We start from the raw sequence: 144,179 nt of genomic DNA, 5'->3' as shown, positions 1-144,179 counted from the left end.
AGCCTTAGTCGGTAAAGGCTTTACCGGCGGTCAGGACCTTTACTGACGATTGTGCTGGATGCCGCTAAATCGTCACTTTTTGCTACACTACCAGAAAATTGGTAAAAAGCTACGAATAAAATCCGTAGCTAAAGATGAGTAGCCCACAGTGCAACCAAGCCATCGCTATTGTAGCTCTTTAAAAGTTTGCTACGAATGAAATCCGTAGCTATAGGAATCATGGCCACTGACAATCCGTAGCAATAGAGAAAATCTTTCTCATCAAAAAGTACAAAAAATAAAAAATAAAAAGAAAACGAAAAGGTGACCCACATGCATCCTAGTTCTTTTTTCTTTTTTCTTTTTTAAACACCAGTCTAAGCAGCTAACATACCTTGGTTAATGTCAATGATCTCTTTGTTGCCAATGATTGCCATTGTTACTAAGGGACTCGTTTCTTCTATCAATCTTTGGTGAGCTGTCTAGCAGTAAAAGGCATCAGCACCAGTATTTCGGAGTCCTTCAGCAGGTTCAGGCCCTCAATGATCTTGAGGTTCACCACCTGTGAGCGGCGGTTCTCTGTTTTGTCTACCAGAAGCTCAATCTTCTCACCACGGTCCATAACCTGTATAAAGGGAGATTACAATGGGTTTATGTTGTTCTGCACATCACAAGATTTAAATAATTTGGGGGCTTCAAAAGACAGGGTAGCATGGAGGACACTAATCTTGGCATTTGGGTGGCCCAAGGAAAAAGATTTTCCTAACTGCACAAAAAATAAATCCAATATATTCAAGTCAATGCCATCCATGTTTATATTCTTTGTCACAAACTCATTTAATTCTTGATTGTAGTATCAACATATTTAAATCATAATTTTAAAACTAATTGCCTGTCTTTATCTCTACATATAAGACTGTTGATTTAGAGAGACTATGGGACCATTGAAACTCCATTAGTTTAAAGGTTTTTGTCTTCCCTATGTTATTGAAGATCTATTAGGTTCAATATATATTTCATAGGCCACAAAATGAAGATCACAAAATGACAGAGAGAGACAGTGGAAGAATTGTTATTCCTTTACAGTGCCCGCACATAGATTGGAATCCTTGGAACTAGCTGAATGTGAGCCGAGCTTCACGTGGTTTAGGAATAGAATTTACAAGAACCATTTTGGACTTAGACGACTGCCTCCTATAAGGCTTAGATGATGATGATGATGAAGGTTAAAAGAAAAAAAAAAACAATAATAAAAGATGTCAGATATGCATGCTCATGCTGGACAAAAAAAAAAAAAAAAAACACAACAGCATAAGAACTGCACAACCTCGGCTGCAAAATTTTCTACCCAGGTGCCATTGTCACTTTGAATTGTGTTTTTGATTTGTGCTCCTGCTCCTGCCTCCTAGCTGTTCATACTAGCTAACATTTTGAAGCTGAAGCTTCTCAATTCCCATGCTCAAATCAGTTCCTGCTTACCTTCACACTTTGTGAATACTTGCACACCAACAAAGAGACCATTACCATGGGCCCTACCTGTGGAAGTATGGAGCTTCCAATAGAGAAAAGAATGGTTACCATTCAATTCTAACCTACAAAACAAATCTTAGCCATTAGCCACTGTTCCAGGTTATTCCATTAGCATCTTACAAATTGAATATGATAACGGATCCTTAATGTATAAAATCAAGCAAGAGACACCTTAATAACAATGGCTTACTAGCTGATGTCGAAGCACTTGGTCATTTCCATAGCAGGCAAAGTGGCATTCCCCCTAGCCATGGAGAAGTAGACATCAAACCCAGTCTTCTTGGATGAACCCAAATGGTTTTCTTTTCATGAGAGGCAAGTCGTAACATTGTTGCACCATCCTCCTCCCTAAGAGAGAAAAAGGAACATGATTTTAATCATGCAACATCTGCACCTACTCTATAAGTGAATTAAATACCTCCACAGATGAAATACATGAGAAATTCAAACCAATTTTAATCATGCATCACCTTTGTAACTTTGCAAGTCCGATTTACATTGATGAGTTTCATATCAAAACCCTGTCATTATTCCAGAAAAATAAAATTAGCAGTTCTCAAGAAGAATGAAGTACACAAAAGGTTGGTGCAACAAATGAATGACTTGCAGCTTAGATAAAAGGTTTCACAAAGAATTATAGAGAAAAATGGATTCGCTTTTTCCTCCAATTAGATGGCCTGTGTAAAGAGAATGGAAGTATTAGAAGTCACTAATCCATTGAGTGGACAAACATATAGTTTTATGGCTCAGATTTCAATTTCCTTGCAACTTACCCATAACAAACAACCCATTTGGGATATTAAATCAAGATCTAAAACTACCATGAAATATTCATTGAGGAGAATTAAGCCTCTTGTCTACTCTACAAATCAGAATAGGAATAAACTTTCTCACTGAAGTTGACATTCTTCAAGTTCATGCCAGTAAAATCATCAACATATATGTAAGAACTAGAACCTTATGACCAAAGGTCCTCTTCAAGATCCTAGGGGAAGCCTTACAACTGGTTCACTCCATACATCACCATTTCAAATTTAGAAATGCAAGTAAAACATACAAATGGAAGCACGGCCAGGTAAAGTATAATCGATCCATTTCACATGAACTGGTACTGATTTTCCCGGAATCATGATACCCAGATACTTTGAGAAAGATCAATCACCCATGAAAATCATAGTGAGAAAACTGCTTACACTAAAAGTTACTTTTCAATAAAAGATCAATTAATGTTTTCAATGATTTCAATTAGGGAATCGACACTACAAATCCCTAATTAGGGATTCGAAACTCAAAAATTCCCTAGTAGGTGCTAAGATGAGGACAATAGGAACTTCAGCTTGTTCTGGTCCATAATCAGCAAAAAGAAAAAAAACAGATAAATGAAATGTAGACAATTGGATAACTACAAGTGTCAATGGGCAAGGCTTGGGCTTAGCAAAATTGAAATTTTGAATAGGGCCAGCCAGATAGGCACATCCAATCAGTTCAAAATCCACACCAAAGGCAACCCAGGCCCAACTCATTAACAACCATATGGATAACAATATTGAAAATGAAAATTTATATCAAAAACAAGCAACTTCAATCTCCCTATAAATAGTAACAAGTTGGTGTGGCTTTGCATTTATATGAACCAATCTGAGAACTCCAGTGTGAGATCCAGACCATTCATCCAGTGGGCTCAATGGTGAATATTCCCAAGCTCAGTCCAGTCCACTCACTTGGTGGCCCACACATGTATGAAACAATAGATGGTTAGAAAATCAAATGTTCCTCATTCAAGATACATGCGCAGCCACCCTGTGGATGAACTGGCCTGATTTTTGGAATAGGGGGCATTCACCTTGGGGCCTACCTTATGAAGGGCCCGAATCTCACATGCGTTTGACTACTTGTCTTGCATTTGCAGATGGATGTTTGCAAGCAGCATGTCTTAAAAATTAAGATTCTTTATATGTGTGGAGTAGGCATACAGTTAATGCTATCATACTAGCCACTGCACCAATTCTGAAACCCTTCGCAGCAAATTCACCACTGAAATGAATTTGGTCCAAGGATGACAGATTTATACCCCTTTGTATGTCTTTCACCTTTCAAACATTTGCGGCACTATTAGTTGACTAATATTAGATAAAATAGAGATGTTAACTCTACAAAGTTCGGAAACTTCCAATTTTAACACCATGCTTTTCTACAGGTGTAATATACACGAAAAAGGTCAAGAGAATAACAGAGATCAAAGGGGCGATCGCGGGCACCTAGAAAAGGCTCTTCTTCTTCTTCCCCTGTAACAATTTTGAGTCATGTAAGAAGGAAACCTTCCACAAGCATGGAGTCCAAGGAATATGAAGCAAAGAGAAAAAACTTACAATGTATTTGGTAACTAGAAGGAAAACCAAGAAGACTGATCCTATGAGGATTTTCTACCAATTCCACTGCGAATGTAGTAGAAGAAAACAGTCAGTGAGGAAAAATGACAGCAATCTGTACTTCTAAACTCATTAGCTTAGGGAAATTTAGTTTTGGCTTGACTGAGTCATTGGACAACCTAATTGACTTATCATGGTTGCTAGTTTTGAGTTGGTTCGTTTCCATCTCAAATCCAAGCTTTTAAACACTATCAATAACAGTCATTTTCAGTAGATTTTCATACCCCGTGATGTACAAAACTCCATACCAAACACAAAACCGGAATTATATCCGTCTTCTTAGTAAAATTCTTTATGCCAAGGAAACCTTTGAGCTGTTACAGAGCAATTGTGATGGCTGCCCCACCCATGAACCCAACAATGGCCGCATGAGATAGGAAGTCGATCAAGAATCCTAATATGTAAACATTACCAGAATCGTCAATGTTATAACAAAGAATACCGACCTTTTAAGTTAACAAGGGTATGGAAAACTTGTAAAACAGATCGTTCAATTACCTAAAAAATCCAAGTATGTGACTTGAGTGATCCCAGCAAAGAATGTTGCAGTGAATACAAGCTGGAGATACTCATCTGGATTTTTAACAGAATCAACCTCATTTTGTAGCAAAGTCCCCAGAATGAGAGACACAACTGCTACTGGTCCCGATGGCAATGTCGCACGAACTCCCCATGCATGTGTAAATCAGCGGCGGAATGAAACTAGAGTCTGTAACGTTTGATTGGAGAAAGATTCATCAACCAATGCATGCTATCATTAGGAAAAAAAAAAAATAGAACATAAAGTCAATTGCAGCTTCCTTTCCAACATGAGGACATGAGAAGAACATCCATGTGCTTTTGACATCTTCTCTTCCAACGGGAAAGAGGGCTGCTCTGAAATGACAAAATTGGCCCCTTGTATTTTTCAATGACAAGAAAGAGGGCCCAATTTTCCCTTTAACACTTGTAGCACCTCAACTGTTGTGGCCTTTATTTGCATGAATACAAGGGAAATGAAAAAGAAAAAGAAAATGCATTAAAAAGAATTTCCAATGCAACGTTTTTGGCCATTCAATTAAGAAAAGAATCATATTCCAATTTAAGGAAAAAAAAAAAACAGAGAAGAGAAATAGCTGATTTTATTCAACAGATCCTAAAAAGAAAAAAACAAAGCATAAAAAGGAACAGATTTTATTCCAACAGATCCTAAAAAGGAAAAAACAAAGTATAAAAAGGAACAGATTTTATTCCAACAGATCCTAAAAAGAAAAAAACGAAGTATAAAAAGGAACTGATTTTATTCCAACACATCCTAACATCTCGACATCCTAATTCCTGAAACAATCAGCAATCTTTCAAGCAATCTCAAGAGTTTGTACATGGGAAGGAATCGCATCTATGGAAGCATACCTGCCGCAATCGGTTGACTTACCAACTTGGCTTTGTTGAATTTGAGCCATAAGTAGATCTCCGGAGAAATGCCACCTGAAATCGGTCAGCTCAAAGAACTACAAAGGTTGGATTTAGCTCAAAATTGGATCCAGGGTAGAATCCCAACTTCCCTTTGAAATCTAAACAAACTAAATGAACTCGTCTGCGTCGAGGCTTCGCCAGACTGATGTCCGCCTCCTCGACCCCTTGAACGACCCCGAGACCGTCAGCGGCGGCGCATCCGTACGGCCATTGCTCGGCGCTGCCGGGGAGAAGCCCTCGCCGCTGCCGCTGCGTCGCCGGGAAGATCGGCCATGACGGATCCGAACGATCTCACATCCAAAAACCCTAGTCTTCAGTAACTCTGATTTTGAAAGAATTAGGGTTGAGAGAGAGAGAGAGAGAGAGAGAGAGAGAGAGAGAGAGTGTGTGTGTGTGTGTGCGCGCGCGTGTGGGTGGGTGGAGAGAGATTTCTAGGGTTAGGATTACTGTTTTTGACTGTTGTTATTCCTCGATTCTGCAATCGAGAGAGACAACGAGAGAGAGTCGTTTTCTCTTCATTTTAAAATACAGAGAGAGAGTCGATCGGGGAGCCAAATGAATTAGGGCGTCCCTTTTTCTTTTTATCAGCCCCTTTACCTGCGGCCGGTAAAACTGGCGGCCGGCAAAGGGTAACCCCAACTGTCGGCTCTGCATCTTTTTCTTGTAGTGTCAACTCATCAATTGGGTAATCTTTGGCAGAAAGAAAGATAATTGACATCTACTGCATCTAATTAAAGAAAAGTGATAAACAGAATTTTCTATATCTGTGGGATTTCTAGAACATAGGCCTGAAGCCAGGTACTGTAATCACGGTTTTAAGGCACAACTCCAGCTGATTTGCTTGATTTTGAATCAAAGTTGCAACTCAGAGGACTTGGTAGTGAATTGGCTGGTCAGGCCAAGTCACCAATATTTTCTGTGCAGACAACTGCTGAACTTAATCAGACGTGACCCAGCGGATCAAGTCCACCCAGCCAAGTCATCAAGCCAAACTGGACATTTTATGCACCATGCATAAATAATTGTGTTGTCCGATCGTATTCCATTGTTCCCTGCAACCTAGCCACCTGAGTTTTGGATTGGCATAATTGTTTGCCTCGGGTCATAACACAAAGAGGCATGATTGATGAATGTGAATTAAGGTGACAAACATGTCACCGTGGACTTACTGAGCATGATAGTTGCATGCTCTACCTAGCTACAACAGTCGTTGCACAGGATTTTAGTCCCTTGGATGGCAATGCCCCAGTCCTCAATCTCATTTTTGCAGGATCCCTTGCCCAAAGCCTCCCAAGTAAAATGAGAAATGCAGGTTGCACCTGCTCAACTGAGGTTTGAAACCGCCCCCAATTCATGCATAGAAGTGGGTCAAATGTGTAAAATCAGATCCACCTAACACAAGATCATCACTGTGTGAGTTCCATGCATCTAAAATTATGAAAATATATTATCATCATGGGGGAACACATGATTTGAACCATTGGACTTTTTCTAATAACCATTCAATATTTCATTTCAACGGTATAACCCACCTGATGATCGATAGGCTATGTTTTTAAGACATGGAAACCATGTACTGGTAGGAAAACCTCAGGAGTAGCTACAGTCTCACATGAGTATCACTTGTTTCCATGTGAGGTAACTAAAACAGGTACGAGTGATGAAGTCATGAAATGGCAATAAGATGAGCTTTGATGGAAAGAGGCAAAGACAACTTTTGTTTTTCCCTAGTGTTGGGTGCACCTCCGAAGGAGACTTAACTGGACCTCCCAATATCTCAAGACTTCTGGGGCTCGTTTGGATAGCTCACTATGACGTTAATTATAAATTATAAAAATGATGCATTATAGCATAACGCATTATGTTAATAACGGAGCGTTTGGACAATAAGTTGGTTAATATAAACTATTTATTGCACAAGTAACTTATTTTAGTTTCTACTATGTTTGGCAAACGTACAACATACTAGCTTCACCTCTCATTCGTCTGTCTCCATCTCCTCTCTTCAGTCCAAATCAGTGATTGAATCTTAGAATCATCACGCACCTCTCCTGTTTTCTCATCCACTGATCGGATAGTTCTGACAATCAATGCCAGCGACTTTTAGAGTCGAGTGTCTTTTTTGTTGGGTGAGTGGGGCCATGAATTTATGGGTTTGATTCTGATTACAAGCTAATTTGTTTGGACTTTTCAAGCCTAGTCTATTGCAAGGTTTTATTTTGCCTAGCCCACGATAAGGAGGCCATTAAATTAGAGACAGCAATGGTCTTTGACTTTGTCAAGCCGTAGGACGGATAGATGACCAGTACTCAGCCTCAGGTCACGCATATTGTGTTGTTCTTCCTTTCTAGCCTGAAACTATTAAGTAGGCTAGGAAATGCGATGCAAATGATGCAGAGAGAGAGAGAAAGGAAGGAAGATATATAGAAATCGGGACAACAATGGCCTGAATTGCATGGACACATGGAAGGGATGACTTGCGCTAGCTAACTAATAACTATGTGGGACAATCATGCATCATATCCACCCCATCCATCAGTTGGGCCGTCACATACCATAAGTCCTGTAGATTCACGTGTAATCCAAGACTTACATCAGCTGCACCATAGGGAAGGGTTTTTCACCATAAGTAAAGGTGTAAAATCATTCTGAAAACTTCAAATTCACACTGTTTAGACAACAGTGTGAAACCACATATGAGTGGATTGCATGGTCAGATGAGTGGATTGGATGGTCTATATAGACAAAAGTGGACACCACGTAAGTATTATAATAATGAGACTAATTCTCTCAGCTCTTTCCCATGGTATGTACCGACCGTTGAATTAGCCTGAATTAGCTTAATTTCCTTTCATCTTTTCTATTCCAGTTTTCAGCTCCCTTTTAAGTAACCCAACTGTCCATGGCATCCAAAATTGGGCCCACTGCCAATTGCAAATTTGTATGAAGTCCTCATATGAAGAATATATATATATTAAAAATTGCATTTCTACTCACCAGATTTTGTTTCCACTAGCGTACATTTCAATTAAATACATGAAACCAGGAGATCACCTTCACAAGTCGGTGCCAAGCTATCATAATGAACGATGACTTCATATGTCCGAGTAGCTGGGTCTTACTTCATTCAATTTGTTGCGCTTCTCCATTACCATATAACAAGGCAGAAAGAAAAATCAAGTGATGAAATTGCAAGATCTGGAGAAATCAACAGAGTTTGATTCGTTCTACCTTAGATAATGAGACACCAGATTCACGAATCCAGATTTCTCATTTTCACTTCAAAAAAAAAGAAAGAAAAAAAGACATGAAATCTTATCTTGTTGAGCCATTTCATCAAATAGTTAGCATTCCTGAAATCTGAAAGAGCGATAGAAAGAGATAGAGAGAGGAAGAGATCAACCTGTAGAGAGGAGCTTTAGATTGCTTCGATTTAAGAAATGCCACAAAAATCTGAAAAGGGGCTTTTGAATGGTGCGTGGTTCCTTTGGGCGGCTGTTCCAATGGGGATCCGAGTAAAAAGATGACGCGAGGGAGATAGAAGAGATGGTGGAGATGCGTTGGACAGAGAGAGAGGGAGGCGAATGAGAGAGATGGAGCAGGTGAGAGAGAGAGAGAGAGAGAGAGAGGGAAATGGAGATCGGGAGAGAGAAAGAGAGGGAAAGAGGAAAATCGGGAGCGGAGATCGGGAGAGAGAAAGAGAGGGAAAGAGGAGAATCGGGAGAGAGGGAAAGAGGGGAACGGGGGCGGAGAGAGAGAGAGCAAATGAGGGGGACGGTTAGGGTTTTTGATATATTCGGCCCCTTTTGCCGGCAGTGCACGTTGGGCGGCCGAAAAAGTCAGCCGGCAATGCCGCACTTTGTCGTAGTGTCTCTCTCTCTCTCTCTCTCTCTCTCTATATATATATATATATATATATATATATATATATATATTTGCGAAGTGCCTGTGTACCCTCCCATTGGAAGTTCATGTTGTTGGAAGCTACATGAGGCCCGTCGAGATGCCCATGAAAAATCCAATTCCATCCATCTAAACCATAGAGCAGGAGACCTAGAATCAGGAAAATCCAAAACTAAGGTGGATCAAGCCACATGTAATAGCAGGGACTGAATCCCCACCATTGGAAACTTTATTAAGGCCACAAAAGTTTTTATATTGGGACGATATTTTTGTGCCTACAGTTTATCTCAACGGTATTAACCTTATGAATGGTTTGAATGGCATATAAACATCATGGTGGTGGACCTTTCCATTCTCACTATTTTATGTTGTGTGGCACACCTGAATTTAAGTCTCTTTCCCTTTCCAACCTAATCATAATCCAAACCCTCTACTGAGAAATTGGACCTGACAAGATGCAGTGGTGCACCCTACAACTCCCATTCCTTAGTTGGATAGCTCATATATTTGCCCATATTAGTTGAATCCTGATCAGTTGATAGCGCTGATGATGAAATCTGAATGGGTTAACTTATCAACATATTTGCACGTGTGAAAAATAGGGCCTTCAACACATGTAACATTGCCGCATGGGACCCATAATGGATGCGCCATTGCCCAGAAGCCTCCCAAGTTGAATGTATACATCATGCCACTGGAAGCTAGGAGATTTCTAGTGCATCCCCCATTCATAATAGGAGGCTAATATCGAAGAATAAGGGTTACCAAACAGTGGGCCTACATTGGAACATCTACATTTTCAGATGATTGGAACGCTATGTAATTCATCGTTTGTAGTATAGCTAGGTCGGGACAGATTTCAGGCTGAAGTTGTATTGTGACACTAAAAAAGGTGGAGAGGATCCTCTCACACCAAGCATACTTTAGAAGGCTCTAGTTGCAGGCATCTCAAATAAGGGTGTTCCTGACAGAATTAAAACAAAACAACAAGCTTATTTTCAACCAATGCAATTGATAGTGAATGAACCACACATGAAAATTTATTACTTTCTACAGTCTAAGAGATGCACTTCATCTGGACCATCCAATTACTTGGCTGCATTTTGTATGGACCATAACCAAAACCCAATTGGATAAATAATGTTAATAGTTGGATTGATGGACCTGTTATGGACAATGTCAATAATCCAATTGGAAGCAACATCCAAGGGGTTAGCATATCAATTTAATAATCCAAAGTCACACACAAGATTCCTTTCGGTGGTCCATTTGAAGGCACGAATCGGATGGTTAGGATTGTTGGATTAGTCTAATATGAGCAATGACCGATTTAAGATGGTGGTTATAATATTCTACACAAGATATGGTTACAAACATGTGATATGTACAATAATCAAGCTTGATATGTGATCCAGCGTGCCCGCACAACCCAAATACATAATAAGTTTAAGCCTAGTCCTATTTGTTCATGGGAAGATAAGCTTCCACTTAGCAGCTGAGAGGTTAGGCGTGGATTAAAAATACTATCCCATGTTTTGCTTAATACATTTCACTGATTGTGCTTGGTGCAATCTTTTTATTCCCAAAAGGAGGTAATAATCCGAAGAACTAATGGGAATTTATGATAGAAGTTGTGGAATTTTGATTTGGCTGCTAACTCGACACAAGTCTCCTTATCTAGCCTTAGGATTGGTAATGTGAACACAAAACATATGGTACAACAAGAAAAAAGATGAGCCCATAACGTGATAGATGGATGTTAGATACTTTTTTAATGGTCCCTACCTTAATAATTAACTTTCGCATTATTATGACCATTTTTTCCCTCACAAGAGGACAAAATATTGACTTGGAGAGTCGATAGAAAAGCGAGGCCACATAATGTGATGGATGGATGGATGCCAAGTAACTTTCTTAAGTCCTTCCTAAATAGCATTCACACTACCATGACCGACTTAAAGCAAAGTTAGGCTTAATGATAAAAAAGACATCTTAACGACTTGAAGACTCAATAGTGGAGGGGAAGATAATGGGGTTTATGAGGTTGTGGATGGATCAATATGTTAATAATTTTCCATTCTTCCATGACCATCAGACTAAAATGGTGACTTGAAAAGTCAATAGAAAAGTGGGGCCCATAAAGTGGCTAATGAATGTAAGTACCTTTCCATGGTCCCTACTTAAATATATTTTATATTATCATAGCCAACTTTTTGTTACAAAAGGACGAAGAGGTGACTTGAAAAGTCAATAGAAAAGTTGAGCCCACACCGTGACAAATGGATGTAAGTACCTTTTAGTAGTCCCTACATAAATAGAATTTAGACTAGTACGGCCGACTTAAAAGTAATGACTTGAATACCAATAATGTAGGAGACATAATAGTGACTTAAAGTTTAATTGTGGAGAGGAATATAGTGGGGTTTATTAAGTGGCAGATGGATCACTGCCTTAATATCTTTCCATGTTACCGTGATAGTCTATTTCCTTGAAAGAGGGTAAAGTTGCAAGTTGAAAGGACATACATTAAGTATAATCCCTGCCAGAACCTTGTTAGATATGGATGGTCCTATTAGAGTCTTTGTGGGGCCCACTATGATGTATATATGTTATCCATATCGTCTATCTATTTTGATAAATCATTTTAGGCGCATGGAGTGGGGATTAAATTCCTACTAATGAAAACTTCTTAGGACTCGTGGTGATGTTTATTTCCCATCCTGATTATTAATAAGGTCACGTAAACTTGGATGAAGGAAAAGATAAATATCAACTTGATCCACCCTAAAGAAGTTTTTAACAGTAGGCTTTTAATTCCCATTGCTTTCTATGGTGTGGTCCACTTGAGCCTTCAATTTGTCTCTTTTTTGGTTTATTACTCTAAAATGATTTGTCAAAATAGATGGGCGGTGTGGATAAAATATATACATCATGGTGGGTCCCATAGAGCCCCTATCAAGGCCACCTTAACTAGCTAGGTCCTAGTGAAGGTAGTACCCAATCCGTGTCCAATTTGAAATGTCAAAAGAAAAGTGAGTCCCACAAAGTGAGTAATGAATGTTAGGTACTTTTCCATGATTCCTCCCTAAATAGTTTTCATACTATCATGATCAATTTTTTCTTCGCAATGTGATAAATTAGCGACTTGAAGAGTCAATAATGAAGGATAAGATATCATGGTGTATTTGAAGAAGTAAAGTTTCCATTCATAACAATGTGTACCACCACTTCTTTACAAGAGTATTTGAAGCAAGTAGATATCATGGCCTAAAGTCTTCCGGTCATGGGAGAATAGATACACTACTACGGAAATCGAATTGCGTGCTAAGTTACTCAGTGCGCTCCCATCATAATGAGTAAACTCAGTTGGGCCTACCTTGAATGTATGTGATCTATCTATGCCGTCCATCTGGTTTTCAATCTAATTTAAGGGGTTGATCCCAAAATTGAAGCATATCCAAAGATCAAGTGGATCAAACCACAAGAAACAATGGGAATAATGATTTCCACCGTTGAAACCTTAATAGACCCCACAATGATGTTTATTTGTCATCTAACCTATTCATAAGATCATACATACATGGATGAAAGGAAAACACAAATATAAGATTGATCCAAAACTTTTGTGGCTCCTAAGATATTTTCAACGGTAGATGTTTAATTTAATTGTTTCTCGTGGTGTGGTCCACTTGAACATTTTATATTCTTCAATTTTTGTCTCAAGCCCTAAAATTATCTGATAAAATGGATGGACGAAGTAGATTAAATACATAAATTATGGTGGACCTCATAGAGTTTATTCGGCATGCTAAGTGTTGCGAGTTACTCACCACGCAAGCACTACTATGATAGCATCCACTTGGAACATCCATATTAATAATCTTGGTGAGATTGAGCCACCGATCAGGCAATCCTAACCGTGTAAATGCATTGCATTAAAGAATCAGGCCCATCATCTAATAATGAGATGGGCACACCTGCCTGAAAGTGTGGAGACCGGCAATCAATTTTATCGGTCTTTCATTTTCATGTCAACATCTGATTAGATTGAACATGTTGCTTGTGAGGCAAGGCATCTACATGATAGATGGTGACTCAGTTGACTTGACTTGTAATACAAGGCATCTGGAAAAACATGACTACTCGGATGAGTGGCTCCCGTAATTTACACGACTTATAATGCAAAACATCTGGAAAAATGGAAGCTACTTTGATGTAGGGCTGAAAGTTGGGCGGGTTCAACCTGACCGACCTGTGATCGACCCGACATTGGGTTGTGGGTTGGGCTAAGGCAGGATGTATTGAGTCCTATGTCAAGCTTGGGCTATACAAACACCAGCCCGATAAAACTTGGGTTGGGCTCGAGTTGAGGTCTTGGGTTGTCCGACTCAACCCAAACCCGATCAATATATAAGTTACTAATAAATTATATTTGAGTGTGGATCATGTGTTTCGAAGGCATAGGAAATTCCACTGTTGTTGGGTCTCATTGGTCCACATCATTTCCAATGACTCAAGGTAATAAGATATGCCGGATTTTTCTCTCCCAAATAGATTGCGTGCTACACAACATGACTTTTAAAGAAATAGTTGTCCTATATTTTACCTTGTTTGTTTAGGAAAAAAATGAAATTCTTTACTATAAATAACTACATATATAATTAATAAAACTATAAGTACAAAAAATAAGACATGTATTGAAATAGAATAGACTAATGTAATAATGAAAATATTATCATGTATCCAACCTGACCAACCCAACCAAGCCCGCTTGGGTTGGGCTTGGGTTGAGAATTCCCAAACCGAGGTTGGGTTGGGTTGGGTTGGGTTAGGGTTGAGGTACAGGAACCTTGGGTTGAGTTAGGGTTGAGCACCAACCCGCCCGACTTTTAGTCCTACTTTGATATGTGGATCCTGTAATTTACACGTGTGACTCTTAAAGCTATGTGGGGCCATAATGTTATATATGTAACATCCACTTTGTCTATCAGGTTATGTGTTAAAGATGGGTCCCCTGGAGGAAAAACCAACCAAATCCATAACTCAAGTGGACCACACCACAGGAAATAAGGGGAATTGGATGCCAACCATAGGTTTGTGTGTGGAGACACTTTCATGTGTATCTTTCATCAAAGTTGTTATTCAATTGTAAATCACCCAAACCAATTACCTCATTAGAGTCTTCTGCTCATTAAATGAGCTGACGAAAACCGGGGTTAGAAACAACCTAATCCAAAACCTAGGCACAGCACATGGCTTGAATTCAAAATTTTCCAAAAGCATTTTTACATTGTTTACATTGGTGAGGCTCATTGGAGTTTTCCATACAGTTCTGCTGGGAAGTCCAAGCAAGAGAAAATCGGTCGAGCGGAAAGATAGGGTGCTGTTAAGAAAGCCAAAAGGTAGAATGGCAGCTAAGAGAAGAGGAACGGTTGCAAGAATATAGAATGATAGAAGCATTTGGATGACCCACATTGTAACGCTTAGGCTACCATAACTGTTGAATTGAAGAGGAGAAACATCGTATTTTTAGTCAAATAATCTAAAATAATATGATAAAATAGATGGACGGTGTGGATAATATCCATATGTAATGGTGGCCCCTTGATAACTGCTTGGAGCTTTTTCCTGTCCCTTGCTCAGAATTGCTAGGGCAGTACTTAATCCGACTGGCCCCAAAATTTTAACATCCACCCCTGTCCACCAAGTTATGCATTGAATTTGGGGCCTTAGATAAAAAACAACCAAATCTACAGTTCAAATTGGGTCACACAACAGGAAACAATGGGGATGGGATGCAAACCATTGGTTTGTAAGCTGTTACTTAATTGTACATCATCCAGATCAATTGCCCACTCATTTTATAATCCATGCATTGCCACACAAGATTAGGTAATCGTGACACTTTGTCATCCTATTTTGTAGCTCGTACTGTTTGAAAACTATAAATTAAACTCACTAAGAAATGGAAACATGAGGGCATTCAATGGTTTTTTAACCAAAAAAAAAAAGTACAAGGACTCTTTTGCATAAATAAATGGTACAACCAGCTTGACCTGGTGAGATTGGTGTGTTAGGAATTGCAAAGGCATTTATAATTTAAAGCATGTTGGGCCCCACATCTAATGGCCACTATCAAAGTCATGCAAGTATACATCCGTACGTGTTGCGTGTGGAAGTGTTCCATTTGAAGAAAAATGGACTGATGACATTTATAAGATAGATATGGGAAATGGGACACTTGATGCGGCCTTCCTTGAATGATCGCGGCCAATGATACCCGTGTTCACTCCCCAAGTGCAGGGTTGTGATGTAGTAATAAACTCGGTGAGACCGAGGTCGAATCCCAAGGGACTGATACTTGTACGTTACCTGAAACTAGGTAGAAATAGAACTAGCCTAAGATGAAATCTAAATCGAATGGAATTTAGGGAATAATTGTGAAATAATTATGTAAAACTTAAGAGAAATCAGAGATAAAAAACTAGGGATTCAGAGGATCCACTTGTAGAGATCAGGGAGATCTTATGCCTGCTTCAAGAATCATGGAAATTAAACTGAACTTCCTCTGATATAATTTTAAAGAGATGAAAGGTATATGAATTAGAATGGATTCCATCACCAAACCATGACCAGGAGATAAAGCAAACAACAGAATTAAACTAATTACAAACCAATCAACATGTTATGAAGGTTAGGAAGGGTAGCATCATCCTACCATGCCTAGGAGACGATGGTGAACAACAGGGCTTCCTGACATCATAAACATAAAAAGAAAGGGACATGCTCAAAGCTATCGCAGACCCATTGTAATTTCAGTCACAACAAACCATTAAAAACTAAAAACATTCCCGATAATCAAACCATTATCAAATTCAGTTCGTAAATTAAAACTAAATTAAAGACATAAAGTAGAGTCTCTCATCTCACTACAAGCTTCACCTCTTAGCCCTAGCTAAGAGGTTTAGCCTATAAACATAATTAGGCTAATCTCTTAAACAAAATAAAATAAACAAGAAGGAAAAAAAAACAAAAGAGAACAACTCTACTCTCTGTCTCTCTCTCCTCTGTGCTCCACGTCCAATCCCCAAGCTCTCCAGATTGAATCCCCTTCTCTATCTATTCTCGTTCTTTTATAAGCATCAAAAGGCAGTGGAGAGGAGATTTTCGCACAAAGAGGCAGTGAGAGATTCGGATTCGTGCATAAGTCTACGTAGCAGAAGGCGGTTGCTGTGTGTAAAGACTTTTCGCAGCCAAGAAAACAGCGCCACAATTCCCCATTTTCCTTACTTTCTTTCCAAAGATCAACGTCCCCTAGGATGTTTTTTGGAAGACATGCATGATGGACGGTTCAGATCACTGGTCGGACTTACGAATAGTGGGCCAAGTCAGCCGTGAAATCCGAACAGCGTTCTGTTGCGAAAACAGGGCTGATCCTTACTCCGTCGCTTGGCAGGCCCCTGATCACATCAAAAGTGAAATCTAATCCATCCATTAGATTTGTAACGAAATTTCAGTTGAATATTGGCAGTTTTAGGTTGTCATTAACGTGGCCCAAAGAAGTAATCACGTCACAACTATTTTGAACGTTGCAGGGCTGTCCGTTCGAGACCATTAAAACCAGCACGTGTGCTTGCATGGATGAAAAAAAGTCAGCATGTTTTTGACTAGTTTGATCCCCTCTTTATGATGGACAGCTGGATTATTCGCATGGGTCATGATGGAGGCCCACTGCAGATCAAACGGTGCCCCTGTTTCACGCCAGAAGATACGGAAGTTTCCGTTTTTGAATGAGAGTCGGTGCGGCCCATGAACAATGTCAAAAAGTAAATCCACTCCGTTCATTCGACTCATGGCGAAAGACCAATTAGAAATGTATACTTTTTCTTGATTTTAGTGTGGCCCACCATATCAAATATTTCCACCGTCTATCTTGCATTTGATCACTTTCTTTTTGTGTGTACGTGCATGAAACCAAAAGGAAAGCTAGGATGGGGTTGTTCCCACCCTCAGGAGAGTACGGACAGTTCGGATCTTTCAAATGGATGATGGGTGGGCCCCACTACCCAAAAACGGTCGGGCAGCTTACGAAGGAAGAAGGAAATTTCCTTCTTTTTTTTCTCGGTCAGAGACGGTCAAACCGTCACTGCGTTTTCTGTGCACGGCTAGTGCACTTGTACATTATGCACACTTGTCTCATATGGGGTCCACATATGATGTTCGCGAGAAATCTGCACCGTCCATCTGCTGAATCACAAATTTAAGGGGTTGAGACCAAAGTTGAAGCATATCCGAAGATTAGGTGGGCCCAGAATCAACTATTTATGGGCTGATCTGACAGTTGTGCCACTTCCAGAGGTATCCAATGGCTAAAATTTTACGTGTATGGTTAATTTATGGCCCTCAGGCCATGTATGAAGTTTCAAGCCGAACAGATGATGGAAACCCAGTGATCTTGCATTTTGGCTGACTTTCAAGCCGCTTGAGCTTCAGTTTCTCAATTTTTGCGGATCCCTGACGTGTAATTCCATCGATCTTAGTCCCCTGGAGTCCGTCCCTTGCCTTTGGTGTCATCAGAGCGTTAAATCTATGCTTTATCATATTTTTTCAGTCTAAGCTCGTAAGTACACTCTGCATCACAAACATGATTAAATCAGCCATTAAACAGTATTATGCTTGTAGATCCAGGTAATAACTGGGGTCTAATATGTAATATTTGACCCTCAACACAACCCCCAACCAGCAACTTGCTAATCCCGAGCAAAATATGTGAAAAATAAGTTGAGAACTACAAGACAATTTCTATGTACTCGAGTGAATTTTGCAAAATAATCCAGATACGAGAATTCTAAGACTCATGAATGTTGGGCATTACTATCTCCTGGACTCGAACGCACGATAACTTCATAGTCGAGTTCAAAGTATTAATCCATCAATCAGAAAAATTCTAAACATTGAGTTCCATGGGTGTATAGTGTAATCTCGGCTTATTAACATTAAGATTTAATTCATTATTTCATGATATCATTGGTAACCACAAGAGCATTCAGGACACCCAAAACCTAAATTAAAACGTGCCTCATAGATCATTTTTCTTTCTTTCAGCCTTTGATTTTCTATTAAAAGGAATACCAAGGAGGGGAATTAAGTCCTTATCTATAGGGAGCAAACCTATGGTGAAAACTTGTCACCAACTTTTTTTAAATGTCAAACATGGGGAATTAAATTTACACCTATAGGGAGCAAACCTATGGTGAAGATTATTTGCCCAACCCTTTTCAAAGGTATCTGTTTTTTTTTTCTTTTTCTTTAATTGATCATGATGGGCAAATTTCAAGCAGGTTCTTTACATGCTTTATTAATTACGAAGTTAACCCTTCAATATCAAACTGAAACCTTAATGTGAAAGTGAGATGTGACATGTGAATTCATGACTCAATCAATGTTTACAACTTCTAATACTGGATTAACAATTTAAACTTAACTAGGAAATCTAACAGATAACTGAATTCAATAGTCATAAATTACCAGCATCCCGTATCTTGAAATTCTAAGTGCCTTAGATGGCCGTAAAAATCACTTCGAATTCATACAAAATTCCAGAAAAATTTAAAAATTTTCACAATTTTTGCTCAAGACCAAGAAAACACTGATCAGATAACCTAATCTCCCACCCCCAACCTAAAATCTACATTGTCCTCAATGTAAAAGATATGAGCATGCAATGTACATGGAACAACAAAAGTAAATGAGAAGTGATGGGAAGATAGTACCTGGAGGAAGAAATCAAGAGACTTTTCAACAAGGATCTTAGCATGGAAGCGAGTTAGCAAGAGAGAAACCAACAGAAGTAAAACAAAAATAATAAAAATAAAATCCTAGCTACACCACTTTCGCAGGTGCTCTCGATTACATTTAGCTTCTGCAACAAGCCTTTAAACCCCTAGGTTGCCCTAGCGGACGAGTTGTAGTCTCGTGAGGGTTTGCAGTAATGTTACCCACAAACATTTGAACTAACTAACTAAAATAAAATAAAATAAAATAAAGTAAAAGGTTGGGTTGCCTCCCAGGAGCGCTAAGTTTACTGTCTTCAGCCAGACAAATAAAATAAACTACCCTAGTCCTATGAAAGCGATAAACCTACCTATACCTCCATCAGATTAGGAGATCAATTCTGGTAAAAAGGAGCAGTCAAAGGCATAGACATGTCCTCTGAATCAAATTTCTCGACAAATGATTTTAATCGATGTCCATTTACTTTAAACTCTTTGCCATTGTCGGGATCTCTTATCTCAACGGCCCCATGCAGATAAGCAGTAACAACAATGTAAGGGCCAGTCCAACAAGATCGAAGCTTACCCGGAAAAAGATGAAGTCGAGAGTCATACAAAAGGACTTTTTGACCTGGCATGAATGATTTCTGTAGAATATGTTGATCATGAAACGCCTTCATCTTGTCCTTGTAAATTCTCGAGTTCTCGTACGCATCGTTCCGGATTTCTTCAAGTTCATTTAATTGAAGTTTACGTAGCGAGCTAGTATTGTCCAGATTGAAATTCAGATTTTTGATCGCCCAGTACACTTTATGTTCCAACTCCACAGGTAAATGACAAGCTTTCCCATAGACAAGTCTAAAGGGAGACATTTCAATAGGGGTTTTAAAAGCAGTACGGTATACTCATAAGGCATCGGTCAATCGGATTGACTAATCCTTACGATCAGGGTTAACTGTTTTCTCTAGGATATGTTTGATCTCCCTATTGGAAATCTCAGCTTGTCCACTTGTATGTGGATGGTATGGGGTGCACACCTTATGAGAGATACCGTATTTTTTCATTAAGCTCTCGAATGATCTATTACAAAAGTGTGAGCCCCCATCACTAATGATGGCTCGAGGCGTCCCGAACCGCGAAAGGATGTTCTCTTTTACGAATTTAATGACCGTGCGATGGTCATTATTTCGGCACAGAATTGCTTTAACCCATTTAGTGACATAATCTACGGCGAGCAAAATATACAAATTTCTAAATAATTGGGGGAATGGTCCTATAAAATCGATGCCCCAGCAATCAAATACTTCTATGATAAAGATGGAATTCAAAGGCATCATATTTTGGCGGGACAATGCTCCCAATTTTTGACAACGCTCACAAGTCTTGCAAAACTTATGAGTGTCCTTGAACATAGTAGGCCAATAAAAGCCACACTCTAAAATCTTGGTCGTGGTCTTTTTAGCAGAAAAGTGACCACCACAGGCCTGTGAATGACAGAAGGAGATGACACTCTGATACTCGTCATCTAGCACATATCTTCTTAGAATTTGGTCTGGGCAATATTTGAATAAATATGGATCGTCCCAGAAAAAGTTGTGCACCTTGGTAAAGAATTTCTTCTTATCTTGTGCAGTCCAATGCGTCGGTATGGAACCTGTGGCAAGATAATTGGCAATATCAACGAACCAAGGCGAATGAGAGACTCTAAACAGTTGTTCATCAGGGAACATGTCATTGATATGGGTCGCCTTAGGGGAATCAGAGGTATTTAAGGTGAGACAGATGATCGGCCACTACGTTCTCTACTCCATTTTTATCTGTAATTTTCAAATCAAATTCTTGGAGTAGAAGGATTCATCATATCAAAGGGGCTTAGAATCATTCTTAGAAAGAAGATACTTAAGTGCCGCATGATCTGTGTAGATAATGACCTTGGATCCGATTAGGTAGGACCTAAATTTATCCAAAGAGAACACTACGGCTAGGAATTCCTTTTCCGTAGTCGAGTAGTTCACATGAGCAGAATTTAAAGTTCTACTTGCGTAATGAATGACGTAGGGCCTCTTATCTTTTCTCTGGCATAGAACCGCTCTAAGAGCATAATCAGAAACGTCGCACATAAGCTCAAAAGGAAGGCTCCAATCGGGTGGCTGCATGATAGGTGCAGTGGTTAACATGCCCTTAAGCTTGGTGAAAGCTTTCTGGCATTACTCAGTCCACTCGTATGGTGCATCCTTTTACAGAAGATTACATAAGGGACGAGAGAGGAGACTAAAGTCCTTTATGAATCGTTTGTAAAATCCTGCGTGTCCTAAGAAGGATCGCACATTTCTGATGTTCATGGGTGAAGGTAGCTTAGAGATAAGATCGATTTTTGCCTTATCTACCTCGATTCCCTTGGATGAGATGATATGCCCAAGGACAATTTCGTTCTGAACCATGAAATGACACTTCTCCCAATTAAGTACCAAATTCTTTTCTTTACATTTTCTCAGTACACATTTAAGCCTCTCTAAGCATTTGCTGAAAGATGAACCGAAAATAGAGAAATCGTCCATGAAGACCTCTAGATATTTTTCCACCATATCAGAAAAGATACTCATCATACATCGCTAAAAGGTGGCAGAGGCATTACATAACCCGAATGGCATCCTTCTGTAGGCAAAGGTGCCATAGAGACATGTAAATATAGTCTTTTCCTGGTCCTCAAGGGCGATTTCAATCTGATTGTATCCTGAATACCCATTAAGGAAGCAATAGTAGGAATGACCAGCTAGCCTTTTCCAAGATTTGATCGATGAAGGGCAAAGGAAAGTGGTCCTTCCTTGTGATGGTATTCAGCTTCCTATAGTCAATGCACATTCTCCACCCAGTAGTGACTCTGGTCGGCACGAGTTCATTATTGGCATTGGCTACGATGGTGATCCCGGACTTCTTAGGAACCACCTGAGTTGGACTCACCCATTGACTATCGGATTTGGGGTATATGAAACCCACATCCAATAGTTTAAGAACCTCGGCCTTAACCACTTCCTTCATGTTTGGATTTAGTCTACGTTGTGATTGCTGAGCGGTTTTCGCATTATCCTCAAGATATATGCGGTGAGTACAAATCGATGGGTCGATTCCCTTAAGGTCCGCTATCGTCCATCCAAGAGCTCCCTTATGCTCAAGGAGAGTACCTATGAGAATACTCTCCTGCTCTGTCTCTAGGTGGGCAGAGATCACCACCGGGTATGTCTCATCTTGACCTAAATAGAATATTTCAAATCAGAAGGCAAAGGTTTTAGGTCAAGCTTCGGTGGCTTGAGGTTAGACGGTAGAGGCACTACATCGGTTTGGGGCAACTCTTCAAATTGTGGCCTCCACCGGTTAACTTCAAGTACCGGTGCAGTATCAAGCATGGCACACGTCTCCCTAATCATGTCATCATCAAAATCATGAGAGTGGGCCAAGCACGTCTCTAGATGATCAGAGGATAAGGCAAGAGGCGTTCTATCTTCCACGAAAGAATCAATCATGTTAATGTCGTGGAAATCGTCATCATTCTCTGAATTGCTGCCGTTATTGAAAAAGATGTTTGACTCAAATGTCAAATTTTCGAAAGACAAAGTCATGACACCATTCCTGCAATTAATAATCGCATTTGAAGTGGCCAGGAATGGGCGACCAAGAATGACGGGAATCTAAGTGCTCATGTTATTGATGGGTTCGGTATCTAGGATGATAAAATCTACAGGGTAGTAAAATCTATCAACCTGGACCAACACATCCTCGATTATCCCTCTTGGTACACGAACAGTGCGATCAGCAAGTTGTAGTGTGGTTAGGGTGGGTTTTAATTCACTCAATCCTAACTGTTTGTATACCGAGTAAGGAATCAAATTAACGCTTGCTCCTAGGTCAAGAAGTGCATGATCAATTCGATAGTTCCCGATTACACATGATATGGTTGGGCTACCGGGATCTTTGAATTTCTGTGGCACGTCTTGCTTTAGGATGGTACTCACTTTCTCACTCAATAAAATTTTCTTTTGAATACTCTGCCGTCTTTTGGTTGTGCATAGATCTTTCAAGAATTTGGCATATGAAGGTATCTGTTTTACGACATCAAGTAGAGGAATGTTGACTTTTACTTGTTTCAACACTTTTAGAATATCTTGAGAGTTAGGCAAACGTTTTGGTGCAACCAACCGTTGGGGGAACGGAGCAACTGTCTTTTCTAGAAGTTCCAGTTCTAATTTTTGTGGGGCATCACTAGATTCATCATTGTTGTCCACTTCCGGGTCCTCAGGCTTTTCAAGCCTAACTGGGATGGTCTTATCAATGATCTTACCACTCCTAAGAGTGGTGATGGATTTAGCTTGTTCCATCCGATTTGAAGAACTACGGTCACTTATTTCATATTGCGCTTTGGGATTGGGGAGAGGTTGAGCAGGAAGCATCCCCTTTCCTCCACTTGTTAATTGTGACTCTATCCTTTGAATAGACGACGCAAGTGTTCCTAATGCCATGTGGATATCATGAAGCGCTTATGCCGAATTCTGATTAAGTAGCTCTTGTTCTCGAATATGTTTTTGAACCGGATCCTCTTTAGGTCTCTCTTGTTGTTGTTGTGAAGTTTGATTAAAGAAACCTTGAGGGGTAGCAGTTTGTCCATTCCTCCAACTAAAATTTGGATGATTTCTCCAACCAGGATTATACGTATTAAAGGTCGGTCCATTGAAAGGTCTTTGATAGTTATTTACGGCATTAGATTGTTCATTCAACACCTCTCGAAAAGTAGGTATTGTAGGACAATATTCAGTTGTATGAATGTTGCAATCACAGATGCCACAAATACTTTTATTAACCTTATCCTTCTTTCCTTCCATGGCCTCAAATTTTCTTATGAGCGTAGTCACTTTATACTTGAGATCATCTTCTTCTTTCAAAAGATACAATCCACCTTTCTCCTTAGATTGAGTTGGCTTAGACGTGGTGTTTGACTTTGGGTAATAGTCCTATGATTGTGTTTTTTCAGTAAGACTATCGAGGTAATCCCATACCTCGTCAACATTTTTATTAATGAATTCTCCATTACACATTGTCTTGACCATTTGGCGCATAGAAGAAGTCAGTCCATCGTAGAAAAAATTTGTAATGCGCCACGTTTCAAAGCCGTATTGTGGGCACGAACTGACCAAATCCTTGAACTTTTCCCAACATTGGAAGAATGTTTCATCTTCCTTTTGGACAAAGTTCATGATTGCTTTTCTGAGGGTAATCGTTTTGTGATGTGGGAAAATTTTCTTTATGAATTCCCTCTGCATGTCATTTCATGTGCCAATGGATCTAAGACGCAGTGAATGTAACCACGTCTTGGCCTTCTCTTTCAAGGAAAATGGGAAGAGTTTCAGCCTAATTGTATCCTTAGATACATTAGGAAAGTATAAGGTGGCTATAATCTCGTCAAACTCTTTCAGATGTAGATATGGTTCTTCAGATTTAAGCCCATGAAACTTAAGAAGGAGTTGGATAACCCCTGGCTTGATGTCTATATATCCTGTATTCTCAAGAAAAATCATACATGAGGGCGTACTCACCCCCGCCGGTTGTAAATAATCTCGTAAAGTACGAGACGGGGGTGCTTGATGCACCTCATTCTCATCATGTGCTTCCTCAACCCTAGGTTGGGGTAGTGCGTGAGGTTGATTTGCAGCCATAACTTCAATTAACTCAGGGAAATTCAAGCGGTGTCTAAACCTGTGATGGACAGTTAGCCCCTCAACTAATCCTCCTTCAATTAAGAGACATCGAGTGTTATCACGGGCCCACTTGAGCATGAAACACTCGTAACCCTTGATTTAAATTCTAAACCTAGTCCTAAGAAAGGAATTAAGAATCTAAAAAGAAAAAGAGGGTTGGAGAGAAGTTACCAAATTGGAGTCCCTAAGTTAAAAACCTGCAAAACAAACAAAACAAGTTAGTTTCTAAAAATAGAAAGTCTAAGATTATAAAATTCCTAATTAGAAGTAAACTAATTTCTAAAGAAAAAGAAGAAATTCCTAGAAAACAAATTAGGACAGTCTTAAACTAGAAAGTAAGTTAATAAAAGGATATGAAAAATAGAAAGTAGAAATTAGAAAGACCTTACTAAATTAGAAGTTTCTATCTTAAAAGCCTATAAAACAGTAAGGTTAGTCTCAAAATAGAAAGTCCACAAATAGGAAAATTCTAGAAATAAAATAGGAAACAAGGTTAGGATTCTAAAAGAATTAGAATTAGAAATTTGCTAAAAAGGGAAACAAATCCTAATCTAGAAATAAAAAGGAAGAATTTAAGAAGGAAATTACCAATTTAGAAACTATCTTAGAAACCTACAAAATATGAAAACAGGTTAGTTTTTAGAAATCAACAGAAAATAATCTAACCTAAAATTAGAGAAATCCTAATCTTAAACTAATCCTAAAACTAGTTAATTTCGAAAAGCGTAACCGTCAGTTCCTCGGCAACGGCGCCAAAAACTTGTTCACTTCCCAACTGCAGGGTTGTGATGTAGTAATAAACTCGGTGACACCGAGGTCGAATCCCAAGGGACTGATACTTGTACGTTACTTAAAACTAGGTAGAAATAGAACTAGCTTAAGATGAAATCTAAATCAAATGGAATTTAGGGAATAATTGTGAAATAATTATGTAAAACTTAAGAGAAATCAGAGATAAGAAGCTAGAGATTCAGAGGATCCACTCGTAGAGATCAGGGAGATCCTATGCCTGCTTCAAGAATCATGGAAATTAAACTAAACTTCCTCTAATATAATTTTAAAGAGATGAAAGGTATATGAATTAGAATGGATTCCATCACCAAACCATGCCCAGGAGACAAAACAAACAACAGAATTAAACTAATTACAAACCAATCAATATGCTATAAAGGTTAGGAAGGATACCATCATCCTACCATGCCCAGGAGACGATGGTGAACAACAGGACTTCCTGACATCATAAACATAAAAGGAAAGGGACATGCTCAAAGCTATCGCAGACCCATTGTAATTTTAGTCACAACAGACCATTAAAAACTAAAAACATTCCCGATAATCAAACCATTATCAAATTCAGTTCGTAAATTAAAACTAAATTAAAGACATAAAGTAGAGTCTCCCATCTCACTACAAGCTTCACCTCTTAGCCCTAGCTAAGAGGTTTAGCCTATAAACATAATTAGGCTAATCTCTTAAACAAAATAAAATAAACAAGAAGGAAAAAAAACAAAAGAGAACAACTCTACTCTCTGTCTCTCTCTCCTCTGTGCTCCACGTCCAGTCCCCAAGCTCTCCAGATTGAATCCCCTTCTTTATCTATTCTCATTCTTTTATAAGCATCAAAAGGCAGTGGAGAGGAGATTTTCGCACAACGAGGCGGTGAGAAATTCGGATTCATGCATAAATCTATGCAGCAGAAGGCGGTTGCTGTGCGTAAAGACTTTTCGCAGCCAAGAAAATGGCGCCACAATTCCCCATTTTCCTTACTTTCTTTCCAAAGATCAACGTCCCCTGGGATGTTTTTTGGAAGACCTTCATGATGGACGGTTCAGATCACTGGTCGGACTTACGAATAGTGGGCCAAGTCAGCCGTGAAATCCGAACAGCATTCTGTTGTGGAAACAGGGCTGATCCTAACTCTGTTGCTTGGCAGGCCCCTGATCACATCAAAAGTGAAATCTAATCCATCCATTAGATTTGTAACGAAATTTCAGTTGAATATGGGCAGTTTTAGGTTGTCATTAACGTGGTCCAAAGAAGTAATCACGCTGCAACTATTTTGAACGTTGCAGGCCTGTCCGTTCAAGACCGTTAAAACCAACATGTGTGCTTACATGGATGAAAAAAAAAGTCAGCATGTTTTTGACTAGTTTGATCCCCTCTTTATGATGGACGGCTTGGATTATTCGCATGGGTCATGATGGAGGCCCACTGCAGATCAAACAGCGCCCCTGTTTCACGCCAGAAGAAATGGAAGTTTCCGTTTTTGAATGAGAGTCGGTGGGGCCCATGAACAATGTCAAAAAGCACATCCACTCCGTTCATTCGACTCATGGCAAAAAACCAATTAGAAATGTATACTTTTTCTTGATTTTAGTGCGGCCCACCGTATCAAATATTTCCACCATCAATCCTGTGTTTGATCGCTTTCTTCCTGTGTGTACATGCATGAAACCGAAAGGAAAGCTAGGATGGGGTTGTTCCCACCCTGAGGAGAGTACAGACGGTTCGGATCTTTCAAATGGATGATGGGTGGGCCCCACTACCCAAAAACGGTCGGGCAGCTTACGAAGGAAGAAGAAAATTTCCTTCTTTCTTTTTTCTTCTCGGTCAGAGACAGTCAAACCGGCTCTGCGTTTTCTGTGCATGGCTAGTGCACTTGTACACTATGCATACTCGTCTCATATGGGGTCCACATATGATGTTCGCGAGAAATCTGCACCATCCATCTGCTGAATCATCAAATTTAAGGGGTTGAGACCAAATTTGAAGCATATCCGAAGATTAGGTGGGTCCAGAATCAACTGTTTATGGGCTGATCTGACAGTTGTGCCACTTCCAGAGGTATACAATGGCTAAAATTTTACGTGTACGGTTAATTTATAGCCCTCAGGCTATGTATGAAGTTTCGAGCCGAACAGATAATGGAAACCCAGTGATCTTGCATTTTGGCTGACTTTCAGGCTGCTTGAGCTTCAGTTTCTCAATTTTCGCGGATCCCTGGCGTGTAATTCCGTCGATCTTGGTCCCCTGGAGTCCGTCCCTTGCCTTTGGTGTCATCAGAGCATTAAATCTATGCTTTATCATCCTTTTTTAGTGTAAGCTCGTAAGTACACTCTGCATCACAAACACAATTAAATCGGCCATTAAACAGTATTATGCTTGTAGATCCATAATATGCAATATTTGACCCTCAACAACCCGTTCATGTAATCAGTTGAATATCAGTGTTTAGAAATAAAACAAAGTTCATCCCATCCATCTAAAAGGTCTAAGTTGAACTTCCACATTATATCATGGATACAAGGTGAAGTGGGCCCCACTCTGTCGTGCACAGTACATGCCTCCACGTGATAAAAATGTGAAATTTACCAACTGTAGATAGAGTTGGAGGGCAGCCCATTTGGAATTACATGCCTCCACATGATGTAATTAGGCGTTTCTTTTCCATTTCCGGAGGGGCAGCCTATTTCGTCTGCTTTCCCTCCCCTTTCGTTTTGTATGATCCTGTTCGGTGTGGCCTTGGTTTTTTGTGGTGCCCACCCAGTTTACTTATATATTTTGCCCATATCAATGCAAGTAGTTTCCTTTTTAAAAAAAATAAAAATAAATAAAAAATAAAAAAAATAAAAAGAGTTGGAGTAACTCCATCTGCACCATGGTAGGCCATACAAACATAACTCTTGTAGAATAAGCTTTTATCATTTCTCATAAATTTTATATGAATGCATGGAGAGTGATGAATTCTTAATTGCATATTTGTTTTGGATAAAGGAAAAAACCAAATGGAGTAATAGTTTGAGAGGACTTTTGAAGCCTATAAATAAAAACACGTCCAACTTTGTTTCTAGAAAAAATCTTGAATCTGAATTTTCTGTAAGAGCAGAGACATTTGATGCCTAAAGTAATGTCTATATGAGATTCAATCCATTCATCAGACTATTGGATCATGAACCAAAATTTATACTTATTTCATTATATATTAGATGGGTTAACTTTTATTGGACGGTTGAAAATGAAAAGTATCTCATGATCCTTTCTCAACAATCAAGCGTCCACATATGAGAGTTCAAGATTGTTCAATTAATTTAATTTTTGGGGCTGTGAGTTGGCAACAGTGGATTCCACAATTTTGACTGTTTAATTTGAGTAGTATGTCCCGTGCACAAATCTAAAGTGCGTGTGTATTAAAGCATCATGCACCGCAATAGTCTTAGGAAGGTTACTATCCCCTTGTGGCCCACAGGCACATGGGTGGGTTTAGTCAATTGACACGTGATCTTGCAGACTTTCTCTGGCATGATAAGACCATGATAAGACCACGGGTGGCCAGCAAAGGTCACATTATCTCTTCTCAAATTAGAATGATAAGATCATGAGTCGCAACAATATAGGACCGCAATATTGTAGGCCATATAAACATAACTGTTGTAGCATAAGCTTTAATCATTTCTTATAAATTTTATATGAATGCATGTAGAGTGATGAATTCGTAATTGCATATCTGTTTTAGATAAAGGAAAAACCAAATGAAGTAATGGTTTGAGAGGACTTTTGAAGCCTATAAATAAAAACGCATTCAACTTTGTTCCTACAAAAATCTTTAGTCTGAATTTTCTGTGAGAGCAGAGACATCTGATCCCTAAAGTAATGTCTATATGAGATTCAATCCATTCATCAGATTATTGGATCATGAACCAAAATTTATACTTATTTCATTATATATTAGATGGGTTGACTTTTATTGGACAGTTGAAAATGAAAAGTATCCCATGATCCTTTCTCAACAATCAAGTGTCGACATATGGGAGTTCAAGATTGTTCAATTAATCTAATTTTTGGGGCTGTGACTTGGCAACGCTGCGTTCCACAATTTTGACAGTTTAATTTGAGTAGTATGCCGCATGCACAATTCTAAGTGCGTGTGTATTAAAGCATCATGCACTGCCATAGTATTAGGACGAAGGCTACTGTCCCCTTGTGGCCCTCGGGCACATGGGTGGGTTAAGTCGATTCAGACATGACGCTGCAGACTCTCTCTGCCATGATAAGACCATGAGTGGCCAGTAAGGGTTACATGATCTCTTCTAAAATTAGAATGATGAAATCACGAGTGGCTACAATATAGGACCCCAATACCCTGCAATATCAAAGCTATTTGGGGTCCACCAATTTATATGTTAAATCCAATCCATCCATTAGGCATGATCTTACATGTTAGGCCATAGGCCAAAAAAAAAGCTAATTAAAGTAGGCCATAACATAGGAAAGATGGGGATAAAACTCCAACCATAGATTTGTATGGGGGCCATCATGGCGTGTATCTTTCATCAAACCCATTCATCATGTTGGAATCATCTGGATGAAGAGGAGATACAAATATCAACCTAAAAATTTAGTGATTTTTAAAATTTAAAACATTTCTTAGGATATTATATGAAAATCTTACTGGATTTTTTGTTTGAAAAAATGTTAATTGTAAATTAATAGATTAGTTTAAATTTTAAATACATTTAACTAACAGATTTCTTATATATTTTACTAATTTTGACTAAATATTGTGATAATATGAATATAAAACATTATATTTTAAGATATACGGATATTTGTGATGTTTTTTTTTTTCCAAGCAACATAATTATAGGCAGTGTGATCCTACCTTTCATTAAAAGTTAAAAAAAAAACTTATTAACTATAGAGGTAATGGCTAGGGCAAGAGTTTTCACAATACCCTTAGGTTTCCTTCTTGTACAAGTGAGTCCATGACTTATAGATTGAAATTAAGGGCTGCACTGTGTTCATGGACTATGGAACTCCAAGATGGGAAAATCCTAGCCCTTTAATTATTGACCATTAAATTAATGGTTAAGAAGGAAACTTTAGCAAGAGTCCAGGTTCAACAAAAAATGACAAACTGAGCATGTCCAAGGCATTAAAATTATCTGAATTATTCCTAGAAGCAAGATTGCGGGAAGATGAAATTTGAATGGACTCTTGATTTAGTCATCAAGGTTCCTATTTTTATTGGATGAAACAAACTGCTATACAAGTAAACATGTATAAAAGGAGAAGCAATAATTCAGAATAAATTTTGGTTTTTGGGTTTAGTTACCTTCTCCAGCTATGTTGGGCAACTTTCGTACAAACAACTCTGTTTTCAAAATAAGAATACTCTCACCGTTTGCATATAGCCATTCATCACTGTGAATCAAGTCACCTCCTATGTGAGAACCGGCACATGTTTTTCACCTACGCCTTTTTTTTTTTTTTTGGATTTCAATGGATGAGATGCCAAGGCATGCACTTACTCCAAGATCACAACCGTTAATCTCATCAATATCTCAAATCGACCCATTCACCAAAATACCGGCCGGCACACCCCATGTTTTGGGCTGTCTTAAGTTCCCGCCTACTAGGGTGCACCTCATGCTTCCTCAGCCATCTAGTCTCAGGAAGCTCTACCAACACATCGTCCTCATACACCTAAAGGGTGATAATGAAGCCTGAAAACACTCAACAGGAAGCTCTCTAACTGACACATTGTCCTCGAAAAAGCTCTTTTACTAACACATTATCCTCAAACACTTTAAAGGTGACAATGGGGCCAGAGAATACTCAGCACTGTCCAGGGATTTTGAACGAGGGCTGAAGAACTTGCAGATCCCCACTGGCCAGTTATGTTATGTTGGCAAAACAAAGTATTGCAGTTGCTAAGGCAGCCCTGCAGTTAAAAACTTATGTACATGTACTATCAGAAACAGTATATATATCTCCAATCAAGGTCTTTGTTTCCTGTTCATTCAAATCCAACGTATGAGCATAGATTTGGATTACAACTGAATATTAAAGTTAATAATTATCACTATTCATTGAATAAGCTGACATAAAAGATGAATTGATAGATTTGTTTAGTTGTTGTTAGATTGGTTTGTTCGAATTTTTCTCCGATGGAATCCTCGGCTATTTATAGATTTCTATTTCAACTTGTTCTTCCATATCCTTCATTAATTACCGCAATGGTTACATTAGTAGAAAAGTATTTCTAAATCATTCTCTTGTTGCATCTCTTTTTGTGATGATTCTTTTTCAATTAGCCAAACTTCATTTCTCTCCGTTTTCTTTTGCATATTAAACTACTCTAGTGTGTTTCTCTTGACTCCTTAAACCTTTTAGGTAACTTAACCACATCATTCAGTGACCACCCACTGACCAGAAATAAGGTACAACATTACCATTAACTCTTTTGGGAATTAATTAGTCATTACAAAGATAATAATCAATTGCCAATGGACCTCATTTTTTGTTGAATTTTAATTCGTAGGCCATCCATGGTAGTCTCTATCATTCGTACTATCTAAATTAATGAAGAGGAATTTCATGTATGTATCGTAGGAGATGCATCGTATAAAAAGAAAAAAAGAAAAAGAAAAAGCCAATGGTAGTGGAAGACGCGTCACCTCTTGCAGATTTAATGTTTTCTCAGGTGATATGTTAGATATGTTTCCCTAACCATGGGGCCCCCCTTGATGCATGTTTGTATATCCATGCTGTCCATCAGTTTTTCCAGCTCATTTTATGGCAAAATCCAAAAAATGAAGCAGATTGAAACTGAAGAATATACCATAGGAAACAATGGTTAGAGAACTACCATTAAAAACTTCCTATGACACACTGGAATGTTTATTTTCCATCCAACCTTTTGATTAAGTCACACATATTTGAGAAAAGGAAATCATATATATCAGCTCCATCCAAAACTTTTGTAATTCCAATGAGTTTTTAATTGTGGACAATCATCGCTACAGAGTTTTTATTGTGTGGTCCACCTAAGATGTGAATCTGCCTCATTTTTTTGGTTCATTTTGTAAAACGATCATGAAAAATGATGGCGGGGATAAAATACATACACTGGTGAGGCCAACGATTTTATTCAGTAGTAACTACATCCGGTGCTTATGCTACGTTACCAAAAAAAAAAAAAAAACAAAAGGAGAGAGAAGAAAAAGCGTAAGAAAGAGGAAAGGCATCCAACGCCCTTTCCATCGGTCATTGCCAAAACGCGTTGTCAGATCCAAAACGCATGTAACCTTTGCACCGAGTTGGTGTGAAAGTATGTGGGCCTAAAACTTTGAAAAGCAGATTAGGTCTTACCCTTATCCTGGGGCCACTTTGATGAATGTGTTGTATATTCATGCCGTCCATCCGTTTTCTTTTATCATTATTTTAAGAAGATATAAGTAAAATTAAGCAGATAGAAATATCCGGTGGATCATACCGTTGAAAAAAACAGAGTGGTAAATGATTATTAAAAGCTTTCCATGGGTTACAAAAGTTTTGGAACAAGCTGATCTTTGTATTTTACCTTCATCCGGGTATGGTTGACTGTATCAATGGGTTGGATGGAAAAAAACATAACAAATCTGCTTTTAGTAAGTTTTCGAGAAGCTTTTAATGACCATTTCTCGTGGTGTTGTACCCTCGAGAATTTGATCCGATTAATTTTTTAGACCATGAGCTCAAATGGGTCAGAAAAATGGACATGGATATACAACACATCATCAGGTAAGCCTTACATACCTACTAATTAACAGATCATTTTATAGCATGATCTAAAAAATTAAGCATGTCCAGATATCCAGTGGACCACACCAAAGGTAGCAGCGGTGATAATGACACCCACTATTGAAACCTCTTTAAGGGCTACTGTGATGTTTTTTTACCATCCAACTTATTAATAAGGTCATGTAGACCTGGATGATTTGAAAACACAAATATTAGCTTGATCCCAAACTTCTGTAGCTCACGAGAAGTTTTTACTGGTGGGACTTCAATCCCTACTTTGTGGCCCACTTAAGCCTTGATTCTGCCTCATTTTTGGGTTCAGTCAGTATAATGATCTGTAAATAAGGGATGGACGGCGTGGATAAGACGTTTGCATCAGGGTGGCCTCAACGGAGCTCTGCCACCGTCCTGGCGGGGGTAGGACGCAATCCGCTTCCCAGACGGAGGGTCCAACAACCTGTACTATCGACTGCAAGCTGATTGCGTGATGTGCCACCTTGGTGGTGGGTTGACATCACCAAGTTCTGTGGGGCCCATCATGATGTATGTGTGTCATCCATACTGTCCATCTATTTTTCTAGATCATTTTATAGGATAATCCCAAAATGAGCTATATCCCAATCTCAAGTGGACCACATCATAGGAAACAGTGTTTATTGAATGTCTACCATTAAAAACTTCTTAGTGGTCATCAAAGTTTTGCATCAAAGCTGATCTTTGTTTTTTTACCTTCATCTAGATCTGCATGACCTAATCAACAGATTGGATGTCAAAAAAACAGGACAGTGGGCCTTAGGAGGATTTTAATGGTGGGCATTCAATCATTACTGTTTTCCTGGGGTGTGGTCCACCTGAGATTTATATGCCCTCATTTTTGGGATCAAGCCATTAAATGACAAGTAAAAATGGATGAACAGCATGATAAAACACATATTTCATAATAGGGCCTACAGGGAACCGATCACTAACCACAGCGACACTAGCCAACCACGACCATTTTTTTAGGGCATGAGACCAAAAATGAGGCAGATGGAAACTTGAAGTGGACCACACCATAGAAAGCAGTGGGGATTGAATGTCTACCCTTGAAAGCTTCTAGAATCCACAACCCACACATTAATGAGCAGGTGGTTCAATTGATTAAGACCATAAACCAATTAAATCCTACCAGAGATTGGACGCTTTCAAAGGTATCGGTAACAAGGATGGTTGGATGATTGAAAATTACATACATCCCGTGGGAGCTACTGTGATGAGCCATGGTGGCTGTGACTAGAGCTGGGCAATCCTGATCTGATATCCAACCCGATCCGAACTGATTCGATGGCCTGGATCAGTGCGGATCAAGTAGGGTAGTCCAGATCCAAAAGATTTTTGGGTCAAGTTCGAGTCTAATCAAGTTCGAATCTATACCTACTCGGACCGATCCGATCCGGAATTCGTTCCAATTCGATCCAATCCAAATCCGATTCGATCCGATCCCATCATGATGTATGTGTTTCATCCATTCTGTTCATCCATTTTACAGATCATTTTAAGGCTTCATACAAAAAATTGATAGTGATATAAATCTCAGGTGGACCACACAACAACAAAACAATAATGATTGGATATCCACCATTATAATCCTCCTAAGGCCCACTGTACTATTTATTTGACATCTAATCTGTTGATTAGGTTATAAGGACCCAGATGAAGGGAAACAATAAATATCAGCTCTAAAACTTTTATGGCCTCCAAAATGCTTTTAATGGTCAACATTCATTCAACACTGCTTCCTATACCGTGGTCCACTTGAGATATCTATATACCTCATTTTTTTTCTCATAACATAAAATGATCTATAAAAATAGATGGAGGGCATGTATGAAACACATACATCATGGGCAGGCCCACAGAGCACCGACCATCGGCCATTGGCTGGTGGCGGGGAGAGTAGCCAATCCGCTTCTAGTACGGGCGTCTGGCCCTCCTCAAGCTCTGAGTTGTACGAATGGTTCAAAAGAGATCAAAGTTATATGGGCCCCACAGTGATGTGTTTATTATATCTGTACCGTTCATATATTTTTAGAGATCATTATAGAACATTATCCAAAAAAAGAATAATATCCAAAGATTATCTCGACCACACCACAAATAGTAGCAAAGAATGATTTTCATCATTAAACAATTCGTGCAGTCCACTTGATAATTAGATCTGTCTTATTTTTCGTCTCAAGCCTTAATAAGAGCTCGCCAAATGGATGAATGGTTTGGATATAACACATACCCCATGATTAGACCCATCGTGATGTATGTGTTTCATCCATTCCGTTCATCCATTTTACGGATCATTTCAGGGCTTCATACAAAAAATATATATATGATAGTGATATAAATCTCAGGTAGACCATACCACAGGAAAACAATAATGATTGGATATCCACCATTATAATCCTCCTAAGACCCACTGTACTGTTTATTTGACATCTAATCTGTTGATTAGGTCATAAGGAGCCAGATGAAGGGAAACAATAAATATCAGTTTGATCAAAAACTTTTATGGCCTCCAAAATGCTTTTAATGGTAAACGTTCATTTAATACTGCTTCCTATACCGTCGTCCACTTGAGATTTCTATATACCTCTTTTTTTTTTCTTTTTTTTTTCTCATAACATAAAATGATCTATAAAAATAGATAGAGGACATGGATGAAACACATACATCATGGTGGGGCCCATAGAGCACCGACCACCAGCCATTTGCTGGTGGCAGGGAGAGTAGCCAATCCGTTTCCAGTACGGCGTCTAGCGCTCCTCAAGCTCTGAGTTGTACGAATGGTTCAAAAGAGATTAAAGTTATATGGGCCCCACAGTGATGTGTTTATTATATATGCACCGTTCATATATTTTTAGAGATCATTATAGAACATTATCCAAAAAAAAAAAAGAATAATATCCAAAGATTATCTCGACCATACCACAAATAATAGCAGAGAATGATTTTCACCGTTAAACAATTCGTGTGGTCCACTTGATAGTTACATCTGTCTTATTTTTTGTCTCAAGCCTTAATAAGAGCTCGCCAAATGGATGGACGATTTGGATGTAACACATACCCCATGATCAGACCCACAGAACTCGCTAACGTCAATACAAAGTCACACTATGCAAGCTGTGCTTGCGTGAAAAGCAAGTCACTGCGAAGCGCATCGGTAAAAACGTGGATATGATGGATGGAAAGCTCTTTCAGAGCCATGTGAGGCCCACCTTGATGTATATATTTTATCTAAGTCGTTCATCCATTTTGACATATCATTTTAGGCCTTGAGCACAAAAAGAGGGTATACTAAAGGCTGAAGTGGACCACACCACATGAAATAGTTGGATTAAATTCATACGGTCTGAATCGTACCCAACTCGATCCGACCCGGTTTCTTTGACCGAGTTGGACTGGGTTCGGGTCAGGCCAGCCATGTATCGAATCGGTTCGAGTCAGGTGACCCGGACTCGATCCCGGATCGGTTCGAGTTCGGGTCAAGTCATTGACATTTCAGATCTGATCGAGTTAAACCCAATCCAATCCGATCCGGACTTATGCCCAACTCTAACTGCGACCCATTTTACTCCTATGTGGCATTTATCTATGGGTACCCAAACCATCCAAATCGAGCATCACATTATTGATGATGAAATCCTGGCCATACAAGTGATGGATATCATTAAGAAGAAATATAATAGGTATCGAATCCCCTAAAATAAACTGAAAAAATGGATGTACAGCATGGCTAAAATACATACATTACGGAAGTTCCTATGCAAGGATTCTGGGTGGGGCTCACTGGGAGGTTTGTACGAAATCCAATCACTTTATCTGTTTTTTAAAATCATTTTAGGATATAATACCAAAAATAATGTGGATCCAGAAGTCAAAGGAGCCACACGAGAGGAAACAGTGGGGATTTAGTGACTAACATTGAAATATTTATATGGCCACAAAAGTTTTACGTCGGTCTAAGTTTTTGGTTTTTTCACTTCATCAAAGTGAAAATGACCTTATAAACGGTTTGGATGGCATATAAACATCAAGGTGGAGTCTGGGAAGGTTTCAACGGTAGGAATTCCTTTCCCCACTGCTTCTTCTCGTGTGGCCCATTTGATTATTGGATCCTCATTATTTTTGGTCTCTGTTCTAAAATGATCTGAAAAGAATGATGGACGGGTTAGATTTATCACAAAGCCCAACTAGAATCCTTGCGCAGGAACTTACCGCGGAAGGCTTTAGCAGGAAATCCGCGTCCTTAAGTCTACCACAGATGGGTCGCTTTAAATGGATGAGTGCGAAAGATGGGTAATCGAAAACTTCGTCTGGAGTGGGCCACGGTAGTGTTGACCCATTTCCCCATATGTCACCACTATAAATCGTACCATTTTTTAAAATAGTGGTGATTGACCATTAAAAACGTTTTTTATAGGCCACAAAAGTTTTAGCTCAAGCTGATATTTGTGTGGTTCCTGCATTCAGCTTTTTTCCGCCTTTTTCATCAGGTTGGACGGCAAATAACCATTCAGTTGGCCCCCAAGAAGTTTTCAATGGTGCTTATTCAATCACCACTATTTCTTGTGGTGTAGTCCACCTAAGATATATATCTACTTCAATTTTGGGATCATATAAAAAATGAACTGTCAAAACGGATGGATGGACTGGATGTAAGGCCTATACATCACGGTGGGCCTCACAGTCAGGGATCCATATGTATATATTTATTTCTTATTATTTTTCAGTCTGAGTTTGAAAGCAAGTGCAACATCTAAGCCATGTGAGTACATGTGAACCCGTCCTGGTTTTAATTAATTCAGTCAAAGTCCTGAATTTGAATGGTCTAATCAAAGTTAATATATAAGAAAAATAAATAAATAAAGTGCTTCTTAGTTTTATCGTTCACTTTGTACGTAGTGGCTTTTGAAGTCTATAAATATAAAAACATCCAACCTTGTCTGTATAAGCAATCTCTAATCTGAATTTTCTTTTGAGAGAAAAGAGAGAAGAAATATGGAAGTTGTTGCTGAGCCTGTTATTTCTTTCATTATTGAAAAAACAGGAGATAAGCTAATTCAAGAAGCTATTTCCTTGATTGGATTGCATGATCAAGTCCAATGGATCGAAGAAAAACTGGAGTGGATGCAGTCCTTAAAAGATGCAGATGCCGAACAACAAGGAGGTGAAAGAGTAAAGAAGTTGGTGCAGGACGTGCGAGACATTGCATACGATATGGAGGATGTCATCGACACCTTTCTTTTGAAGATAGAACCCTTGAGGCGAGGAGGATTCATCGGCTCCGTCAAGAGGTGCGCTTTCATCGTCAGTGAGTTGATAGTTCGCCATAAGATCGATTCAAAGATCAAACATATAAAGCTTAAAATCGAAGACATCCCTAGAAGAAGGGCAACTTACGGCATCGAAAGCATAGGCAGGGTAGAAGGGACGAGGTGTGCAGTTCGAAGTCTCCAAGAACGGAGGCTACCTTCGCCTAATGCTCAAGAAGCAGATTTTGTTGGTTTTCAGAAGGACTTGGCGGCATTGGTCGGGCAGTTGATCAATGAGGGAGAGCTGCGACGTTGTGTTGTTTCTGTAGTCGGAATGGGTGGTCTGGGTAAGACTACTCTTACTCAAAAACTTTATAACACTGAAAGTGTTAAGAAACATTTCCATAGTCGTGCATGGATTTCTGTATCACAAGGCTATTCTGTTAGAGATCTTTTGCAGGCCTTCGTTAGACGCTGTATGGATCTCTCTGATAAGGAGCTGAAGAAAGTGGAGAAAATGGATGCTGTTGAGCTAAGGGGCAAGATTTTTGAGTATCTGAATTACAAGAGATACTTGATAGTCTTGGATGATATATGGACAACAGAAGCATGGGATGATTTGAAGGATGCATTTCCGAATATGAACAATGGCAGTAGGGTCGTACTTACCACGAGAAACAAAGAGGTAGCTTTATATGCAGGAAGCCAGCCCCATGAACTGCGATTTCTAAATGGTGACGATAGCTGGGAATTGTTCTGTCAAAAAGCATTTTCAGGAGGAGATGGGCGTTGCCCTCAGAATTTGGAAGATTTAGGAAGAAAGATTGTGGAAAAATGCCATCATCTACCTCTTGCAATCGTTGTAATTGGAGGGCTCTTATTAACGAAAGAAGCATGGGAGTGGGAGAAAGTATACAAACGCATCAGCAGGCAATTGGTTGAAAGACACCAGCAAATCTCTGGAATATTATCTTTAAGCTATAAAGATCTGCCCTATTACATAAAACCATGTTTTCTCTACCTGGGCAATTTTCCAGAGGACTACGAATTCCATGCCAAGAAATTGATTCGAATGTGGGCTGCAGAAGGTTTTCTTGAAGAGAGAGGGGAAGAAACATTGGAGGAGGTTGGAGAAGATTATCTAATGCAATTGATTCAAAGAAGCATGGTTCAAGTCACAGAAAGAAGTTCAAGTGGAGGTATTAAAAAGTGTCGCATCCATGATCTTTTGCGGGATCTCTCCATATCAGAATCTAAGGAAGGTATGTTTCTTCAAGTTCACAGTAGGATCAATGCAAATGCTCCTCCTGCATCTAGAGCCCGTCGACTTGCCATTCACCATAACAACTCAAATAACAACATTTCCTTGAGCTGTTCCCCTCCACACCTTCGTTCTGTGTTAATGTATACCCAAGCCTATATGTGGCTTCAAAGAGAAGAACAAAAGATTCTCTACAGACGCTTTCAGTTGCTTAGGGTGTTATGTCTAGACAGAGTAATAATAAAAAAGCTACCGAGGGAAATAGGTGAACTAATCCACTTGAGATACCTCGGGTGTACTGAAACTGAATTAAAAAGTCTCCCATCGTCCATAGGCAATCTTCCCAATTTACAAACTCTATTAGTAGAATCCGATTATGTTAATGGTATAAAAGTACCAAGCACAATCGGGAAGATGCAACAGTTAAGACATCTTCAACTGAAGAACAACGAAGAATGGTGGCATCGTGGGGGAGTGATAGAAGGGCAACCAAGGCTTGAGCAGATAAGTAACCTCCAGACTCTATCAAATGTGGAGGCTGGAAAATGGATGGAGGGCTGCTTGGGAAACCTCACCAATCTTAGAAAATTAGGAATAGTTTTAGTAACAACAGCTGATGCTGAGGTATTCAATGATTCTATTGTCAAATTGGGCTGCCTCCACTCTCTGTCGGTTACAGTAAGAGATGGTTGGTTATTGGTACCTCGTAATTCACTTCTTGTCAAGTTAAGAAGAAGCGAACAAATCGAAACCCAAGAGTGGTCGCTACCTCCTTTTTCAAATCTTCTCAAATTAAGTAAGTTGTATTTGAAAGGAAAGTTAGAGAAGTTACCCGAGTCTGCTCAATTCCCAGTAAACCTCACCAAGCTTACCTTGAAACACTCCGGTTTAGAGCAAGACCCATTGGCGACTTTAGAGAAGCTGGAAAAACTCCGCATTCTCAGATTGCTGAAATGTTCGTACGTGGTAAAGGAAATGGTTTGCTCTTCACAAGGGTTTCCTCAGCTTGAATCCTTACATCTTGACGGCTTATTTGAATTAGAGGAGTGGAGAGTGGAGAAAGGAGCTATGCCAAGTCTTTTACATTTATATATCAGTCAATGCTATGAATTGAAGAAGCTTCCAGAAGGACTGCAACACGTGACTACCCTCAAGAAATTGGAGTTGCCGCGGATGCACTATGAATTTGTGAAAAGGCTTGACAGGGGAGATGGAGAGGATTGGCATAAGATTCGGCACATACCCTCCATCGACATACAAGATACCCTTGGTGAGACTTAATTTCCCCTCTTCATTTTTATTTACCTCTTAATTATACCATTTCTTTTTTGGAAATTTATATAGACTTAATTTTTCCATGACGTTTTCAAATACCTTAATTACCATCCTGTAACTTTCCAAAACATTTCCGTTAGATTTTTAGTTTATTTTTAACGGCTTCCTCGGTAGCAAATGCGTCGCTGTCTCGAGTACAGCCCCACCATGTTGTTTACGTGAAATTCACTCTCGAGTACACCCCCACTTAGATGGACGTGGATTAGATACTCACAAGGTCAGTGGCCAAATGGCTACCTGAAGTGACGTCGCCAAGCTGTGGACCCTACCATGATGCATGTGTTGTATCCACACCGTCCAACCATTTGTAGAGAACGTTTTATTGCATGGGAAAAAGAATGAGTTAGATCTAAACTGTGGGAGCAGTCACACTCACTGTTGAAACATTTATACGGTCCACCATGATGTATATTTGAGATCCAACCTATTCATAAGTTAACATAGAGATAGATGAAGTGAAAACAAAAATATCGGCTTGATCGGAAACTTCTGTGGCCCCTAAGAAGTTTTGAACGGTGGATGTCACTGTCCCCACTGTTTTCTATGGTGGGATCCAGTTGAAGTTTAGATCTATCTCATTCTTTTTCTCATGCAATAAAACTTCTAGCTTGAAAATGATGTTTTTACCTCCTCAGGTGGACCACTATGTACGTGACAAAAAGATGTACATAAAGTTGTTCGAAAAGAGCTGGCTGTATTAACCATTCATTTCTTTTGTATATCGTGCCTGACCTCAGGGAAAAAAAAAAAAAGCCTAATTTTGTGCATGGCTCATCTAATGGAAAGTTCGGATCTCAAACACATACACATGTTGGCATGTGCAGCTGCATGTGAATGGTCACAATTACACACGTGTGTGGGCTTAACTTCTGTTTTATGTTTACTTCATATAGTTTTTGACTTGTTTAGTACCATATGACTTGTTTTTGACTTTTTTAGTACCATATGATAGATTATGCTTCAGATTCTGATGGAGAAGATGCTGCTCCAGGTGCAGCTTGTGCTGCAGAAGAAGAGAAGAAAGAAGAGCCTGCAGAGGAATCAGATGACGGTATGGGCTTTAGTCTCTTTGACTAAGTGCCTTGTTAGATTTTGAGGTTGCAATGCATGAGTTCTATTTTGATACATTTTAGTTCAGTTTCGGTTTCTCTGTTAGTTCTTATGGGTTGGATTGCAATTTCATTATTAGTAGTTATATTTTGCTGAACATGTGTTTTCTTTTAAGCGGATAGGTTGATAAGTGTGCCAAATCTTTGAATACTCTGAATAGAAGAATCTTCTTTTTTAGTAAAATAAAAATATAAATAAATAAATAGATAACGTGTATAAATAGAGAACTCATTGAGGAACCAATGTGTTTGGATTTATTTGCATTCAATCCATGCTTTAAAGCCCACATTGAATGAGTATGGTAATTTGAAATGTGTTTGCGCTATTAATATTTCTACAACTTCAAAAAGTTCGCTATTTATCATTTACGTAAGCAAATTTAATTGGGAGTTCCTCACTATCTAACCTTCAACCATCCTTTTCCCATGCAATTAATATATTATTTTCTTTAACTGATTTTGTAAGAGATTGATCAACAGATTAGGAGCTTAAATCTGTAAAATTTTGGAGCATCTTTGGTATATAGCGAGCCTATCAACTTAAAGTTTGGATCTCAGAACTACTGGCCCTACTTGCAATGCTCATCAAGACACTCCAACTGAATGCTGTAAGAACTCATACTTTCTGTTTATCCGTGATTAGCTTTTAAAGTTAGGTATATGCTTCAACTTCTTTTATAGATTTAAGCAACTAAATTCTAATAGATAACTTTATAGTTTTAAGCACAAATTTCATTTTTAGATATTTTTCTCATTACAGAGACTACAATGACTTATTACATATCTTTTAATATTTTATATATTATATATGTACTTTAATTTGCACAAACAATTCATTTCATGTTTGATTTACTATACTATATGTAATGTCTGCCTGTAATATGTTAGTTGAGAATTGAAATAGGAAGCAATATCTCCACGGTGTGGACATAAGAGGCCTTCCACCATTTCTCCTAATTTTCAGTTTTATTTGTAGGTATTATATTCTACATAAAGGATGGAGCTACAGTGAGTTCAAATTTTCTTTCATTTTGCACAATTGAACCCATGCTCCAAGGACACGTTCCTAGCCATTGTGTCCATGGCATTCTTTTCATTGAACTAGATTGTTGTCACTCTTTATTTATTTATTATTATTAATTGTCTATCTACGGGGACTAGTTGAAGGATTAGGGACATCTGGAAGACTACTTGAAAGATAGGCATGTTCTATGGGGCATCCAGATTGGGTGAATCAAATCAACAGTTCAGATCACTGAACTACATGGTCCATTTTTATTTTTTTTGGAAACTGCGATCCTAATCATCTAAATCACTGGACAGGAAATGGGTGATCCATATCTATCATACTAGAAAAGTTCCATCATTCTCTAGACCATTCATAATGCATTGTTCATGAAATGCTCCCAAAAAATCACTTTGATCATATGATCTCAACCATTTGATTAAAGGTGAGAAAAAGGACAATCCATATTTATTACACTAGAAAAGGCATAACCATTTTATATAATATAAGGCCATCTTTCATTGTCCATCTCTCTCAAATAACAAATATATATACACACACTTTGAACAAATGCGTCGAACCATCTGAGAAATAGCTTGAAATTGACTGTCAGTATAATTAATTAGATGGGAAAGAGTCATTGATTTAGGGTACAACATGAGTACTTATCCCTCTCAAAAGTCATGTTTTTGGTCACATCGCATTACATTAACACAGATTTCAAAAGAAAAGATTTTTGGTCAACTACAGTAAAACCCACTCCAATCATTAGATACCACACAAAAATTTAGTATCCAGTAGCCCAAACATCAGGGCCAGTAATGATTCTTGTGCGCACACCATGGGAAAAAGTTTGAAGATGAACATTTTCCTTAACTGTTTCCAATTGTTTGGTCCATCTGAATCACAAATGGAGTTGATTTTTTGGTAATGGGCCTAACATAAGATTAAGCACCTGATGGTTGGGAGGATTTCACAAACAAAAAAATAAAAATAAAAATAAAAATAAAAATAAAAAAATAAAAGAAAAGAAGAAGAAGAAAACATTAATAAGGTGGAGCCTAGCATCAAGTTAACATGACCCTTATTTGGTGGACCAATGTATAAATTCACATTGAATTTACGACTTTATTCGCTTGATCAGTGATTTTTCCTTGTTAAATTTGTACAGTTGACTAATTTATTGTTTGAAGGCCATTGATCAGATGGTCAACATCATCTTACCGGTTTGATTTTTGAACAATGGACATTCATAATAGGTTCTGGCAAAAGGATTGTTCGGATGATCCAAATATGTGAGCATGCGTGCTCATCCATCAAATCAATGGTCTAGATTACCACCTATGCTACTGACTGTTGATATTCAACTTCAAGACAGTTTTCATGCCCCAATGCAGCATGGCCCTATACTTCTGTTTTGCTCATGAGTTGTTTTAGCATAAATTAGTGGCACATTGTTTTTAGATTTTAATTAGAAATTTTTTGACATACAAGCTCTTACTCTTGTAGGAGCTAGGAGCTACAGTTTAATTAGATTTTTTTAATTTTTTAATTATTTTTTTGATATTTGAGCTCTTGCTTTTACAGGAGAAGCTAAGTGGCATGCAGAGTCGATTGGATGGGATGTAGAGGATGGCTGTGAATGAAAATTTATCTCTCTTTTATGTTGTTTCTATTGGCTTATTCATGTATTAATGGTGTGGGATATTTGGATGATCTTTTCAAACTGTAGTATGACAATGTGTGTACTTCGTGGGTGTTTATTATTATTATTTTTTTTTGGTGGTTTGGTTTGGCTACTAATGTTCAATACTTCAATATAATAAGTTGTTTCTGTAATGCCTGAGATGTATTACTTTATCTATGTTTGGATGTAATATGCTCATTCAAAGTGAAACAGTTATTTAGAGTGTAGGCTGGGGAGGAGATCCACAATGCTTCACCGGGGAGTTTACATAGGTCCATGATCAAAGCTGTCCAACAGGTGCAGGTGCAGGCCACAATCCTGCCTTCCCTACCCAAACTTCAGGTCAGTCTAATTCTTATCATTTGATAAGCCATATATATAGATTAAATGTTGACTGTCCATTTCTTTAGCATACATTTAGCTCCACCTAATTTGATACCAACCTGATTCTTGGACCTGGGCATAAATTTTAGGTGAAATTTGCTAAGCCCACACATGGGTGGAGGTGGAGCCTTCCGCAACAACATAGGCCGCATGTATGTGGAAATCTGCTTTGTTTTCCACGTAAAAATTTGTTTGCTTCATTAAGGAAAAAGTATGTTAACTTTACAAGCATGCAATGTTGGCATGTGTGTCGTATTGCCTCTATGCATTAATGGCCTCAACATTTCTTATAATGTCTATTATGCAGTGCTTTTTCTATAAAATTTTATTATTAATTTTTCTTTATGATATATATATATATATATATATATATATATATATATATATATATATATATATAAATTCCTATGAACTTTAAATTCTAATTATATGTGTAATATTGATTCTATGCATTAATGGCCTCAACATTTCTTATCATGTCTATTTAGTTCACCACAGACTCAATACTCAATGATAGCTTTTGCGGTACACATGCCTACTTGGTAAGTTTTCGGGTGACTTTTCATGCCTTTTGGGTGACTTTTCAAAAATAAACATTTTGATGTGCTTCGTGATCATGCCTTCAAATGAGCTGTTGAAATAGACAAATTGGGTGGATGTAATGTCTATACATCACAGTGGGACCCATGCTCAAGGATCCACTCACCTCAGTGATCCGGGAATTTACCCTACTGGCGCCTAAAAAAAGGCATTTTCTATGTTTTGGATCAAACTGATATTTGTGTGGCTACTACTTTTTTCAGATCTTTGTGACCTTGTCAACAGGTTGGATGGCAAAAAAACATTTCGGTGCCCGCCGAGAAGCTTCTAATGGTGGTAATTCAATCACCACTATTTCCTGCGGTGTTTTCCTCATAAGATTTAGATCTGCTTCATTTTTTGGATCATGCCTTAAAATGACTCGCCAAAACTAATGGATGATGTGGATGTGAGGCACATACATTGCAGTGTGCCCCCGCAGTTAGGGATGAACTGTCCTCGCTACCCACCAAAGCCGTACATCTGATGGCTTTCACCTCTGTACGTTCTAACGTGGAGACTCACGTCCAATGTTTAATCCTACCATAGAATGGTGGGTTTAAAATAGATGAGTAGGAAAGATGGTTGGATGATTGAAAACTTCCATCTTGGGGAAGCCAATGTGGTGGACCAATGGTACCACAATAAGCGGTCCCAATCATGGAACTTTAAATTCTAATTATATTCTTTGAGAAATTTTAAATTATGGAACAGGAAGGAAGGTCAGGACAACTCGGGGAATCTTTGGAAACATCATCTTTAAGTTCAAGCACCTCTAGAACTGTTGGAGGCTCTAGTTCAATGCTGGAGGTTGCAGAGGAGAAGAAGGGGAGAAGATCCTGGAGGATATAGAGAAGGAGAAGAATATGCCAATCAGTTAGGAGCCCCGTCTTGTGCAAGAACTGCATGGCCGCAAACTTCAGATGTGGCATGTGGCCTGGATCATTCTCTACTGATTTTCTGTAAATATTTACTGGTATATTGCTGTTTGATATTCACGACAGACTTACTATTTTCTTTGATGATGCTGTGATATTAGTAAAGGGGATTGATGTCAACACCCAAACTGATTGATTTGCTTACCCCCCATTTTCCATTTTGGGTATTCTAAAGAGTACATTCGTGGTACTCTTTCAAGACCCAAAATTGAAAATAGGGTGCAGCTAAATCAATTGGAGCAGCCGTTAATAGCAACTCCCCTGGTTAATCCAATAACCTGCAATTGATTGATTTCTTTCAACTCAAAGGAATGCCATAAATTTATAGTAGCTGCATGAATCCTTACTTTCAAGGTGCTGGCCCACTTCAACCACTCATGGTCCCACTACCTTTTGTTGCAATTCTTGCTTTCTTTCATTTCTGGTAATTAAGTCACATATATTCAACTCTTGGAACTCTATAAGACATGCCCGCTATGTCCATATGCGATATACCAATGCAGCATGGTGCAATATTGTAAGTATGAATGCATCTATGCTTATGTTATATTGTAACTTGGAATCAACCAAGAGGTTCTGGCGTCGGACACAAATATGGGGTATTAGATTTCACAACTCCCAGTAGTTGTATTGATTGACATGTCCATGTTCAAATTTTATGTTACTGCAGTATATTGTGATTCTTGTACAAAAAAGAAGTCCAAAAAATAATATTATTAGTTAAGCCTAAAAGCTAGTTTAATGCATTGATCCATGTCCACAAGTCATCAATACATTTCAAATGCAGCACAATTTCTAAAATAGCTGTGTTCTTGTTACATGGTTATCCGCACATGCATGGCTGGATTGGATCTGATCTACTTGTGATTCTTGATTCAACTCTGTTCGTCATCTATTTGAAAATGCATGCACCATATGGTAAGTATGGTTGGATTTGATTTGATTTGATTTTATTTTTTTTATGCTACCTTATGTTTTATTGTCTCTATTGGACAATGCATGTGTGGTGTGGTTAGGGTAGATTGATCTGTTTTTTATTCAAATTCTGTCTTCGCATCTCTCATCAAAGCTTCATATAAATCCATGTTAAGATGTAAACGTCTTTGTCATGATGTAAATGCATGTCTTAGTTTGATCATTTTTTATTCAATTGATTTGTTACTATAATCAGTTTTTGAGCTGACTACGTGTATATCCATGTTGACATGGTATGTATATGCTTTTGTATGCATGATCATATGATGCATATAGATTTATTTTTTCTCAGGTGATGGTACGCTATTGAATGGTGGAAGCAACATACATGGTCAGTTGGGGGGGAGCCATCAAAGGGTAAAAAATGCTGCTGGTCGACTTACGTTTTGAGCCTATATCTATGTCATCGGGTCTTGGACATTCTTTAGTAGCGTGCCGGATTCGTCACCTGAGGTTGCAGGAGATGACACAAGTGTGCTTAAATGAGGATGGAACCGGACTTACCACCTCGGACGACGGGAGCCAGAAAAATTTTCAGCATCAGTCCAAATGCTGGAAGTAGAAAGGCCAGTGCCAGCATCTGGCGGACATGTCCATTCCATTGCTCAGTTGATGAAGCTGAGCTGCCGGCATTGGTGGACTGCTTGACTGGCTTTGAAGTTCTGCAGACTGTGGCAGGTTTTGATTATACTCTAGTCATTATCTCCAATTAGCAGCAAGTGTAAAAGCTACAAAAAGCTGCTTCTGTTTTTTCTTGTTTATTCACTCAGAAATGAATACTTCTAAGATTCGCATACACTGCCAAGTAGCCTTAGCCAGCTCCAGCATTACATGTAACCTTTTCAAGTAATATTAAACATGTGCATGTTCCTTCAAGTCACAAGATGATGTTGCTTGAAACAACAAATGTATTTTTAAATATCATATGTAGAAGAAATTATTACAGTAAAATTTCTAGCATATGCAACAAGAAAATCCCTCTTCTTTTGTTATTTACAGCTGATGCCCTGAAGGCAGCCTGCTCATGATCTGATGATAAATGGATGACCCGTTCGCGACAGGATGGCTGGATTGTAACATGGGCTCCTCCTTAGGTTCTCCTTTTGGCATCATGAATCCCGGTTCAGTCGCCTTTTGTTGCCCTATATATGAATGAATTGGTAGAGACGGTGGCTTCCCTTGGCCAGGTCCTAATCCAGCCATTGCCAGGCTGGCCAGGCCTTGTTGATTCATTCCGAAAGAGAAGCCGGGTGTGGGACCCAATGGCTGTCTTCCAGCCAGACCAAATGTGCCAAGAGGTGTGGGGCCTTCGAACCTTGCCATGCCATTGTGGGATTGAGATGGCTCTGGCCTGACAATGTGAGCTTGGGCAGCTGGTGGGTGAGAGGACCCAACAACCAGTCGGCGATTTGGTGGGGGCTTGGGATGGTTATGGGCCCCCTTGTAGATGATTTCCGTAATCTGGCCCTCTAGAGAGCGTTCCACCTTTTTCTTCACCTGGCAATTTGGATGCGTGCAGTTGTAATTGCTTCTGGGAAATTCACTGCCTTTCACCTGTTTCTGCCCATAACTTCCTCCAATTATATCCATCATCAGACGGTGCACTGATGACCATGGAAGGAACTTCTCTCTGATCTCCTACCCCATCATCTTGATCATCAGATAGAGGAGAAAGATCAGATGCTCTCAGATCGGTTGTGGTATTACCCGCTGTATCTTTTCCAATGGATGATGATTCAGGGAACTCTGCCCGTGGATGGAATTCTTGTCGACTGTGAGAGTGGGCCTTGGAAGCTTCCTGTCTTTGAGCCTGAATAGGGTTATCTGTTTCAATGGACACCTCAGTGCTAGGCAAGGCTTGCGGGTGAAAATGGGCCGAAGCTACGTGTAGGAGGTGACAATAAGGTTCTGATTAATTGAATGAAGCAAATTATATTATATAAGGAAATAGAAATGCTAGACCAAGCAAACAATAAGTACAGCCACAGCACTAACAAGAGGACGGTTGAGAAAACCCCAATGGGCCCCAGTTGGACCTACATTGAGTTTCACAGAATGTGAGATGGGAACCAAATTGAATTGCAATTATTTTGTTTTATTTTATTTTTATTTTTATTATTTTTGAAAGGTGAAATTGAATTGCAATTGTTAGCTTAACAAGCTAAAGCAACCAAATTGCAGTTTCCTTTCACAGCATTCATGTTAAGAGTCTACACCCCACATTGCAATTCTGCCATTTTCAAGTTGAACATGAAAGAAATGTGACTACGATTCGAGGTCTACTTCCTCATTTTGAATGCTTGACATGAGATCATCATTAGCATCACTAAGCCAAAATTGCGAATTTGCAATGGAATTTATCTGTCACAAAAATCTCTTGGTAAACAGAAAATGTCCGTCGCCAATCGCCTTTTTCTCTGAAACTTGGTCTGATCCCTCATCCAAGTGGGACACACATAATGAGTGGGTTAGATATGTGAATCACATTTGGGCAGGCACAGTATCTGATTATGAATGTTTTAAAGAAACCCCTCTCCACTACAATAAGGTGAGTTACTCATTACCCTTAGCATACTGAGTAAACTCTGTGGGGTCCACCACTATTTATTTATTTTATCCACTCCGTTCATCCATGTTAACAGATAATTTGAGGCCTAAGGATAAAAAGGAAGCATATCCAAAGCTCAAGTGGACCACACCATAGGAAATAGTGTGATTGAACCTTTATCATTAAAAAAATTCTTGGGCCATAAAAGTTTTAGATCAAACTGATGTTTGTGTTTTCTCTTCATTCATATCTTTTTGAAATTATAAACATCCTTTAACCATTTTTGGACAATCTAATCAGTTCATATTGAAGAGTAAATAACTTCATATGTTTAAATCAAATTTCACTCAAATTGTTGATCAATCTTGCATGCTCAATATCTTTCTCATATGTAACATGATTGGGGCGAGTAACTAGTCAAATTGAGGGTATTGATCAGTAAAATAAAGTGAATGGACCAAACATGTAAAATGGGCCAAATATTTTGGTCAAAATTGTGACCCAACTTATTGACCTCGTGAGAACCTAAGAATTAATGTTAATAAATTTTGTGAGGCCCATCATGATGTGTGTCGAACATCAACACCATGCACTTGATGTGTCCCCTTTATGTTATGAGATATCTCAAAAATCATCCATTTACGAAACTCAGGTGGGCCATACCATCTAAAACTATATGAAGACATACTAAAATATATAAAAGCACTTGGTGGGGCCCACATGGGACACACATAATGAATGGGCTGGATATGTGAATCACATCTAGGTGGGCCCAACATATGAATATGAGTGAGACAGGTCTAGGGCTTCAGTGGAGCACAAAGTAGGGATTCAACGTCCACCATTAAAAACTTCTTGGGAGCTGGAGAAGTTTCAGATCAAGCTGATATTTGTGTTTTCACTTCATCCACGTCTACATTATGAATAGGTTGGATGGCAAAAAAACATCACGGTGGCCCTTGGAAAGGTTTCAACGGTGGGTGTCATTATCATTGCTTCCTTTGGTGTGGTCCACAGGAGGTGTGAACCTGCTTCATTTTCAGGAGCATACCTTAAACATGTGATTGTCAGAGATAGGTAATTGACTATGTATTCAACAAAACATGTTTTATTTAGGTTATTTTTAATAGTGGTTTATCATCCAATTAAATTCTACTAAACAAGAAGAAGTGCAGAAAGTTTAATTCAAGCAGAGACAGTTCTGAATCTACGTCCTTTTTACTTTCACCTCGGTATGAATTGTGATTATAGAAATCTCCAAGAGCCCAGTTATGGTTTAATAGAAAAGTGCCAGGTGTTCATATCTAGGTGGGGCCCATGAGAAAAGGTAAGGATTTTTAAGACATAACTTGCATGTGACTCTTAGTAATTTTCCCCTAACTCAATAAAAAAAAAAAAAAAAAAAGCGTCATATATTTGTATTACAAGTTAGAGTAATAATAAAAATGACAAAAACCTAGAGGAATCTTTACTTTTCATTGTGTGGGGCCCACCCTTGACACTCTCACTTTGCACTCCTCGTTGGGTTTGTTATTATTAGTGGAGATTTTAATGGATGCAAATTACTTGTAGTTAGAGGCTACCATGTGCCAATTAAATGTGGGACATGAATGGAAAAGGGGTAAAAGTGTGATTTCATATGAAGAAAACTTTGCTTTTTGAATGTGAAGCCGATGTCCAATAGGTGCATGTAGACCTTCTACACACCAAAGACCTCGTCCTTGGATTTCAAAGCATAAATCCAAACCCCCCTAGATGCATCATCTATAAAAGTAACAAAATATAATGCCCCACCCAAAGTTTTTGTCCTCATAGGACCACAAACATCAGAATAAACCAAATCTAATGCATGCACTTTATGATGAGAAGCAGTTTTAATAAATGAAACTTTATGCTGTTTTCCTGATAAACAATCAAGATAGGTTTTGAGGGGTATACCTATCACGTCTGGAATGAGCTGCTTCTTCGCTAGTAGCTGAAGCCCTTTTTCACTCGTGTGGCCTAGACGCCTGTGCCACATGTCAATAACTGAATCTTCCGCTGCGTTCAACCCACCCTTGCACATACTGAGACTTACCTTGTAAATGGTGCAACACTTCTTTCCTCTGACCACAATCAATGAACCCTTGATGAGCTTTCAGCGCCCATCAGCAAACCGGCTTTCATAGTCATCATCATCCAGCCTTCCAGTCGACATCAAATTGAGGCGAAGGTCTGGGATATGCCTCACATCCTTGAGAACCAATGTGCAACCCACATCGGTCTTCACACAAATATCACCGACTCCCACAATTTTCGATGCGCCAGAATTTCTCATCTTCACGGTCCCATAGTCACCTGACTTATAGCTTGTGAAGAAGTTTCTGCGTGGAGTCGCATGAAAAGAAGCTCCCGAGTCTATCACCCAATCGGTGTCCTGACTCGTAACCGTGAGACATATATCGTGATATACTGAAAGAATAACTAAAACGTCGCCATCTGAAGCGACCGCAATAGAATCTGATTCATCTTCCTTTCCTTTTCCTTTCTTGTCGTTCTTCTTACCACGACATTCATGCTTATAGTGGCACTTCTTGCCACAATTTCAGCAATCAACATCATTTCTGTTACTTGACTTGCCTCTTGATTTATCTCGAGTCTTCCCGCCCTTCCTATTCTTTCCTCTCCCTCATTCCTGTGTCACAAGGGCCTCTTGTTGAGTAGACCCCTGAGACTTCCTCCTTGTTTCCTCATTGAAGAGACAGCTAGTAACCTGTTCCATGAATATCTTTCCGTTTGGCGTGGAGTTACTTAGAGACAACACCAATGTCTCCCAACTGTCAGGTAATGAACTGAGCAATAGTAAAGCCTGCAATTCATCATCCAGGACTATCTTCATAAAGGAGAGTTGGTTCACTATATTGCTGACCTTATTCATGTGCTCGGCCACAGAACAACTATCTTTGAACTTGAGATTCACAAGTCGTCTTATTAGAAAAATTTTATTACCGGCTATCTTCCTCTCATACAGCTCTTCTAATTTCAGTCATAGGCTAGCCGCTCAGGTTTCCGTAGACACATGGTGGAACACTGAATCATCCAACCATTGTCTAATAAACCCCACCGCCTTTCGGTCCATCTTCTTCTAATCATTATCAGATATATCCTTGGATTTTGCTGATATGCCTAAAATTGGAGAATATAGGTCCTTGAAATAAAGCAAGTCCTCTATCTTAGCCTTCCATATGGTCCAGTTAGAACCATTAAGGTTGATCATCCTTGATTAACCACCTTCCATAATTCAAAAACTGATCCTACCCGTTCAATGAACTTAGCTCTGAGACCACTTTGTTAGGGGCCTTGCACAAAACCTTAGGATCCAGCCTCCCGAAACAAACCAGAATTATGAAATAACAAAGCAATGAAATAAATCAAAGCATAAACCACACACCACACGAGATTTTTACATGGAAAACCCTCAAAGACGTAAAAACCACGGGACCTCGTCCAGATCAACAATCCACTATGAAGTAGAACGTTACAACTTTCTTCACTCACGCAGGAGTGGATAAACAATAAGAGAAACAAAGAAAATGGAGAGATCTCACCGATTACGAGGACATAAAAGCGCTAAAATATAGATTGCACAGTAGATAACCTCCACGAGCATAATCTCCTTTCTATAAGCTTCATCTCTCTCTTTTCCTCTCTCTCACCTTTGATAGCCCTAAACCCTTTAGCAAATCCCTTGTAAAGCTTTAGGAAACCCTCTTGTCATGCCTAGAAAGCCCTAGGTACCTTCTATTTAAAGTTTTAGGAAACTTCTTTTCGCATCCCAGTTGCGAAAGAACATGCGACAGAAATCCGCGCAAAATCGTGGAACGAATCTGCGTAACCTCAACTGGTCGTGCGCCACCCACGACCGGTCGAGCGCCACCTACGACCAGTCATGACCCTCCTACGTCCAGTCAAGAGCCCCAGAGAAAAATAGTCCAAACTCGTTGGACTTTGAGTCGAGTTACAACTCGACTCCACGACTGATCGAATACCAGCCACGACCGATCGAGCAGGGCTCACGACCGGTCGAGCACGGGACAAAAAATCCCATCATATGCCTCATAGTTTAGAGGACTATCATTGATATTGTATTAATACATATCTTCATATTTCAGATATAATCTAATTTCCTTAAGTTAATTATTCGATTTAAAAAATTATACATGATTATATTCGAAAGATTTAGAGATTAGAATTTCATTTTTAAATTTATAGAAAATTTAATTCCGTTGTACCATTCGATGAAATTCCATTAAGACCCACAACTGGTCTGAATAGCTGAACAGGTATTGATGGCGATGACCCATGCACATGCGACTGCTCTACCTGACTTGTCTGGTCTTCATTCAAGTCACACCTCAGCCAAGTTAATGGTTGAAAATGACACAAGAGTATGAGTCAACTCGGATGAGTCATCAATCCATGATCTTGCCTGCCTTTCATCCTGCACCCACGTTTAAGTAAAGTTAAAATTTTCCATTCAATGGTTAGGGTTGGCTGATCATGTCAATTATATTGGGTTACTGTGGTGTAAACTCATCTTATCAAACTTAATTTAGGTTATGGCTAGTCGACAAATGGGCCCATTAAATTAAGTGTATGGATTACACTAAAAAAGAGTCCATATATAAAAGGGCTAACAATAGCTTATAGTTATAAGTTTAACTGATGCTACATTAGTGGCCCATCAATTAGTCCATCTTATAAACAATCTTAGCGTACAATCAATCACTTCTCTTTGCTCTAGCATGAAGATTCTGCTCAAGACTCATTTAGCCCAAGTAGGGGTTGAATCTGCCAGATTAACCGAGGTCAGACGGGCTCGTGGTATTGTACTGGGTCTGATCGAGGCCGAATCGACTCAAACGAGTCACATCAGACTCGTTCGAGTCTTAAAATCATGCTTGCCTTGGGAGAAATCAAGATGGTAGTCTTGAATCGTTTTATTGGATTTCCAAACGTAACCTCTCTTACACGCCCCATATAGGCACGTGTACCAGATCAAGGCCGTCAATCAGGTGCGACCCATTGATAATGTGTTTTGGGTGGTTGAATGCAGACATCAGGTGGGCCGCACATGCACCAAAGGTTGGGGCGTCTAGAAGGATCAAACATTGACCATGTTCAACAATGGATGGCTTCCAAGCTTTTTCAATGGTCTACATTCAATATTCACAATGGCCACTGGCCTGCCTGACATTTTGATTGGTCTGACCTTGGCGATGGATGGGCCATCAAAACTGTGCGGCTTAAGCTAATGTACTGCTCGTGCATCTACACTTCTCAGTGGGCCATACTCATACTTTCAGTACATATGAAGTCTACGGTAGATGATAAATCACGCTTAGAGCTGATCCTAACTCTCTGGTTGGTTATAATGATCAAATAAATGGTTAAAACTTAACCTATTTACAGGAAGTTGTGGAGTACCATTGAACCATAACAGACCTTGACCCATTTATGTGGACGGTGTGGATTAATAGCTGAGGGTTTGGTTGGTTGCATCAAATATCTTTAAATTTCACTGTTAATCAGTAACTTGGTTTAAAATTTTCATGATATTTTATGATGTTGGGTCAACCAAACGGGGACTAATCAAACACTATATTGTGGCATGAGACTCGTTTAGGACCGGAATCCCATACAGCACCTGTTGTACGCCCAACAAAAAAGTGTAGGGGTGCCTATGGGCCGGTTTGGGCTACACTTAAGACTTAAAGCCCAAGTTAGGAAGAATTGGCAGGCCCAGGCCTGACCCAGCCAACCTAGCCTGGCCTGAAAATTAATAACATCCCTCTTTCCAACATATTGTTCCTAATCTATCCATTGATAGAGTGGGTCACACATGTACAAGGAAATAGGCATTTTAGAAGAAATGTAACTAATGGTCTACATTTTGTTGTACTTTATTTTTTTTTATTGTTTTCTTTATTTTTTTTTTTATTGTTTTTGAGATAACTAATTAAATAAGGACACATGTCATGGGACATATATAAAAAGCATAATATCTTTAAAGATATTCGCAGCATTTTTCACGAAATTACATATAGTTGTGATATGATGATACACATCATCTGATGACACGGTATGACTTAGAAATTCAAAGGTGGAAAGTGGTCAAGCGAAAAGAGCAGTTAAAATGACACATGTCAAGAAGAGAATGAAAGATCTTAAAGACCAATGTAGCGACGCATCACCTATCATAATTAGTAAATAAAGAAAGAAATGTCTAAAAGATAGTAGTAAGAAAGATCTATAAATAATAGAAGAATCAAATAAAGCAAATCGGATCATAACAAATCAATCAAATCAATCAAATTATCTTTCTTTATCATAACTTAGCTCTATAATAAGAGTAACGATAATATCCAATTGTGATAATTTTTAGTTGTAATTCAAGTATACGCTTTTACGCTAGACTGTTTTCTTAATTGTATACAATCAATTAATCTTTTAGAAAGGTATAATGTAATTGATTATTAATATTTCCTTTTTATTTGGTTGTTCCAACTTGTAAAAGTTCTTTTGTATAGAGGAAGGTGTTACTATCTTTGGAGGAAGAATCTTATCCTCTGATAATCGATGGGTTATCTTATAACTATCTTATGAGTGGTTGAATAGGTGATGTCTTAGTCATGTACGATTGTACTCAATGCATTTGGCTATATTGTCACTTTGGGTCAAGTCGTTTGGTTTGAATCGAGTCGTACATTTGGTTGTGCACATCACACATGAAAAAAATGAGTGCCAACACATTTGAGGTGGAGAGGCTACCTGAGGATTGGAAAAGTATATTTGTAAAATATAATAGGTTTGGGCTAAAATGACTTGAGCTCAAGCCTGGCCAAAAATTGATTGGTTCATGCATGCAAGGCTAAGCTTGTTTGTCAAATCTACTCCAACTGGGCCAGCAACTACCTGGGCCATTGCCACTCTTAATCAGCTGGCCCTCCTTGCATTCATCACAAATACAAAATGAGGCTGATCCACAACACAGGCAAGCCACCCCAATCAAATGTTTATCTCCCTAGGCCCGACGCCATCTCTTTGATCCAGTCTCATCCTATCAAATAATGTTTAAAAACAGATGGATGGCATAGATGAGACATAAACAGCATGGTGGGGCCCACATAGCACAGAACCAATCCGTTTCCCTCGTACGGTGAACCACTGTGTCAAAAAGTCGGCAGGTATTCCCACCGCAGAGGTCTAGTCCCATGGGATTGGTCCAGCCATCCCAAACATGCTCGGCTGCAAATCTACAGTGTACACCGAAACCCACCGACGTCCCAAACACGCCAGCCATCCAGGATGGAATTCGTTCCATCCCATGGGATTAGCCGACAACCACCGACGCGCACCATCATTACCTTGAAAAGGTCAGGCTCACACCATACATGGTCTGCATCAACAGTGGGCTCTGCAGGATAGTGGACATCGAAGGCGGCCCCTCATGATGGATGGTGCACATCAAGGCGGGCCCACATAATGAATGGTACACATAATTAGAGGCGAGCCCCTAGTGATGAGTGGCCCACATCCAACATGGGCCTGTATGATGGACAACCCACTTTTTAGGTAGGGATCCCGATGGCTGGTCCACTTCAAAGGGCCTCCACATGATGGCGGCAGAGATTGAAGGCAGGCCGCACATGGCGGACAATAAAATTGATGGTGGCCCCTCGTGATTTATGACAGTCAGTGCAGTTCCTGATGCTTTTTTAATTTTTTTTTTTTATATCGGAGTGGAGCATCAACAACCTAAATCATTGACGGCTAGTTGTCATGGCAGTCCTCTCAACGGTTCAAGTGGTAGGGGTAAGGATCAATCAGAACCGTCCATGCAAAGGGGAAACGGATTGGCTACTCCCCCGCCACCAGCCAATGGCTGATGGTCGGTGCTCTATGGGCCCAACCATGATGTATGTGTTTCATCCATGCCGTCCATATATTTTTCTAGATCATTTTACTATATGGGACCAAAAACGAAGTATATCCCAATCTCAAGTGGACCACATTACAGGAAACAGTGTTGAATGAACGTAGACCATTAAAAACTTTTTGGAGGCCATAAAAGTTTTGGATCAATCTGATCTTTGTTTTTTCCCTTCATCTAGGTACGTATGACCTAATCAACAGATTGGATGTCAAATAAACAGTACAGTGGGCCTTAGGAGGATTTTAACGGTGGATATCTAATCACTATTGTTTTCCCGTGATGTGGTCCACCTGAGATTTATATCCCTCTCATTTTTTCGGATCAATCGTAAAATGATCCGTAAAAATGGATGAAACACATACATCATGGTGGGGCCAACAGATCACCGACCATCAGCCAGCCAATCCGTTTCCATGCAAAGGACCCTGTTGTGGATGTTTTGTTTATCTCTTTAACGACGGAGACAGTTTAATAGTACACTTGTTTGTACTTATCATAGTAGTCGATTGCGTAGATGACGAAAAAATACGGGAACAATGATGGTAGTCGATCACATAGACCCGCCACGTGTATGGTGGAGATGCATCTCTACAATATTAGAGCTACCAAGTGGCCTGTGATGGACTTGGGCCGTTGTTGGGGTGGGGAAACCGTGACCAATCCCTGGCCTAATAATCAAGAAGATGCACCCATGAAGTGGGCCACACACGTTTGTTGAATATAGATGGTCATCTTTTATCTAATGCAACATCTGTTTATATAGATGTGGTTCATCTTACAGGGTGATAGTCTTGAATTTCAGGACCCTAAAGATGAGTGGCCTGAGTCTAACAGAATTAACCACAGTTGGATGGACAACCCCCAGGATGGATGGCCCGCATTGAAGGTGGGGCCCACTTGATAGACAGTCCGCATCAAAGGTGGGCTCCCATATGATGGGCTGTGGATATTGAAGGTGGGATACGTGATAGACAATAAGTCAATAACATTGATGGTGGGCTTCACATATTGGATGACCCATATCAAGGTGTGCCCCACATGAGGATAGTTCACAGTCAACATGGTTCCTAACAATGAATGACAGACATGGGAGGCTGCCAGCATTATTGACGGTCTACAGAAAAGGTGACCTGTATGAAAGATGACTCACATCTAAGGTGGCCCCATGATGGATGACCCACATCTCAAAGGTGGGCCTCTCAAGGTAGATGGTCTACATTGAAAGTAGGCCCAATATGATAGACTATTCACATTAAAGACATAACTAAAGTGATGTAGATTAGGTTGTGAACAGTTTCATGGTCAAGATGGATCAGAAAAGGCTCAGTCGATGACAAAAGTGATTCAGACCGTCAGACCTTATATCGGGCATATCTCGCAATCAGGAATGAGTTACCAGACATAAAATATATGATTTTGGGGTAGAATGAGGTACTTTAGCCATCCAACCCCCAGGTTGTGCAAGCCAGATTTGCAAAATACTATCAGATCCATGGTTGTTTCCCTAAATAGTAAGTTTTAGTCTGATTATAACTCTTCTTTCCATTATGATTTAAGAGTTGCGTGCCCAACATGAAAGTGCTTAGAATAATTAGGAGAACAACTTGGTGAGGCAAAATAGGACACTTACTATTTTTGGCTGAAAACCTTGTGCACTAGTAGACATCAGGACTATCTATAAATAGTAAGTTTAATATTTATAGTAAGTTGCGAATTCTAGGAGTTTTAGTTTCATTCTGAAATTTCTCCCATTGCTTAGTATCCCTATTTAAAGGGCTGTGAAATCGTTTATTTCATCAATTAATCAAGAATTTTATAGAATTTATTTGTATTTTTCTTCGTGCATTCGAGAAGTCTTTGTGAGGAGTCCAGAGAAGTTCTGTGGATTCCGAGTAATTATTTTTTAGGAAGACGGTGATCAACCTCATCACGTTCATCCCCGTGTCATAAAGTAGGCCCAACATAATAAATGACTCACATCAAAAGTTAGACTCCATATGATAGATGATAGATATTAAGGTTGGATCAAACAACTTGAGAAATGAGTAATAATGTTCGTAAGGTTGGAAACAAAGGTAATTTTAACTTTTTGGTTGATAAGCATGCGGTGATAACTAAACTTACTTATTTATTGAATAAGTAAAAATCAAAATAAATTACTTGAGGTATAAATAGCTTATGAAAAATAACATATAATCCAAACTTGCTCTTTGGGACCTTAATTTTGCTGAACTGTAATCCATGGCCATGAAAGGTAGCTGCCGTAACCATTTGCATGGTCCAAATTGACAACCTCATCTGTCAGGCCAACGTAGCTTTCAAGTTAAAAGGAGGTAATGCGTAACAACATTAGGAAGGCCGAAAGCATATTTTAATGGCAGATACGACATGCAGAAAAAGAGGAAAACAAAAAGCAAATAGGAGTGGAAGATACGATATAAAGAATAAAAAATAAAAAATAAAGTCATATAAGACGCTGGGTAAAAAGAAGAAAAAAGTACATGTGACGAAAAGAAAAAGCATACTTAAGGCACCTGAACGGGAGTAGATAATGATGCAGGGGAGGACTTGAGGTCGAGCACCGTCTTCCTCAAGAGGATAAATATTCCGAATCCACGGAACCTCTCTGGACTCCTCACAGAGACTTCTCGAATCCACGAGGAAAGAAAGCAGAAAATAGAAATAAATTCTAATAAATTCGAAATTGATTAATGAATAATTGATAATTCTATAATGTGTGTCCTTACACCATTAATATAGAAAAAAAAAAAAAACTAAAATTCGTAATTACCAAAAATAGCAAAATTCTAACTCTAATAAAAATCATAATTCTAATAAAACTCTTCTAAGGCCTAATTTCTAAAAATAAAAATTGCAAATAAACTTTCTCTAGAAGAGTCCTAGTATAACTAAAAGTTATTTCTAAAAGGAAAGAAAATCTAAAACTCTAAAAAATATTAAAAAATTCAGAATTACTAAAAATAGTAAAAATTTTCTAAAAATTCGTTTTTGAGCTGAAAGCGCACGTTTTCTGATGAGGTGAATCGACCCACTTTGTGGGTCGGTTTACCTCAGATGACCCGTTTGATAAAGATTGATAGGTTATGCGCCCCATAACGATACGGATCAAAAGTTATGGTTAATTCACCATCCATCTTCTTTTGGCTCAACCATGCTGGAAGTATCAGTGACATGTTGTACATCAGAACCCCTCCATTTGAAAAAACTCATCCTCGAGTTACGCAAGAGACTTGGCATATGAGTCTGAGATAATGCCGATGTTCATTAGCCCTTTTTTTGTACTTGGCATTAAGCTCTTGAGCTGACACAATACATGTACTCATGTTTTCCTTAACTTGACTAATATTGATCAGTTCCTTCACATCTGTCTTCAAGATCTCATATTTTTTCTGATAATGTGGGCAATTAGGCGGACTTGCCCCTGAGACGGGATCAACGTAATTTTGTATATCTCGTATGGGAGGCAATTTATCGGGGGGTTCATTGAGCACAATCTCCTTGAACTCCTACAAAATTGGCTTCAAATCTTCTAGGAGATTCACAGGCTCCATATATTCTTCATTTTCAACTAATGGATATATATGTCTTGTTTCCTCAGATTGTTTGACAAAAGTCTGTTCAGTTGTGAGAGACTGTTCCTTAACTTTAGAAGTCTTGGGTTGGTTTTCCATTCCTATAGAAGTCACATGTTCGCCACTGATGAATCTTGTGGTCTGTTGCAACTCCGTTTTGATGAAGTCGTTTCTCACGGACCAATAATAAGATTTTTCTGCATAAACTTTTACTGATCGACTATCCTGATAATAATTTTAGTTTTGTTGGAATAATACCTTATCGTAATCTCGAGGGAGGAATCGCATGCACAATAACTTCTTCATCCGCGGCCAGGTGCGGATTGACACCTTCATCTGTCTCGTCCGATCAAGTTGAAGTTGTTCCCACCAATCTGAAGCTTTACCTGTCAACTTGTAGGCCACGAGTTTAACTTTCTTTTCTTCTATGATGTTCATGTAGTCAAAAAAACGTTCGACTTTAAGCAACCAATCGAGAAAGTCCTTGAAGTAGAGTTGACCATTAAAATTAGGAAGATCGACTTTCATCTTGAATTCTTGAACCATCCTGTGGTTCATTGATAGCATCGCCCTACGATCAGTATAATTACGAATTCCAACAATTGCTGGTGGTGGATCACTACCATAAACACGTAACTGCCTTAGGGCCTCCGCCAAACGATCCGCCATGCGATCAATGGAAGCCCTTGCATGGCTTGCCGATTCTCTCGTTGTGCCGCTTCGAAAGTTGCTGCCGTTAAAGTTAAATTCCCTGGAGCACCGCCCATGGGGTTGTTACCTGACCCGTCGTTAGAAGCCATCAATCCGAGGAGAAACCTCGCTCTGATACCAAACTGACGCAGGGGAGGACGTGAGGTCGAGCACCGTCTTCCTCAAGAGGATAACTATTCCGAATCCACGGAACCTCTCTGGACTCCTCACAGAGACTTCTCGAATCCACGAGGAAAGAAAGCAGAAAATAGAAATAAATTCTAATAAATTCGAAATTGATTAATGAATAATTGATAATTCTATAATGTGTGTCCTTACACCATTAATATAGAAAAAAATAAACTAAAATTCGTAATTACCAAAAATAGCAAAATTCTAACTCTAATAAAAATCCTAATTCTAATAAAACTCTTCTAAGGCCTAATTTCAAAAAATAAAAATTGCAAATAAACTTTCTCTAGAAGAGTCCTAGTATAACTAAAAGTTATTTCTAAAAGGAAAGAAAATCTAAAACTGTAAAAAATATTAAAAAATTCGGAATTACTAAAAATAGTAAAAATTTTCTAAAAATTCATTTTTGAGCTGAAAGCGCACGTTTTCTGACGAAACGGACAGATGCGACCCACTTTGTGGGTCAGTTTACCTCAGATGACCCGTTTCAGTAAAGATTGATAGGTTGTACGCCCCATAACGATACCCGGATCAAAAGTTATGATTAATTCACTGTCCATCTTCTTTTGGCTCAACCATGCTGGGAACGTATTTGTGATACGTTCTACATCAGACCCCTCCACTTGAAAAAAACTTGTCCTCGAGTTACGCAAGAGACTTGGCACATGAATCTGAGATAACTTCTGATGCCGATGTTCATTAGTCCTTTTTTTGTACTTGGCATTAAGCTCTTGAGCTGACACAATACATGTACTCATGTTTTCCTTGACTTGACTAATATTGATCAGTTCCTTCACATCTGTCTTCAAGATCTCATATTTTTTCTGATAATGTGGGCAATTAGGCGGACTTGCCCCTGAGACGGGATCAACGTAATTTTGTATATCTCGTATGGGAGGCAATTTATCCGGGGGTTCATCGAGCACAATCTCCTTAAATTCCTGCAAAATTGGCTTCAAATCTTCTGGGATATTCACAAGCTCCATATATTCTTCATTTTCAACTAATGGATATATATGTCTTGTTTCCTCAGATTGTTTGACAAAAGTCTGTTCAGTTGTGAGAGACTGTTCCTTAACTTTAGAAGTCTTGGGTTGGTTTTCCATTCCTATAGAAGTCACATGTTCGCCACTGATGAATCTTGTGGTCTGTTGCAACTCCATTTTGATGAAGTCATTTCTCACGGACCAATAATAGGATTTTTCTGCATAACCTTTTACTGATCGACTATCCTGATAATAATTTTGGTTTTGTTGGAATAATACCTGATCGTAATCTCGAGGGAGGAATCGCATGCACAATAACTTCTTCATCCGCGGCCAGGTGCGGATTGACATCTTCATCTGTCTCGTCCGATCAAGTTGAAGTTGTTCCCACCAATCTGAAGCTTTACCTGTCAACTTGTAGGCCACGAGTTTAACTTTCTTTTCTTCTATAATGTTCATGTAGTCAAAAAAACGTTCGACTTTAAGCAACCAATCGAGAAAGTCCTTGAAGTAGAGTTGGCCATTAAAATTAGGAAGATCGACTTTCATCTTGAATTCTTGAACCATCCTATGGTTCATTGATAGCATCGCCCTACGATCAGTATAATTATGAATTCCAGCAATTGTTGGTGGTGGATCACCACCATAAACACGGAGCTGCCCTAGGGCCTCTGCCAAATGATCCGTCATGCAATCGATGGAAGCCTATAGCCCTTGCATGGCTTGCCGATTCTCTCGTTGCGCTGATTCGAAAGCTGCTGTCGTTAAAGGTAAATTTCGTGGAGCACCGCCCATGGGACTGTTACCCGACCCGTCTTCAGAAGTTATCAATCTGAGGAGAAACCTCGCTTTGATACCAAACTGACGCAGGGGAGGACGTGAGGTCGAGCACCGTCTTCCTCAAGAGGATAACTATTCCGAATCCACGGAACTTCTTTGGACTCCTCACAGAGACTTCTCGAATCCACGAGGAAAGAAAGCAGAAAATAGAAATAAATTCTAATAAATTCGAAATTGATTAATGAATAATTGATAATTCTATAATGTGTGTCCTTACACCATTAATATAGAAAAAAATAAACTAAAATTCGTAATTACCAAAAATAACAAAATTCTAACTCTAATAAAAATCCTAATTCTAATAAAACTCTTCTAAGGCCTAATTTATAAAAATAAAAACTACAAATAAACTTTCTCTAGAAGAGTCTCAGTATAACTAAAAGTTATTTCTAAAAGGAAAGAAAATCTAAAACTGTAAAAAATATTAAAAAATTCAGAATTACTAAAAATAGTAAAAATTTTCTAAAAATTCATTTTTGAGCTGAAAGCGCACGTTTTCTAATGAAACGGACAGATGCGACCCACTTTGTGAGTCGGTTTACCTCGGATGACCCATTTCAGTAAAGATTGATAGGTTGTACACCCCATAATGATACCCGGATCAAAAGTTATGGTTAATTCACTGTCCATCTTCTTTTGGCTCAACCATGCTGGGAACGTATCTGTGATACGTTCTACATCAGATAAGGTGTTGGCCGGTAACACCTTAGTGGGTGTTACCCTTGTGGGGTCCATCTTGATGAATTTGGTGTATATCCATGGCGTCCATTCATTGTTTTAGCTCATCTTAGGATGTTATTCCAAAAAAAATTACCCTTATCTTGTGGGGTCCATCTTGATGAATTTGGTGTATATCCATGGCGTCCATTCATTGTTTCAGCTCATCTTAGATCGTTATTCCAAAAATTTAGTAGATCTAAATCTATATTGGGCCACACCATTAGAAAAAGCGATGAATGACCGTTAAAATGTAGGCCACAAAAGTATGGGATCAAGCTGTTCATTGTATTTGTCTTTTAAAAAAAATAAAAAATAAAAAATTTAAATCAATGGTTTAGATGGCAAATAGACATTACTGATCTCTTACTGTTGGCCCTGAGAAGCTTTTAATGGTGGGCATTCAATCACCACCATTTCATAAGATGTGGGGCACCTGAGATTTGGATATGCTTAATTCTTTGGACCACGCCCTAAAATAAGGTAGAAAAATGGATGGATGCATGGATATACAACACATCATGAAGGTGGCCCCACCATAAGGGTAAGGTGTCACTGGGTAACACCTAATCCGTTCCCCTGAAAGTATAACCGAGAATTTGGCTTTGGCTATACCGTGATGATGAGATGTTCTGAAAATAAGAGCTAAACCATCAATAAATTAGCTACATCAAAGAAAATAATGAACATCCACCCAGGAATAATTGAAACTTTCAGATGAAATGTGAGGTCCACCATTTTGTTTATATTTTATCTAAAAAAGTCATTAGGTATTCTCCCACACCCACTTCATATGGTGTCCCATATAAGTTTATCATCAAGATGGTTATTGAGATACATAAATAAAATGAAAAGGTACAACATGTTCGCAATTTGATCTCCATATTTAGTGGTCCACACACAGCTCGAACATCATGAATTTTTTTAACAATCATATATACCTCCAAATTCATGTGAAAGCTCACATGATGGTTGAATTAGCCTAATAGTTGGTGTGTACCCGTGGAGAGATATTGCCGGTCGAGTTGGAGTACTCCATCCGCACCATGGTAGGCCATACAAACATAACGGCTGTAGAATAAGCTCTTATCATTTCTCATAAATTTTAGATAAATGCATGAAGGGTGATGAATTCTTAATTGCATATTAAACAAAGGAAAAACTAAATGAAGTAATAATTTGAGGGGACTTTTGAAGCCTATAAATAAAAACACATCCAACTTTGTTTCTAGAAAAAATCTTAAATGTAAATTTTTTGTGAGAGCAGAGACATCTAATGCCTATAGTGATGCCTATATGGGATTCAATCCTTTCATTAGATTATTGGTTCATGAGCCAAAATTTATACTTCATTATATATTAGATGGGTTAACTTTTATTGGAGGGTTGAAAATGAAAAGTATCCCATGATCCTTTCTCAACAATCAAGTGTCCACATATGAGAGTTCAAGATTGTTCAATTAATATAATTTTTGGGGCTGTGACTTGGCAACAGTGGGTTCCTAAGTGCATGTGTATTAAAGCATCATGCACTGCCGAAGTTTTAGGAAGGCTACTGTCCCCTTGTGGCCCACAGGCACATGGGTGGGTTAAGTCAACTGAGACATGACCCTGCAGACTGCCCACGGCACATGGATGGGTTAAGTCGATTGACACTTTGACCATGAGTGGCTAGTATGGGTTACATTAACTCTTCTGAAATTAATGATAAGATCATGAGTGGCTGCAATATAGGACCCCAACACCCTGCAGCATCAAAGCTATTTAGGGTCCACCAATTTATATGTTAAATCCAATCCATCCATCAGGTATGATCTTACATGTTATGCCATAGGCCAAAAAAAGCTAATTAAAGTAGGCCATAACATAGGAAAGATGGGGATAAAACTCCAACCATAGATTTGTATGGGGGCCATCGTGGTGTGTATCTTTCATCAAACCCATTCATCATGTTGGAATCATCCGGTTGAAGTGGAGATACAAATATCATCCTAAAAATTTAGTGATTTTCAAAATTTAAAACATTTCTTAGGATATTATATGAAAATCTTAATGATTTTTTTTAAATATTAATTGTAAATTAATAGATAAGTTTAAATTGTAAATACATTTAAATAACAGATTTCTTATAGATTTTACTAATTTTGACTAAATATTGTGATAATGTTAATATAAAACATTATATTTTAAAATATACGGATATTTTGAAATTTTTACTACGAATTTTTTCAGGAGCTTTTCTATTTCACGGTGATATTTGCTATTGATGTCAGTGACATCTGTGGGTTTGATTATGAGGTATGTGTTATATCAAAACCGTCCATCCATTTGGCAAGCTCGTATTAAAGCTTGAGATGAAAAATATGACATGTCTAACTATCAAGGGTATCACACTGCAAAAGGGGAATTGAATGTCTACAATTGAAACCCTTTTTGGGTCACATAATCGTTTTGGATCAATATGAAATTTGTTTTTCCTCTTCATTCAGGTCTTTGTGACCTTATGAATAGATTGGATGTAAAATAAACGTTATGGTGGGCCCTACAAATTTTTTAACGGTGAAAATCATTATCTCCTCTGCTATTTGTGGTGTGGACTAGATTATCTTTGGATATGATTCATTTTTTGGATACTGCTATAAAATGATCTCTAAAAATAGATGAACGGTGTAGATATAATATATACATCAGTGTGAGATCATGTGACTTTGATCTCATTTGAACCGTTCGTACAACTCGTGGCTTGAGGAGCGTCAGTGCTTGTCTTCTCACGACACGTACCTACAGCAGCTATATAGCTGGTGTGTGGTACACCAGCCAATCCGCTTCCAAGAAATTCACGCGGATTCGCCGAAAAAGGCTTTTCGTAGGAAGGTCGAATCAAGGTGGGGACCACCGTAATGTTAGTAAGAAATCCACCCGTACATCTGTTTTACTAGCTCATTTTAGGACAGGCTAAAAGAAAAAAGCCAGATATGGCCATACAAGAATAAAAACTGGGAAAGAAATACCTACAGTTGAAACTTTCCACCAGGATGTTTATATGCCCTCCAAACCGGATGAAATGATCGCATCTCCAACCATTGAAGACGTTGGCTGAATCCTTTTCCTCATCAGTAATATTAGAATATGACCCGTCAAGTTGTCCTCTATAAATACACAGAGACTCATGCTGCAACATCAACTCAACTCAAACAAAGTTTTCATCTGAATTTCTTTCTTTCTTCTGACAGCCAAAAAAAAAACAGTGAGGAAAGATGTCGCTAGTTGAGTCCGTTGTTGAGCTCCTTCTCGGAAAACTGGCTGAAGCACTCATTGGAGAAGCCATTTTCTTACATGGGGTTCGTGAACAAGTCGAATTGCTCGCGTTAGAATTTGAGAGGATGGTAGCCTTCTTGGAGGATGCAGACTCCAAGCAAGGAGATAGAAGAGTGAAGAGATGGGTGCAGCATGTGAGAGATGTTGCATACGATGCTGAGGACGTCATCGACACCTTCATCCTAAAGATAGCAACCTCAAAGCGAAGAGAATTTCTAGGCAGCATTAAAAGGTACTGTTACGCCTCGAAATTCGGAGACTTGTATACCATATGTACAAAAACCATTATTTTATACCGTTTTCGGTAAGCTTAGTTAAAATGTACGTTAAGTTTCCAAATATGAAGTTCTCATCATGAGTGGGGGTGATCTGAACTAGTCCAAGAGAGGCTTCCTAAGCAAGCCCCTCCCTCAAACTTGAGCTAACCCAAAGGGGACACGTTGCTGACCCGCTGACGAGTTTAGACCTGAAATAGACAGGGACTCAATGGGTTACTATGCCACCCACGTGAGTGCTAAAATCGGCGATCTAGCCCAACCCGTAGGCTCATCACCAATAGCATGAGGTGGCTGGAATGTTTGGTACCCAAAGAGGGCTGAATAGGCTGTGGATCTTGGTTGAATATCAGGCCCTGGCCCACCGAGTCACCCTCCATCTGACTCGGTGGGTTCGAGTCTGGATTGGCTTGAGTGACCTGCAGCTGCTAGTGGGGCGTAGTTCAACCACAACAGGGTCCCAACAATCCCTACCACCATTCGAATGGGCGAGTTTACCCGACCCAACCTGGCAACCGTGAGCGAGCTAACCTAGCCCACTCAACAGTCGGTATTTGGCTTGGATGCAAAAGATCTCCCTCTTCCTTTCTCTCGTTCTCTTTCTGCCTCTCTTTCTCTTCCTCTGTTTCTCTCCTAGCGTAGAGTCTCCGGCCCGCACTTACTCAACCCAAATCGAGCTAACCCAGACAGCTCGGTTGGTGCGACACCGAGTTCGGCGACAGCTCCTCCTCCTCCTCCTCCTCTCTCTATCTCTCTCTCCTGTATTCTCTTATAGGTCTAGCGTTGCTGCTTGGACGTGCCCGACAGCCTTTTATTCCATGCCATATGTTGTTTGAATAGAAGACGGCACCTATCGTTTTGGTTTGCGTGGATGAAGTTCTTAGCTGTGGATTGTCATCTGGCACTATGGGCTATCAGATGAACGACTCTGATTATAAAATGGGACCCACCTGAGGTTGGTGGGTTTTTTCGGTCGTATGAGGAAGATGACCGACCCTTTGATGGCTTTTTATCGTCGGACGGTTGATCCGATGATCGGAAGCTGGTGGACGGTGATGGGTGTTTTCAGCTAATGCGCCCGAGTCCAACCCGCGGCGGCGCATAGAAGAGCTTGAGCGATTGTCGGGGATAGCCCTAGCTTGAAGGGCTCCGATTTGGCCAGATGGAGGGCTGAGAGGGCTTAAAGGCCAGTGCACTCGGATTTCCGGTGTGGAGGGAGGAATGGGGCTTTCCATTTTCGGGAAAGTGGTTGTGCGCAGTCCAGATGCGTCCGGATTTGTGTTTGTACGCGTACCCCTCTTCCAACGAGGAAGCTCAAGTTTTGATCGAGGCATGTTTCCACTCTTGATGGACGGTTTGGATTGTCCATCGGAACCGTGATGGTGGCCCAAATCTGAGTTCCAAGTGCGGCTCGGTCCATGGCGAGAAAACGAAAGAGAGGAAGGAGGCTTCCTCTTCGGGCACGGTCGGGTCAAACCCGACTTGACCGATCTCCAATTGTGGTGCGGCGCGGGAGTATACGACTGTGTGCTCACGACCCGTTAAAGTGGGGTCCACCGGAACAGTTTCTGATGGATCCACTCCTACCATCCGATTCTTTACTAAGTATAGATGTTCCCGAAAATGGGGCCAATCCAGAGCTCAAGTGGTTCATGTATGTAGATTCATGTGTTATCGTTGACCTGACGGCCCGATTGCACCCCAAATCGGATCATCAACGGTCATCAAGGCTCCTAGTCTAACCTAGATAGCTTCTAGAGGTTGTTTTCTCAATTGAGTGTCTGCACTGCGAGACGGATCATAAATTGGTCGACCGGCTGAAATTTTTGTGGGTATGATGAACGATGTTTTCTTGACCCATAGCCCTTATTCTAAATTGTTCGGTTAGATTTTGATATTGATGAAATTAAGACCTTAAGAATAGGTCTTTTTAATGATGTGATGGTCCACTCTAAAGGATGACTATGGTTAACTTGAGTTATGGAGAGGGGCTTGTAGATGATGACCCTAGTGATCCCTTGGCTTTTTATGATTTGTGGTGATGTCTCGTGTTGATTTAAAATGGCTAGGTCACGTGATTTATAGGTGGGGATTTCTCTTAATGGTTGGGTATAGACTAGGATGAACGCACACATTTTCCGTAGTCAGGTTTTAATTCATGCTCAGTTTGATTATATGGTAACACCCAAGTACCAAAAAGCACGGGTGTTACATGTAGATTCCGAGACGTTACTCTAAAATTAATCAAGTGACAACTACCTAAATACATAACACAATTAAATATATTTATGTTTTCAATAGTTTATATAATTTGTCTTAACTTGTTAATCACCTAATTTACGATCCACATGAGGAATCTAACCATTGATTTGAATCCTTTTAACTTTCATTCTTAACATGTAATTATAAATGATCATTTTTCACTGTAGGGCCCATTTGATTAACTTAAGGTGATCTGACTATACTAATGTTTTAAGATGATTGATGGTTATTATTACTTTATATTACACATTAAAAGATCAGAATTTACAAATTAAATAGAATGTTCTAGTGGATTGTTGATCGATCGACAGATGCTATAAAAACTAAATTCATGATGATCCGATTTATAACTTTGAGTGTTCTTCTTTATTTTTCCTACTTTTAATGTTTATTGGTCATATGATCAAATGTAAACCATTCATCAACTCCCACATGATCGATTGAGAGGATAACTAATAAATTTTCAAATCTAAACTATTTAAGATATAGATTTCTTTTAACAACAATCATTCTTACAATTATTGTGGCCCATCAAACAATCAAATCCATCTAGAATTCTAAATGAGGTTTTACATATATTCCAGAATTCATATAGATGGCGTATATCAGATCTTATACATCCGATGATCCACTGATCATATGAGACAAATCTAAGCCATCCATCAACATCACAAATTTTCAGATTGATAATGAGTCAATAGATCGCTTAGATTCAGATCATTTATGTTTTCAAAATAAAATTGATTAAAAGTATAATAAGTATCATCCTAACATTTCATTCTTATGGCCCATCAACGTAGTGGGGATTTGATCTAATCTATCCATATAAAGTATCATTTTGTTTAAATTTACCTACATAGTTCTTTGTTAATCAAGAATATCTCTATCAACTTAACTATCGACTTATTTTAATTTCTTAATTAAAAATAAAAATATTTAAATATATATATTTTAATTCTTAAGTGCACTCTTACAGGTATGCTTGCATCCCCGCTGAGTTGAAAGCTCTCCATGATGTGGGCTCGGAGATCCAACGGATAAACAATAAAATCCATAGGATCTCTGAAAGTAGGTCGACTTATGGAATTGACGATATAAGCAAGGAAGTAAGGAAGAGCTCCGCAGATCCAATCCTCCAAGAACGGAGGCTCACTTCTCCTGACTTTGAAGAAGCAGATTTTGTTGGTTTTCAAGAGGTCTCAGAGGCACTGGTCAAGAGTTTGACCAATGAGAGAGAAAAGAGACGTTGTGTTGTTTCTGTAGTTGGAATGGGTGGTCTCGGTAAGACCACTCTTACCAAGAAAGCTTATAACGACCCTCGTGTTAAAGCACATTTTCACTGCTGCGCATGGATTTCTATATCACAAGAGTATGGTGCGACAGATCTTCTTCAGAAAATCTTAAATTGTTACTTATCAGAAGAGAAGCTCAAGAAAGTGAAGGAAATGAACGTCATTCAGTTGAGGCACGAAATTTATGAGCATTTGAAAGAGAAGAGATACCTGATGGTATTAGATGATATATGGACAAAAGAAGCGTGGAATGCTTTGAAGGATGCATTTCCAGAAATAAACAATGGCAGTAGGGTTGTCCTCACTACACGAAAAGAAGACGTAGCTTTATATGCGGATGCACAAAGCGAGCTCCATGAACTGCGATTTTTAAACAATGAAGAGAGCTGGGAATTATTCCGTAAGAAAACATTCCCAGGACAAGATGGTGGTTGCCCTCAGGATTTGGAGGACGTGGGAAGAAAGATTGTGGAAAAATGCCACGGTCTAGCTCTTGCTGTCGTTGTCATCGGTGGGCTCCTAAGGACGAAGACGAAAGAAGCAGCAGAGTGGGAGAAAGTACACCAGAGCATCAGCTGGCATTTGGTCAAGGGAGAATTCAATACCTCGGACATATTATCTTTGAGCTATAAAGATCTGCCCTATTACTTGAAACCATGTTTTCTCCACCTGGGCAATTTTCCAGAGGACTACGAATTCCATGCCAAGAAATTGATTCAAATGTGGGCTGCAGAAGGTTTTCTTGAAGAGAGAGGGGAAGAAACATTGGAGGAGGTTGGAGAAGATTATCTGAAGGAATTGATTCAAAGAAGCATGGTTCAAGTCACAGAAAGAAGTTCAAGCCGAGGTATTAAAAAGTGTCGCATCCATGATCTTTTGCGGGATCTCTCCATATCGGAAGCTAAGGAAGGTATGTTTCTTCAAGTTCACAGTAGGATCAATGCAAATGCTCCTCCTGCATCTAGAGCCCGTCGACTTGCAATTCACCTTAACAACTCAAATAAGAACATTTCCTTGAGCTGTTCCCCTCCACACCTTCGTTCTGTGTTAATGTATACCCAAGACTATATGTGGCTTCAAAGAGAAGAAGAAAAGATTCTCTACAGAGGCTTTAAGTTGCTTAGGGTGTTATGTCTAGACAGAGTAGTAATAAAAAAGCTACCGAGGGAAATAGGTGAACTAATCCACTTGAGATACCTCGGGTGTACTGAAACTGAATTAAAAAGTCTCCCATCGTCCATAGGCAATCTTTCCAATTTACAAACTCTAATTGTAACATCCGGTAATAATATAAAAGTACCAAGCACAATCGGGAAGATGCAACAGTTAAGAAATCTTCAACTGAAGAACAACGAAGAATGGTGGCGTCCTGCTGGGGGAGTGATAGAAGGGCAACCAAGGCTGGAGCGGATAAGTAACCTGCAGACTCTATCAAGAGTAATGGCTGGCAAATGGATGGAGGGCTGCTTGGAAAACCTCACCAATCTTAGAAAATTAGGAATAGTTTTAGTAACAACAGCTGATGCTGAGGTATTCAAAGATTCTATTCTCAAACTGGGCTGCCTCCACTCTCTGTCGGTTTCAGTAAGACGTGGAAGGTTATTGGTACCTCGTAATTCACATCTTGTCAAGTTAAGAAGAAGCAAACAATTCCAACCCCAAGAGTGGTCGCTACCTCCTTTTTCAAATCTTCTCAAATTAAGTAAGTTGTATTTGGAAGGAAAGTTAGAGAAGTTACCCGAGTCTGCTCAATTCCCAGTAAACCTCACCAAGCTTACCTTGAAATACTCCCGTTTAAAGCAAGACCCATTGGCGACTTTAGAGAAGCTGGAAAAACTCCGCATTCTCAAATTGCTAATACTTTCGTACGAGGTAAAGGAAATGGTTTGCTCTTCACAAGGGTTTCCTCAGCTTGAATCCTTACATCTTAAAGGCTTACATGGATTAGAGGAGTGGAGAGTGGAGGAAGGAGCTATGCCAAGTCCTTTACATTTACGGATCTATTATTGCGATAAATTGAAGGAGCTTCCGGAAGGACTGCAACAAGTGACTACCCTCAAGAAATTGGAGGTGTGGGGGATGCCCTCTAAATTCGAGAAAAGGCTTAAAGAAGACAGGGGAGATGGAGAGGGAGAGGGAGAGGATTGGCGTAAGATTCAGCACATACCCTCCGTCGACATACTTTATACCCTTGGTGAGACTTAATTTCCCCTCTTAATTATACCATTTCTTTTTTGGAAATTTATATAGAATTTAGATTTCGGTGCCTTTTTCCAAAACTTTCCAATACATTTCCGTTAGATTTTTAGTTTATTTTTAACGGCTTCCTTGGTAGCAAATGCGTCGCTGTCTCGAGTACACCCCCACCATGTTGTTTACGTGAAATTCACTCTCGAGTACACCCCCACTTAGATGGACGTGGATTAGATACTCGCAAGGTCAGTGGCCAAATGGCTACCTGAAGTGACGTCGCCAAGCTGTGGACCCTACCATGATGCATGTGTTGTATCCACACCGTCCAACCATTTGTAGAGAACGTTTTATTGCATGGGAAAAAGAATGAGTTAGATCTAAACTGTGAAAGCAGTCATACTCACCGTTGAAACATTTATACGGTCCACCATGATGTATATTTGAGATCCAACCTATTCATAAGTTAACATAGAGATAGATGAAGTGAAAACAAAAATATCGGCTTGATCGGAAACTTCTGTGGCCCCGAAGAAGTTTTGAAAGGTGGATGTCACTACTGTCCCCACTGTTTTCTATGGTGGGATCCAGTTGAAGTTTAGATCTATCTCATTCTTTTTCTCATGCAATAAAACTTCTAGCTTGAAAATGATGTTTTTGCCTCCTCAGGTGGACCACTATGTACGTGACAAGAAGATGTACATAAAGTTGTTCAAAAAGAGCTGGCTGTATTAACCATTCATTTCTTTTGTATATCGTGCCTGACCTCGGGGGAAAAAAAAAAGCCTAATTTTGTGCATGGCTCATCTAATGGAAAGTGCGGATCTCAAACACATACTCATGTTGGCATGTGCAGCTGCATGTGAATGGTCACAATTCCACACGTGTGTAGGCTTAACTTCTGGTTTATGTTTACTTCATATGGTTTTTGGCTTGCTTAGTACCATATGACTTGTTTTTGACTTGTTTAGTACCATATGACAAATGATGCGCCAGTTTCTGCTGGAGAAGCTGCTGCTCCGGGTGCAGCTTGTGCCGAAGAAGAAGAGAAGAAAGAAGAGCCTGCAGAGGAATCAGATGACGGTATGGGCTTTAGTCTCTTTGACTAAGTGCCTTGTTAGATTTTGAGGTTGCAATGCTTGAGTTCTATTTTGATACATTTTAGTTCACTTTCGGTTTCTGTTAGTTTTTATGGGTTGGATTGCAATTTCATTATTAGTAGTTATATTTTGCTGAACATGTGTTTTCTTTTAAGCGGATAGGTTGATGAGTGTGCCAAATCTTTGAATACTCTGAATAGAAGAATCTTCTTTTTTAGTAAAAAAATAATAATAATAAAATAATAATAATTCCACACGTGTGCGGCCACATGTGAATGGTCACAATTCCACACATGTGTGGGCTTAACTTCTGTTTTATGTTTACTTCATATGGTTTTTGACTTGTTTAGTACCATATGACTTGTTTTTGACTTGTTTAGTACCATATGACAGTTGCTACGCCAGTTTTTGCTGGAGAAGCAGCTGCTCCAGCTGCAGCTTGTGCCGCAGACGAAGAGAAGGAAGAAGAGCCTGCCGAGGAATCAGATGACGGTATGGGCTTTAGTCTCTTTGACTAAGTGCCTTGTTAGATTTTGAGGTTGCAATGCTTGAGTTCTATTTTGATACATTTTAGTTCACTTTCGGTTTCTGTTAGTTTTTATGGGTTGGATTGCAATTTCATTATTAGTAGTTATATTTTGCTGAACATGTGTTTTCTTTTAAGTGGATAGGTTGATGAGTGTGCCAAATCTTTGAATACTCTGAATAGAAGAATCTTCTTTTTTAGTAAAAAATAAATAAATAAATAAATAAAATAAGATAAAAATAACGTGTATAAATAGAGAACTCATTGAGGAACCAATGTGTTTGGATTTGTTTGCATTCAATCCATGCTTTAAAGCCCATATTTGAAATGTGTTTGTGCTACTAATATTTCTACAACTTCAAAAAGTTCGCTATTTATCATTTACGCAAGCAAATTTAATTGGGAGTTCCTTGCTATCTAACCTTCAACCATCCTTTTCCCATGCAATTAATATATTATTTTCTTTAACTGATTTTGTAACAGATTGATCAACAGATTAGGAGCTTCAATCTGTAAAATTTTTGGAGCATCTTTGGTATATAGCGAGCCTATCAACTTAAAGTTTGGATCTCAGAACTACTGGCCCTACTTGCAATGCTCATCAAGACACTCCAACTGAATGCTGTAAGAACGTATACTTTCTGTTTATCCGTGATTAGCTTTTAAAGTTAGGTATATGCTTCAACTTCTTTAATTTATAGATTTAAGCAACCAAATTCTAACAGATAACTTTATAGTTTTAATGACAAATTTCATTTTTAGATATTTTTCTCATTGCAGAGACTACAATGACATATTACATATCTTTTAATATTTTATATATTATGTACTTTAATTTGCACAAACAATTCATTTCATGTTTGATTTACTCTACCATATGTAATGTCTGCCTGTAATATGTTAGTTGAGAATTGAAATAGGAAGCAATATCTCTATGGTGTGGACATAAGAGGGCTTCCACCATTTCAACTTATTTTCAGTTTTATTTTTAGGTATTATATTCTACATAAAGGATGGAGCTACAGTGAGTTCAAATTTTCTTTCATTTTGCACAATTGACCCCATGCTCCAAGGACACGCTCCTAGCCATTGTGTCCATGGCCTTCTTTTCATTGAACTAGATTGTTGTCACTTTTTATTTATTTATTATTATTAATTGTCTATCTACCGGAACTAGTTGAAGGATTAGGGACATCCAAATGGAGCTGATTTTTTGGTAATGGGCCTAACATAAGATTAAGCACCTGATGGTCGGGTGGATTTCACAAAAAATAAAAAAATAATAATAATAATAAAATTAATAGGGTGGAGCCTACCACCAAGTTAACATGACCCTTATTTGGTGGACCAATGTATAAATTCACATTGAATTTACAACTTTATTCGCTTGATCGGTGATTTTTCCTTGTTAAATTTATACAGTGGACTAATTTTTTGTTTGAAGGCCATTGATCAGATGGTCAACATCATCTTACCGGTTTGATTTTTGAACAATGGACATTCATAATAGGTCCTGGCAAAAGGATTGTTCCGATGATCCAAATATGTAAGGCATGCGTGCTCATCCATCAAATCAATGGTCTAGATTACCACCTATGCTACTGACTGCTGATATTCAACTTCAAGACAGTTTTCTTGCCCCAATGCAGCATGGCCCTGTACTTCTGTTCTGCTCATGAGTTGTTTTAGCATAAATTAGTGGCACATTGTTTTTAGATTTTAATTAGAAATTTTTTGACATACAAGCTCTTACTCTTGTAGGAGCTAGGAGCTACAGTTTAATTAGATTTTTATTTATTTATTTATTTATTTTGATATATGAGCTCTTGCTTTTACAGGAGAAGCTAAGTGGCACGCAGAGTTGATTGGATGGGATGTAGAGGACGGCTGTGAATGAAAATTTATTTCTCTTTTATGTTGTTTCTATTGGCTTTTTCATGTATTAATGGTGTGGGATATTTGGATGATCTTTTCAAACTGTAGTATGACAATGTGTGTACTTTGTGGGTGATTTTAATTTTTGGTGGTTTGATTTGGCTACTAATGTTCAATACTTTATCTATGTTTGGATGTAATATGCTCATTCAAAGTGAAACAGTTATTTAGAGTGTAGGCTGGGGAGGAGATCCACAATGCTTCACCCGGGAGTTTACATAGGTCTATGATCAAAGCCGCCCAACAGGTGCAGGTGCAGGCCACAATCCTGCCTTCCCTACCCAAAATTCAGGTCAGTCTAATTCTTATCATTTGATAAGCCATATATATAGATTAAATGTTGACTGTCCACTTCTTTAGCCATACATTTAGCTCACATTTATCTCACCTAATTTGATACCAACCTAATTCTTGGACCTGGGCATAAATTTTAGGTGAAATTTGATGGAGGTGGAGCCTTTGGCAACAACATAGGCCGCATGTACGTGGAAATCTGCTTTGTTTTCCACATAAAAAGTTGTTTGCTCCATTAAGGAAAAAGTATGTTAACTTTACAAGCATGCAATGTTGGCATGTGTGTCGTATTGCCTCTATGCATTAATGGCCTCATCATTTCTTATTATGTCTATTTAGTTCACCACAGACTCAACACTCAATGATAGCTTTTGCGGTACACATGCCTACTTGGTAAGTTTTCGGTGACTTTTCATGCCTTTTCGGTGACTTTTCAAAAATAAACATTCTGATGTTCATTAATGGCCTCAACATTTCTTATTATGTCTGTTATGCAGTGTTTTTTCTATAAAATTTTATTATTATTTTTTCTTTATAATTATATATATATATATATATATATTCCTATGAACTTTAAATTCTAATTATATTCTTTGAGAAATTTTAAATTATGGAACAAGAAGGAAGGTCAGGACAACTCATATATATATATATATATATATATATATATATACACACACACACACACAGCTATGAACTTTAAATTCTAGTTATATTCTTTGAGAAATTTTAAATTATGGAACAGGAAGGAAGGTCAGGACAACTCGGGGAATATTGGGAAACATCATCTTCAAGTTCAAGCACCTCTAGAACTGCTGGAGACTCTAGTTCAATGGTGGAGGATACAGAGGAGAAGATCCTAGAGGATATAGAGAAGGAGAAGAATATGCCAATCAGTTAGGAGCCCTGTCTTGTGCAAGAACTGCATGGCCGCAAACTTCAGATGTGGCATGTGGCCTGGATCATTCTCTACTGATTTTCTCTAAATATTTACTGGTATATTGCTGTTTGATATTCACAACAGACTACTATTTTCTCTGATGATGCTGTAATATTAGTAAAGGGTATTGATGTCAACACCCAACCTGATTGATTTGCTTACCCCCCATTTTCCATTTTGGGTATTCTAAAGAGTACATTTGTGGTACTCTTTCAAGACCCAAAATTGAAAATAGGGTGCAGCTAAATCAATTGGAGCAGGCGTTAATAGCAACTCCGCCGGTTAATCCAATAACCTGCAATTGATTAATTTCTTTCAACTCAAAGGAATGCCATAAATTTATAGTAGCTGCATGAATCCTTACTTTCAAGGTGCTGACCCACTTCAACCATTCATGGTCCCACTACCTTTTGTTGCAATTCCTGCTTTCTTTCATTTCTGGTAATGAGTCACATATATTCATCTCCTGGAACACTATAAGACATGCCCCACCATGTCCATATGCCATATACCATGTAGAATAGTGCAATATTGTAGATCTGAATGCATCTGCATTCACAGATGCATGTATGCCCATGTTATATATTGGAAATTGGAACCAACCAAGAGGTTCCAGCGGTGTCTGACACAAATCCAGGGTATTAGATTTCGCAACTCCCCTGGTTAATCCAATAACCTGCAATTGATTGCTTTATTTCAACTCAAAGGAATGCCATAAATTTATAGTAGCTGCATGAATTCCTACTTTTAAGGTGCTGGCCCACTTCAACCACTCAAGGTCCCACTACCTTTTGTTGCAATTCCTGCTCTCTTTCATTTCTGGCAATTAAGTCACATATATTCAACTCCTGGAACTCTATAAGACATGCCCACTATGTCCATATGCCATATACCGATGCAGCATGGTGCAATATTGTAAGTATGAATGCATCTACACTTATGTTATATTGTAACTTGGAATCAACCACAAGAGGTTCTGGCGTCGGACACAAATATGGGGTATTAGATTTCACAACTCCCGGTAGTTGTATTGATTGACATGTCCATGTTCCAATTTTATGTTACTGCAGTATATTGTGATTCTTGTACAAAAAAGAAGTCCAAAAAATAATATTATTAGTTAAGCCTAAAAGCTAGTTTAATGCATTGAGGCATGTCCACAAGTCATCAATACATTTCAAATGCAGCACAGTTTCTAAAATAGCTGTGTTCTTGTTACATGGTTATCCGCACATGCATGGCTGGATTGGATCTGATCTACTTGTGATTCTTGATTCAACTCTGTTCGTCATCTATTTGAAAATGCATGCACCATATAGTAAGTATGGTTGGATTTGATTTTTTTTATGCTACCTTATGTTTTATTGTCTCTATTGAACAATGCGTGTGTTGTGTGGTTAGGTAGATTGATCTATTTTTTTAATTCAAATTCCGTCTTGGCATCTCTCATCAAAGCTTCATATAAATCCATGTTAAGATGTAAACGTCTTTGTCATGATGTAAATGTCTTAGTTTGATCATTTTTTATTCAATTGACACGGTATGTATATGCTTTTGTATGCATGAACATATGATGCATATAGATTTATTTTTTCTCAGGTGATGGTACGCTATTGAATGGTGGAAGCAACATATATGGTCAGTTGGGAGAGCCATCAAAGGGTAAAAAATGCTGCCGGTCGACATAAGTTTTGAGCCTGTATCTATATCATCGGGTCTTGGACATTCTTTAGTAGTGTGCCGGATTCGTCACCTGAGGTTGCAGGAGAAGACACAAGTGTGCTTAAATGAGGATGGAACCGGACTTACCAACTCGGACGATGGGAGCCAGAAAATTTTTCAGCACCAGTCCAAATGCTGGAAGGAGAAAGGCCAGTGCCAGCATCTGGCAGACATGCCCGTTCCATTGCTCAGTTGATGAAGCTGAGCTGCCGGCATTGGTGGACTGCTTGACTGGCTTTGAAGTTCTGCAGGCTGTGGCAGGTTTTGATTATACTCCGGTCATTATCTCCAATTAGCAGCAAGTGTAAAAGCTACAACAAGCTGCTTCTGTTTTTTCTTGTTTATTCACTCAGAAATGAATACTTCTAAGATTCGCATACACTGCCAAGTAGCCTTAGCCAGCTCCAGCATTACATGTAACCTTTTCAAGTAATATTAAACATGTGCATGTTCCTACAAGTCACAAGATGATGTTGCTCGAAACAACAAATGTATTTTTAAATATCAGATGTAGAAGAAATTATTACAGTAAAATTTCTAGCATATACAACAAGAAAATCCCTCTTCTTTTGTTATTTACAGCTGATGCCCTAAAGGCAGCCTGCTCATGATCTGATGATAAATGGATGACCCGTTCGCGACAGGATGGCTGGATTGTAACATGGGCTCCTCCTTAGGTTCTCCTTTTGGCATCATGAATCCCGGTTCAGTCGCCTTTTGTTGCCCTATATATGAATGAATTGGTAGAGACGGTGGCTTCCCTTGGCCAGGTCCTAATCCAGCCATTGCCAGGCTGGCCAGGCCTTGTTGATTATTCTGAAAGAGAAGCCGGGTGTGGGAACCAATGGCTGTCTTCCAGCCAGACCAAATGTGCCAAGAGGTATGGGGCCTTCGAACCTTGCCATGCCATTGTGGGGTTGAGATGGCTCTGGCCTGACAATGTGAGCTTGGGCAGCTGCAGCAGGTGCAGCGCTAGAGGCCATGGAGCTGATGTGGCTGCTGTTCCTTGCAGCTGGAACATCGTGATTGTGTTTTCCTTCGTAAGTGGTGATTACCGACTTGAGGTCATGGGAGGCCCGTTCCACGTGCTTCCTAACTGTGCAACCTGCATTTGTGCACTTGTAGTAGCTCCTGCATCAACATACCAGGGCCTCAGTTCATACCACAAAGGCAATGACTAGTCTTCCCACACAAATCATAGCAAGTGCATGATTGCGGTCTTCCACGTCTTTAACCAGGTGGGCCCCAATGTATATGTGCTGCTGTGGCCAAAAATTCACATTGGTTGGTGAATGGGTCAGCCAGGCATGTATGAAAAAGTGTGAGGATGAAAAACCTTGATATGTGGTCCGCATTTGTACATGTGGCCATTTGACACCTGGATGACTGGACAATTGGGCCACAGCATAGTCAATGTCGAGCCCAACTGATTTCAGGCCACAGCACGGGAAGAGCAAAATCCGACTGGACACTGGGTTCAACTGGAAAACACACCACTGATTGATGAGGTTGGGTGAGGTTTCAAACTAATGCCAAAGACATATCAACAGAAATTACTTCTCCTTGTTACAACCCAAATGAGCGATGTTGCTTTTGTTTGAAACTGAAAGTTTTATTTTGGGATTGGATTGCTGGTGCGTTGGAAGTTACAATATTCGTATTGAGCAGACTTGCCACTGGCCCTCAAGCCATTTTGACAGACACGCTGCTTCCAACTCCATACCTAATGGGGTTTCCACACTTTCCAAAACAAAATACCATTTTCAATTTGAAGCTGATGCTGTTTAAAGTTTAGGTACCTTGGATTTGGATTTCCTTTGACGACTTTCTGCCCATACTTGCGCCAGCGATACCCGTCATCCAGGATGTCGACCTCACTAGTTGTTTGGACAACAACTCTTGGTTCTCGAACTGCTCTTGACGCCCCACTCATCTCCATTGCAGAAGTATCTAACTTCCTGCAATTGTCAAAGACAACCCAATGCAACTGCTTAGTTTATGAGATGCAGGAATTGTATGATATAGCATCCTCATGTTTCAGCTTGTACACATGTGGCCCATGGTTCAGTGATCCTAACTTGGGCGTGACCAATCATCTGTGGGCCCCATATATCATGGTCATAATCTCCCAACTTGTGGCCCCCAAATGTGTATTGGATCGAGAATTGTAAAACCCCTAATAATATAAACAGTTTAGAGAGTTATTAAGAGATAGTAGGAACCTTCTTTTTGACTCAGATTCATCACCATTCTCATCATGACCCAATGAAATGCTGCCATGCGTCCCCCGATCATCCTCATCCTCATCATTGGACAGGGTGGATGAAACGTCTATGGCATCAGCAGATTCAAATTGAGGACCATTTCGTGCTGGCATAGAGGAAGCTCGGTCGTAGAATTCAGTGGCCACCGATGCAGGTGATGCTGTCTCCACACCATCATGCCTCCCTTCGAAACCAGCAATGGCAGCTCCATTCTGCGTACCCGCCCACATAGGCTCTCCACCGGCATGTGCACCATGCTGCTCAGCAGTGTCTGTGTCACCTGGTGGGTGAGAGGACCCAACAACCAGTCGGTGATTTGGTGGAGGCTTGGGATGGTTATGGGCTCCCTTGTAGATTATTTCCGTAATGTGGCCCTCTAGAGAGCGTTCCACCTTTTTCTGCAATTTGGATGCGTGCACTTGTAATAGCTTCTGGGAAATTCACTGCCTTTCACCTGTTTCTGCCCATACTTCCTCCAATTATATCCATCATCGGACGGTGCACTGATGACCATGGAAGGTACATCTCTCTGATCTCCTTCCCCATCATCTTGATCATCAGATGGAGGAGAAAGATCAGATGCTCTCAGATCGGTTGTGGTATTACCCATGGTATCTTTTCCAATGGATGATGATTTAGGGAACGCTGCCTGTGGATGGAATTCTTGTCGATTGTGAGAGTGGGCCTTGGTAGCTTCCAGTCTTTGAGCATGAATAGGGTTATTTGTTTCAATGGACACCTCCAGTGCTAGGCAAGGCTTGCAGGTGAAAATGGGCCGAAGCTACCTGCAGGAAATTATATAAGGAAATAGAAATGCTAGACCAAGCAAACGACAAGAAGTGCAGCCACAGCACTAGCAAGAGGACCATCGAGAAAACCCCAATGGACGCCAGTTAGATCTACATTGAGTTTCAAAGAATGTGAGATGGGAAACCAATTTGAATTGCAATTATTTTATTTTATTTTTTATTTTTTTTTGAATGGTGAAATTGAACTGCAATTATTCGCTTAACAAAGTAAAGCAACCAAATTGCAGTTTCTTTCCTCAGCATTCATTTTAAGAGTCTATGCCCCACATTGCAATTCTGCCATTTTCAAGTTGGACATGAAAGAAATGTCACTACGATTTGAGGTCTATTTCCTCATTTTGAATGCTTGAGAACATCATTAGTTCTGTTCCCTCTTGATAAATTGGATATTCGCAATTCAATTCACTAGTCCATCCAATGGCAGCATATACATGGACTTAAAGGGTCGTAGAAATGGCAGCCAATTGTGGAAGTCAAGGGAGGCATGCATGGCAGCGCATAAGCCTAAGGCTGAAACATAGAAACAAGTATAGAGGCTGAAAGCATTGAACAATCCCCTCCGTTGAAGAGTAGGTGTCCTATTTGGCTTCACCAAGCTGTTCTCCTAATTATTCTAAGCACTTTTCACATGGGGCACAACTCCTAAAGCCCAACAGATGAAGAGTTATAATCAAACTTAAACTTACTATTTATAGTAAAAACCGAATTAAAATAGGGAAACCACCGTCGATCTGATCGTATTTCGCAAATCCGGCTTCCTCAACCCGGTGTAGCCGGGTTGGATGGCTAAAGTAGCTCGTCCTACCCCCAAGATCATATATTTTACATCCAATAACTCATTCCAGATTGCGACATACACCCAATTTAAGGTCTGACAGTCTGGATCACTTCTGTCGTCGACTGGGCCTTTTTTGATCCATCTTGGCCATGAACCTGTCCACGACCTGCTCTACATCAAATATGAATTCACATCCGTTCCTCATGGGTCTAGGACTTCTCCACTTTAAGGGATTTTTTCTTTTTTTTTGTAATTATTATTATTATTATTATTATTATTATTATTATTATTTTTGTAGTATGTGGTCCCTCCCAAATCAGACCCATCATGTCTACAGTTTGAATGATCAGACAATAAAGCTTGAACTGAAAGCATTGAACAATCCCCTCAACATTTTTTATCCACTTATTCAATGGGTTGGTCTTTCAGGCCTAGCTAGATAAGTAGTAGGTAATCTCAGACCCAAGTATTGTGCCAGGACATGTTCATAGTGGGCCCACCTGATGAAAGGCCTACATCTAAGTATGAAAGAAAAAGAAAAAGAAAATCCTCGGGCCCACGCAAGTCCTACCAGGCTCCTTGTCACAATATGATTGAAAAAAAAAAAAAAAACCACGTGTAAAGAGGATTGCACGGTTCTTCTTGGGCGTGTTTGGATATATGAAATCTATGCAAAAATGGAAATCATTTTACTTGTCATGATGGGTTGTTTGGATACATGGATTCAATACCTTAATAATTACTCTAATATGCAATCTAATAATTACTCTAATATGCAATCTAAAGCTGAAATTGGTGTGGGATGTGCGTTTTGGTTCAGATAATGGTCCGTTGGTGCAGCTCATGAGGGCTAAACACCCATTGGATATGGTTCCCATCCGCAGGGATTCCTCTCCCCATCCAGCCTCCCCTATGTGGGCAAAAATCAGGGCTCTGTTGCAGCTGGTGGAGGAAAATGTGCAGTGGATGGTTGGCCAGGGTTCCATAAACCTGTGGAACGAAAACTAGATTGGGCTGGGCCCGTTGCTGCCAAAGTCACTCAGGTCGGTGCCGCTCGAACTCTATTCGCTACAAGTGAAAGACTTCCTGGGCCCCACTGGGCTGCTCCCCCCTTCTCCGGAGGTAGTCGACTCCATCTTCAATGCGGGCTTTGCCACGTCAGAGGAAAGTGATAGTTGCATCTGGCCGCTAGATCGGTCCAGGAAGTTTTTGGTGAAATCCGCCTGGGAGCTTTGTAGGCAGAGAACCAGCGTCAGGAGCTGGACGTCATGGTCTTGTCAAGTGAATCTCCCTCCCAAGATGTCTATTTTCCTCTATAGGCTGTTCCTGAATGCGATTCCGGTGGACTCCAACATCCAAGCGAAAGGCATCCCTTTTACTTCCAAATGCTACTGCTGTGGTGAGGAGAGTTCGTCAAGGCCTAGAGCGGAATCTGTCAACCATCTGTTTCTGGATGGTGCGCTAGCTGGAAAAATCTGGGAGCATTTTGGGTGTAGGTTCGGGATCAACCTTCTGCAAGCACAGTCTATTGAAGCTAGGTTCAGACAGCTATTGGTAGGTATTCAGTCCTCTCCCGAAAAGCTATCCCCTGCCTCATCCTGTGGAAATTTTGGAGAGCTAGAAATGGTGCTAAGTTCGACTAGCAGCCATGCAACGCAACCAGATGCATTGCAAACATATCCAAGTATGGACTTCCTCTCTGTTCTAAAATCCAGCTTTATCAGGCTTGCTGCATCAGGGCAGGGCCCCTTCTCTGTTTAATCGGGCCCCCTCTCTCCACCCCTCTTGCCGTTCAAAGCGAACAGAAATCATCCGCTGGAACAGGCTTGAAAAAGGCTAGGTCAAACTAAATGTAATTGGCTCCTCCACGGGGAATCTGGGGCTGTCTGGCGGAGGCCGGATTGTTAGAGGCGAAAAAGGAGAGTTCCGGATTGCCTTTGGGTCAGGCTATGGAGTAGGATCGAACAATAGCACGGAGCCGAGGGCGGTGCACGATGGTCTTCTGCTGTCTCTGAACAGAGGCCTCTCCAACATTGTCATTAAGTCGGACTCGAAGATAGTGGTGGATGTCATTTTGGGCAGGACTGCGCCCTCTTGGAAGTGGCGTCCCTGGTATGCCAGAATCTTGACCCTCATGGGTAGAGGAAATGTGGCTATTCGGCTCATCAAGAGAGAGAGAGAGAGAGAGAGAGCAATGGCCCTGCAGATGGTCTGGCGTGTGCGGGAGCGAAAACCAAATGGCAGCCCTCTATCTTAGTGAGCTGGACCTCCTAGATCTAGTTCGGGGTTCATGTTGCTTAGACAGAGCAGGCCTAGGAGCTAGAAGAAGGGTCCAGAATGGTCCCCAGTCTGTGTTATTTTTCTTTTTCGATTTTCCTTGTATAGGGGTGGCCCTGGCGGGCCCTGCTGATGATAGGTTCCCCTGAAATTCAGAGGTTCCCAAAATGTGGGTAGTTAGAATGTAAAGCATCTTTTTGCCATATATAAAAGATATCAGTTTCATTGAAAAAAAAAAAATAAAAGATATAATGAATTTGAGAATTCCACTTCCTATGCAAACATATCTCCATTTTTTCAAAATCCTATTTTATACTGTGACAGTGGAAGTTATCATTTGGGTAATCATTAAATGATCTACAGATTTCGAACGGAATCCACGTATCCAATCATGCCAACAAGTGTTTCATATTTCATTTCATGTTCCTTTCAAGACATCAACAATTTTCTTACTTTTTATTTTCTTTTTTAAATCTAGTACTAGATCGGCAGGGATTAGTAATCCCACGGATGATGGATTTTTGTTTCATCCAGGTTTAATCTACATGTACAAAAAAAAAAAGTAGGTAGGGATTAACCTTGCATATCAAAATCTCAACAATGAAGAGATTTAATTTTCCTTTTTTTTCCCTTTTAAATTTCATTGAGATAAGGTAATTTCCATAAAAATAAAAATACAAAAAGAAAAATAAGAAATATGCTTACCAGTCTCCCAACTATTTTTCCAGCTTCCCAATGATCTAGTTTGTCTGTTGAAGGAACTGCTTAAAACTTTCTCTAAAGCCTGAAACAATAAAAAAGGTTCTAAAAAATATTAAAGGTAGTTCAAACATAAAAGATGTTATTACTAGTGTGTCACAACGACCCTTATAAAAAGCTAACAGTGGCAACCATTAGAGAAAAATAAAATAAAATAATAAATAAATATGACCTGTGAAGGTTCCTTATGCCCCCCATTAAAGGTTGTATAAACTGCCCTGGAATGGGCCCATTACGGGACTGGTATAAAATTTTCAGTTTTTTTTTATTTAAAATTTTCAATAGAGAGAGAGAGAGAGAGAGAGAGAGAGAGAGAGAGAGAGAGAGAGAGACCATAACATTCGTTACACCCTCACAACCACCGTTACACCCTGTATCATAAAGATAATGGTGGTGGTCATACTATTATGGAATACCTTGATTCTTTCTCCAGGAAATGGAGAGTAAAATATGTGGCCGGGTTCTAAAATTCACTATTATGGAATACCTTGATTCTTTCTCCAGGAAATGGAGAGTAAAATATGTGGCCGGGTTCTAAAATTCAGAAACTCAACGAAATCTTAAGTCAATAGTAGGTCCGTTTATGAAGGCCCATGCATATGGTTTTTTAGGCTTTCTATTACGGTCCAACTTTAGCTAGAGAATGGTCCGTTTATGAAGGCCAATGGATGGGGTCCATCATATGTTCCCAGGCCTAATTAATAAATGGTCTGGATATATATCAGCCCGTTGGCAATTCTAGTCTTGGCCAGTGCCGCTAAACGATACTCACCAAACACTGATGGATCATGTTTGGGCCAATCCTAACTGAGTCCACATTCTGGCCAAGATCCAACCCACAGTCTTGAAGGGTCAACACAAACACAGCTCAAAGCAGGATGGACTTAGGTCAGACCTGCTAATCAGATACCCGACACAGTAGATAAAAAATCAAACCCAGAGCCTATCGTAACTGTCTGGTTGGTGGCCATCAAATAAATCATTAAAAATTAACTAATTTATATGAAGTTATGAAGTAGCATTGAACCACCACGGGACACATTTTTGTGGACAATCCGGATTAATGGTAGAGCTGGGCAACGAGTTGAGTTAGACCGAATTAGGGCTGACCCAACTTAATCCTGTTTTGAAAGAGACCTGACTTGAACTCAGTACCCAGTCTAGCATGCCTAACCCGATCTGAGACTGGGTCTAGCCTGGACTAATCCGGCCTGAGTCCGACCCGGTCACAAGTACCGAGTTGGGTCAAGTCGGCACAGAGTCGGGTTAGGTGCAGGTATCCACAGACTGAAATCACAACTCAAAACCTATGTGCACCTGCCAGAATTGGAGCCTCTCCGTCAACTACACAATATCTCATATTTGAGGTTTTATACGGACACACGAGTCATGTTTCAGATCGAGTCGACTCAATGCCGAGCTAGATTTAGGGTTGATCCGAGTTGAGTTACTGGGTGACCTGAACTCGACCCGGTTTGAGTTTGGATCAAACGAACTCTACTCAATTTGGATCGACTCACCTACTCGACTCAGATTGAGTTAGATCTGAACGAGTCGAGTCATCTCGTCCCCAGCTCTACCAGAATCCTATATGACATCTGTTGTGCAGGAGTACAACACACGTGTGTAGGGGTGGCTAAGGGTCGGTTTGGGCTTGGCCAGATTAGCACACGCCTAGGACCTAAGGCCCAAGCTAGGACAAATTAGCCGTGCCTAGTCTGACACAACCCAATGCCCATATATCAGTTGTGCAGGGCATCAGAGCTCTGCACAAGGTGCGCTCAGCAAACGAAGACCACCTGTTGAAAAAAAAAATAAAAAAATCACTTCCGATGGGTCTCACTTACAAGACTAATACATGGTAGGCAGGGCAGTCGATCTACACCGTAGATCTTACCGTTTTTATCTGTGCATGCACTAACATTGAAAATCATATCCAGAGTTTAATCTAACCATCCTACCGTAGATTGATCGCTTTAAAGTGGATGAGTGGGAAAGATGGCTGGATGATTGAAAACTTCCATCTTGATTGAGCTATTGTGGATGAGCCACAGTGGTGTTGTTGACCCACCCTCTCCCGTATGGCACTACCATAAGCCGCACCATTTTAAAATAGTGGTGACCCATCTTCCTCCTAGACCATCCATGTTGTGGGGCATTTCTTGGGACGGAATTATATCTCAAAAATTACACTGAAAAACAATCTTAATCGTCCAAGTAATAATTGCCAAATGGATGGTTAAAAGGAAGATAGTAGTGGTTCAAATTGCAAGTGGGAAATCACGTGCTCATTATCTACTCATATAGGCCTTCTGGTACTCGAGGAGAAGGATAGATGCTCTTAGACCTACTATGGAAGCCAATGCGGTGGGCTAGCTAGATTGGGGAGCGAGTCTCAATTGGCGTTGATCTTCCGATTCAAGGAATCCCTCCCCTCCACCATCAAGGGCCACATGTTTCTGAAGAGCAAGTTTAGGCCACCTGCGGGAGGTCTATTCCTCTTGGGTTGTTGATCTCTCCATTTGCTTACTTTGCCATTGGCCCTGTCCAAACTAGTTCTAGCTCTCAATAGCCTTGTGCTTCCGTTTGATATGCAATAAAATCTTATATATATATATATATATATATATATATATATATATATATATATATAGTTCTTAAGGTATCATCCATTCATAATTGAGTCTGTAATTTGAACCGGTGAAATTATGTATTACTATGCGAGTGCCATGGATGAGACCACTATCCTTAAATTGGAAAGTTGCCCCAGTCCAACCGTTGAAGGAATAGTGATCAGGTGTTGAGAGTTCGGTGCTTTCAAATCACAAGTCATGAGTTGGGATTCGATTCAGTAGTGAACCCTCCATCCACAACTCAACGATTTGAACGGTCCCAATTATATTAAACCATGCAAATTCGGCTGATGAAACCACCATCTTTAAAACGGTGGTGACTTGGCATAGGTTGTAGCCTACAAACAAATTCCGTTATAGGAATCCAGTACTTAAAGAAACAGTTTCTACACATGGGACTTGGAAATTCGGTACCCTACTAGTGTATTTTATTTCTTATCTAATTTTAATTTACAAGTACCAAAGCAAAGTGAAATATCCAACCCAGGTGAATGCGTGTGAAACCAGTGGTTTTAAACGGTATAGTCAAAGTTACAACTGGTTGGCTCACACATTTCTCCAAAAGAAAATAACAATAAATAAAATAGAATTAAATAAAGGGTGCGAGGACCAAGGACTACAAGTAACAAAATGGTAACTCATTTAATAAAACATGAATGCCCTAGTGCTACTGCAGCATTACAAGAGATGGGTCCTAGCTACTTGTATAAATTTCCTTAGCCCATTCTGTTGATCTAAACCGTACATCATGTCTAGAAAACATGTCGTGCTCTACCATGCAAAATTTGATCTGAAAGCACAAGAGCATGTAGGCCGGGCATGAGCCAGATCAAGTTCTTTCAAGGCCACACCTGTGAACCAAAACTTAGGCATAAGCTCTGTGGGCCCTCAACAGGCTAAAAGAAGTAGGCTAAAGATCAGCTGAGATGCTCTTTTTAATGGGCCATTCATTTATTATTATTATTATTATTTTGTTTTTCATAGCTTAATGTCGGTGCACAAGAAGATAGGAAATTATATTAAATGTTTACCGCACATCCCGCCCAAGATAAGAACGTGGTCGGTGGGGCAGTATATCGAGACTGTACGGGTGCGGATTAGCTACTTAACGCTTTAGTAGGTACATCGTTACCGAAGGGATGTGGTCGTAATTCATTGGCATAAAAGTTGGGGCCCACTTGAAAGCATTTAATGGTTCAATGCTATTTCCTGGCGCGGATTGGCTACAGATAGGTTGAATAGCGAGACTGATACTGAAGTGACATCACCAAGTTTTGTTTCCAGACCGTCCATCCACTGGGAGAGATCATTTTAGGGTAAGAGAGTGATACCACCGTTAAAAACTTCTAAAGGACACAAAAGTTTTTGATCAAGCTGATATTTGCTTTTTCCCTTCTTTAATGTCTTTGTTAACTTTTGAAGAGGTTGGATTTCGATAAAAAACCATCATGGTGGGGCTTGGGAAGGTTTCGAAAGTGGGCATCGATCTTCCCGATGTTTTCTACGGTGGGGGCTACTAAAGCTTTGGATCTGCCTCATTCTCTGGTTTATGCCTTAAAATGTGCATGAATGAAATGTATGAAATAAGATTATATTTGTGCTTGCATGCATGCATTTGTTCTGTGCACCTTCTTTCGCCACTCAATACATGCACACAAAGTTACACGTGTGCGTTCGGAGCCACTCACTATGCAATCCTCGCAGTGAAGATGCCTTGACTCAAATAGCCAGGCCCACATACGTATTTAGAATGTGGTGACTATAATTCACTTTATCAATCATTTAAAATCCAAGCCTGCTCTTTGGGATCTTATTTTTGCTGAATTGTAAACCATGGCCATGAACGGTAGCTGCCACAACCATTTGCATGGTCTGAATTGACAGAGGATGGACCTGATCTGTCACATCAACGTAGCTTGCCTTCAAGTTAAAAGGAGGTGAATGATGTAGAGGGGGTTGTGGACAGTTACATGGCCAAGATGGATCAGAAAAGGTCCGGTCAACGACAGAAGTGATCCAGACCATCGAACCTTAAATCGGACATATCTTGCAATCCGGAATGATTTATCTGATCCAAGACCACACCGCCGGTCTATTCTTCAAGTTAAGGTTCAAGCCTTGCTATGTTGCTGGAAATACTAGAACACTATAATATATGAGTGGAGAGGGTGTCTCGGTTCGTATGGGTTTGTTTGGAATGAGTTGAGATTTTTGGAAACTCATCCAGGCCCTCCTTTTATAGGCTATGGTGGCTAGGGGGTTATGGTCCAAAGACTTAAATTTCATTAAGTTATTTCTAGCTGTTGGAAAACTAACCGTTTTTTTATTATTGTGCATGGGCCATTAATCTACTGCATGCTAACTGTTGTGAGGCAACAGTCTTTTCAGTCCCTCTATTTATACTGATTTATACTGAGATATCTCTCTCTCAGTCCTTTAGTCTCTCTACTAACTAGCCACCCACCATAGCCACTTAGTCACACCGCGACTCGCACACGTCTCGCTTCGGTTCGCTCAAGGTCGCGAAGGAGCGACCCTCTACGACACGATGCGGACATGCGAAGTACAAAGTGCGCCACTAGTGCCTCTACAGCCACACTGGCTCACATGCCCACGCCCTTACACCGAGCCCGAGCTAGAGCCTGTGACCGAGACCGAGACCGAGCCCGAGCCCGTGTCTGTGCCCATGCCCGTGCTTGAGCCCGAGCCCGAGCGCGAGCGCGCCCGCGGGTGTTCCACTGCTACGCACTGGAACATGCAAGGTCCATCCCTTTCCCATGTGGGACTATTCCTAAAAACCCATAAAACTGTATTTTTTCAAAACAAAAAATAATATATCATATATTATTTTTTATTATTAAAATATATTTTATTAAAATCAATATTTTTTTGCAACAATCCCCCACTTGATTTTTTTATAACATATATTTTTTTTTCGGTTAAACAATTCTGCCAGAATAATTAGCTTATATGCATAAAGAAAGATATCTTTCGATTTTAATCTTTCTTTAGTGTAAGTATCTCAAAAATCTGTCAAAATGACTGGTAGCCGTAGTGTTGAACCAGTTATTCCTAGATAAAAGAGTCGGAGAAACCACACACATATTCGCTGTGTTTGTTAGAGTTCCTACAATCTTGCTCAGCACAATTAATGGCCATTGCTTGTCCTAATTCGTGAACGATCTAGAGAGAAAAACTCTTAACTCTCATGAGAGACGGGACCATCTCTACGTTCATATAGGTGAAATCCTTCCAGTGTCTCCCTTACTATAAGACACTTATCCTTATAGATTGGATTTCATTAAGAGTTCTAAGACTCAACCCTCTTTCGTAATGCTTAACACTTATCTATTATGGATGAGGTTATATAATTTAGTGCTAAAAACTTTCTACATATCAGTGACTTGTTCTTACCCATTAAATTCAAAATTAGAGATTTTCTTAATTTAGGTTGGGTTATCATCACTGTGGAACTTTGGTTGAAGAGTTTCAACCCCATCCCTCTAGATGTAGCCTTTACTGCCTCTCTCGGTAGAGGTTTAGTGAAAGGATCTGCCAGGTTATTGCTTGATTTCACATAAGAAATAACAATGATTCCATCTCGAATCAATTGTCTGACATAATCATGTCGAAGACTAATATGTCTAGACTTACCATTATAAGTGCCGCTATAGGCTCTAGCTAATGTGGCTTCACTATCACAATGTAGTGACACGATCGATATAGGCTTTACACAAAGAAATTTCTAATAGAAGATCCCTTAGCCACTCAGCCTCTTTGTTGCGATCAGGGCTATAAATTCAGACTCCATAGTCGAATGCGTTATGCAAGTCTGTTTCTTGGATCCCCAAGATACAGCTGCACCTCCTAGGGTGAATACCCACCCTGTAGTAGACTTGTTGTCCCCTGCACTCGATATCCAGCTCGCATCGGTATATCCTTCCAATACGGTAGGAAACTCTGAATAAAATAGTCCTAAGTCTTTGGTTGCTTTTAAGTAACCAAGGACTCTACTTATTGCATTCTAGTGTTCAGTACTGGGGTTACTAGTAAACCTACTAAGTTTACTCACAGCATATGCGATATCAGGTCTAGTGCATTGCATAGCATACATAAGACTCCCTATAGCACTCGCATATTCTAATTGTGCAACTGTTCTTCCAGTATTTTCTTTTAGCTTGATACTTGGATCAAATGGGGTTTTTGCTTCCTTTATATTTAGATGGTTAAACTTGTTTAGTATCTTCTCAATATAATGAGATTGACACAAAGCATAACCCCCACAATATTTTTTAACTTTGATACCAAGAATGGTATCAACTTGTCCAAGATCCTTCATTTTAAATACGGAAGATAGAAACCTCTTTGTTTCAGTCACACCTTCCATTTTATTACTTATTATTAACATGTCATCAACATACAAACAAATAATAACGATGTAACTACCATCTACTTTAGAATATATACATTTGTCAGCTACATTATATATAAAACCATGAAATAGTATTTTCGAATTAAACTTCTCATGCCACTGTTTCGGTGCTTATTTTAATCCATACAAATATTTGACTAATCTACATACTTTATTTTTATTTCCTGGTAGAACGAAACCTTTAGGTTGTTCCACGTATACCTCTTCATTAAAGTCACCATTCAGAAATGTGGTCTTTACATCCATTTGGTGGATGTGAAGATGATGTATAGAAGCTACCGCAAATAATATCATAATGGATGTTATCCTAGCTACAAGAGAGTATGTGTCAAAGTAATCTATCCCTTCTTTTTGTCTAAAACCTTTAGCTACTAGTCAAGCTTTAAAGGTTTGGATGGTCCCATCAGTGTGATATTTCTTCCTAAATACCCATTAACAACCTATGTGTTTAGAACCTGGAGGTAAGCTTACTAGTTCCCATGTTTGGTTTGATAGTATGGATTTCATTTCATCGTTTATAATTTCTTTCTAGAAAGCTGAGTCTCTAGAAGATACGACCTCTTTATATGATTTAGGATCATCTTCTATAGTCTTTACTATAGGTATTTTCCTTATAACATTTTCTCTATCTCCTTCTACAAGATGAAAATGACACGTTGTGAGTCTATATAGTCATCTCCTAGACTCTTCTCTATTCTTGTCCTTTGACTCCTACAAGGTTCAATAGGAGCTTCCACTATCTGTGGAGTTGTGCTATCTGGTTCTCTATTAGGAGTTTGGATTTCATTATCCTTTGACTCCAAGGATAGTAAGTTTTCAAAGAACTCAACGTCTTTTGATTCTATTATTGAATTAGACTCCATGTCTAGCAGTCTATAAGCTTTACTATTTTGTGCATACCCTACGAAGGCACACTTAATAGCTCTTTGTCCTAACTTAGTTCTTTTTGGATCAGGGGTTCTGCATATGCAAGACACCCCCACACTTTTAGATATCCTAGGTTAGCTTTTCTACCTCTCTATATTTCATATAGAGATATTTTATATTTTTTAGATGGAATTCTGTTTAGTAAATGGCACGCTGCAAGCAGTGCCTCACCCCATAGATCTAGTGGCAATTTTACTCTTATCAGTATTGAGTTCACCATCTCTACTAATGTTTTATTCTTTCTTTTAGCTATTTCATTTTGTTGAGGTGTGTATGGCGCAGTACATTGATGTATTAGTCCATGTTCTTCACAGAAGTTATCGAATTCATTGGAGAAGTATTCTCCTCCTCTATCGCTACGGAGAATTTTTATCTTCTTATTTAGTTGATTCTCTACTTCTGCTTTATATATTTTAAACATGTTCAATGCTTCATCTTTGCTCTTTAATAGGTACACATACATATATTTAGAGCAATCATCTATAAAGGTTATGAAGTACCGTTTACCTCCACGAGTAAGAATGTCGTTTAACTCACAGATATCACTGTGCACAAGATCCAATACTTGAGACGATCTTTCAACACTTGGAAAAGGTTTCTTCGTCATTTTGGATCGTATGCACACTTCACATTTATCAGTTTCATTATCTGTGTGAGATTAAACCATTCTTAGCCATGAACTTCAAAGTACTATACCCTATATGGGCTAGTCTATCATGTCACAGTTCAACGGATTCAACCATATAAGCAGAAGTGCTACTTTCATTTAGAGAAAACTTAACCATTCTGTTACAAGCATATCCATTTCCGACAAAAATCTCATTCTTTGACAGAATCAATTTACCTAACTCGTACACCACCCTTATGCCTGGTTTACCCAGAAGATCCCTAGAAACTAAGTTTCGCCTCATGTCTGGGACGTGCAGTACATTTGTCAGAATCACTTTCTTTCCAAAGGTGAATATCAGTTCGATAGTTCCTTTGTTAATGACCTTCGATCGGACTTCATTACCCATTTGGACTTCTTGACCATCGGTCAATTCCTCATAGGTTTTGAAGGCTGATTTGTCGTAGCACACATGTACTGTAGCGGCAGTATCATACCACCAACCTGGAACTTTGCCTTGGATGGTATTCACCTCAGTGATCATAGCCACAATATCGCCTTCTTCTACTGCACTTGCCTCTTTTTTAGATTTGCGATATCGGCATACTCGAGCATAGTGCCCGGTTTTCCCACAAACATGGCATGGGCCTTTGAACTTTCCGTTCTTCTTTTGGACATTTTTCTTGAATTTTCCTTTATTGGGTTTTAGGGAATCGTCCTTCTCGGGATTCTTGTTATTAGTGTTTTCTATTACATGTACCTTGGAAGAGGCATTCCCGTTATCATTCCTTCTGTCGCGGTTACGGGATTCTTCCTCAATTTTGAGATATTTCTGAATTTGTTCTAGTGTAGTCCTTAGTTTTATGCAGCAACTTCTTTTTATAGTCTTTCCACATTGGTGGCAATTTAGCGATTATAGCCCAGACTTGGAATGATTCAGGAAGATTGATTTTGATTACTTTGATTTTGTTTACTATTAGCTGCAGTTCTTGCATTTGGGGCAGCAGCGGTTTGTTATCTACCATGTTGAAGTCAAAATACCTGGCGATGAGAAACTTGTTGGTACCTTTTTCTTCAGCTTTGTATTTGAACTCTAGAGCGGCCCAGATCTTCTTTGCTGATGACGTTTGTTGGTACAGATCGTATAAGCGGTTGGAGAGCCCATTCAGAATGTGTCCTCGACACAAGAGTTCGTCTTCAGCTCGTTTGGCGGGGCAACCACCTGTTCAGGTGTATCTGTGTCAGATCCTTCAGGTAGCGCTTGCAGATTTGGATCTAATATGTAATAGATCTTCAGCGCTGTTAGAAGAAATTTCAACTTGTCTTGCCACCTTGTAAAATTGGTTCCATCGAACCGATCAAGACGTATCGAGTCCTGATTCATTAGCTTGATGAATGAAACACTGTCGGCTTCCATCAAATAAATAACGCTTTAAGATTATTTGGAAATTTATACAGATTAATGTATTTCGTATAAAGTGGAAACCGAAAATTGCAAAATAATCAAAAATCAGGACAGGCTGAAGTAAAACGCTGTCCTTAAAACGTTATTTGCCCTTACTCAAGTGAATTGAGTATCCTGATATTACAGGTAAACAACTTTTAGGATACGACGAGCACAGTATGGGTCTGCGTCAAAGAAACACGAAGGCCCACCAAATAGAACTCTATTACACACTATCGCAGTATTACAATATAAAAGAAAAATCCCAAAAGAAGAATAAAGGAAGAGAAAGATGAGAGGATTTAGACCATTGCACTGGTCAAGTCTTCAACCACTGGTTCGGTTGAACCGTCCTAAACCACACCGTCTGTTCTTTAAGCTAAGGTTTAAGCCTTGCTATGTTCCTAGAAACTAGAAACACTATAATATATGAGTGGAGAAGGGTTGGTTGTCTCAGTTCGTATGGGTTTGTTGAGATTGTTTGGAAATCCATTCAGGCCCTCCTTTTATAGGCTATGGTGGCTAGGGGTTATGGTCTAGAGACTTAAATTTCATTAAGCCTTCTGGTTGTTGGAAAACTAGTCGTTTTATGGCCGTTTTCATTGTTGTGCATGAGGCCATTAAGCTGCTGTTGACTATTGTGAGACAACAACTAGCCGTTTTCTAGTTGACCGGCCACCCGCCATAGCCACTTAGTCGCACCGCGACTAGCACACGTCTCACTCCGATTCGCTCAAGGTCGCGAAGGAGCGACCCTCTGCGACACGATGTGGACATGCGAAGTATATCTGCAGCCACACCGCCTCACATGCCCACGCCCTCACACCGAGCCGGTGCCCGAGACAGAGACCGAGCTCGAGCGTACTGGAACACGCAAGGTCCATAGTCCACGGACTAGGTTGGTAAATATTATAATAATTCACATCCTTCATATAAATCACAGATTTTTCTCTTCCCTTTTCCATGTGGGACTATTCTCAAATTCCACAAAAAGTGTTTTTCAAAACAACTTTTTATATATTATATTTTATTTTATTATTAAAATATATTTTATTAAAATCAATATTTTTGCAACATATAATTCACTTTATCAATCATTTACAATTCAAACCTGCTCTTTGAGACCTTAATTTTGCTAAATTGTAATCCATGGACATGAACGGTAGCTGCCGCAACCATTTGCATGGTCTAAAACTGGCAGAGATGGACCTGATCTGTCACATCAACGTAGCTGGCTTTCAAGTAAAAAAGGAGGTGATGCATAACAACAGTCGGAAGACCAAGAGTAAATTTTAATGGTAGATATACGACATACAGAAAAAGAGGAAAAGAAAAAGCAGATGGGGGTAGAAGACACGATATTAAGAAAAAAAATAAAAATAAAGTTACACGAGATGCCTGGGTAAAAAGAAGAGAAACGACACTTTATGAAAAGAAAAAGCATACCCGAAGGGAGGGAGCGGATAAGGTGTTAGCCGGTAACACCTTATAGTGGGTGTTACCCTTACCTTGTGGGGTCCACCTTGATGAATTTGTTGTATATCCATGGCGTCCATTCGTTGTTTCAGCTCATCTTAAGGCGTTATCCCAAAATTTTAGTAGATCTATATCCATAGTGGACCACAACACTAGAAAAAAGCAACGAATGACCATTAAAATGTAGGCCACAAAAGTATGGGATCAAGCTGATCATTGTATTTGTCTCTTCATCCAGTTCTTCTTCTTTTTTTCTTCTTTTTTTCCTTTTCTTTTCACGTTATCAATGGTTTGGATGGCAAATAGACATTACTAATCTCTTACAGTTGGCCCTGAGAAGTTTTTAATGGTGGGCATTCAATCACCTCCATTTCATAAGATGCGGAACACTGAGATTTGGATCTGCTTAATTGTTTGCATCACAACCTAAAATAAGCTAGAAAAATGGCTTGTAAGTTGTTAGTTAATTGTAAATCATCCGGATCAATTGCCCAATCATTTTATGATCCATGCATTGCCACACCAGATAAATTAATCGCGACACTTTGTCATCCTATTTTGTAGCTCGTAATGTTTGATAACTATAAATTAAACTTGGTAAGAAATGGAGAAACGAGAGCAGTCAATAGGGTTTTTTTTTTGTAGTACAAGAACTCTTTTGCATAAATAAATGGTACCACGTGCTTGACCATTGTTGTGTTAAGAATTCCAAGGGCATTTAAAATTTAAAGCATGTTGGGCCCCACATCTAATGGCCACTATCAAAGTCACGCAAGTATATGTGCCGTGTTGCATGTGAAAGTGTTTCATTTGAAGAAAAATAAATTAATGAATCGTGGCCAATGACACCTGTTCATGTAGTCACTTGAATATAAGTGTTTAGAAATAGAGCAAAGTTCATCCCATTCATCTAAAAGGACTAAGCTGAACTTCCACATTATATCATGGATACAAGGTGAAGTGGCCCCACTCTCTCGTGCACGGTACATGCCTCCACATGATCAAAATGTGGTATTTACCAACTGCGGATAGAGTTGGAACACTCCATCTGCACCATGATAGGCCATACAAACATAACTATTGTAGAATAAGCATTTATCATTTCTCATAAATTTTATATGAATGCATGAAGAGTGATGAATTCTTAATTGCATATTTGTTTTGGATAAAAGAAGAACCAAATGAAATAATAATTTGAGAGGACTTTTGAAGCCTATGAATAAAAACACATCCAACTTTGTTTCTAGAAAAAATCTTTATTCTGAATTTTTTGTGAGAGCAGAGACATCTTATGCCTAAAGTAATGTCTACATGGGATTCAATCCATTCATCAGATTATTGGATCATGAATCAAAATTTATACGTATTTCATTATATATTAGATGGGTTAACTTGTATTGGACCATGATAAGACCATGAGTGGCCAGTAAAGGTTACATGATCTCTTCTAAAATTAGAATGATAAAATCATGAGCGGCTACAATATAGTACCCCAATACCCTGCAACATCAAAGCTATTAGGGGTCTACCAATTTATATGTTAAATCCAATCCATCCATTAGGTATGATCTTACATGTTAGGCCTTAGGCTAAAAAAAGCTAATTAAAGTAGGCCATAACATAGGAAAGATGGGGACAAAACTCCAACCATAGATTTGTATGGGGGCTATCATGGTGTGTATCTCATCAAACCCATTCATCATGTTGGAATCATCTGGATGAAGTGGAGATACAAATATCATCCTAAAAAATGACTTTAGGGTTGAAAGTTGGGCGGGTTCAACCCGATCAACCTTTGACCCACCCGACATTGGGTTGGGCTTGGGCAGGATGTATCAGGTTTGGTCTTGGGGTTGTGACGTAGGGATGAACGTGATGAGGATAACTACTCCGAATCCACGGAGCTTCTCTGGACTCCTCGCAGAGACTTCTCGAATCCATGAGGAAAGAAAGCAGATAATAAAAATAAAATATAAGAAATTCGAAATTGATTAATTGATGAATAAAAACGAGTTCACAACCCTTTAAATAGGGGTACCAAGCAATAAGAAAGAAATCAGAAGCAAACTAAAATTAAAACTCCTATAAATTCGTAACTTACTATAAATAGTAAATTTACTATTTATAGTAAGTTTCATATGTGGCTTAACCACGTTATTCTCCTAATTATTCTAAGCACTTTTCATGTTGGACACAACTTCTAAAGCCCAACGAATGAAGAGTTATAATCAAACTAAAACTTACTATTTATAGTAAAAACGGAACTAAACATGGAATTTCACCGTCAATCACTATGCCAAAATCGCCAATTTACGACGGATCAAATCCGTCGTAAAACCAAATATACGACGGATTTCGTCCGTCGCTGTTTACTGAGTCGTTTTTTTTTCCCGACGGATAAAATCCGTTGTCTAATCTGCGACGGATAAGATCCGTCGCAAAAAATAAAAATCCGCCCCAAAAAATCTAAAAAATCGGCATCATTAAAATTATTAGCGACGGACCTTAAATCCGTCGTTGATTTTTCGTTGCTAAAATCCGTCGTTTAATCTGCGACGGATTTAGTCCGTCGCTAAAATATGTGTAAATTTAAAAAAATATCATGAGATTTTTATAATTTATATTATTTTTTTCGAATCTTACACCTGATAATCATTCAAAAAATAATTCAATACAATTGTTTAATAAGAATTCTATTCACAAAATAAATCCTATTCACATGATAGTTTAATAAGAATCCTGTTCATCACACTAGAAAGTTCGATCATACTGAAAATAAAAATTCCATGCCAAAGCATTATATGATACCTCATATAACAACATATAACCATTGACCTGCAAAAGCCTGCAACTCCCTAATGAAATCTAATATATATTTGCATACTTCTTAAGAGACGGGAGCTTTTGATGGGACACTTCTTTCTTCCAAAGCACTTACAAAACATGACAAAATCAATAATTATCAGTGTTTCTAGAAGACGGAACATTAATTAATTAAATACAAATAGAAGAAAAGCCTCATTGAGAGTACATGAATGTTTAAAGTGGTTTTTGTATCGATAAAAGACTATTGTCCTCCACAGCAGCCTAAAACCAGGTCCAGCATTGATGATAAACATTCGGCACAATGTCTGTGCAAGAGCAAGTCCAATGTTATAGGCAAGCACTATCTAGATGCACATTTCCATTAACAACTCGAATTCCTATTTAATTTCTGGTCTGAACCAAATAATGATTACACCCCATCTCGTCCTTTTCAATCCCCCACAGATCCATTTATGTCCCAGTTTCAGTCCCCAATTAGTCAGGTGACTCATTTCAGGTCAAATAAAAAACGATAAAACCATGTTAACAGGTGGGTGATGTGAGGGAATGTAGGGCTAGAAAAACTTTGTACATGAGAAAAATGAAAAGAGGAGCAGAAAATAAGAGGTAGAGCAGAATTGTGACATCAAACTTACATTTCAGCTTTTTAAAAAGCTCAGCTCACCCATTATAGATGAAACCTCCCAAGGAAGTCTGAGAGCCTTGAAGAACCATGAATTTTGTAAGAAACAAATGCAAGTAGAAGGATATAGATGCACCAGATAGTGTGCTTGAATACCAAAAGAAAAATTGGAGAAAGTGATGCCAAAGCAAAGCCAAACCTGATATCTTTAGCTATCCCAATGTTTCCATCTTCAGTGCCAAGATGGCGTAGTACCACTTCTACTAACCGGCCATCACAGTATGCATGCTGAAATAACAAAATGCATGAAATCAAGCCTTGGAAAATTGGCATGCTGTAATGAAACAATTACCATAACAGGTATGCTACAAGTGGAAGACACAAGACATGGAACCCATAGCATGCAATTATCCGGGTAAAAGGCAATGATCCCTCCTGCCCTCTCAATCCCTTGAAAAGATTCACACAGGATACAAGGAAGCTAGCACTTAAAAAACATGACAAAATCAATAAAAACAATTTCATGATGGAGTTCCACATTAACTAGAGATAATTTGATTTCACTACTAATAGACCATCGATGCCTCTAACCAAATGTTGGAGGGATGGATGTTTCATATGATAAACAGACCATTGATGCCACTAACCAATAGTTTGCACGACGTATCCCTTCTCATAGATTACATTTGTTATCTATCATGAAACTTTATGAGGAAGCAACTGGCTCCCGCCATGGAATTTTCAATGGGATAAGCTTCATAATGCTTGGACAGAGATCTATCCTAACTTTCCATACAGTTTACAAAAACTTACAGGGAAAAAAAGGGATACATTAGCTTCTGGATTTAGGATGCTTAAATCTTCTTTTCATGTCAGTATCACATTAGCCTAAGCTTCACCACATTTGGTCCTAAATACAGATTTGACTTGGCTGCATTTTTCTGAATAGAACATCAACAGCAAGGCCAGATTGATGAAACAAACACACAAAATCTGGTAATTCAGGAAATAATCTCAATTACAATTTAACTATTTCTTTTAAGTGAATGGAACATTTACGATTCAATTTGGCTGTGCATGCAAGACAGTGTAGGTGAAAGATTGACTAACCAGAATTCATGCAGGGTCCATGCAAACTCTTCCAATTCCCATCATGAGCAACACATCAGTGTTGAAATTTCAGTCCGTAGGTAGATACATCAAGAGAAAAAGTACAATAGCGATCAAATAGATCTTTGATTTTTTATTTATTTTTAAACTCAAAAGTTGAATACTCTCATACTTCAATTGATAAAATATCAATTAATAATTTATATAATTGTTAAGTTGAGAAGACCAACTTCTATCTATGATTCCACAATGCTCTAAAATGGAATTTGATTTATTTGTGCAAAATCTCTGTAATGTACAATATTACCATAAATTTAGTCAAGTCCGTGACTTAGGCCCATGAGGATGAACTTCCTGTGACAACTTGGCGCCCATGAGAATGAACTTCCTGTGACAACATGGCACCATGTCAAAAGAATAGCAGCACACTAAAACCCTCATCCTATAATTTGAAAACGAAATCCAAATATATTCACATTACATCCATAATTTGAAGCATATACATGTATTAAAACTAGTCATGTATAAAACAGGACAAGAATTAAGTTCCTAGCACCCTTACATGCACATCCAAAAGCAATTTCTTCCGCTTTGAATATATTCACATTACATCCGAAATTTGATTCACTAAATACAAATCAAACACTATGGAAGCCATTTGTTATGTCAAAGTATTGAACAATCAGATAACATGATACCATATCAATATATTGGTCAAAAGAAAAAATAAAATAAAATAAGCAAAAATAAAAATAAAAATACACATCAATTCAAAAGCATCGTCCAAATATCTCACCTCATCTGGCTTCACAACATCAACCGACATCATGTGAAAAAGCTTAAAAAAGCTTAATTGCCTCACCAGATTCCCCATTCTTAGTATAGCCTGAGATCATGGCCATCCATGCTACCACCTCTCACAACCATCTGATCAAACAGGCACCTTGCACAACCATATTTAAGTGGTAAAATATGGGAAGCTGCTTTTTCAAAGGGAAATTGAATCTACTATATGCCTTTAGTATGAATATGGAAAGATAGAAAAGAATATGGACAACATGGACATAATTCTAGTACCTGAACTAGCCCTGCGTTTCTTCTCTGTCCAAGATGGAAGGATGGTCACATAATGCAATACCTGAGAGAAAGGGAATGAGAAAATCAAGATAACTCAAAGATAACTGTGCATGCTAGCATTTCAATTGAAGAGTTACAAGTTACCTCTCGAAAGAAGGTAATTGGCTGAAATAAATTACTTTTTCTTAAAAGATACTTATTTAAGTTTGATATCCAAACAAATGGGGCATCTAACACATAATTGGCATTCTCTTCATCTTTTTTTCTTTTTTTTTTTTTTGTAAATCTGGGATCATTGCTCTATTGGGCCCCACTTGGATGGATAGCATTCACAATACAGGGGCTACTTTGGTTTTCGCATTCATAAACAATTTCCCAATGGTCCACGTTCACACACACAAGTGGCTCCCTGATGAGTGGTCCACCTGATTTCTGGACCAGGTCATCTACACAGTCAGTCACACCTTACAGTTAGCTTAGATGTCCCACATGTGCTAGGTGCAGCCACAAGTAGTGATGTTTGTGGAGTTTTCCTATTTAGTGTGCTTCCCTTGTGATTGGGTAAGCACTAAGCACCTTTTGTACATATTTTTCTCTAAGGCAATGTGTATAGACATTGAGAAAATACCTGCAGGAGGCGTTGCAAATTCAGATACATTTTGGAGAATCTTCTGTCATCCAGCATTTGCTTCTTCAGTGCAAAACCACCTGCATTTAAGGAAATCAGTTTGATGAGTAAGATTATTATTTCTTTATGATCCATCCAGGTATAGGCCCAGTCAACATATTCCCAGTTAAATACCTAAATGGAGGAAAAAAAGAAAAAGAAAAAGAAAAAGAAAGAAAGAAAGAAAATCCCCACTTCATTGTTATCAAGGGTAAGCATAGACTCAAATAGCAAATTTTCATTTGATAATGTTAGACTTACATGAAATCCACTCTTGCAAGGCTTTCAAAGGAGCTTGGAATATCACCAGCCAGGCTGTTAAAGCTGAGGTCTCTGCATGGAGAAAGCACAGTGATAGATAATGAGCCTGTAACAGAAATGTTTTTTTAATGAGTTTTTTCTAACATGAGTTTCTCTCTGTTTTGCTTCAAATCTGAGATGGGACAGTAACAATATTTGTTTAGAAGAAAGATTGAAAATAGAATACTAAGAGTAGGCAATGACTGATGCTCTAGTCACTCCAATCTTTAGTAAGGAAGTCCAATTGCAAATGGCTATAGGTAAATATTCTCACCATCTCCACTGCGGGACACCAGTAGCAAATCTTTAGCTTTTTTTTTTTCTTTTTTTGATGAATTATAATTTTATCAATGCAACGTTAAAAGCAAAGAGCTACTAAATGTTCAAAAAAAATTAATAAAAAGAAAAAAAAAGAAGCAAAGAGCTATTTCAATACAGCAAACTCCAGCTAAATTAACTAAAAGAGTAAATGCCCAAATCTGCAGCAATCAGCATTTGTCTGCAAATCTTTAGCATTTGATGCATATTTTCACCAAGCATTTGAGCCCACCATGTCCAAAGATTGAACGGAACATGAAACAAAACTACTGTGTTTTGAAATGGATCATTTCCCACACCACTATTTGTATCAAAGAAATAACCTCTTAATAGTACCCAGCTACTTAGTGCAGCTGGTTATACTCATTATACACATTGGGATAGAATGCGTCCATCCACCACAAAGCCAAAACATTCAAACATACATATTTAGGACCACTATAAGTCACAAGTGCTTCTAATTCTATACTGTAACCTTGGCAATTCAATCTATTATCTGAACCTTCTAGTTGCATCTGCCCCTAATTCGAAGGTTGTCATGCAAAGTTCACCTTGATTAGATCATTGTAGCCATCCAATCTATTGCTTATGGTTTGATGGTGGAGATTTTTTTGAAGAGTTTGTTCAGTCAACCACAAATTTCAGATGTAAACACATTTCAGCAAGCACTCATGTGCTGACATCCAACCAAAAGCCCAAAACCATATATCAGTAAAGAAATCATAGTTATCTGTGGATACAACCAAAAACAAGAAGCATGACAGTTTCAGAGATCATAATAGAACATCAGAGATCATAACAAAACATCACCCAGCTTAACTCAGAGTCAGAAAACTGAAAATGTCAGTGTATAGTTTAAGTGCATCTGCAGTCAAGACAATGCTGACCGGCCAATCTACTTTGTAACCCAAAGTGATAAAATCAAAGGCATGGACACCTGCAATGATGACATAATAAAAGCTCAATTACAATGAGAGAAACACAAAGGACAATCAGTCAATAACCATACAACGCATTAAACTTATGCTTAAAAAACTGTCAAAAATGTGCTAGGAAATGTATCTCCAAGGTGCAAGGAGCTTTTTTATATAGCAGCAGAAAAGCAAAAAACAAAAATAAAGAAAAAATCAATTGCAAAAAAACAATTTCATAATCCTAAAATCAGATTGGTTGATAATGAGAACCCTTAGCACATATGTAACTCAAATTAAATCACCTGAATCGTCAAACTCCGCTCTATATAATTCATAATCCTAAAATCAGATTGGTTGATAATGAGAACCTTTGACTGTGGACATTTGTTTGTTGAATTAGAGCAATTGATAATTTATTATTTATTTTTTCATTTCAAATGTCCTTTAGCTGTCTCTCAGTCTGCTAGTTAGGACATCAATATAGTGTAATATTTGATGAAGGATCCATATAAAGTGGACCCCACAATTTCGATGGTTTGATTTGACTTCCATTTGTAGCATATGCATTATTTTTTATTGCATGTCTATGAACACTATCAGCATATGAAAATTCTGATTTGTCAAAAAATTCCAAGTTAATTTCAAGTCTCTAAATGACCTTCTTGAGAGGGTGAAATGACCCAAAGACATTTCATCTGCTAGGAGCTTCTTCTTCTTCTTCTTTTTTATCCCACACTCAAAATTAAAATTTAAAAAAAAAATTAAAAAAAAAAAACACCAGCAAACTTGATTTCCTCGAATTTCCTTGAATTCATTTGGGCCAGTGATTTAGGGCTGTTACTGTGTATGGTATTATGTGGATATATGACTCGTCTGAGTCAACTTGGACTCAGTAGAGTCCAATCCAGTTTGGCACTACTAGTCAGTATTGAGAACAGCAACAATATCATAAAAGCAGATTGTTTGGCCTTTTTTCAATGTGAAGCATGAATTATTGATGTATTATCTTTCTTAACAGGGTCTTTGGTTGCACCAAATATCATCAAAAGCATCCTTAACCTATTGAAGGATCATGATTTCATCTTCCTATGTGAGAGATTTTAGGTGCATTGGCCACGGACAGTCGGCCAAACAATATCAATGGCTTGGATCACTGAACCATGGGCTAGCACAATCGTGCAAACTGAAAGCCTGCCATATGAAGTTTCTTTGTTCTAGACTTCTTTATCTTGAATCTCTCTCAATTCAAGCCAATTCAATCTGAGCTTTCAGGTTTCAACAGCAACAATTGTTTATTTTCGGGTGCACTGTCCGGCAATGACGTGCGCTTCACATTGTGTTTAGTTGTTTTATCGGATCCAAAGTTATTTGGTTCAATGGCAATCTATAATAGAATCATGGTTACCCAGATTATTAGTGATTGGAGCAGAACAGATGAAAGAAACAGAACACATCCCACAGTCAATGAGCTTATGATTCTCTGAAACACATAAGAAAAACCCACATCATGTATTATTCATATATCCACATACTACCACACACAACACATGAGAAAAACCCACATCATGCATTATTCATATATCCACATAATACCATACACAGCACATATAACTAGTAGCATTTTTATTAGAGAGATAACAATGTGATTTAGGGCCCAGGGTGTTGCTTGTGGAACCTGACTTTGGGCCAGTGATTTAGGGCTGTTTGGATGCATCAACTCAACAATGTGAAGTAATGCGCCCTAAAATCCCCAAATCCCAAAAATCCACAAATTGCTAAATCCCCAAATCGCTAAATCCCTAAATCCCTAAATCGGTATTGAGATTGGGAGAGATTGAGAGAGATTGAGAGAGAGAGAGAGAGATACTCACGGTTGTGAATGCTAGCCTTCAACCGAGCTTCAGAGAGAGAGAGAGAGAGAGAGAGAGAGAGAGAGAGAGAGAGAGGGCGTGCGTGGGTAGGGCGTTCGGCAACGCGCGGTAGGGTGGAGAGATCAAAGAGAGAGGAGGGAGAGGTGGCGAGAGACAGAGGGGTGGGAGAATTAAGGCGTCTCTCTGGACGCCCTAGTACCGAAATCGGATTGCGTACTGAGTTACTCAGTACGCTCTTATCGTACGCTGTAAATTCAATTGGGCCCACCTTGAATGTATGTGGTCTATCTAAGCCGTCCATACATTTTTCCATCTAATTTAAGGGGTTGAGCCCAAAATTGAAGCATATCCAAAGATCAAGTAGATCATACCACGGGAAACAGTGGGGATAAAGATTTCTACCGTTGAAACTTTTCTAGGCCCCACGGTGATGTTTATTTATCATCCAACCTGTTCATAAGATCATAAAGACATGGATGAAGGGAAAACACAAATATAAGCTTGATCCAAAATTTCTGTGGCCCCCAAGATTTTTTCAACGGTAGACATTCAATTCAAATGTTTCCTGTGATGTGGTCCATTTAAACATTATATATGCTTCATTTTTGGGATCAGGTACTAAAATTATCTGGTAAATGGATGAACGGAGTGGATCAGATACATAAATCATGGTGGACCTCACAGAGTTTACTCATTTCGCTAAGCGTGGTGAGTTACTTACTACGCAATCCGCTTCCCCTAACATTGTACTCTAAGTTACGTCACCAAGTTCTGTGGGCTCCACTATGATGTATTTGTTATATCCACACCATCCATCCATTTTGAGATATCATTTTAAGTCATGAGCCAAAGAATGGGGCAGATAAAAATCTATAGTGGACCCCACCATAGAAAACTGTGGGGAGAGTGATTCCCACCGTTGAAACTATCCTAAGGCCCATCGTAATGTTTATTTGAAATCCAACCTATTCAAAAGTTTTTAAAAAAAAAAATACATGAATCAAGGAAAACACAAATAACGGCTTGATCTAAAACTTTTGTGGCCAATAGAAGTTTTTAATGGTCGGTACACCAGCCACGGGGTGGTTGGTGCTCTGTGGGCCCCACCATTATGTATGTATTTCATCCATTACGTTCATCCATTTTTAAAGATCATTTTAGAGATTTATTACAAAAATGAGAGGTATTTAAATCTCAGGTGGACCACACCACATGAAAACAATAGTGATTGGATATCCATCATTAAAATCCTCCTAAGGCCCACTGTACTTTTTATTTGACATCCAATCTGTTTATTAGGTCATACAGGCCTAGATGAAGGGGAAAAACAAAAATCATCTTGATCCAAAACTTTTATGGCCCCCAAAATGTTTTTAATGGTTGATGCTCATTCAACACTGTTTCCTGTAATGTGGTCCATTTCAGATTGGGATATACCTCATTTTTTGTCTCATGCTGTAAAATGATCTTAAAAATAGATGGATGGCATGGATTAAACACATACATCATGGTGGGGCCCACAGGGCACCAACCACCAGCCATTGGCCAGTGTCAGGGGAAGTAGCTAATTTGTTTCTTCCCTTATTTGTGGTGCGGTCCATTTAATCTTTGGATATGATTTATTTTTTGAATAATTCTCTAAAATGATCTCGAAAAATAGATGAACGGTGTGGGTTGATCCCAAATTTTCGATAAATTCAAAACTCAAGTGGACCATGCCACACGAAACAATATGGAATAATGACTTACACTGTTGATACCTTCCTCGGGCCCACAGTAATGTTTATTTGTCATCCAACCTCTTCATAATATCAAAAAGATATGAATGAAGAGAAAACACAGACATCAGCTTGATCCAAAACTTCTATGGCCTCCAAGAATTTTTCAATGGTAGAGGTTCAATCAGACTATTTCCTGTGGTGTGGTCCACTTGAGCTTTGGATATGCTTCCTTTTTGTTCTTTAGACCCCAAAGCATCTGTTAACATGGATGAACGGAGTGGATAAAACAAATAAATAATGGTAGAACCCATGGAACTTTCTCAAGGTAATTAGTAAATCACCTAAATGGAGTGGAGAGGGGTTTCTTTTCATGATCATATATTGGGCTTGTCTGAATGTGATTCACATATCCAACCCACTCATTATGTGTGTCCCACTTGGATGAAGGGTCAGACCAAGTTTCAGCCGCATGCAAAACTCATGTGGGCCTCACCAAGTGCTTATAATTTTTAGGATGTCTTCATATGGTTTTAGATGGTATGGCCCAGCTGAGTTTCGTATACAGATGATTTTTGAGATATCTCATAACCTAAAGGGGACACATTAAATGCATGGTGTTGATGTTTGACACACATCATGATGGGCCCCACAGAATTTACTAACATTAATTCTTAGGTTATCGCAAGGTCAATAAGTTGGGTCACAATTTTGATCAGAATATTTGGCTCATTTTATATGATGGTCCATTCACTCTATTTTACGGATCAATACCCTCAATTTCACTATTTACTCGCCCCGATTGGGCTACATTTTTTTTTTTTTCATAGATAATTTTCAATTTCCATTTAAAAATAACATTTTTTTTTCAAAATGTATATTTTTTTAGGCGTAATTTTTCTACGAAAATTTTTAACAAAATACTATTTTTATTATAAAATATTTCAAAAAACATTAAAATACAAATTCTGGATTTTTATTTTCAAAATCTCAAAAAATTTCTCAATTTTTAATTTTTTTTAAAAAAATTCCAAAATGCTGAATTTTTTTTCTTTAAAAGCATCATTTTGTTTTCAAATTTTCAATTCTCTTTTTTAAAATGATATATATATATTCAAAATCTTTGTTTTTATAAATAAATTTTTCTTTTAATTTCAAAATTTGAACATTTTCAATTAATTTTTAAAATCACAAAATTTTTCAACTTCTTTACTTTTCGTTTCAAAATATTTGTTTTTTGTTAAAGCATCGATTCTTTAATATTGTTTAATTTTAAAATTTTCAATTCTTTCTAACTTCTCCATTAAAAAAAAGCATTTATTTTATTTTTCAAAATACAAACTCTCGTTTTTTTGCAAAATATTTTCATTTTTAATGTTGTCAAAATTTTCACATTTTTTAAATCTTTTTAATTTTCTTTTTCAGGATATTATTTTTTTTCTCGAAATCAAATTCTTTGATATTAATTTTAAATTAAAAAATAAAAATAAAAATTCCACTCATTTGATATACAAACAAAATAAATTTTCTTTTTGCATTCAATCAATTGTTAAAAAATAATCTTAGATACAAATATGTACAGTTAAATCACTGAAATTCTATTAAAAAACAATTATTATAGTACAAAAAAACTTAATTTTCCACCATATTCTAAAGAAAATTAAAAAAAATTAATATCAAGGCACAAGTCCTTTTACGACGGACCGTAGTCCGTCGCAAAAGCAACTGAAAAGCGCGCCAATTGGTATTTTGGGTGGGAAGTTGCAGCGACTAGTAAAATCAAAATTTGCGACGGATTTAGTCCGTCGCGTACTTACGACGGACAAAATTCCATCGTAAATACGTCGTAAATCAGATTTTAGCGACGGATTTTGGTCCGTCGCGAAATTCAGCGACGTTCGGACCGGATTTTCAACGGAGACGAGCTTAGCGACGGACTTTTTCCCTTAGCGACGGATTAAATCCATCGTTAACCAAGAGATTTTAGCGACGGACAAAGTCCGTCGCAAAAATACGTCACAAATTGGGGATTTTGCCGTAGTGTAAATTCACAAATTTCGGCATGGACAACCTGGCATAGCCAGGTTGGTTGGCTAAATTAGCTTGTTCTACTCCAAAATCATATATGGTATGTCGAGTAACTCATCCGATTTGCGAGATATGCCTATTTTATGGTTCTGACGGTCTTGATGATTTCTATCTCTGATCGGGCCTTCTCTGATCCATCTTAAACATGAAAGTGTTTGCGGCCCTCTCTACATCAGTCTCCTCCACTTCAAAAGAACTCGTCCTCGAGTTCTCGTATTACTTCGATTCATAATACTCGGTCTGGTGCGCAGTAAAGATACCTGGATCAAAAGTTATAGTCAATTTACGATTTATCTTCCTTTGGTCCAACCATGCTAGGAATGTATTGGTGCCACATCCTACGTTAGGCCCCTCCACTTGGAAAAAACTCATCCTTGAGTTACTTAAGGGACTTGGTGCATGATTGCGAGATAACTTCTGGTGCCTATGTTTATTAGTCATTTTCTTTTACTTGGCATTAGGCTCTTGAGTTGACACAATACATGTACTCATGCTCTCCTCGACATAGCTGGTATGGATCAGTTCCTTCACTTCTGCCTTCAAGATCTCACATTTCTTCTGATAATGTGGGCAATTAGGCAGACTTATCCCTGTAACAAGATTAATGTAATTTTTTATATCTTATTTGGGAGGCAATTTATTAAGGAGTTCATCGAACATAATCGTCTTAAACTTCTGCAACACTGGCTTTAAATTTCCTAGAATGTTCACAGGCTCCACATATTTTTTCTTTTCAACTCAAACATATATATCTCTTGTTTCCTCAGATTGTCTAACAAAAGCCTGTTCAGTTGTGAGAGATTGTCCCTCCACTTTAGAAGTCTTGGGTTGGTTCTCCCTTCCCATAGGGGCGAGGATAATCTTTTTACCATCTTTAATAAAGATAAATAGGTTATCCCGATCCCTATGTGTAGCATTAATATTATTTTGCCAGGGTTGACCAAGTAACATGTGGCAAGCTTCCATGTCGACCACGTCACACATTACTTCATCCTTATAATATTTACCAATGGAAAAGGATATACGACATCGTTCAGTTACCTCTGTTTTGTTGACCTCCTTGATCCATCCAATCGTGTATGGAGATGGGTGTCTTTCTGTTTTCAGTTGTAACTTTTTCACCATTATTTTCGACACGAAATTCTCATCGCTCCTGACATCGATGATCACATTGCAGACTTTTTTGTATGCAGTGTACCTTGTTTGAAAGATGTTGTCTCGTTGTAATTCTAGTTTTACCTTTGGCATGTATAACGGCTTCCTTATGATCGAAGTGGTGGGCTGTGATTTACTATCATCTGATGGTGCTTTGCAGAAATTGGGATTGTGTCGTACAGCAGTCACGGGTGGTTGAGCATCACTTTGAGCTCGGGGCGGAATTAGCACATCCGCAATACGGTTGAGGGTTGTCCGCAGCCCTTGCATAGTCAACTGACTCTCCCGGTGGAAAGCTTCCATTCTTTCCGAAAGATAACGAATCCCTAGATCACCGTCCATAGGATTTTGATTCATACCTTCGCTGTTTGCCATCGGCCCAAGGGAAATCCTCGCTCTGATACCAATTGACGCAGGGATGAACGTGATGAGGATAACTACTCCGAATCCACGGAGCTTCTCTGGACTCCTCACAGAGACTTCTCGAATCCACGAGGAAAGAAAGCAGAAAATAGAAATAAATTCTAATAAATTCGAAATTGATTAATTGATCCATAAAAACGAGTTCACAACCCTTTAAATAGGGGTACCAAGCAATAAGAAAGAAATCAGAAGCAAACTAAAATTAAAACTCCTATAAATTCGCAACTTACTATAAATAGTAAATTTACTTTTTATAGTAAGTTTCATATGTGGCTTAACCACGTTATTCTCCTAATTATTCTAAGCACTTTTCATGTTGGACACAACTCCTAAAACCCAACGAATGAAGAGTTATAATCAAACTAAAACTTACTATTTATAGTAAAAACGGAACTAAACATGGAATTTCACCGTCAATAGGATGGAATCTCGCAAATTTCGGCATGGACAACCTGGCATAGCCAAGTTGGTTGGCTAAATTAGCTTGTTCTACCCCAAAATCATATATGATACGTCGAGTAACTCATTCCGATTTGTGAGATATGCCTATTTTATGGTTCTGACAGTCTTGATGATTTTTGTCTCCAGGTTTGGATGAAATGAATACAAAATTTTTGTGGCCATGCAAATGTTTCAACGGTTGCCCACTGTTTCCTCTCGTGTGGCCCACTTGAGTTTGGATCCGGCTCAATTTTGGTTGTAATTCCTAAAATGAGCTTCCAAAACATATGGACAGAGTGGATATCTCACAAACATCACGGTGGGCCCAACCTAATTCCTAGCTAAGGAATTTCCTGCCAAAGGCTTTCCAGGAAATCCACGTCCAAGAAATTCGTGTGATCGCATCTCCAACCATTGAAGACGTCGGCTGAATAGGGCAACCATTTTATAAAATATTCGAAAATTTCGACGAGCAAAATCCTTTTACTAATCAGTAATGTTAGAATAGAGAAATTTCCTACTGGACCACCCATTTATGGCCCACCAGCTATTTTAAACCCACTTCTTTTTAAGCTTCCAAGAATACTCCCCTGTGTACGGACGACTTGTCAAAAGTCGAAAATGCCCCTGCATTTTCCTTCAAGCGGACGGCTGGTACTTGAAGGTTGGGGCTCCTCTGGCTACGGGTTATAACCGTAGCAGTAGCCATGGTCATTCATAATTAACGGCCCTCGTGCCAGTTGCTAGCCTGTCCGGCGGGGCCATGCCGATCTGATAGTCCCTATGGCTACGGATTATAACCGTAGCCATAGACGGACCACCCCGACATTAGCCTATGCATTTTTTTTAAAAAAATTTCTACATGGAGAACTTTATTTTACTTACATTTTTCTCTAACACATATTTATACAAATATGTATATATATAAGCATATAAATTATTTTTTTCTCTCTGTTTTTTCATTTCTTTCTTTATTCATTTAACAAGAATATCTTTTAAACCAAAATTAGTTACTTGACGTACCCTATATGATTTTGGGGTATGAGAAGCTACTTCATCCAACCAACCTGTTTATTTTCCAATATTCTATAGGTCAATAGTCAAAAATCTATTTCATTCACTTCGCCATGAAATGCATGGAAATGAATGTGAATCAACATAGAATCGCGGGGAATAACCGTGAAATGCATGAAAATGATGTTGAAGTGAAGCGAATTGGCCGTGAAATGCGTGGAAGTGCTTGTGAAGTGAAGGGAATTGATCGTGAAATGCATGGAAATAACCGTGAATCAACACGGAATCGCCGAGAATGACCATGAAATGCATGAAAATGACAGTGAAGTGAAGCGAATTGACCGTGAAATGCGTGGAAATGACCGTGAAGTGAAGGGAATTGACCGTGAAATGCATGGAAATGATCGTGAATCCACACGGAATCGCCGATAATGACCGTGAAATGCATGGAAATGACCGTGAATCCAAATGGAATCGCCGGGAATGACCGTGAAATGCATGAAAATGACCGTGAAGTGAAGCGAATTGATCATGAAATTTGTGGAAATGACCATGAAGTGAAGGGAATTGACTGTGAAATGCGTGGTAATGACTGTGAATCAAAAGGCAAATGCGAGTGGAAGACATGTCATATAAAACCAGAAAAGAAAAGATATAAAAGAGAAAGGCAATGATAATGGAGAAGGGAAATGACCGTGAAATACATGGAAATGACCGTGAATCAATACGAAATCGCTAGGAATGACCGTGAAATGCATGAAAATGACGGTGAAGTGAAGCGAATTGACAGTGAAATGGAAATGACCATGAAGTGAAGGGAATTGACAGTGAAATGCATGAAAATGATCGTGAATTAACACGGAATCGCCGGGAATGACCGTGAAATGCATGAAAATGACCGTGAAGTGGAGCGAATTGACCATGAAATGTGTGGAAATGACCCTGAAGTAAAGGGAATTGACCATGAAATGCATGGAAATGACCGTGAATCAACACAGAATCGTTAGGAATGATCGTGAAATGCATGTCAATGATGGTGAAGTGAAGCGACTTGACCCTGAAATGCATGAAAATGACTGTAAAGTGAAGGGAATTGACCGTGAAATGCATGAAAATGACCGTGAATTGACACGGAATCGCTGGGAATGAACGTGAAATGCATAAAAATGACGGTGAAGTGAAGTGAATTGATCGTGAAATGCATGGAAATGACCGTGAAGTGAAGGGAATTGACCGTGAAATGCATGGAAATGACCGTGAATCAACACGGAATCACCGAGAATGACCGTGAAATGCATGGAAATGACCGTGAAGTGAAGCGAATTGACCATGAAATGCGTGGAAATGATCGTGAAGTGAAGGGAATTGACCGTGAAATGCATGGAAATGACCGTGAAGTGGAACGAATTGACCGTGAAATGCGTGAAAATGACTGTGTAGTGAAGGGAATTGACTGTGAAATATATGGAAATGACCGTGAATCAACACGGAATCGTCGGGAATGACTGTGAAATGTATGGAAATGACCGTGAAGTGGAGCGAATTGACCGTGAAATGCATGGAAATGACCGTGAATCAACACGGAATCGCCGGGAATGATCGTGAAATGCATGAAAATGATTGTGAAGTGAAGCGAAGCGAATTGACCGTGAAATGCATGGAAATGACCATGAAGTGAAGCGAATTGACCGTGAAATGAATAAAATGAATGAAATTGACCGTGAGGTGAATGAAATGAATTTTTGACCATCGACCCGATGGAATCTTGGAAAATAACTATGCTGGTTGGCTAAATTAGGTTCTCCTACCCCAAATTCATATGTGGTGCAGTAAGTAACTCGTTCTAATTCAAGAGATATGCTTATTAACTAAATAAACAAAGAAATAAATTAAATGAAAGAAAAATATTTTTATATACTTATATATACATATTTACGTAATTATGTATTAGAAAAAAATGTAAGGGGGAAAAAGTTTTCCTTGTGAAAAATAAAAATAATTTAAGGGGGAAAAAGTTTTCCTTGTATAAATATCAGTCTGGACTTCTTTCTTTTTTTTTTTTGCTGTTGAATTTAGTTGCTTTCGTAGGTCCCATCATAAGGTCTGTGTTATATCCAAACCGTCCATCTATTTTGGCAAGCTCATATTAAGGCTTGAGATGAAAAATAAGACAGATCTAATTTGTGACCACACTGTAAAAGGCAGTGGGGAATTGAACGTATACCATTGAAACCCTTTTAGGGGTTACAGAAGTTTTGGATCATTATGAAATTTGTTTTTCCTCTTCATCCGGGCCTTTGTGACCTTATGAATAGATTGGATGGAAAATAAATGTTATGGTTAGCCCTACAAAAGTTTTAACGGTGAAAATCAATTTTCCCGCTGCTCGTTGTGGTGTGGACCAGTTGATCTTTGGGTATGATTTTTTTTTTTTTTTTTGATAATGCTCCGAAATGATCTCGAAATATGGATGAACGTTGTGGATATAATAAATACATAACTGTGGGGCCCATGTAACTTTGATATCTTTTGAACCGTTCGTACAACTCGGAGTTCGAGGAGCGTAAGCGCTCGTCTTCGAGCACAGGCGATCCGCCTCAGGAAGGAAAGCAGGGGCATTTTCGACCTGAGAAATGGGGCCGTACAGCTGGGGATTATTCTTGGAAGGTAAAAAGCAAGTGGGCTTAAAAAGGTTGTGGGCCATATACTGGTTGTACAGTTGGAAATTTCTCATTAGAATATGACCCGTACGTCAAGTCGTCCTCTATAAATAGATAGAGAGACATGCTGCAACATCAACTCAACTCAAACAAAGATTTCATCTGAATTTCTTTCTTGTGATATGTGAGAGAAAAAATAAAAAAAAAAGTGTGAGGAAAGATGGACCTTGCTCAGTCCGTTGTGGAGATCCTTCTCCAAAAACTCGTTAACACCCTCATCCAAGAAGCTTTATTCTTATATGGGGTTCGCGATCAAGTTGAATTGGTCGTGTTTGAATTTGAGCGGATGGTAGCCTTCTTGGAAGATGCAGACTCCATGCAAGAAGGAAATAAAAGAGTGAAGAAATGGGTGCAGCACGTGAGAGATGCTGCATATGTTGCTGAGGACGTCATCGACACCTTCATCTTAAAGATAGCAACCTCAAAGCGAAGAAAATTTCTAGGGTGCATTAAACGGTACTGTCGTCTGCACCCTCAGACCTGAGTCACGGCACATGACTTAGTTAAAATGTTCACTAAGCTTACCTTCTTTTCTGGCCCGGAGTGACCAGATCTGAACTAGTCCAAGGGAAGCTTCCTAACCAAGGCCCTTCCTCAAACTTTAGCTAACCCAAGGGAGACAAGTTGACTACCCGCTGACGAGTTTAGACCTGGAATAGACAGGGACTCAATGGGTTGCTTTGCACCCACGTGGGTGCTAAAATCAGCGATCTAGCCCAACCCGTAGGCTCATCACCAATAGCATGAGGTTGCTGGAATGTTTGGTACCCAAAGAGGGCTGAATGGGCTGTGGATCTTGGTTGAATATCAGGCCCTGGCCCACCGAGTCACCCTCCATCTGACTCGGTGGGTTCGAGTCTGGATTGGCTCGAGTGACCTGCAGCTGCTGGTGGGGCGGAGTTCAACCACAACAGGGTCCCAACAATCCCTACCACCCTTCGAATGGGCGAGTTAACCCGACCCAACCTGGCAACCGTGAGCGAGCTAACCTAGCCCACTCAACAGTCGGTATTTGGCTTGGATACAAAAGATCTCCCTCTTCCTTTCTCTCGTTCTCTTTCTGCCTCTCTTTTCTCTTCCTCTGTTTCTCTCGTAGCGTAGAGTCTCCGGCCCGCACTGACTCAACCCAAATCGAGCTAACCCAGACAGCTCGGTTGGTGCGACACCGAGTTCGGCGACAGCTCCTCCTCTCTCTCTCTCTCTCTCTCTCTCTCTCTCTCTCTCTCTCTCCTGTATTCTCTTATAGGTCTAGGGTTGGTGCTTGGACGTGCCCGACAGCCGTTTATTCCATGCCATATGTTGTTTGAATAGAAGACCGCACCTATCGTTTTGGTTTGCGTGGATGAAGTTCTTAGCTGTGGATTGTCATCTGGCACTATGGGCTATCAGATGAACGACTCTGATTATAAAATGGGGCCCACCTGAGGTTGGTGGGTTTTTTCGGTCGTATGAGGAAGATGACCGACCCTTTGATGGCGTTTTATCGTCGGACGGTTGATGATCGGAAGCTGGTGGACGGTGTGGGTCCATTCTCTGATCACAGTGAGGCCCTAAGGACGGACGGTGATGGGCGTTTTCAGCTAATGGGCCCGAGTGCAACCCGCGGCGGCGGATAGAAGAGCTTGAGCGATTGTCGGGGATAGCCCTAGCTTGAAGGGCTCCAACTTCGCCAGATGGAGGGATGAGAGGGCTTAAAGGCCAGTGCACTCGGATTGCCAGTGTGGAGGGAGGAATGGGGCTTTCCATTTTCGGGAAAGTACGTTGTGCGCAGTCCAGATGCATCCGGATTTGTGCCCCTCTTCCAACGAGGAAGCTCAATTTTTTATCTAGGCATGTTGCCTCTCTATATGGATGGTTTGGATCGTCCATCGGAGCTGTGATGGTGGCCCAAATTTGAGTTCCAGGTGCGGCTCGGTTGATGGCAGGAAAACGAAAGAGAGGAAGGAGGCTTCCTCTTCGGGCACGGTTGGGTCAAACCCGACTTGACCGATCTCCAGTTGTGGTGCGGCGAGGGAGTATACGTCTGTGTACTCACGATCCCATAAAGTGGGGTCCACCGGGACATTTTCTGATGGATTCACTCCGAACATCCGATTTTTTTGCTAATTATAGGGTCATGTTCCCGAAAATGGGGCCGATCCAGAGCTCAAGTAGTCCATGTATGCAGATTCATGTGTTATCGTTGACCCGAAGGCCCGATTGCACCCCAAATCGGATCATCAACGGTCATCAAGGCTCCTAGTATAACCTAGATGGATTCTAGAGGTTGTTTTCTCAATTGAGTGGTTGCACTACGAGACAAATCATAAATTGGTCGACCAGCTTAAATTTTTGTGAGCATAATGAACGGTGGATTTCGTGACTCATAGCCCTGATTCTAAATTGTTCAGTTAGATTTGGATATTGATGAAATTAAGACCTTAAGAATAGGTCTTTCTAATGATGTGATGGTCCACTCTAAAGGATGACTATAGTTAGCTTGAGATATGGACAGGGGGGCTGGTAGATGACAACCTGGCGATCCATTGGCTTTTGATGGTTTGTGGTGATGTCCCATGTTGATTTAAAATGGCTAGGTCACCTAATTTATAGGTGGGGTTTTCTCTCAATGGTTGGGTATAGACTAGGATGAACGCACACATTTTCCATAGTCAGGTTTAAATTCATGCTCGATTGGGTTATATGGTAACACCCGAGTACAAAAAAAGTACAGGTGTTACATGTAGATTCTGAGACGTTACTCCGAAATTAATCAAGTGACAACTACATAAATACATAACACAATTAAATATATTTATGTTTTCAACAATTTATATAATTTGTTTCAACTTGTTGATCACCTAATTTAGGATCCACATGAGGAATCTAACCATAGATTTGAATCCCTTTAATTTTCATTCTTAACATGTAATTATAGATGATCATTTTTCACTATAGGGCCCACTTGATTAACTTAAGATGATCTGACCACACTAATATTTTAAGATGATTGATGATTATCATTACTTTACATTACACAATAAAAGACCAGAATTTACAAATTAAACAAAATGTTCTAGCAGATTGTCGATCAATCGACAGATGCTATAAAAACTAAGTTTATGATGATCAATTTATAACTTTGAGTGTTCTTCTTTATTTTTCCTACTTTTAATGTTTATTGGTCATATGGTCAGATCTAAACCATTCATCAACTTCCACATGATCGATTGAGAGAATAACTAATAAATTTCAAAATAAGATCCAGATTTCTTTTAACAACAATCATTCTTACAATTATTGTGGCTCATCAGATGATCAAATCCATCTAGAATTCTAGATGAAGTTTTACATATATTCCAGAATTCACATAGATGACGTATATCAGATCTGATACATCCGATGATCTCTCTACCAACTTAACTATTGACTTATTTTAGTTTCTTAATTAAAAATAAAAATATTTAAATATTTATTTTAATTCTTAAGTGCACTCAAATTCTTACAGGTATGCTTGCATCCCCGTTGAGCTGAAAGCTCTCCATGATGTGGGCTCGGAGATCCAACGGATAAACAATAAAATCCATAGGATCTCTGAAAGTAGGTCGACTTATGGAATTGTCGATATAGGCCAGGGAGCAGGGAAGAGCTCCGCGGATCCAATCCTTGAAGAACGGAGGCTCGCTTCTCCTGACTTTGAGGAAGCAGATTATGTTGGCTTTCAAAAGGACTCAGATGCACTGGTCAAGAAGTTGACCAATGAGAGCGAGCAGAGACGTTGTGTTGTTTCTGTAGTTGGAATGGGTGGTCTCGGTAAGACCACTCTTACCAAGAAAGTTTATAACGACCCTCGTCTTAAAGCACATTTTGACTCTTGCGCATGGATTTCTATATCACAAGAGTATGGTGTGGCAGATCTTCTTCAGAAAATCTTAAATTGTTACTTCTCAAAAGATAAGCTCAAGGAAGTGGAGAAGATGGACGTCAATCAGTTGAGGCGTGAAATTTCTAAGCATTTGGAAAAGAAGAGATACTTGATAGTCTTGGATGATATATGGTCAAAAGAAGCGTGGAATGATTTGAAGGATGCATTTTCAGAAATGAACAACGGCAGTAGGGTTGTCCTCACTACACGAAAAGAAGAAGTAGCTTTATATGCACAAAGCGAGCTCCATAAACCGAAACTTTTAAACGATAAAGAGGACTGGGAATTATTCTGTAAGAAAACATTCGCAGATGGTGGTTGCCCTGGGGATTTGGTGGGCGTGGGAAAAGAGATTGTGAAAAAATGCGGCGGTCTACCTCTTGCTGTCGTTGTCATCAGTGGGCTCCTAAGGACGAAGACGAAAGAATCAGAAGAGTGGGAGAAAGTACACCAGAGCATCAGCTGGCATTTGGTCAAGGGAGAATTCAATATCTCGGGCATATTATCTTTGAGCTATAAAGATCTGCCCTATTACTTGAAACCATGTTTTCTCTACCTGGGCAATTTTCCAGAGGACTACGAATTCCATGCCAAGAAATTGATTCAAATGTGGGCTGCAGAAGGTTTTCTTGAAGAGAGAGGGGAAGAAACTTTGGAGGAGGTTGGAGAAGATTATCTAATGGAATTGATTCAAAGAAGCATGGTTCAAGTCACAGAAAGAAGTTCAAGCCGAGGTATTAAAAAGTGTCGCATCCATGATCTTTTGCGGGATCTCTCCATATCGGAAGCTAAGGAAGGTATGTTTCTTCAAGTTCACAGTAGGATCAATGCAAATGCTCCTCCTGCATCTAGAGCTCGTCGACTTGCAATTCACCATAATGACATAAGTAAGTACATATCCTTAAGCTCTTCCACTCGACGCCTTCGTTCTGTGTTAATGTATGCCCAAGGCTATGTGGATCTTCAAAGAAAAGAAGCAAAGTTTCTCTTTAGAAGCTGTAAGTTGCTTAGGGTGTTATGTCTAGACAGTGTAATAATAAAAAAGCTACCGAGGGAAATAGGTGAACTAATCCACTTGAGATACCTCGGTTGTACTCAAACTTATTTAAAAAGTCTCCCATCGTCCATAGGCAATCTTCCCAATTTACAAACTCTATTTGTAGCATCCCATTATGATATAAAAGTACCAAGCACAATCGGGAAAATGCAACAGTTAAGACATCTTCAACTGAAGAACAACGAAGAAGGTGGGGGAGTGATAGAAGGGCAACCAAGGCTGGAGCGGATAAGTAACCTGCAGACTCTATCAAGAGTAATGGCTGGCAAATGGATGGAGGGCTGCTTGGAAAACCTCACCAATCTTAGAAAATTAGGAATAGTTATAGTAACAACAGCTGATGCTGAGGTATTCAAAGATTCTATTGTCAAATTGGGCTACCTCCACTCTCTGTCGGTTTCGGTAAGAGACATAAGGTTATTGGTACCTCGTAATTCACATCTTGTAAAGTTAAGAAGAAGCGAACAATTCAAAACCCAAGAGTGGTCGCTACCTCCTTTTTCAAATCTTCTCAAATTAAGCAAGTTGTACAGGAAAGTTAGAGAAGTTACCCGAGTCTGCTCAATTCCCAGTAAACCTCACCAAGCTTACCTTGAATTACTCCGGTTTAAAGCAAGACCCATTGGCGACTTTAGAGAAGCTGCAAAAACTCCGCATTCTCAAATTGCTGGCATTTCCGTACAAGGGAAAGGAAATGGCTTGCTCTTCACAAGGGTTTCCTCAGCTTGAATCCTTACATCTTGAAGAGTTAAATGAATTAGAGGAGTGGAGAGTGGAGAAAGGAGCTATGCCAAGTCTTTTACATTTACACATCAATTACTGCAAGCAATTGAAGAAGCTTCCAGAAGGACTGCAACACGTGACTACCCTCAAGAAATTGGAGTTGTGGTGGATGCCCCCTGAATTCGAGAAAAGGCTTAAAGAATACAGGGGAGATGGAGAGGGAGAGGGAGAGGATTGGCATAAGATTCGGCACATACCCTCCATCGACAGACGGCCTAGGATTGGTGAGACTTAAGTTCCCCTCTTCATTTTTATTTACGTCTTAATTATACCATTTCTTTTTTGGAAATTTATATAGAATTTAGATTCCGGTGCCTTTTTCCAAAACGTTTTCAATTACCTTAATTACCAACCTCTAACTTTCCAATACATTTCCGTTAGATTTTTAGTTTATTTTTAACGGCTTCCTTGGTAGCAAATGCGTCGCTGTCCCACTTAGATGGACGTGGATTAGATACTCATAAGGTCAGTGGCCAAATGGCTACTGAAGTGACGTCACCAAGCTCTGTGGACCCTACCATGATGCATGTGTTATCCACACCGTCCAACCATTTGTAGAAATCGTTTTATTGCAAGGGAAAAAGAATGAGTTAGATCTAAACTGTGGGAGCAGTCACACTCATGGTTAGGGTAGATTTCAGACAAACATCACAGTAGGTCACTCTTGGTGGTTAGGGTAGATTTCACACAAACATCACAGTAGGGCCCACCTGAAACCATTCGTTCCTTGTGCAAAATTCAGGTTGTCTGCTCACCTGAGGTGCCATCATATGCATTAAATGTTGATTGTCTATTTCATTCCCATATGACTGACTCACCAGATTTGTGTCCAACATGATTCTTGAAACAACCATAATTTGTAGATGATGTTTCCTAAGCCCACTTATGTAGAGCATTGCCTAACCAATGCAACCACAAGGACCAATGTAGCATAAAGATGTGAGATAAGAGCTTTCCATCAAGTGGATCAGAATTTTATAACTTCTAGCTTGAAAATGATGTTTTTACCTCCTCAGGTGGACCACTATGTACATAACAAAAAGATGTATATAAAGTTGTTCAAAAAGAGCTAGCTGTATTAACAATTCATTTCTTTTGTATATCGTGCCTGACCTCAGAAAAAAAAAAAAAAAAGAAGCCTAATTTTGTGCATGGCTCATCTAATGGAAAGTTCGGATCTCAAACACAAACTCATGTTGGCATGTGCGGCCGCATGTGAATGGTCACAATTCCACACGTGTGTGGGCTTAACTTCTATTTTATGTTTACTTCATATGATTTTTGACTTGTTTAGTAACATGTGACAGCTGGCATTAGAGCGTGTATAAATAGAGAACTCATTGAGGAACCAATGTGTTTGGATTTGTTCGCATTCAATTCATGCTTTAAAGCCCATATTGAATGAGTATAGTAATTTGAAATGTGTTCGTGCTAGTAATATTTCTACAACTTCAAGAAGTTCGCTATTTATCATTTACGCAAGCAAATTTAATTGGGAGTTCCTTGCTGTCTAACCTTCAACTATCCTTTTCCCATGCAATTAATATATTATTTTCTTTAACTGATTTTGTAAGAGATTGATCAACAGATTAGGAGCTTCAATCTGTAAAAATTTTGGAGCTTCCTTCGTATATAGCAAGCCTATCAAATTTAAGTTTGGATCTCAGAACTACTGGCCCTACTTGCAATGCGCATGAAGACTCTCCAACTGAATGCTTTAGGAACTCATACTTTCTGTTTATCCATGATTTAGCCTCTACAGTTAGGTAGATGCTTTAACTTGTTTTATAGATTTTATAAGCAACCAAATTCCAATAGATAACTTTTTAATTTTATTCACAAATTTCATTTTTTGACATATTTCTCGTTGCAGAGACTACAATGACATGCATGCGCAAAGTGACCAAAAGGGAGTGAAGAATGGTGGAATGGTAGAATGGCATGGTGACTAGACAGTGAATAGATGTCCATATTACATATCTTTCAATAATATTTATATATCATGTACTTTAATTTGCACAAACAATTCATTTCATGTTTAATTTACTCTACTATATGTACTGTCTGCCTGTAATGTATTAGTTGAGAATTGAAATAGGAAGCAATTTCTCTACGGTGTGGACATAAGAAACCATTGCATCATCTATCTTATTTACCCGACCATCCTTTGGTGGGCCATGTATATTTCACTTTGATTTGACAACTTTACTTGTTGGATCAGAGACTTTTCCTTGTTAAACGTGGACTATGGGCCGGTTATATTTTGATTAAAGGCCATTCACAAATGCCCACCAAAAGGACCGTTTGGATGGTCCCAATATGCAAGCATGTGAGGCTCGTCCGTCAAATCAATAGTCTGGATCACCACCTGCGCTGTTTGTACGCAACCAACCCAAGACAGTTTTTACGCCCCAATTCATCATGGCCCATCACTTCTTTTTGGTTCATGAGTTGTTTCAGCATAAATAGTAGCACATCTTTTTTAGATTTTAAGTTTTAAATTTTTTTTTATATAAGCTCTTGCGTTGTAGGAGGTGCTATGTACATTTTAATTAGAGATTTTTTTGACATATAAGCTCTTGCTTTTACAGGAGAAGCTACTTAGCACCCGGGAGGCGGTTGAGCATGACGTAGAGAATGGTCGTGAATGAAAATTTACTTTTCTTTTATGATTTCTCTGTTGGCTTCTTTATGTATGAATGGTGAGAGATATTTGTATGATGTTTTCGAACCGTAGCTAGATGATGTGTGTGGTCTTCTTTTTTTTTCCTTTTTCTCTTCGTTTGGCTTTTAATCTTTAATACTTTCATATAATAAATTGTTTCTGTAATGCTTGAGATGTATTACTTTATCTATATTTGGATGTAATATGCTTAATCAAAGTGGAAGCCGTTATTTAGAGTGTAGGCTCGGAGGAGGTCCACAATGCATCACCAGGAGTTTACACGGGTGCATGATCAAAGCTACTCATCAGGTGCAGGCCACAATCTTGCTCTCCTCGTGCAAAATTCAGGTCGGTCTGACTCTTCGCTTCTGATAGGCCATACATATGAATTAATTGTTGACCATCCATTTTTTAGCATTCATTTGGCTCATCTGGTTTGCGGCCGACCTGATTCTTGGACCTAGGCATAATTTATAGGTGAGGTTTGTCAAGCAGACACATGGGTAGAACCTTGTGCAACAACATTCAGCCACATGTGCCAATATAGCATAACATGAACGAACCGAACTTTCAATTAAGTGGGCCACGTTGTTTAAAACTTCTTGCCTAAAAGTGTAGTTGCTTCACACCTCTGGTGGACCTGTTTTCAAAACAAATGGATGTCTAGAAAAATCCGCATTACCCTATTATGCCCCATTGAGGAGCAGAAAAACTTGTTTTTTGCGCAAGAAGATCTAATCCCTCCTAGTAGAAAGCTCCGCTAAGACGGTTTTTATGGACATCCATTCATTTTATAGATAGGTTCAACTGAGGTGTGAAATAACTTTGACTTTTAGGCCAAAAGTTCTAAACAACATTGCCCACTTGATGGAAAGCTCTCATCTCTGACCCTTATGCTATGGTGACACATGTGGATGTGCAGGCATCCACATGTGAGTGGGGTAGCAAACTTCTATTTTTATTTTTTATTTTAGCAAACCTCTGTTTTCGGTCTACCTCATATGGCATAATTTGTTTAATTTGTTTTGATCCTTCCATTGATAATTGGTTGTACATTATAGAAAACTTATTGACGAGTCAATGCATTTCAATTTGTTTGAAGTCGGTCCATCCTTTGAAGCCCATATTGGACACTACCAAAAAAATGAGCAAAGCCGATGGGCGGGTCCACACAAAAAGAATTGGACCTCACCTATCGTATACCAAGAAAAGGAAGGCTACACAAGGAAGCTAGCTATCAAAGAGAGAAGCAGGAGCATCAGCTAACAGACAAGCTGGAACCATTCAGCAAGAGGAAGGACCATCCTACTGAAGAGCAGGGGATCCAGCAACCGAGAAGAAAACAGGGGCCAGCAGTGAACCCGTCTAGAGGAGGATGGAGGCTAGATCAGCCACCAAGCCGCAGACCAAAAAAGGAGGAGGCCACTCAGCTGTACAGCCCAGCAGCAGCCAGTCCCTCCCTGAGGAACTGGAGGGAGCATCAGCAGCTGGGGGAAGAAGAGGCAAGCACATTTCCTTAAATTGCTCCACTTGGCACGTTCGTTCAGTTATGTTTGTCCCCCAAGATAAAGGAAGGCTTGAAAATGAGTAACAAAAGTTTCTTTACAGAAGCTTTAAATTACTTAGGATTTTATATTTAAATGATTTTCCAGTATAAAAGTTATCAAATGAGACGAGGGAACTAATCTACTGGAGATACGTTGGTTGTACAAACACGGGATTAAAAAGCTTCCCATCATCGATCGATGGGCAATCTTCACACTTTACAAACTCTATTGTTAACATGTGTTTATCACATCAAAATATCCAGCACAATTGGAAGACGCACCAGTTAAGACATTTCCATGTGAAGCACACCTGGACTTCTTTGGGAGGGTATCTCATCGAAAGGTGTCCACAACTCGACCAGACAAGTAACCTCAAGACTGTAAGATATGTAAGGGCTGGCAATTGAATCTATGGATGCCTAGCAAAGCTGACTAATTTTAGAAAATTAGGAATACATTTAAGAGTCGGAAGTGTATGTTGAGGTGGTGTATGAATCAATTGTCAAATTGGACTGCCTCCAGTCTTCGTTTGTGTCATCAGGAATCAACCTACAGAGAATTCCAACATCGGTGACCCATCCACATCTTCTCAAGTTTTTTAAGTTGTATTTGTGTGGAAGTTAGAGAAGCTACCCGAGTGTTGTAAATTCCCAACAAACCTCACCTACCCTACCCTAGAATGGTGCCATTTGGAACTCGGCCCATCACTTTTCAGGTTGTACTGCAAATGGTAGCACATCGCTTTTGATTTCATTTATAGGAGAAGCTATGTTGGTACCTCTGAGGTGACTTGATATCTATAATTATTGATTTGTATTATTGTATCCATATTTCGATTTAATATACCTTTCTAAATTACTAGTAATTTCCCCAAGTACTGGCTCAGGGATCCACCAATGCTTTGACCAGAGAGTTTTTATGCGCAAACGATCGAAGGTGCTCATCAAGTATATTCCAGTGTGTAACTTACCTTGGCGCAAGGAACAGGCTGCTCTGATAATGTGATGGACCATCCATGCACATTGAATATGGACCATCAATTTATATTGTCTCTGTCTAGGCCACCTGCTTTGTGGTCAGCCTGATTCTTGGACCAAGGTATTGTAAGATTTAGGTGAGCTTTACTAGCTTCCCTATACAATTGATGTATATTTTTAACCCTCTATTTGTAGGATATGATTGAGGGATTAGGAGCTTCAATCTCTGTATGAATTTTGGAGCATCTTCCATCCAAGGGAGGGCCTATCAGATCAATAGTTTGGATCTTCCAACTGCGGCCCCAGCTGTATGGACTGCAGCACCTGGACACTTACAACTTCCTGTTTCATTCTCAACGTAAGTATCTGCTTCACATGCTTTTAGATAATTTAAGCAAGCAAATTGCAGCATGTAATCTTCAAGTTTTCAATCACCGATTGATTTCAAGGCTCTTTCTTTCACATGATACATCATAATGACAGACGCATGTGAAGCAACTGGACAGATAAGGAAGATGGTGGCATGGGAATCGATTACCTTTGGTGGTTTCTTTCCTCGCTTCCTTTTTTGTACTGAAGGCGGCTCAAGAGAAACAGATAGTCTGATCTGGTGATTGTGGGAAGAATTAAGGATAATCCTTGGGGCCATCAAGCACAGAGTTTTTCAAAGGGCTTTCCCTAGCATCTCTATGTCGCATATGGAGTGAGATTTTGTGGTCCAAGCTAATGTCTCTTTGAGATGATCTGGACAGCCTGATCTAGAGGCTGGCCACTGGTTCTTCAAATTCGACAGTGATCGTTTCATAAGGATTTTGATGACATTCCAAATTCTAGCATGAGGATGTATGTATGTATGTATTTTCTTTTTTTCCTAACAATCTTTTGATATGTTACCCTGTGCCATCTCAGGACATCATACATTCAGTAGTTTTCACAGGGGTTTCATGTAATATTCTTATTGAGAGTTGAAATGGAAGAAATTTTTCTGTGTTTTTCTTTTTTCCCCACGGACCACTCTTTCTAATGTATTATACAATGCATGATAGAGAGTTTTTACAGCGCGCTTCGATTTCATTTTAGACAAGTGGAGGTCAGTTCTACTGTTGATGTCAAATGCTCCACTGTCCCATATAGAAAGATCCTTCTTTGGCTTTGGTTAAACGTGGACTGCTGCCACATTTTCTTTGGTACCTGCCTATTTGACTGCCACTAATTGTACCTGGAAGTTGACATCTTGGAGACTATTTGAATAGTTGGGGGTATTGCATGGACTTCTCAGACAGCCTATCAAATCAACAGTTTGGATTGGAACTAGGCATTGATAGAGCACCTTTAATCCAGTGCAGTGTTAGCGGTCGACCGTGGTACATCACATTGTGATGATTCCAGTGGACCGAGAGTTTCTATTATGTTTTCGGTTGACTGTGACCAAACGGAATGTGTAAGTTCTAAAAAGTGCGGGTTTTGCTTCTCAATCTTGCACGGAAGTATATAAGAGGGCTTCAAAATTCGATTAGGGTATTGTAGAGACTACACATTTTTTTTTTGAGTTTTTCAAGGGGAATTCATCTTGAGAATTGAAGGCTTCGAAACTATAAGCTATCCATTTCTTTTAACTTTTTTTATTCACGGTAGATTCACTGTCACTTGGTGCCATGGTTTTTTACTATAAAATTATTTTGTTGTATGTGTATGTTCATATTTTCGTTTCTTTGTCGCGTGTTAGATTCATTCTAAGGTTGCTTCCACACCTAACATATGGTGGTTGTACGAAACAAGTGGTATCAGAGTGTAGGTTTTATGTTGGGTTATTTAAATTGAATCTGAGACATGGCTTTCAAGAGATCAAATGTGAAGTTTGAGATAAAAAAAAAATTAATATGAAAAAACAACGTCGAATTATAAATGTTGAAGATAAAAGCCCTCCTAATTCAACATGAGTTGTCGCAGGCACCCCTTGGCAAAGCTAAATGTCCTAAAACTATGTAGGAAGATATATATCAGAGGACAATTAGTGCAATTCAATTGTGCTTGACCGATGAAGTCCTTTTCAATGTCATCAATTAGACGACTATCACGGGCCTGTGAGTGACGTTGGAAAGCATTTACATGATGAAGTCACTCTCCAATTGACTATATCTGAAGAGAAACTTGTACAACCTGAAGATGACGAAAGGGTCAGATCTCTCTTAGCACATTAATGCCTTTAACAAATTGATTTGCAAACTGACAAGTGTGGAGTTGAAGGAAACAACCATAATTTTTTTGATGTGTCTTCCGAAGTCTTACAAGTATCTAGTAGATACTCTGTGCCATGGTAGGGATACTTTAGATGTTGATACCATTATCTCAACCCTTCAGTCGAAGTAATTAAAAAAGAATAACGGAGGTGAAGGCACCTCTACGGGTGTGTTGGTTGCTCGAAAAAGATTGTCTGAGTGAGAGAACGGGAAGTCGCGATCGAGGTCCAAGTCGAAGGACAAAGAGAAGTTAAAGTATTGAAATTGTGGCAGGACGGGACATATGAAGAATGATTGTACAAAATTCAAAACCCAAAAGGAGAAATTAGATGATTCATTGAAGGAGGTCAATTCGACAGAATCAGATGTAGGAACGAGTACTTGTGGCATGTTATCGGTGTCTAAGGTTGGTCACTTATACAATGAATGTAATAATAGTAGATTTTAGATATAGGGGCATCGTACCACGTGTCATTATTGAAGTTGGTTCACCATGTACAATGAGTATGATGGTGGCCTAGTTTTTATGGGCAACAATCATGCTTGTAAGATAATAGGAATTGGTTCAGTACGCATTAGAATGTTTAATGGAGTAAAGCGTACTCTAACAGATGCGAGACACGTTCTTGATTTGAAGAAAAATCTAATATCACTGTGAGCTCTTAATGCACTCAGGTACAAGTTCTTCGGCTATGATGGTGTCCTAAAAGTTTCAAAGGGAGCATTCACTATAATGAAGGCACAAAGAAGTAAAAATCTTTACAAAATGATTGGGAGCACTGTATCGGGTGAACTTGCAGCGTCTGTAGTAGAATTCACATCAGCACGTATGTGGCACACGCACCTAGGCCACATATGCAAGTGTGGTATGAAGGTACTACTCAATTATGGTTTAATTCTTGCTTTGATTTAAAAAAATAAAATAAAATAAAAATTGGATGTATCTTAGTATTGCATATACGACAAACAATGAAGATTGTAATTTAAAATCGGAAAACATATTAGTAAATGACAGCTTGACTACATGCATTCTAATGTGTGTGTGTGAGGGGGGCATGCTTGTTGTTTCTAGACATCATCGTTTTTCATCATGTTCATTTAAGACTTCTCTAGTAAAGTTTAGGTTTATTTTTTAAAACATAAATCTGATGCGTTTGCCTTCTTTAAGTTGTGGAAGGTTATGGTAGAAAAATAGTGAGGGTAAAAGGTAAAAGTTCTAGACCAATAATGACGTAAAGTTTACTTCTAAGGGGTTTAATCATATTTGCAAAGATGATGAGATTATAAGGCATAACACAGTTAAGTATACATTAGAGTAGAATGGTGTGGTAGGGTGTATGAATCAGACTCTTTTGAAAAGATCTCAAAGTATAATGAGTGATACTGCGTTATGCAAGGAGCTATGAGCTAAGGTAATTAATATAGCTTGATAGTTAGTAAATTGATATCTGTTTACACCAACTGATTGGAGTGGTCATCAAGTTGATTACTTGAGAATGAATATATTTGGTTGTGACGCATACTCTTATGTATCATCGGTTGAGAGAAATAAGCTAGACTAAATGGCTAAAAAGTGTACCTATGTAGGATATGGTGATGAAGTGAAAGGGTACAAACTGTACGACTGGGTTTCACGGAAAATCATATTTAGTCGTGATGTCAAATTTAATAAAAGTTTCCTGTATTGGAAAGATGAGCACAAGAAAGTTGAGCAATCGGTTATTAATGTTGAAATAGATAGAGGTGAAACACTTAAATAAGCTGAACAACAGGATGAGATACAAGAAGAGGTGGTTGCACCACCTATTAGGAAAACTCTACCAAGAAATTACATAATATCATTTGGATAAAAGATGGCTTTAACATTGCATTTGCCCTTTGTAAATAAACACTAGAGATTTCCAAACGTACCCTTTTTGACAGGCTCCATATGACCACGCGTAGCATATCAAAGCTGTTAATCAGGTGCAATCCCCTAATAAGGTGTTTTGGGCTCGAAAGACTAGGTTAGTCGCTGATCACTGCAATCATAGTCGTACATGCATGAAAGGCTTGGGCATCTAGAAGGATCAAACATTGACCGTGTTCAATATGCACTTGTGGCCCGAGTGACTGGGCTAGGCCATTTCTTTGCAACCGCACATACAAGGTTGTCTCATGATGAACGGCTTGGATCTTGCTCCCACATGCCAAATTCCATCTTATTGGGCCGAGTATCATATGATAGACACTTCAAGTTACAGATAGAAGTGAGGCACATCGATTGTAACTAGACTGAGCCTCTCTCTAATATATATATATATATATATATATATATATATATATATATATATATATATATATATATATATATATATAGGAAAAAAAAGAAACAAAGAAGACGATAATCGCAGAAGAGTTTCATCTGGCGTACTAATCGATACTCGACAGAGTAGATGAAAAATCCCACTCAGACCCGATCCTAACTGTCTGGTTGTTCACCATCAAATAAATGGCTAAAAACTAACCAATTTATATGAAGTTATGAAGTACTATTGAACCACCACCTCACACATTTTTGTGGACAGTCTGGATTAATAGCTGATGGTATGCTTGATTGCAACAAATATCATAAAATTTGGCTGTTAATCTGTCTAACTTAGTTTAAAATTTTCTTGATATTTTATGATGGCGGGTGCGGCCAAACCTGGCCTAATCAAACACTCTATTGTGGCATGAAACTCGTTTAGGACCAGAATCTAGAGCTGGGCATCGAGTCGAGTCCGACCGAGTTAGGGATGACCCAGATTAATCTGGTTTTGAAATAGGCCTGACCCGAACTCGGTACCGAGTCCAGCATGCCTGACCCGATCTAAAACCGGGTCCAGCTTGGACTAATATGGACCAAGTCCGACCCAGTCACAAGTACCGAGTTGGGTCGAGTCAGCCTCAAGTCGGGTCAGGTGCAATAGGTATCCATGGGCTGAAATCACAACTCAAAACCTATATATGTGCACTTGCTAGAATTGGAGGCTTTCCATCAACTACACAGCATCTCAGATTTGAGGTTTTATACACACATGGGTTTCGGATCGAGTCAACTCAATACCAAGCTAAATTTAGGGTCGAGTCGAGTTGAGTTACTGGGTGACCTGAACTCAACCCGGTTTGAGTTCAGATTAGACGAAGTCTACTCGGTTTGGATCGACGGTTTGGATCGACTCACCTACTCAACTCGGGTCTGAACGTGTCAGACTAGTCGAGTTTGCCGAGTCAAGTCATCCCATCCCCAGCTCCACGAGAATCCCATATAACATCTGTTGTACGCAGGAGAACAACACACAAGTGTAGGGGTGGCTATGGGCCGGTTTGGGCTTGGTCAGATTAGCCCATGCTTGGGACCTATATGGCCCAAGCTAGGACAAATTAGTTGGGCCTGGTCCCACAGAACCCAATGCCCATATATCAGTTGTGCAGGGCATCAGAGCTCTGCACAAGGTGAGCCCTGCAACGAAGACCACCTGTTGACAAAAAAAAAAAAAAATCACTTCTGATGGGTCTCACTTACAAGACTAATACATTGTAGGCAGGGCAGTCGATCTAGACTGTAGATCTTACGATTTTTATCTGTGCATGCACTAACATTGAAAATCATATCCAAAGTTTAATCTAACCATCCTACCGTGGACCGGTCGCTTCAAAGTGGATGAATGGGAAAGATGGCTGGATGATTGAAAGCGTCCATCTTGCTGGAACTACTGTGGATGGGCTACAGTGTTGTCAACCCACCCTCTCCCATATGGCACCACCATAAACCGCACCATTTTGAAATAGTGGTGACCCATCTTCCTCCTAGACCATCCATGGGGCACTTCTTCGGACGGAATTATATCTCAAAAATCTGAGATCTCGGTACCTGTTGGTGCTGAAAAACCTATGTGACTCCTGTTTTATTTACATCGTACATTTATTTTTGAAAAATTATTTTAAGGTATTATTTGAAGCAGATTAAAATATCAGGTGGACCACATAGATGGAAACTATGGTGATTGGCTATTAAAAACTTCTAGTAGGCCACAATAGTTTTGGATACTTTATATATTCAGATCTCTGTGACGTTGTCAACAGGTTGGATGGCCAAAAAAAAAAAAAAAATCCGGTTGCCCCAAGAAGCTTCTAATGGTGGTAATTCAATCACCAATATTTCCTTCGGTGTGGTCCTACTAAGATTTAGATCTGCTTCATTTTTTGGATCATGCCTTAAAATGACCTGTCAAAACTAATGGAAGGTGTGGATGTGAGGCACGTACATTGCGGTGTGCCCCACAGTTAGGGATGAACTGTCCTCGGTATTACATCTGATGGCTCTCATCTCTGCATGTTCCAACGTGGAGACTCACATCCAATGTTTAATCCTACCATAGATTGATGGGTTTAAAATAGATGAGCAGGAAAGGCGGTTGGATGATCCAAAACTTCCATCTGGGGGAAGCCAATGTGGTGGACCGCTGGTACCACCATAAGACCCAACTCAACGATTTGAACGGTCCCAATTATATTCAACTATGCAAATTCTGTGGATGAAACCACCATCTTTAAAATGGTCTAGCCTACAAACAATATTCAGATCTCGGAATCCAGTACTTAAAAAACAGTTTTTACACATGGGATTTGGAAATTCGGTACCCTACCTGTGTATATCTATTTCTTATTTAATTTTAATTTACTAGTTTCAAAGCAAGTGCTACATCCAAGCGGACGCGGATTAGGTACGGAGAGGGTGAGTAGCTAGTCGGGGATCACCAAGTTCTGTGGGGTGCCGCACTATGATGTATGTGTTGTATCTACACCGTCCATCTATTTTTGAGATATCATTTTAGGGCATGTGCCAAAGAATGAGGCATATAAAAAGCTTAGTGGACCCCACCACAGAAAACAGTGGGGAGAGTTTAAAAAGACATGAAATAAGGGAAACTATCCTAAGGTCCACCATAAAGTTTTTTTGAAATCCAACCTGTTCAAAAGTTAAAAAAGACATGAAATAAGGGAAAACACAAATATCAGCTTGATCTAAAACTTTTGTAGTCTTTAGAAGTTTTTAATGATGGGCGTCACTATCTGCACTGTTTTCTGTGCTGGGGTCCACTGAAGCTTTGGATTTAACTCATTCTTTGGACATTGCCCTAAAATGATCTCTCCAAATAGATGGAAGGTGCGGATACAAAACATACATCATGATCAGGCCCATGGAACTTGGTGACGTCACTTCATTACAGACTCTCGCTACTCAACGGTACCTGATCCGCGCCCTATCCAAGCCATGTGAATGCATGTGAAACCATAGTGGTTTTAAACGGTCTAATCAAAGTTACAAGTGGTTGTCTCACACCCTTCTCCAAAACAAAATAATAATAATCAATGAATAAAGATCAGCTGAGATGATATTTTTCAAGAGCCATTCATTTATTATTATTATTAATTTCTTTTTCTTTTTTTAATGGGTTAATGTCTGGAACAAGAGGACAGAAGTTTATATTAAATGTTTACCGCACATCCCGCCCAAGACAAGCACGTGGCAGGTGGGGGCTGTATATCGAGACCGCATATATATATATATATATATATATATATATATATATATATATATATATATATATATATATATATATTTGATGGCATGCGTTGAAAATCACATCCAATGTTTAATTCTACCACAGATTGATACCTTTAAATGGATGAGTACGAAAGGGGCGTATGTTAAGTGATGCAAGGTAAGGGTGAGCGCACACACATCCACAGCTCAACTGGGAGACAGAGTGGAGACACCTCGTTTCAACACTTGAGGTCTTGGTATCCATCCCCAGTAGGGGTGGCTAACACGGGAGTGTGTGTACTGACATGTTTGTGCTGATTCCCCGCCAAAGCCCTTCGCAGGAAGTTCAGTAGACCCCAGCACGGGAAACAGTGGGACAGTGATGCCCACCATTAAAAACTTCTAATGGCCACAAATGTTTTAGATCAAGTTGATTTTTTTTTTTCTCTTATTTAATGTCTTTTTAAACTTTTGAACAGGTTGGATTTCAAATGATTGACCATTAAAAACTTCTTGTGAGCCACAAAAGTTTTTTTTCATTCATCTAGGTTTGTATGACCGTACCAACAGATTGGATTGAAACATATGCCTTATGATGGCCCTACAAAGTTTTTAATGGTGGACGTTCAGTCACCACTGTTTTTAGTAGTGTGGCTGATTGAGATATGAATCTGCCTATTTCTCGAAATCATGCCACAAAATGATCTAGAATAATGGATGGACGGTGTGGATATACAAAAAATTACATCAAGGTGGGCCCCACAATGGCTGCCTGACCAAACATAGCCTTAACCAGACCTGACCAAATCCGCTCCCACGTAGAAAAGGACGCGGATTAGCTACTGACAGGTTGAGTGGCGGGCCTCACCATGATATATTTTTGGAATCCACACCTTCCATCCATTTGGAGAGATCATTTCAAGGCAATATGCAAAGAATGAGTTAAATCCAAAGCGGAAACAGTGGGACAGTGATGCCCACCATTAAAAACTTCTAATGGCCACAAATGTTTTAGATCAAGTTGATTTTTTTTTTTCTCTTATTTAATGTCTTTTTAAACTTTTGAGCAGATTGAATTTCAAATAAACATTATGGTGGGGGTTAGGATAGTTTCAACAGTGAAAATCACTCTCCCACTATTTCCTGTGGTGGGGTCCACAACAAATTTTTATTAGCCTCATTCTGTGGCTCATGCCTTCAAACGATATCTCAAAATGGATGAACGGTGTGGATACAACACATACATTATAGTGGGGCTAGGGAACTTGGTGACCTCACTTCAGTAGCGGACTCGCTACTCAACCCGTCAGTATCTAATCTGTGTCCGTGCCTGAGTATCATCTGTAATAGTCTACGAGAGAACCAAATGAATCTGTACAAAAATTTACGGTTGAAACAGAAAGAACTAATGACTATTGAAACCGGTCCATAATCAACGGATGAGACTTAATGGTGACCTGGGCTTACTGGAAGCCATTGTAACCTAGCTGATTTGGGTGGATCTCCAGATCCACGGAGGTAAGAGAATCCCTAATTGTGGAGCCCACTATGATGTATGGTCCTTACGTCCTCACCGTTCATCCATTTTAACAGCTCATTTTAGGAGATGATGCAAAATATGAAGTAGATTCAATAATCTTGGAATATGACCAGTATGCATTTAACTTTTGAATATGGACGGCTGATATTTCATTTGTTTTATCATCCATTTGGATAGGGTCCTCATCTTTTATATTTTCTTGAAAAATAAATAAATTTGAGGTGGTTTTATGGAGGTGCGTAAGTGGGGTTTCTCCATCTATAAATAGGAGTTACTAGGGTCATTCAAAGGTAAGGCTTTCTAAAAAGGTTTCAAGAGTTCCTAAAGGGGTTTTAGAGTTTGTAAAGGGTTTAACAGGGGCGAGATTCGAGGTTGTTCAAATCGGGTAAGTTATTTCTCTTTGTAATTTCTATTTTCATAGTGGAATTCTGTCGCTTTATGCGATGGTTTTTTTCCGAAATGATTTTCCATGTTAAATCTTTATGTTCTCTTATGATTGCTTAGTGCTCTTGGATTGTTATCCTAGATCCATATCTGTTTGAATCCGCAGACCAAATCCCAACAAGTGGTTTTCTCTCAATGATTAGGTATAGACTAGGACGAACACACACATTTTCCTTAGTCAGGTTTAAATTCATGCTCGGTTAAGTTATATGGTAACACCCGAATACCAAAAAGTATAGGTGTTACATGTAGATTCCGATACGTTACTCCAAAATTAACCAAGTGACAACTACATAAATACATAGCACAATTAAATATATTTATATTTTCAATAGTTTATATAATTTGTTTCAATTTATTGATCACATAATTTAGGATTTGAAATCTAACCATTGATTTGAATCCCTTTAACTTTCATTCTTAACATATCATCATTCTTCACTATAAGGCCCACTTGATTAACTTAAGGTAATCCGATCACACTAATATTTTAAAATAATTGATGATTATTATTACTTTACATTACACACTAAAAGATCAGAATTTACAAATTAAATAAAATGTTCTAGCAGATTGTCAATCGATCGACAGATGCTATAAAAACTAAGTTTATGATGATCCGATTTATAACTTTGAGTGTTCTTATTTATTTTTCCTACTTTTAATGTTTATTGGTCATATTTCAGATCTAAACCATTCATCAACTCCCACATGATCGATTGAGAGGATAACTAATAAATTTTCAAATATAAATTACTATTTAAGACCTAGATTTCTTTTAACAACAATCATTCTTACAATTATTGTGGCCTATCAGATGATCAAATCCATCTAGAATTCTAGATGAAGTTTTACATATATTCCAGAATTCACATAGATGACGTATATCAGATCTGATACATCCGATGATCCACTGATCATATGAGACAAATCTAAGCCATCCATCAACATCACAAAATTTCATATTGATATAATGAGTCAATAGATCGCTTAGATCCAGATCATTTATGTTTTCAAAATAAAATTGATTAAAAGTATAATAAGTACGATCCTAACATTTCATTCTTATGGCCCATCAAATGGTCACGTAGTGGGGATTTGATCTAATCTATCCATATAAAGTATCATTTTGTTTAAATTTATCTACATACTTCTTTCTCAACTAAGAATATCTCTACCAACTTAACTATTGACTTATTTTAGTTTCTTAATTAAAAATAAAAATATTTAAATATTTATTTTAATTCTTAAGTGCACCTTACAAGTATGCTTGCATCCCCGCTGAGTTGAAGGCTCTCCATGATGTGGGCTCGGAGATCCAACGGATAAACAATAAAATCCATAGGATCTCTGAAAGTAGGTCGACTTATGGAATTGTCGATATAGGCCAGGGAGCAGGGAAGAGCTCCGCAGATCCAATTCTCCAAGAACGGAGGCTCACTTCTCCTGACTTTCAAGAAGCAGATTTTGTTGGTTTTGAAGAGGACTCAGAGGCACTGGTCAAGAGTTTGACCAATGTGACCAATGAGATAGAACGGAGACGTTGTGTTGTTTCTGTAGTTGGAATGGGTGGTCTCGGTAAGACCACTCTTACCAAGAAAGTTTATAACGCTGATACTGTTAAGAAACATTTCCATATTCATGCGTGGATTTCTGTATCACAAGAGTATTCTGCGAGAGATGTTTTGCAGACCATCACAAAACGGTGTATAGTTCAGTCAAAAGATCAGCTCGAGTTGGTGGAGAAGATGGACGTTCGTCAGCTGAGCGAGAAGATCTCTGAGTATCTGAAAGAAAAGAGATACTTGGTGGTCTTGGATGATATATGGAGAAGCGAAGCATGGGATGCTTTGAAGGATGCATTTCCGGATGTGAATAATGGCAGTAGGGTCGTTCTCACCACACGAAACAAAGATGTAGCTTTGTATGCAGATTCACTAAGCCAGCCCCATGAACTGCGATTTTTAAACGATAAAGAGAGCTGGGGATTATTCTGCAAGAAAGCATTTCCAGGGAAAAATAACATTTGCCCTCCGGATTTGGAGAAATTGGGAAGAGAAATTGTTGGCAAGTGTCAAGGTCTACCTCTTCCCATCGTTGTCATCGGAGGGGTATTAGCAAGAAAAGAAGCAAGGGAGTGGGAGAGAGTACAAAATAGCATCAGCTGGCATTTAGTCAAGGGAGAAATCAATATCTCGGGCATATTATCTTTGAGCTATAAAGATCTGCCCTGTTACTTGAAACCTTGTTTTCTCTACCTGGGCAATTTTCCAGAGGACTACGAATTCCATGCCAAGAAATTGATTCAAATGTGGGCTGCAGAAGGTTTTCTTGAAGAGAGAGGGGAAGAAACATTGGAGGAGGTTGGGGAAGATTATCTGAAGGAATTGATGCAAAGAAGCATGGTTCAAGTCACAGAAACAAGTTCAAGCCGAGGTATTAGAAAGTGTCGCATCCATGATCTTTTGCGGGATCTCTCCATATCAGAATCTAAGGAAGGTATGTTTCTTCAAGTTCAGAGTGGGATCAATGCAAATGCTCCTCCTGCATCTAGAGCCCGTCGACTTGCAATTCACCATAACAACTCAAGTAAGTACATTTCCTTGAGCTGTTCCACTCCACACCTTCGTTCTGTGTTAATGTATACCCAAGACCGTGTGTGGCTTCAAAGAGAAGAAAAGATTCTCTACAGAGGCTTTAAGTTGCTTAGGGTGTTGTATATACACGGTGTAGGAATAAAAAAGCTACCGAGAGAAATAGGTGAACTAATCCACTTAAGATACCTCGGGTGTACTGAAACTAGTTTAACAAGTCTCCCATCGTCCATAGGCAATCTTCCCAATTTACAAACTCTATTAGTGGAATCCGGTTCTGATATAGAAGTACCAAGCACAATCGGGAAGATGCAACAGTTAAGACATCTTCAACTAAGTTCGGCAGTCATGAAAGGGCAACCAAGGCTGGAGTGGATAAGTAACCTTCAGACTCTATCAAAAGTAAGGGCTGGCAAATGGACGAAGGGCTGCTTGGGAAACCTCACCAATCTTAGAAAATTAGGAATAGTTTTAGAAACAACAGCTGATGCTAAGGTATTCAATGATTCTGTTCTCAAATTGGGCTACCTCCACTCTCTGTCGGTTTCAGTAACAAACGAAAAGTTGTTGGTCGTCCCTACCTCCTTTTTCAAATTTAAAATAGGCAAACAACTCGAATCACTCGAATCCCAAGAGTGGCCGCTTCCTCCTTTTTTAAATATTTTCAAATTAAGTAAGTCGTATTGGTCGCTACCTCCTTTTTCAAATCTTCTCAAATTAAGTAAGTTGTATTTGGAAGGATACTTAGAGAAGTTACCCGAGTCTGCTCAATTCCCAGTAAACCACACCAAGCTTACCTTGAAATACTCCGGTTTAAAGCAAGACCCATTGGCGACTTAAGAGAAGCTGCAAAAACTCCGCATTCTCAAATTGCTGATATGTCCGTACGAGGGAAAGGAAATGGTTTGCTCTTCACAAGGGTTTCCTCAGCTTGAATCCTTACATCTTGACGGCTTAATTGAATTAGAGGAGTGGAGAGTGGAGAAAGGAGCTATGCCAAGTCTTTTACATTTACAGATAGATTGGTGCCACCAATTGAAGATGCTTCCAGAGGGACTGCAACACGTGACTACCCTCAAGAAATTGGAGGTGTGGAGGATGCCCTCTAAATTCGAGAAAAGGCTTAAAGAAGACAGGGGAGATGGAGAGGGAGAGGGAGAGGATTGGCATAAGATTCTACACACACCCTCCATCGACATAGGCTGGTCAATCGGTGAGACTTAATTTCCCCTCTTCATTATTATTTACCTCTTAATTATACCATTTCTTTTTTGGAAATTTATATAGAATTTTCATTCCGGCGCCTTTTTCCAAAACGTTTTCAATTACCTTAATTTATATAGAATTTAGATTATTATTATTATTATTATTTTTAACGGCTTCCTTGGTAGCAAGTGCATCGCTGTCTCGAGTACACCCCCACCGTATTGTTTATGTGAAATCCACTCTAGATTTTTGTGATCATATCCCTTAAATGAGCTGTCAAAATGTATGGAGCGTGGCTATAAATCCCATACATCACCATGACACCAGTCAAGGATCCGGGAGCGGATTGGATACTGAACGCTCCAGTAGCCAAAAGGCTGCTGAAGTGATGTGGCAAAACGCCATTGGTTAGATACCAATGGTGTGTTACCTTTGGTATAAATGTTACTCCGTTAGCTCTGTTAACGGGATCTTTCTCCGTTTCCGCCGTGCACCCACTCGGCCACGAAATCGGATTGTCTTACTGAGAAAATTCAGTTGGGCCCACTATACATTTATGTGATTTATCCATACCTTTCATCTGTTATACCATCTAATTTACACGTTGAACTCAAAATTGAAGCTTATAAAAAATCTCAAGTAAATCAT

At 39.1% G+C, this 144,179-nt stretch overlaps 4 protein-coding genes and 1 non-coding gene across 24 annotated transcripts; 4 read left to right on the top strand and 1 right to left on the bottom strand.

The window, feature by feature from the left end:
* The first annotated feature begins 24,226 nt into the window (after positions 1 to 24,226).
* LOC131217890 (small nucleolar RNA R71) lies at positions 24,227 to 24,333 on the top strand. The gene has a single exon (XR_009157476.1). It is a non-coding gene; the product is annotated as a small nucleolar RNA R71 (small nucleolar RNA).
* A 13,930-nt stretch (positions 24,334 to 38,263) lies between these two features.
* On the top strand, positions 38,264 to 126,688 carry LOC131257684 (putative disease resistance RPP13-like protein 3). Of its 20 annotated transcripts, none has more exons than XM_058258481.1 (8): positions 38,265 to 41,194; positions 42,212 to 42,310; positions 76,309 to 76,407; positions 76,925 to 77,065; positions 78,280 to 78,668; positions 78,811 to 79,063; positions 79,416 to 79,666; positions 81,210 to 81,791. In XM_058258481.1, exons 1-4 carry the CDS (start codon positions 38,410 to 38,412, stop codon positions 76,927 to 76,929), a joined length of 2,988 nt encoding a protein of 995 aa, XP_058114464.1. In that variant the 5' UTR covers positions 38,265 to 38,409; the 3' UTR covers positions 76,930 to 77,065; positions 78,280 to 78,668; positions 78,811 to 79,063; positions 79,416 to 79,666; positions 81,210 to 81,791. The 20 variants fall into 20 exon arrangements, 18 of the variants coding, with proteins under 18 accessions (XP_058114477.1, XP_058114476.1, XP_058114464.1 ...); XM_058258483.1 differs by having other exon boundaries at positions 38,266 to 41,194; positions 76,937 to 77,065; positions 78,811 to 78,916; XM_058258479.1 differs by having other exon boundaries at positions 38,266 to 41,194; positions 76,937 to 77,065.
* Positions 81,743 to 84,234, bottom strand: LOC131257689 (probable WRKY transcription factor 2). Its single transcript, XM_058258505.1, is given in 5 exon segments — positions 81,743 to 82,147; positions 82,150 to 82,463; positions 83,132 to 83,290; positions 83,555 to 83,996; positions 83,999 to 84,234. Coding segments are annotated over 5 exon segments (1,362 nt in total). The 5' UTR covers positions 84,207 to 84,234; the 3' UTR covers positions 81,743 to 81,908.
* LOC131257687 (putative disease resistance protein At1g50180) lies at positions 119,076 to 124,761 on the top strand. The gene is made up of 2 exons (XM_058258500.1): positions 119,076 to 119,458; positions 122,490 to 124,761. Exons 1-2 carry the CDS (start codon positions 119,163 to 119,165, stop codon positions 124,690 to 124,692), a joined length of 2,499 nt encoding a protein of 832 aa, XP_058114483.1. The 5' UTR covers positions 119,076 to 119,162; the 3' UTR covers positions 124,693 to 124,761.
* A 13,920-nt stretch (positions 126,689 to 140,608) lies between the features above and the next one.
* On the top strand, positions 140,609 to 143,532 carry LOC131257598 (disease resistance protein RPP13-like). Its single transcript, XM_058258380.1, has 2 exons — positions 140,609 to 140,613; positions 140,984 to 143,532. Exons 1-2 carry the CDS (start codon positions 140,609 to 140,611, stop codon positions 143,163 to 143,165), a joined length of 2,187 nt encoding a protein of 728 aa, XP_058114363.1. The 3' UTR covers positions 143,166 to 143,532.
* The last annotated feature ends 647 nt before the right edge of the window (positions 143,533 to 144,179 follow it).

This window comes from Magnolia sinica, chromosome 10 (assembly GCF_029962835.1).
Source record: "Magnolia sinica isolate HGM2019 chromosome 10, MsV1, whole genome shotgun sequence".
Classification (NCBI taxonomy): domain Eukaryota; kingdom Viridiplantae; phylum Streptophyta; class Magnoliopsida; order Magnoliales; family Magnoliaceae; genus Magnolia; species Magnolia sinica.
This window is presented reverse-complemented; position numbering and strand designations above follow the sequence as displayed.

Excerpts from the sequence above, each read along its gene's own strand:
- LOC131257687 (XM_058258500.1), top strand. The coding sequence starts at position 119,163 with ATGGACCTTGCTCAGTCCGTTGTGGAGATCCTTCTCCAAAAACTCGTT. Across the intron at positions 119,459-122,489 it reads TTTCTAGGGTGCATTAAACG|GTATGCTTGCATCCCCGTTG; the intron begins GTACTGTCGTCT and ends AAATTCTTACAG.
- LOC131257684 (XM_058258477.1), top strand. The coding sequence starts at position 38,410 with ATGGAAGTTGTTGCTGAGCCTGTTATTTCTTTCATTATTGAAAAAACA. Across the intron at positions 41,195-42,211 it reads CGACATACAAGATACCCTTG|ATTATGCTTCAGATTCTGAT; the intron begins GTGAGACTTAAT and ends ACCATATGATAG. Across the intron at positions 42,311-76,308 it reads TGCAGAGGAATCAGATGACG|TTGCTACGCCAGTTTTTGCT; the intron begins GTATGGGCTTTA and ends ACCATATGACAG.